This window comes from Aedes albopictus, chromosome 2 (assembly GCF_035046485.1).
Source record: "Aedes albopictus strain Foshan chromosome 2, AalbF5, whole genome shotgun sequence".
Taxonomy (NCBI): domain Eukaryota; kingdom Metazoa; phylum Arthropoda; class Insecta; order Diptera; family Culicidae; genus Aedes; species Aedes albopictus.
This window is the reverse complement of record NC_085137.1, coordinates 196,439,448-196,583,626: the sequence shown is the minus strand read 5'-3', so window position 1 is coordinate 196,583,626 and position 144,179 is coordinate 196,439,448. Positions and strand designations below refer to the sequence as shown.

Sequence of the window (144,179 nt, the reverse complement as noted above, 5' to 3'; positions counted from 1 at the left end):
GAATTTGGCTTCCAACGGATGACCTGCGTGTGCTATCTCCAGCGCCTTCTTCTGAAGACCTTCAGGTATTACCGCACAACCGTTTTTACTTAGCATCCCGTCCGTGTATCGCAAGTCTTCTGCAACAGCTTTGAATCTCGCTAGATCTTTTGACCACTTGCCGGTGTCCAACGATGAAATCACCTAGGAAAGGTTTAAATTCATATATTATTCAAATTACGAGATAACACAATCAAATTCAAGGTTTACCAAAAGAAGAGTATCATCGTTCTTCGTTGATTCTCGTATTTCTTCTTCAGTTAGGAAGTCGACGGATTGGGAGTTCAAGCTACATATTTCCCAGGGACTTACTTCCTCGTTAAAAGCCCCATCCTCCCCGTCGTATAGGCGTGATGAGGGATCGGCGATGTTTTCGTGGCCCCGGATGTACTCGATGTCGTAATCATACGGGCTTAGGCGCAAAGCCCAGCCATCGGCTCTAGTCAGAGCCCTTTTTGAATCCTCGCGTGTTCTTCTGAAGATGAAGGCCATTCCTTGAGCGTCCGTGCGGAGAACGAAGTGCCTTCCCAACAAAAAGTAGGAGAAGTGCTCCACTGCCCACACGGCACTCAAGGCCTCGGGTTGGTTCTGGGCATATTTCCTTTCCGTAGTAGTCAACGACTTGGAAGCGAAACTAATGATTCGATAAATCCCGTCTTCATTCTGTTGCACCAATACTGCTCCTAGCGCACGGGGAGAGGCGTCCGTGTACAGGTATGTCCGATCTTATTCAGAAAAGTATCCGAGAGTAACCGTTGAGTGGATAATCCGGTTTTTGATAAGCTCAAAAGCTTTCTCCTGGTCTTCTCCCCAGCTCCATTTTTGTGATGATGCTACCGTCCACAATGGACTAGAAATGTCCGCAAAATTGTTTATGTATGGGCTCACGAATGAAGCCAACCCAAGGAAACTTCTTAGTTCCGAGGCGGTGGTCGGTCGCCGGAATTTCCGAACATCACCAACTTTCGATTCTTCTATGTTGAATCCCTTCTCATTCAGCTCATGCCCCAGAAATTTGATGTTTGTTCGATCAAATTCGCATTTATCGGTATTTAACGAGAGGTTATTCGACCGCAAGATTTGTAAGACTTGCGAGACTGTCTTTCTCAATTCTTCAATCGTCCCGGCGAACAGGAGTATGTCATCAATGAATACTATTTTATTCTTGACATCTTTGAGAATACGCGTCATTTCTCGCTGGAATATCTCCGGTGCGCAATTGACACCGAACATTAGGCGGGTGAAGCGGAACATTCCATTTTCCGAAAGGAACGTCGTGAGTTCTCGCGATTCCTCATTCAACTTGATGTGGTAAAACGCATTGGAGAGGTCCAACTTAGAAAAATATTTGGCACCGTGTAGTTTAATTCTCATTTCATCGATCGATGGCATTCTGAAGTACTCCCGTTTGATGGCTTTGTTCGGGGCCCGCATGTTTACCACCAAACGGAAGTCCTCTTTCCCCTTTGGAACGGCAGACATGCCACTTATCCATTGAGGAGCTTGCGTTACCTTCTCGATTATTCCCCGTGCCTCCATTTCCTCAAGTCTTCGTCGTGCGCCCTCGCGGTATGCGGCAGGAATGTTATAATACGCGTTGCGTACTGGGGGTATTGAATCATCAACACTAAACTTCACCTTCACTCCGGGCATTTTTAGAAATATCCCAGATTCGCAAGTATTGATCGTTCCTCCAACCTTTAGAAGTCCCATGTCGCTGGCTGTTACCCTTCCAAGCAAGGATCGCTTGCCTGCTCTCACCACAAGAAAATCAGCGGTAACAGGTGGTTTTGTACCGCCAACTGCTTCGACAGTAGCTGTAAAAGCGTGTTCGACTTCCATTGGTTTGTTGGAAGCGTACGCTTGCAAATTCCGATTGATGGTCCTTTCCAGTGGGATAAGTTCAACCTTACCTGTCCTCAGCTGCTGTTCCAAGTTGTCCCAATCCGCTCCACCCAGGACGTTTACGTCTGCACCCGAATCTATCAGGAACTTGATCGGATTAGATGAACCGACGCGGCAATCAATCAGTACATCTTGGAGCGAAAGGGCATTGATTTGCTGTAATAGATTCCAATTAATAAGAAAGCCCAAGGGTTTGTATTGATGAAATATTTGATTATTGCAGTATCAAATCTTTATTATCAAAATTATCTCTCTTCAATGTTATGAATTCATTGCTTCAACATTTTAGGTTACTAATCCATTACCTGATCCTTGGAATCCTCGATGGCTGCACGAGTTGAGACCTCCTCATCTTTGACCACGTTCACACGATGACCGCGACACGCCACCGCAAAATGTCCAACCGCACCGCAAGAATTGCAGTTCCTCCACTTCGCTGGACACTCAGAACCCATATGAGACGAACGGAAACACCTTGGACATCTGTTCCGACGAGTCATTTCCACACGAGGATGTGCTCTGGCTCCATCAGCTACCGTTCTGTTCGGACGGAACCTCTTGGATGAATTACCAAACCGCTTTTCTTGCTGTTCTGCTTTGCGTTTGAATCGGTCCTGAGAACCACGATACTGGCCGGCGCTGACTGTGAACGTGCTGGATTCCGTTGCCGATGGCGTAACTTCAGCCTGGAATCCCTCGGCTCGAGTGGCCGACTGTACGATGAAGTTTGAGTCGTGACCGTACATCCTCGCAGCTTTCTTGAGTTCCTGATTACGGAGCCCCCTTAGAAGCTGAGTCCTAACGAAGCAGTCCTGGTCGTCGGGGCTGTAGCCGCAGAGCTGCACCTTTCTTGACAGTCTTGCATGGAAATTAACAGCGGATTCTCCATCTTCCTGACGCATGTTTAGAAAGCTCTCATGCTCCGCAGCTGGGTCAGTCATGGACTTCAAGTAGCGATCAATGTTGTTCTTGAAGATCTCGTAGCAATTGTCACTGTCCGGATCTGGGCGCAGCTTGGCGGCCCGAACGACGCCTTTTAGCTCCTCGCCCATGGACAACAGGAGCAACTCAACACGTCGTTTTGGATTTTTCACATTCGATAGCGATGATGCTAGTTCAAAGTCTTCGATGAAACATTTTGGAGGCTGGTACGTTTTTGGGGAATGGGGTGATGCTGTCCCAACGGATATTGCCTTCAGTAGCAGTAATATCAGATGATCCACGCGGTGCGCTGGCCAGAACGGTCGACGAATTTCCTGGATGACTATCATTACGATTACGCAGTACTTGGATGACGCTTTCAAGTTCCTTCAACTTGTTTGCCAGTTCCAGTTGGTTATCCGGTGCATCCAGATTACGAGATTCTTCGGACTGTAGTTCTTCGATGATGGGTCCAGGGCAAGCACGTACATACAACCCGCTTATACCTTGCGCACTAGCTAGTTCATCGGTGTCGTCGTCAGAGGAAATCGACGGAGCACGCACATACTTTCCCGGTGTAGACATCTTAATTTTGGCAATCGAATTCCAGAAAATCTGAGAGTAACAATAAAGCAATACTAATTAAATTCACGTATTCATATTATTCTAACCACGCTGGCGTGTGCAACGTCAAGATGTACCATCAACTATTTCCGACTTGTAGCAACATTAGAAGTTCTTGAAAATATGTTTCAACTTTCGCGTAATTGATTGCCCATTCTTGGAAAAAATACGTTTATCTTGTTTTCCTAAATCAACAACTTCCAGCGTCCTTAAACATGCTTCTCTTCCGTGGAATTCTTTAAGTTAAATAATGTAAGGGTGCCGTTATAGTTACGCGTGAGAGTGGGAGTGCGCGTGTGCGAAGCCGCAAAGAAGAATATCAACAATAGCAAATTCACGAAAATCCTATGGACGCGCACTTTCACTCTCACTTTGAAGCGGCACTATGTCATCGCCGTAACGTTCCTCAAATCCGTACTTAAAACACGCTATTTTCTTCGGTCCTCAAAACACGTTTATTTCTGCGGTCCTCAAAACACGCTAATTTCTGCGGTCCTCAAAACACGCTATTTTCAGCGGTCCTCAAAACACGCCTATTTCTGCGGTCTTCAAAACACGCTAATTTCTGCGGTCCTCAAAACACGCTCATTTTTGCGGTCCTCAAAACACGCATTTCTTCTATGGTCGAAAAACAATGTCCCAGCGGTCCTCAAAACTCGCTTTCGTATCCCGTAATCAAATTTGTCAGCGGTGCTCTAAACGTGGTATTATTCCGTTTCCCCGAATCAACATTTTCAAATGGTTTTTTGCCTGTTTTAATTCTTCCCATACACCTGCACGTCTAACTTTCCCAACACACGGACCCACGCGCACTTTTTAATTTACTTTTTCCAAGCGTAACGCTGGCGTTCCGCTATTCCGTACTCACGCGAACACTATTTTCTCAACAACCACTTTGGTAGACATCTTGATTTTTGCACCCGCCGCGATTTCTCCTCCAATTGACCTGCGTAATGAGTGATTTCCTTCAAAACTGAGTTCAATTATCGTTTTCCTGTTCGTTTTGTTTTCGCTAGGAGCGAAAAACCTGTCACGGTAGCCAAATGTGAAGATCAATCCTGCCATTAGGAAATCACAAAATGCGCTGGCCGTAATATACCAACGGACGCGTCTTACCTGCCGGCTGCTCGCTCACACAATGAATGCTGCTCTCGGTTGGGTAGCTGTGGAACAGGCTGTGGAACAGGGTTGAGTGTGGGCTGAGTCGATATAAAGAACACACAGCATAGAGTGGCGCACGACAGATCGACTCGCGCCACACAGAACGTAATGCAATCTTAAACTAGCCTTGAACATCTCAATTAGTGAGATCTAATTGCATTTTCCACTCTGGCCTTCGTGAAGATTTCATCAGCTAAATCTGACGCGGTGTTTATTGTACTAGTTGACTCCGATGAGTTTATGCTAGGACATCCTTCACCTTTCAGAGATATAGTATCATTGGAATCCACACTTAGAACCGAACCTGGAAAATGGGTTTCCATCATTAAATCCAAAGTTTTACGAGGAGTTTTGGTAAAAGCTCCATCGTCGTGCTTCAGGTTTCCCAATTCATTTGAATGATCTTTTGCAAGCGTTTTCTGTACACGGCGTGTGTATGGGAAAAGTTTATAACAAAAAAATAGGCATCGTCAAAATTTTCGCTATTCAAAAATAGAGGCTTTCAGCTTTCATTTGCAGGGTCCCTCAAAAAAATCCACCGAGGGATCTCGAACAACTTTTTCAGAATACTGTTTTTCCCCATACAAAATGCACGGTTCCAAATTAATCCCTATTTCTACTTAACAAACATACCCAATTTTTGTATGAAAAAGTTCCCCCGATGGAATATTTCGATGTTGGGCTTGAATGAAAGCTGGTAGCGTCAACTTTCACGTAGCGTAAAAATTAGCGTTGCCCATTTTTTTGTAATAAATTTGTTCTACCAGACACACCGTGCTGTAGTCTTGCAACTACAGGAGTTCTGTTTATGTTTTCACATGTCAGCATCCAAGATTTTCTTTTCGATTTTCGTATTTCGTTGTTGTAATCAGTCAGGGCTTTCCTGTACTGAGTCCAATCTCCCGTTTGTTTCGATCTATTGAAGATTTTACGAGAAAATTTTCTAAGGCGATCCAGTTCAAAGTTCCACCATGGCACGTCTCTAGTAAAAGACGATTGTATGGTGGGACAACTTCTGTTAAAGGAATTGATGATATTTTCATTTACCCTTTGAGAAAATGATTCTAACTTTTGGGTTGAATCAATAGTTTCTCCCATTGTAAATGAATGCGTATTCAACAATTCTACACATTGATCCCAGTTTGTCTTCCTGGGATTTCTAAATGTGGTTCTAGAATAATCTCCACCACTCCAATTGAAGATTATGTGTTTATGATCAGATAGAGAAATCTCATCTGACGCGTGCCAGTTTGTGATCTTGTCAAAGATTGCAGCATTGCACAGTGTTAGATCCAAGATCTCTTGTCAGGTTACATTTGAGAAAGTAGGTTTATCACCATTATTTCAAATGTCAATATCAGATACTCTAATAGTGACTCACCTCGACTGTTAATATCCGTACCACCCCAAACCGTGTGATGCGCATTTTCGCCACAGCCAATGATAAACGATTTATTGTTTTCTTTACAGAATTGAACAAATGAACAAATGATGCGATCTCAGGAGGAGGCACCTCAGGAACATCGCCAGGAAAGTAAGCTGAAGCCACAGCGATCTCAGTTTTACCCCTAGTGATTGGTACCTCTACCATGACCGCAACAATGTCCTTTCTGATAAACTCTGTAGAGTAATGCGGGGTAAAAGTTCGCACCTAACAGATTTCACAAAATTACTAATAAACGAAAAGAAAACAATATCATTTTTCTTCGTTAAAAGGGTCCCTATCATGTTGCCATAAAAATGTAGTACTAGATTTTTTCGCATTACTTTTGTAGTTTTAGTAATACAATTTTTAATACAAGTACTCCAATGCGAACTTTTGCCCCATAGTGGGGGCAAAAGTTCGCATTATGCGGGGCAAAGTTCGCACCTTGTACAGGGTAGTTTATTTGTGTGATGTTCTTTTATTGCATGTTAATTCATGTTCGTCTTTTCAATCTAGCCATGAAATCTGTTTCCTTCTGTTTTTAGAATTACGGCCCAACTGGAATACGACCTGGTGTTCAGCTTTTGTATAGAATGTGTTTAATGAAGACTTCCACAACTATTAACTAAGAGCTGTCCTTTCCAGCGTTACTGAAAGTTGCCAAAATACATTGTGGGGTAATCATAGAGATACATGTTGCACAAAATACATGAAAAAAACAAATATGCTGCAAAACTGTTGAACAGGACCGTAATCGAATCTTATCCCCGTCAGTATGGTGATGAGTTATAGCTGTCAATTTACAAACTAAGCTATGAAAGACCCCGGTAGAGTAGATGAACATAATAACTTCAGAAACATACGAAAAGACACGACGAGGATGACGAAGAAAATGTTTAAAAATGTTTTTTGGCCATTTTCCATTTCTTGATTTAAATGGGTTAACATGATGTTTGTCTTACAATGGAACTTCTCACAAAACTAAGTTCAAACCCTCTGCCGGAACGATTTCAGGGTGCATACTACACATATTACATATATAGTAGTTTCTATACGAAATCTTCATTGCTTCAAAGATTCTGTAAATCTATTGATGTACTAGATTCAGAAATCTAGTGCGAACTTTTGCCCCACAGCTACTGCGAACTTTTGCCCCACTGTACTGCCGTTCTACGCATAGTTGTCCCATGTTGAAAAACTTGAAACTGAGAAAATCGCGATTGAAGTTTCAAACAGGTTTTTCATGTTTTTTGACTAAATGGTGCAACAAATCGGATTTAAGTTTTCATAGTAACGTTAGAAATCGCTAAAATTTTCATGCCTGAAGTATTTCCAATCAAATATTTTTAAAAATACAGTGTATTTATCGAAAAAAATGATTAGTGGGACTGTTATGCCCAGAAATATGGTCCTGTTGGGGAAATTTCTACGCATATCAGTCCCACGATAATTAGTCGCCTCTTTTCACGTTCGATGTGATCTGTTCTTTACTTTTTTTGTTCTATTATTTAATAAAAAACAGTGTTAGCTTCTCTTATAACATTATAGGACTCTTATGCATAAGGCTCAAATGTCTCGAGGCAAAACGGAGCCGAAAGACAATATAAGAGTGACATCACATTTTAACACTTTCCTTTCGGGTAAGTAGGTGAGTGCGTTGGTGAATAAGAAGTTGATTAGTGAATTGATGAGAGGATGAATGTGAGGTGCTCCAAGATTAAGTGAGTTGGTGAGTGAGTCAGTTACGAATAAGGAAAGTTACAGCTTACAGGGAGTTGTCCCGTCAATTTTAATGTGTTGGTAAGAGAATTGTTAAATTGGTGAGTGTGTGTGATAGTAAGTAAATGAGTTAGTGAGTGACATAGTGAGTTAGTGAGTTTGTTGGTTTATGAGTATGTGAGATCTGTTCCGTAGGAGTGAGTGCATTAGTAAGTGAATTAGTGAGTGAGTGAGTAATGAAGTATTTGTTACGTGGCCGTGCGGTTAGCAGCGCCAGCCATTTAGGCGTATGTATTGATATCAACGTAGCGTGACTTTGATTCTCACTCCAGTCTGAGGAAATACAGTACAGTAGAGGTTTTAACAATGTCCCTTTCCGTAAGAAGCACTAGTAGTTTATTGTTTATTCGAGTGCACCTCTCGAACTACTATGGAATAACGATTCTCCGACGTCAAGAGGTTATGAGATTTTTCTTCTTCTTGTTACTACAAATTCTTATTCCAAAAGGTCAAAAAATTCTATCAAAACACCTCGAAACACATTTTTTTGCATAACTCTGCCAAACCATAACGAAATCAATCCAATTTTTATTGACGAGTAACTGACCTGATTATGTGTTAAACCCATACAGATTTGTTTGGGTTCTTGACTTGTGCTCAGAAAAAGACCCACTGCGAACTTTTGCCCCGTGCGAACTTTTGCCCCGCATTACTCTAATAGGATAGCATTTTAACGTTTTGCGTACTAAGACAGCGGTTCTGGGAGAATCTTGTTGCTCATCATAAAATAGTTTACTATTTTATGTCAGAACCCCAAGAATCTTTCGTTTATTGGACCCCCCTAACCATTCATTTCTAAGCACGGTACGCTTAACACCATGAATTAGGGGTCGCTTGTTTGGTGGACTTTTACCACCGGATTAGGCAATCCGTAGTGATATTCTTAGCCAGTTGAGGGAACTGCTACCGCCACTACACGGCTATCTAGGCTGATCGGGAATAGAAATTAATATTGATGATCAACATCTTTAGAGCCCGAACAGCCGTGGTTTTGTGGATAGTAAACTTCGTGTTACGGCGAACTTTATTCTATCGTAGAGTTCTGCGGAGTCCAAAGTAAGCACGATTTCCTGCCACAATGCGCCTCTAAATTTCTCTGCTGGTGTCTTTGTCGGCGGTCACCAGTGAGCCCAAGTACACGAATTCTTCAACCGCCTCGATTTCATCACCGTCGATAGAAATTCGGGGTGGCGGGCGCGGTGATTCCTCCGTGGAGCCGTTTGTCATCATGTACTTTGTCTTCGACACATTAATGACCAATCCGATTCGCCTGGCTTCACTCTTTAGTCGGATGTACGTTTCCGCCATTTACGAGCTATAATATCAATATCATCAGCGAAACCAAGCAGTTGAACGGATTTCGTGAAAATCGTTCAACTTGTGTTTATCCCCGCTCTCCTAATTACACCCTCTAAAGCAATGTTAAACAACAAGCACGAAAGACAATCACCTTGCCGTAACCCTCTGCGATATTCGAAGGGACTCGATAGTGTCTCTGATACTTGAACTACGCACATCACTCGATCTATCGTCGCCTTGATCAATCATATCAGTTTATCCGGGAGTCTGTATTCGTGCATAATCTGCCATAGCTGTTCTCGATCGATTGTACCATGCGCCGATTTGAAATCGTTGAAGTGATGTGTGGGAACGTTGTGCTCTCGGCATTTCTGCAATACCTGGCGGATGGCAAACATCTGGTCCGTTGTAGCGTGTTAACCCATGAATCCAGCCTGATATTGCCCCACGAAGTCTCCTGCAATCGGCAATAGACGGCGGCAAAAAATTTGAGAGAGTACCTCGTAGACAGCGCTCATTAGTGTGATCGCGCGATAGTTCCCGCAATCCAATTTGTCGCCCTTTTTGTAGATGGGACACACGATACCTTCCATCCACTCCTCCGGTAATCCCGCGCAGAAGAAAATATTAACAGCATAATAAAATATGTTATTTTGGCCTAATAACTGTATATTGAAATCAGTAATTTTTATGTTATTAGCAAAACATATTATGTTATAAACTTGTCTGTCATAAGCGGCAAAATAACAAATACCATAACAAAAAAAAATGTTCCTAGAAGAATAATTCAATAACATGTTTTGTTAGATCAATTACAACATAATAACAGGATATTTGTGGACTTGTTATTGTTGTGTTATTCTTCATCACATATTTGTACATTCTCTATAGCAGAATAATAACTAAACATGCTCTACAACAAAATATATTAGTGAAATGTTATCTTGCGAATGTATCCCAAAAACTTGAATATAACAAAATAAGATTGCCCAACAAAACATGTTATTAAAAAGATATATTTTGATAAGTTAACTATAACAAATTATGAAATAAAAATAGACTATGTGATTCTGTTGCTATCAATTTGCTATTCTCCTCTGCTCGGGATACTTCCTCCTCCCAAATCTTGGTAATGACCCAGTGTAGTGCTCTCACTAGTGCTTTTCCACCGCATTTTAGAAGCTCACTTCATAGTTGATGTGCTCCAGCGGCTTTGTTGTTTTTTCAACCGGTCAATCTCCTCTTCAATCTCTTGGAGGTCAGGGTCCGGAAGGCTTTCGTCCTGCGTACGTACTCCTAGATCTGTTACCACGCCACCTTCGGTGCTTGCAACGTCGCCATTGAGGTGCTCATCGTAATGCTGCCGCCACCTCTCGACCACCGCACGCTCACTCGTGGGAATATTTTCATGATTATCTCGGCACATGTGGGCATGTGGCACAGAGCCTCTGCGCGAGCGGTTCAGCTTCTCGTAGAACTTTCGTGTGTCCTTAGCGCGAAACAGCTCTTCCATCGCTTCGCGATCTCGTTCTTCCTGCTGGCGCTTCCTCTTTCGAAAGACTGAGTTCTGCCTGTTCCACGCCTGTCTATAACGTGCCTCATTCGCTCTCGTACGGCGTTGGAACATTCTATCCCATGATTCTATTTATAATAATATAGCACATCTTGTTATAAAATGTACTAGATTCCAGAGTAAGTACAAACTTTAGAATAGAATTTGAGATTCTGGTTCCCATAATGTGTGTGTAATCCTGGAGTGTTGTTCTATATGCTGAAACAACCGAAATGTTTTTACTAAGAGACATTTAAAAAAGCAACGTAGGTAGTGTTTTAGCCAGAGTTTTATTAAAACTATAAACTGTGAAAATTTTCACCCTTTTAGGCTGATTTCTTCAAGTTATTGATTCTTTTTGGAATTGTTCCAAAGATTTCTGAAAGATTGAAGATAATCAATCAGTCTAAAAGAAAAACTACATGGCAAATTCTAAAGAGCTTACAGCTGAAACATATTTTTTTGTTAGAAGGTAGGTAGTTTTGAAAAAAAAAATGCTAGAAGAAAACAATTTCAGATTTCAGAGACCAGGTCTCCTCAGTCAGGCTACTTTTTGTCCAGCCGCGTGCTCCTGCCTACAACATGTGATGTTATTTATAGCGTGGACTACCGTTGCATGCGAATAAACCAAATAATCGTTTAGGCATTCGCACGACAAACGCCACCATTTGTGTGGGGGCAAAGAAGCAAAATCGCTACGAGCTTTGGCCTGTTGATTGCGAGTTCACTTGCAATGCAGGGTAAGGTGTTCTAGAATTGAACAATTGAATGACGAGCCTCTGATTATTTTGAACTCTCTTTCTAAAGGGTTGCAAAACGGTGAGTCGATAAGGAGAGCGTCCAACATAGCTCTAGTCCTCACAAGTTCCTACCGCATGCTTCCACGGGTCAAGCGATGACAAAGACCGCCATCTAAGAGTTGTGTACTAAACTGGTAGTGAAGCCTGGGCACTGTTGTCCTTCTGACTTCAGCTAGATTGAGGAGGTACGATCCGAGTGTCTGTTCACCAAGGAGGTGCGGCTCAAACAGCGTCTGTTCTGGCATCCAGCGGCTGAGTAAGAAACGCTGCACCACGCCCAGCTAGATCCAAGGTGGTAGCCCCATCAGCGTGGTCGTCCTAGTGTTGGTTGGGACGTTAAACAGAACTGGCACGATGGCCCTCCGGCGAGATAGGAGTGTTGGCGTAGGCCCAATAAGCCACCCGTAAAAAATCCCATTGCGAATAACATAGGAGAAAATACGGCTCGATGCAATCGGCAAAGACACACGCGACGAAATAAGGACTACGATTGGAAACTTGGAACATGGAATTGCAAGTCACTAGGTTTCACAGGATGTGACAGGATAATTTACGACGAACTACATTCCCGCAACTTCGACATCGTGGCGTTGCAGGAACTTTGTTGGACCGGACAGAAAGTGTGGAACAGCGGGCATCGAGCGGCTACCTTCTACCAAAGCTGTGGCACCACCAATGAACTGGGAACAGGATTTATAGTGTTGGGCAAGATGCGACAACGTGTGATCGGGTGGCAGCCGATCAACGCAAGGATGTGCATGTTAAGAGTTGAGGGCCGTTTCTTCAACTACAGCATCATAAACGTCCACTGCCCACATGAAGGGAAACCTGATGACGAGAAAGAAGCGTTCTACGCGCAACATACGATGGTTGCTCGCCGCGTGACGTGAAAATCGTTGTCGGCGACATGAACGCGCAGGTAGGAAGGAAGGAAATGTACAGACCGATAACACAGCGTAACAAAAATTAACTTTTGTCTGTCTCAAGAGCAAACTTAAGTGTCTCCGAAGGATTTTGGGCCGCTGAATTCGAATCCGGGCTCAGATTTGCTCTAACACGTCACAATTTTGAGCTATACCTCAATTTATATACGCGAAATATGCGATTTTGTGCTTTTTTGACTGCAAGCCATTAAGCAAGGAAATATTTTTTATGCAATCAAAAGGTTAATTTGTCAATTAGCATATAAATGAACGAATTATGCAAAATATTTCGTTCTACCAAATCGAATTTGATAGTTTTAAGCGACTTATGTTTGGTACGACATTTCCCATACAAGTCACCCTCCAAAAGTTGCATGCAAGTTTTCTTACTAACAGAAAATGCTTAAATCTATCAAATTTGATTAGGTAAAACGAAATATTTTGCATGAGTCGTTAATTTAGATGTTAATTGACCAATTAACCTTTTGATTGCTTAAAAATAATATTTCCTTGCTTAAGGACAGACTTATTAGAATCCCAAAATGGCCGTCACCATGGCCGACTTTGGCGGGCTTTTTTATTTTAAGCTAATTACAAGTGAGCAAGAACAGAATAATGAAATACATTGTTGTTTGAAGCTTGCTTCTTGAGATTTGTGCGTCTGAAGTTTCGATGCAATGTTGAAGCGGGATTTCAAGACGTTTGTCCTTAATGGCTTGCAGTCAAAAAAGCCCAAAATCGCATATTTTGCCCTATAAATTGAGGTATAGCTCAAAATTGTGACGTGTTGCAGCAAATCTGAGCCCGGATTCGGATTCAGCGGCCCTAAACCCTTCGGAGGCACATAAGTTTGCTCTTGAGACAAAAAAAAAATGTTGCGCTGTGGAATCGGGCAAAACAGCCTGCATGCCGTATCGAATGATAACGGCCAGCGATGCGTATACTTTGCAGCCTCCCGTGGTATGGTAGTCCAAAGCACCTTCTTCCCCCACAAAGATATCCACAAAGCCACCTGGAGATCACCCGACCATCAAACAGAAAACCAAATCGACCACGTTCTAATCGACGGTAAATTCTTCTCAGATATAACCAATGTCCGCACATACCGCAGTGCGAATATAGATTTGGATCACTACTTAGTCACTGTATGCATGCGCTCAAAAATTTCGACAGTTATCACCACGCGTCGAAGTCGAACGCCGCGACTCAACATCGAGCTCAAGACATCGCGCAGCAGTTAGTAGGGGCCCTACCAACGGAAGAGCAGCTTGGCGCAGCTCTAGGCGACTTGAAGATGGCTGGAGGGACATCCGATCCGCCATAGGTAGTACCTCGGATACAGCACTAGGCTTCGCGACTCCGAAAACGACTGGTACGACGGCGAATGTGAACAGTTGAAAAACAAGAAGAATGCAGCATGGGCGAGAATGCTGCAACACCGTACGAGAGCGAATGAGGCACGTTACAGACGGGCATGGAACAGGCAGAACTCAGTCTTCCGGATGAAGAAGCTCCAGCAGGAAAAACGAGATCGCGAAGCTATGGAAGAGCTATACCGCGCTAGGGACATACGAAAGTTCTACGAGAAGCTGAACCGCTCGCGCAAAGGCTTTGTGCCACAAGCCGACATGTGCCGAGATGATCACGGGAATATTCTAACGAGCAAGCGTGAGGGGGTCGAGAGGTGGCGGCAGTATTACGATAAGCACCTCAATGGCGACCTTGCAAGTACCGAAGGTGGCGTGGTAACAGATCTAGAAGTATGTGCACAGGACGAAAGACTTCCGGCCCCTGACCTCCAAGAGATTGAAGAGGAGGTTGGCCGGTTGAAAAACAACAAAGCCGCTGGAGCAGATCCACTATTAAGCGAGTTACTAAAATATGGTAGAGAAACACTGGTGAGAGCACTACACTGGGTCATTGCCAAGATTTGGGAGGAGGAAGTATTACCGGAGGAATGGATGGAAGGTTGTGTCCCATCTACAAAAACGGCGACAAGTTGGATTGCGGGAACTACCGCACGATCACACTACTGAGCGCTGCCTACAAGATACTCTCTCAAATTTTATGCCGCCGTCTATCACCGATTGCAGGAGAGTTCGTGGGGCAATATCAGGCTGGATTTATGGGTGAATGCGCTACAACGGACCAAATGTTCGCCATCCGCCAGGTGTTGCAGAAATGCCGCGAATACAACGTGCCCACACATCACTTGTTCATCGATTTCAAGTCGGCGTATGATACAATCGATTGAGAACAGCTATGGCAGATTATGCACGAATACGGATTCCCGGATGAACTGATACGATTGATCAAGGCGACGATGGATCGAGTGATGTGCGTAGTTCGAGTATCAGGGACACTCTCGAGTCCCTTCGAATCTCGCAGAGGGTTACGGCAAGGTGATGGTATTTCGTGCTTACTGTTCAACATTGCACAATGGGTCCAGAGCCGTGTATACGAAGACAAAAATGTTTGTGCCTAAACCTTAAGCTTTAGATACATGGTGTCTTTGGGAAACTTTCTTTTGATTTTTCGACCTTTTTTCTCATTATTGTGAAATTAGGGTGGTCCCTCTAGTTTCGCTGATCCAAACATCTGCTTTTCAATAGTTTTATGTACGTTCACAAAATGTCCTACAAAGTTGTAAAAGAACTTATTTGGAGCAAGTTTGCCGAAGAAACCATTATTCTATCTCTTATGGTTCCTAACATATATTTTTTTAAAAGATTCATGTTAGGGTGATCCATGAATTTCAGTTTTCCAGAAATAACTTTTAATTCGTTCGTTTCTCGTAAATACTTTGTTCCGAGCACTTTTAGAACTATCAACAACACATATTTTTCCCAAAGAGCTCAAAGTTCCAACTCTCATAGTAAAAAAGATATTGGCATTTTTCTTCCAAAAATAACTTTTTTTAAAAATGTCATATCTCAAAAAGGAGCAAATGGATTTTTAATCTCTCGGTTGCATTGGAAAGATCGTACTCTGTTCTATTTATGGTGAAAAAACTGCAGGTACCTTTTTTGTTTAAAACTTTTTACTGAATTTTGAAAATACGATTTTTTTTCATGGAAATGCAGTTGTAACTTTGAAAATCGATTAGATACAAACTTGGCGTCTTCGACAAAATTGTGAGTTTTTGGCTGCTCTAAAAGTGCCCAGAACAAAGTATTGCGAAAAAATCAAAACATAAAATTATATTGAATAAAAACCGATTTTCATATGGAAAGCGGAACAATTTCAGCAAACTCGACTAGTCTTTGTTAGATAGATCGAAGTAACCATGTCGAAAATGTTTAAATTTGCTTATAATCTTTAATTCGTCAATGAACTCAACTTAAAATGTGATTTTGAGCCGATTTCCATCGACTTAATTTCAATTTTATCACTTCAATGTATGGATAGTGAAAATGTCAATCACTAGTATTAACGTAAAAGCCTATCAATGTTACATGATTTACAATATCTTATCAACATTGTGCCTAAATGGTGATGAAAGTATAAATAAACATTGGTTCTAGAATGAAACGGATGACCATTTACCAAGCTACTTTGATCTATTTAACAAAGACGAGTTGCATTTTCTTGAAGTGTGTCATTTTTATTCAATATAATTTCATGTGTTGTTTTTTTCGCAAAACTTTGTTTTGGGCACTTTTAAAGCTGCCAAAAACTCACAATTTTGTCGAAGACGTCAATTTTGTATCTAATCGATTTTCAAAGTTACAATTGCTTTTCCATGAAAAAAAAACCGTATTTTCTAAATTCAATAAAAAGCTTTAAACAAAAAAGGTACCTACAGTTTTTTTGCCATAAATAGAACAGAGTACGATCTTTCCAATGCAACCAAGAGATTGAAAATCCATTTGCTCCTTTTCGAGATATGACTTTTTGAAAAAAAGTGATTTTTCAAAGCAAAATGCCAATATCTTTTCAACTATGCGAGTTAGAACTTTGAGCACTTTGGAAAATATATGCGTTGTTGATAGTTCTAAAAGTGCTCGGAACAAAGTATTTAGGAGAAACGAACGAATTAAAAGCTATTTCAAGAAAACTGAAATTAATGGATCACCCTAACATGAATCTTTAAAAAAAATATAAGTTGGGAACCATAAGAGATAGAATAATGGTTTCTTCGGCAAACTTGCTCCAAATAAATTCTTTTACAACTTTGTAGAACATTTTGTAAACGTACATAAAACTATTAAAAAGCAGATGTTTGGATCAGCGAAACTAGAGGGACCACCCTAATTTCACAATAATGAGAAAAAAGGTCGAAAAATAAGAAGAAAGTTTCCCAAAGACACCATGTATCTAAAGCTTAAGGTTTAGGCACAAACATTTTTGTCTTCGTAAATACGGCTCTGGACCCATTGTGCATTACTTTTGAGGGTGTAATTAGGAGAGCGGGGATAAACACGAGCGGAACGATTTTCACGAAGTCCGTTCAGCTGCTTGGTTTCGCTGACGATATTGATATTGTTTCTCGCAAATTTGAGACGATGACGGAAACGTACATTCGACTAAAGAGTGAAGCCAGTCCAATCGGATTAGTCATTAATGGGTCGAAGACAAAGTACATGATAACAAAGGGCCCCAGGGAGGAATCACCGCGCCCGCCACCCCGACGGTGATGAAATCGAAGCGGTTGAAGAATTCGTGTACTTGGGCTCACTGATGACCGCCGACAACGACATCAGCAGGGAAATTCAGAGACGCATTGTGGCAGGAAATCGAGCTTACTTTGGACTCCGCAGATTTCTACGATCGAACAACTTCACCGCCACAAGAAGTTAACTATCTACAAAACGCTGAACGCTGATTAGACCGGTAGTCCTCTATGGGCACGAAGCATGGACCCATAGAAGAGGACCAACGCGCCCTTCGAGTTTTCGAACGGAAGGTGTTGCGTACCATCTACGGCGGAGTGCAGATGGAAGACGGGACATGGAGAAGGCGAATGATCCACGAGCTGCATCAGCTGCTGAGAGAACCAATCATCGTTCATACCGCGAAAATCGGGAGGCTACGGTGGACGGGTCACGTCATCAGGATGTCGGATAGCAACCCGACTAAAATGGTACTCGAAAGTCATCCGACCGGTACAAGAAGACGTGGTGCGCAGCGAGCTAGGTGGGTCGACCAAGTGAAGGACGATCTGCGGACCCTAAGCAGAGTGCGGAACTGGAGACAAACAGCCATGGACCGAGTGGAATGCAGAGGCCACCCCAGCCTTAGCCTGATCGGTAAGATAAGTACGATCCTGTGTGGACCATATTGTCACGCTCCGTATCATCTTGAAGAAAAACAATGAATTTCAAGAGTCACTCTACCTGGTGTTCATTGATTACGAAAAAGCTTTCGACCGTCTCACTCACGAAAGCATGTGGAAAGCCCGCATGCGCAAGGGTGTCCCAGGAAAAATCATCGGCCTCATTGAAGCACAGTAAAGGGCATTTTCGTGCAGAGTACTGCACAACGGCGACTTGTCCGATCTCATCCGGGTCATCGCTGGAGTGAAGCAAGGATAAATACTCTTACCACTACACGTTTGAACCACTCAGCACTAAAATGTGTAAGCCCTACTCATAGGTGCATAATTTCCAGACCACACAAAAATGTGTAACAGTTACACATTTTCAAAAACAGCTCGTGCACTCGTCTAGATGCGAAATGTCGATATATTTTTTGTTTTCCACGGTCACTAGAAAACCTAGCTAGATTGCTGTACATTTTTTTTATGCGAATTTAACGATTTTGCGGACACAGGAGCTGATTTTGTAAATGTGCGAGGGTTACACATTTTTGGTGTAGTCTGGAAATTATGCACTTTAGTGCTGAGCGGTGTTAGCGTGTACTGTTCTTCATCGTGATCGACAAGTGTAGAATTAGCTCAATGTTAAAATGCACGTTAATAAAAACAAAAAAAACGTGATCGACAAGATCCTGGTAGGTGCGATTGACCGTAAACCAAATCGTGGGTTGCTGTGGTAGCCCATTACCATGGAAAATAGAGACGAACCAGCCAAGGGCTGAAAGTCTCTTTAATAAAGGCAAATCAATCAATCAATGCCATGGAAAACCTAAATGACCTTGAACTCGCTGTACGGCGCTCTGATATGTAAAACAAGCTCGATGATCTTGCTAATCGCTCCTCAACTGCAGGTCTTACCACGAAAGACCAAATCGTTGGATGTAAACACGCTCAACCCTTCTAGCTTTACGGTCGCTGGGCAAGCAATGGAGAATGTTGAAAGCTTCCAATATCTTGCTAGCCAAATGGTGGCTGATGGTGGCACCAAGATCGACATAGTTGAATGGATCGCTAAGATGACAGCTTCCTTTGCGAGTTTAATAAATGTATGGAAAAACAATCAAGTTAGCCGACGCACCAAAACCCCAATTTCAACTCGAACGTGAAATCTGTTTTGCTGTCGCCAGCGAAACCTGGTGTGTATCAGTGGAGAACACTCAACGGTTGCAGGTCTTCTTCAGTGGATGCGGTGGATGCCTGCCTGCGGTTTATAATTCGTGCATGATTGGATCTCCAACGTGGAGCTCCATCGTCAATGTCATCAAAAGCCTATAGCGACAGAAATTCGGGAGCGAAAATGGAGCTGTGACAGCCAAATTCTACACAGGGGTGGGAGCAAAATCTGCAAACAAGCGTTAGAATTGAACCTAGCAGGACATCGCAGCAGAGGCAGGCCCAGAGGCTCATGATGCCGCAGCTTCAACAAAGCAAATAAAGCAAGTCGACAGAAATTTTACCTGGGCACAGGTCAAGGCGATGGCGGTCAATCGCCCAGGATGGAGATCTTTCAATTGGGCCCTCTGCACTACCGTAGGTGCTCAAGACTGAAAACAAACATATAATTGGAGTTGATCTGTCAGTGGATAAAGACTATTGTGGGCGATTTCGCAGGATGGAGATTTCCACGTCAGTTTTTCTTGACCGCTATGTACATTACTTGAATACGTACCCGAGTAGAAAATTCTAACAAAAATATAACATAATTATAACAAACCTTGATATGTATAACTCATTGTGATATAATCATGTTTAACATCATTGGTGTTTAAAAATATTATAACTCAATTGTATCATATTATGTTATAAATGTTGTTCAATAACTCATTGTGAAATAATTTAGTTCTGATTCTTTGACATTCAGAACATCATTTTACACAATTGTATCAAAATATGATACAAACTAGTTTTCTAGAAGCTAAAATTTATATCACATTGTGTTATAATTTTGAACTGATTATAACAAAATAGGTTATTGTTTTGATTAGGTCGGTGTACTTTTTGTTACAGTTTTAGTTATTTTAACATCATTCTGCATTCTGCATCTAGTTTATAACAAAATAAGTTATAGAAAAATTTCATAACATAATAACACAATGTGTTATAAACTTGATATATTTTCCAAGCCGGGTATGTTTCTCCATGCACTGTTCTAAATAAGGAATCAAAATCATTGTTAATATAGACATGTTCCTAAACCCAGTCGATTCTTGTTGCACTGCTTTCCCCTACTTTGGTGATGAATTCCAAGGAAAAGTGAAAATACAAACAACACAAAACGAGCAGCCAGTGAGTGAGTAGGTAAATTTCGCCTGATCAGCTAGCATTTTTCGCCAGTCGACCCACACTGGCACTGACTGACTGTGTAGAATACGTCAGCGAAGCCGGTCCATTTCGGCACCGAGAGGATACTAACAAACCACCATATTCGGTGCGGAATGTGGAAGCCCGTAAAAACGAACCGCCACCGCGCCGGCGATGTTGGCTAGGTGTGTGTCTGTTTGCCAAGAAGTGTGTATACAACGTCTTTTATATTTATAATAATACGTTTACCGACACGTTATGAGGCGTGTGGGATTTTTCGAGTATGCCGCTATAGTGGAAGGTGGGAGTCCCAAATTCAGATTAATTTTTCAGTTTTTCTTCGAAAGTCTGAGACTAAAATGTGTTAGAGCTTCGGACCAATGTGTGTCTCTGACCGTAAAGCAGTAATGTCTCAGGTGATTACTCATCAGTTACATACAGTACCGATGACGTTTCAGTTGTTGTCAGCACGATTTACGCAGATGTTTTTGTCGTATGCTTTCCCGAGCAAAGCCAACACGTGCCGGGTTTTATGGCTTTACCGGGGATTCTAGAGTGGTACATGGAGTATCAGGGGGCTTAACCCTTTGAAGCCGGAGGGGTCATGTATGAACCTAACATAGAAATAGCTGTATAAATTCACCCATTCTTTAAAACAGAATACTGTATTCGGCAAAGTTGTTGCAAATTGCGTCCTCTATTAGGGAAAAACGGAGATATTTGTATTTGGGACTTCATTGATAACCTAGAACATCCTGAACACCATGAAATTTGGAAAAACGAAATAATTGACATACTAGTTGTTCTAAAAGCTGAACTTGGAAGTTACGTTTATGTGTATTCATTAAGCCTTCGTCAAGAATATCCAAAGGTGTTTTATATTCTGGGATGTTCTAGGTGTTCCAAACTGTCCTATAGTAAAGCCCTTCAAATCTACAAGAATAGTTGTATCAAGGGGGAGTCGCTGAGCACATCTTTACTTGCGCCAATTATTTTCAGCGTGCCACCGGGTATTGAATTGTGCCTCAGTGTGCCCCGAAGTGCCACTGCTTGATGATTCAGATTTTGCTTGGCAACTACCAAGACAACCAACTGTTTGTTTTCATTTTGCAGGTCAAATGCACATGGTTGCCTAGTTTTTTCACCCAAACTAAAGTGTCAAAATTGTGCCTCAGGGTGCCTCAGTGTGCCACACAGCGTATAAGACGGTGTGCTTGGCACCTCTTGGCACAATGTTCCAAGCGACTAGCCCCTTGAGTTGTATGTATTTTCGCTACAAATAATAGCATTGCATTACCTAGTGGGATCCGTGAAGCTCTTCACATCTAAAATGACATTTATAGACACTACAGGGATATTCCAGGTCAGCCAAACTACCTTGAAGTTCAGAACTTTAGATCAACACTCGTAACAGTACCCATATCTGTTATACTGAGTAACGTTGCATAATCAACCGCAGTTATTGGAGCAATCTGAAGTGTACTAGCTTATTATAAACCATTGGGACATTAAGGGTCGTCCATAGTGTTCTATGTTCATAGTCTCATGATGAACTTTAGACTGTAATCTGTAATCCCCCTGGCATAGCATGAGTCATTTCAAGATATGTAGTTTTGAGATATTCCAGATCAACAACACTACTCTGGAGACCATAGCTTTAGTACTACACTTGTGATAATAACTTTTGTCACTACGTTAAGTAGTGTTACATAATCCACTGTACTTACCAAAGCAGTTAGAGGAACAATACGCGTTGTTATATATTTTTGGGATATTATGGGCTCCTTACTGTTATGAAGCTTAATTGATATACATAACCACTGTAACTTTCAGAAGACTCACTGGACATAATGGATTACAAATCGTAGCTTTTAATGAAAGAAGTTACCGTTACACCGTAGACTTCAGGATCTTAACTTAAGAACAGTTTGGATACTCTTGGATATCAGTCTATTAACCATGGCCATGATAGATTACAAATTGTAGCTTTGTATAATGAAATAAGTTACCGTTACACCCATAGACTTAAGGATCCAAACTCAAGAACAGTTTGAAAGACCTAGGATATCCCGACTGACCTGATACTGTCTATTGAACTTTCAAAAGACTTACTGGACATGATAGATTACAAATCATACCTTTGTATAATGAGAGAAATTACCGTTACATCCGTAGACTATAGGATCTAAACTCAAGAACAGTTTAGGTGACCTAGGATATCCTGACTGATCTGATATTGTCGACTTACCTTTCAGAAGACTTACTGGACAGCATAGATTACAAATCGTAGCTATGTATAATGAAAGAAGTTACCGTTATACCCCTAGACTTAAGGATCTAAACTCAAGAGTAGTTTGGATGACCTAGGATATCCAGAAAAAATATTCCGCATAATATTCTACCGTTTTTATACTATTGACCACCAAAATTACAGAAAAACGTAGAAAAAACTCCAGAATAACGCTTGGAAAAAATCCGGCTTCATAGGGTTAAGGGGCTTTCAGGAGAGGTGTAGAAGTTTTCAGAGGGTGTTCATACAGCTTTGAGGCGTTTTTCGGGAGCTTTCAGAGTGGCCTCAAGGCATTTCAGGATATTATAAGTGGTTTCATTGATTGATTGATTTGTCTTTATTAAAGAGACTTTCAGGCCTTGGCTTGTTCGTCTCTATATGAGTGGTTTCAAAGTGTTTGAAGGTTTTACAAGACGTCTACGTATTCTTCAAAGGGGGTTTAATGGAGGATTTCAAGGCTTTTAAGACGTTTCAGGGAACTTTAGCAGAGTTCGAGGGACCTGATTCTAAGGGACCTGATTAAGTTTTCTGATGCGGTTCAAGACGTTTTAAGGCATTTTAGGGGATTCCATTGGGCTTCGTGAATTTCAGAGGTTTAAGTGGGTCTCAGTGGGCATTAGTGATTCAGACTTTAACGAATTAATGTATTGATTGAACCACATGAGGCTGTATTCACGATTGAATCTTCCTGTCAGCTTACGTTCAATTACAAATTATCTAATCGAAAGTAAATAAAATTAAGCAGATGTCTACAAACGATCAGTCGTTTTTTTTTTTTATTTTTGTTGGCAGTCATTCCAAACCTACAAAGTTAAAGTGTTCTATCCAGTTGTGGGCGGTCGAGAAGAAAATCAACCGGTGTGTACGTGTAAATATTTGCGCATAGAAAAATTTCCGACTTCACAGTGACGAACATGGCACCTTTTATTTTCTTCAGCTCATCAGTATCGTCGAAAGTCGAACCGTGTGTGTAGGTCGGTGGTAGGTATGTTCACACTATCGGTCTTAGCACGGCCAGTACCAGGGCGACTCATTTGCTTGCCGGCGCGGCCAAGCGCAGAGAAGACGCATCTACAACAAAAACAACTGAAAAAAAATCAAATCTGTCATCCAGATGTCATAGCTGGGGAGTAAAATTTTGCCAACCATTCACAACCTGAACCGTTTTCTATCGTGAGAGTGAGTACCTAGAGATGAATGTAGAAGACGAGGACGGCCGTGCGATTCGCACAGATTTTCTTAATTTAGATATTGGATACTCTCGGCAACAGAGTAATGGGTGCAACTAATAAAGTTAAAACAATGTATGCAAATGAGAACAACACTTATTGACATCGCGCTACTTATAAATATTCTGTTTCAAATTGATTAATTTCCTTTTTCTGATGTCATTTTCATTCAGTTCACTAAAGTAGAAAGTTTTTGAGTAGAAAGTATTTATTTGACCATATTTTTGGATCTGTATTAAAGAGTACCCTACATTACCCCAAGGGTTACAAACTGTTTAGAATTCCGGAAGAAACATCCACCATATTTAACTCTGGTTCCCACAAGTATGATCTCACCTGCTGATGATGTTGACCACCAGTTAAAAGTTTAATTGACATGTGAATTTCAGCCTGGACACTGTTGTCCTTATGATTTCTGCTAAATTGAGGAGGTGTGTCCCGAGCATCTGTTCGCCAAGGAGATGCTGTTCAAACAGTTTCTGACATCCACTGGTTGAGTTAGAAATGCTGCCTTCAAGGCCCTTGATGCATTTAGCAAGGTAGGCGCACCAGCGGAAGGTATAGGCAGTGTGAGCCAGGAATGATAGTGTGCAGAAGCTGATCTACTCAATTATCTCGAAAAAGGGAACCGCTTCTTCAAAGAAATAAAGAGTATGATTGAAAACTCAGTGTTTGGAATGCCCTTAATTTTAAATTAACCCAGACGAGTGAGTCTTTCGGCTCATAAACTGCAGTTAAAGTGACACCTCTTCAAAGTTCAACAGGGGTTATTTATGTTGAGGTTGGGCAAAAAATCATTTACAGTATGTAAACAAAGTTTATTCACCCCTAGTGAAAAATCAGATTTCTTGCACAAACCCCACCAGAAAATTAAAATACGGTTAATGTTTGTCCAGTTCATATTTATTTTTGTAAAAACAAAGCCAATTCATAAGAGTTCGAAATAATAAAGAAATTCACTTGCATTTGAGACATAATGTTGAAGAAAAATTGAAGAAATAACGCAAAAAAAGTATATCCACCCCTCTGGGACACGAAGATTTATACTTCGTGTGACCACCTTTGGCTTCAATAACGGCTCGGCATCGTCGGGGCATCGGCTCGACAAGCTTAGCTGTAGTTTCCGGCGTGATAAATAAATATAATAAATAGGGTAATTGATCCGATCATGGAGGAGTTAAGCGCTGGGTTCATGTTTAAACCACAATTGTATCGCCCCAAGCAAACTTTTTACATGGATTGAATTGCAAATAATAAAATCCATCCTTAATCTACGGGAAAATAACGAAATATTGCCACTTTGATGTTGTTATGAGCATTTTATTCGTTTTTATCTGAAAGAACATTGTGTTCCTAATGTTGCGGTATTTTGTTCCTATTGTTGCGGTATCCCATTGAAATCATATGGGATACCGCAACATTAGGAACACTAGGGTAGTGGAGGTATTTTGGACCGGGCAGGTATTTTGGCCCACCTAGGGAGTTTTATGATATTTTTCACATAATCTCTACTAAATCTTGGTAAATTTTTATTGGAACACGAAAAGTATTCAACTATGTGATGACCTTTATTTTGAATGTAAGTTAAATATGCTGTTCAGTATAAAAAATAGAGAAAATGTTTACACTTCCAATGAAACGCACGGAAAAGCACCAAAAACAAAGAAGGTGACAAATTTACAGTCGGCTTCGAAGAGGTATTAAATTTTACAAATAAATATTTATTTCATGTGAATGTAGTTAGGGCCTTGTAAGAACTCAAAATAAACTGTTTTTTACATCGGTGGAGCGATAATATTTACTAAAATGGTGGTATGAGGTATGGCCAAAATATGTTCAACATAATCAGATGTGGACATATTTTGGACCACCTGTCAGATCCATCTCTCCAGTTCCTTCTAAAGGGAGGAAATTTTCATGCCAATGCAATGTAATGTACTCTAAAAACAAATAAATAGAATAAGTTGGGATCTCCCGTAATCTGGGTTGTTATTCGTTTATTTTACAATGAGATTGTTGTGGGTTCGATTTGTTCTGACAACTTTTCTTTAAGTTAAAAAATTCGATTCGATTTGTGTCATAACAACTTTTCGACAATTTGAAATTTTCAGGTGTTCAGTCATCCAGTTTAGAAAAGTTGTCCTTCTCGGCAATCAGTTGATGACTGAGACTATGTGTCATCGAATGTATGTTCGACAATTTACGTATCATTCAAATTATTTTATTTTTGATGGCCTTTCCACTCATTACAATATGTGTGGAACGCCTTTATATTTAGCAAAATCACTAGACTTACACACTTCTAAGAAGCGTTACGTAATTTATGCATGGTGACTGACGTCATGTAATAGTTAATAAATACACGTTTTGCGTAACATTTTTTTATGAAACATCATACTACAATGCGTAAAAACTGGCAATTGCAACAAAATTTCATCTTTTTTACCGTTACGTAATTTTTATACGTTCCCTGTCTCAAATAATGAATAGAAAAGATGTAAACTTTACGTAGTTTTAGCTATGTTTAAATTTTTGCTAAGGCAGCGTCTATTTATTACGTAACGCTAAAATCGAGATTTTTCGACCCCCCCTCCCCCCTCCGTAACGCTTTTTTATATGAAAACCTGAAAATTTTTGTATGGGCCGTAACGCTCGGCCGTACTCCCCCCTCCCTCTAGAGCGTTACGTAATTTGTGGACGGCGCCTAAGGTGGCTTTCATTTCATCAATCAATTGAAGTTTAATTTGGTGGGCCAAAATATGTGCACTTGGTGGTCCAAAATAAAATCAGGTGGTCCGAAATAGAAGCCTGAGATCCTTCAGGAGTTTTGATATTTCTTGTATTTACTACAACAATTTTGAGTTCTGTTTGGCCTTTTTCGACAGAAAACATGTTGCTCTACGTAATGCCTACTGAAATTATCCATATTTTGAAGTGGCAACTTTCATTTTTCCCTGAATTGTTCATCCACTTCCTAAGGGGGTCCAAAATACCTGCCTTACCCTACCGCAACAATAGGAACACAGCAGCAAACACATTTAGGAAAATATTTTTTTAAAATAGGTTTTTGGGCAAATCTTAAGCAAACAAATCGGCACCAACATTTCAAAAGGGCGTAACTGCATTTTGAAACAAACCACGCTTCCACATCTGTGGGTCATATTTAAAGATTCCCACGAAATTCACAAACATTACTAGACAGAGAAATTGGTCTTCTTTCCTACACTGGCGGTGATTTGCATGGCGGCATTGAAATACGATCCACAGATGTGAAAGAATGGTTTGTTTCAAAATGCAGTTACGCCCTTTTGAAATGTTGGTGCCGAAATGATGCAATATCATAATTTAAGCGCCATACATCTATTAAAAATACCTTTTGGTAACATTTCAGTCGAAAAAGTGCTCAATTGCCATTACCGCAACAATAGGTACTACTACAACGATGGGAACAATTACCCTACTTGTTGGTTTTTGCTCCTGGATCTTAATTTTTAAAATTGACCAGAGATGCTCGATCGAATTAAGATCGGGAGACTGTGCTGGCCACTCCATATTCTGGTACGCATTTCCTTGAACCACTGCACTGCGAAACCAGCTTCGAGGTGTGCTTCGGATCTCCGTCTTGTTGGAACGTATATCTGCGCCCCAACCTTAGCTTTTGTGCAGATGCTGGTAGTTTTCTCTTCAAAATGTCCAAACAAACCTCCTGGTCTGTGCTCCTGGGTCATTATTCCATCAATGAACTCAAGCTCTCCAACACCAGATGTGGCCATAGATCCCCACACTATGACTCTACCTGCAGAAAAAATGAAAGTCATGATCAGTTGGATGAAAAATAAATGTTGGTAAAGTAACTCACCACCGCCATGCTTGACAGTAGGCCGTAAACACTCCTTTTTCAAACATTCACCGGTTCGCCGCCATTTCCTTGTGATACCATCAGATCCAAATAGCATTATCTTCGTCTCGTCTGACCAAATCACCTTATTCCAGTCATCACTGGTCCACGAAATGTGGTCATGGGCCCACTTCATTCTTTTTTTGATATCGACAACCATGGCTTCTTAAGTGCTACTCTGCCCTTGAGACCTTTCTCATGAAGTCGATTTTGCACGGACTGTGATGTCAAACGTATGGAAAACTCGTTTTCTATCTGTTTCGGAGCTGACAACCTTCGGTCCAACTCCGCCTTCTTCACGATAGCTCTGTCAATTCTATCAGTTGTCTTTGAAGGGCGCCCTGATCGCTTAGCTGGTGAGATATAACCACGTTTTTTGTACACCTGTACAATCCTAGCGACTGTATCTTTGTGAAGCTGGACAATATCGGAAATATCACGGTAGTTTTTGACAGCTTTGTGATGTTCAACAATCAAATTTCGGATGCTGATCGAAATTTGTGCTTTTTTGGGCATTTTGCAACAAAAACTTCCATTTTTGAACACTAAAATCGAAATTCCGAGCACGCAAACTTCAAGAGCACTAGATGACAGCTAGACACAATGTTTACATTCGAAAATGACATAGAATACACGCTAAAACTCTGCAAAACACACTTAAATCGTAGTATCCGTTTAGGGGTGGATAAACTTTTTTTTGCGTATTTTTTTACTCTTTTTAATAATTCTTCACATAAAATCTTAAGACATGATATAAACGCCGTATTTTCAATGGCAATCTGATAAATTGACATAAATTAATGAATCATGGAGGAACACTTAACAAATGGAACCGATTTTCACCGGAAACACCGGAATAAATTGCTAATTGCCCTACCTGCTGGTTGGATAATTATTTAGTGAAGCGGAAAACGTTACTATTTCATTTGTTGATCTGAAGAACTAATTTTTGGAGTAGTTAAATTTGTTAGTACTTACCTCAAAAGAACTTTGGAATTGTTCGTAGAATTTAGTAGTTTAAGTTTAGAGTTAAATATGTGACGTTGCCATTTATGGTGCAAAAAATTACTGTAGCGGCTGTAGATATCAAGGGCTTAATTGAAGGACAAAAATTGGACTCAAGAGCCGAATAGCGCTGATGAGCTATGGCTATGGCTCCTCGTGTTTTCGCTCGCTCTATTGCGGCTTTTGCGTTCCTTCACTCCTCTATCTTGCTCCAGGTGTCATCTGTGATCCATTGCTTTCTCTGGGTGCGTAGCTCACCCAAATTATTCTCGCCGGTAGCGATGAAGGCGTTCTTGATGGTGCTTTAGTGATCCTCTCGTTTCCATCTTCTGGAATATCTGCAGCACGGTTCTCCAGATCCTCGACGAAGGACGAAAAAAGAGTGTAAATTTCTGCGACATATAATGCACATGATTGGAGCGTGGGATATCACAGCAGTTTACATGACATATCATGTAAAAGTCATAAAATATCATGTAAATTTCCATTATATGTCATGTAATTCAGCATGACTCTGAGTGTTTACATGGCATATAACACAAATTTACATGATACATCATGTAAACCATCATAACATTAAGTTTACATGATTAAAATGAAGTTTACATGACGTGTAAATCTCATTATTTTTATCTGTGCAACAGTGAAATAGGTCTTCAGTAACTTTCACTTTATGGCACAAATCTCCCAAATGGAGGAGAACGTGACTCTGGAGCCGACCTACTGAACTTTAACGAAGACACAGTTCACTTTTGCGCCCATTTAGCCACAGCTAAGCGTAGGAATCCAACATGACCGACCATGTTGAGGGTGACGGGTTCGATTCCCGGTCGGTCGAGAAACTTTTCGTAATGAACATTTTCTTGGGTATAGACTGTAGCATAGGGTCCCAAAATTTCAGGTGCGCGACCCCCTTTGGCCAGCAGACGTACTTTTCGCGACCCACCATAGAAATTCTCCCATTTGTTGTCTGTTACAGTAAAATATTCGACTGTCTTTCGCGACCCCCTGGATGAAGGCTGGCGACCCCCCTGGGGGGTTGCGTCCCACAGTTTGGAAAACCGTGGACTATAGAGTATCTTCATCCACACGATATACACAATCAAAATGGTCATTTTCAGAGGATGCTCTCAGTTAATAACTGTGGAAGCACTCATAGAGCACTAAACTTAGATTCAGGCTTTGTCCCAGTGCGGACGTTATTCCCAGAAAGAAGAAGAAGATGAATAGTTAACCTTTATCAAGTAGATGGTTTTATACAGCAATTTTTCTTTTAAGGTCTCTTCCGGGCCCAATGGGTCAATACCACAATTCATGAATTAAATTATTTAGGGTTTATGGCGTTTCTAACCCCTTTCTTTTGCTTAATCATTTATTTGTAGGCTCAAACGCCAGCAGGCAATACGGAGCCGAATCCATTTGAAACTATTATTTTTACAGTTTTATGTTGATTTCTTATACACTATATTAGTTTTGGGGAACTGTAAAACTCGCGGTTTGGTCGAGACTAGGGAGAACAAAAATTGTTTTAGGCAGGGATGGGATTGTACGTCGAAATATCGATCCGTCTGGCAACTTCAAAACATGTTCCACAATCAAACATCAGCTATCCCATTTTGTCACATTAAATAATTGCCCTATCCTTTATAAGTCAAATCTATTAGGTAGGTGCAGGTAGCCCCGATCAATCGCTATTGATCGGCATTACTCGTGATAGATATTCACCACTGACCTCCTCGTATCGCCCAGAATACGAGAGGCAGTTTAGTCTGAATACAATCACTCGCAGTAACGCGTCGCACTCGAATTGTGCAAATAAATCGGTCGAGCAATAAATACGTAGTTTTTGTGCAAAGTAGTGGTTTCAATAAATCGGTCGATTTGAGTTAAGTTCTGTGTCGCGAGTTTATGAACCAGTATCCGCCAACGGTCCCGGTAAAGTATAGAAACAGTGACTATCCTTTGACCTTTAGCAGCGTCCAGTAGAGTTCTGGCGTTTCGATGCTGGTCAAACGTAGTGTGGACAAACGACCTGCAACGAAACAAACAAACGGGTTTTGGAGAGGGAACGGGGTAGACATCCAATACAACAAGAGGGGATCAAACAACTAAATCAATTTTCCTTAAGTACTCGTAAACGAGCTTCATGTATTCTAGGTCCAGCTTACCTAGAACATCTCTAAGGTCTACCTTCTCTAGTTTCCCTCGGGCCCTCAGGGATGCATTACACGTAGATCGCATCTGGCAAAACCGTATTCGGGACATTCCCACACCACATGTTTGATATCTTGGTAGCCTGCACCACAGCTACAACGATTGCTATCTGTGAGCCCTATTCGATAGAACAGCGAGTCAAGAGAATAGTGATTGGACATAAACCGACACATTACCTTGATAAAATCTTGGCCTTTGTTAGAACTGCTTCAAAACAAGTTGAATTTTATATTGCCGCTTGGGTTAACAAGCTTGATCATCAACTATGCACCGACAAATGTTACAACCGATGACACAATAAGAACGTATTTTATAAATGTATCGATAAATCCTACGGAGAGGGCCCAAGTTATATATCGGAATATACTCTGAGATTTGTTAACGAAAACTGCAGCACTCTTATTAGTAAAGAAGACTTGGTCCAACCAATTCACTAAGGGCCAGAATCGCAATCTAGCGGAACAAAATTAATTACTGCAAAACGAAGCATTTCCGGCACATGGTATCTTCGACAAAGTTGCTTGACATCAGCAGGAGCATCTATTGATAAGAGCGTAGTAGTTCGCAACTCGTCCGCATAAGTGGCGCCACCATCTGTTTTCGAGCCTACTGTTTTCGAGTTATTTTAAAAATAAAATACATTCAATAAAAAACCAGTTTTTAAGCTTATTTTGACATTTTTACTAGAAACCATGTGAGTTTAAATTTTTTCCCAATGCAAATATGTCAAACCAAACACATTCTATGGAAATATATTCAATATTATCATTAAAAATTTTAAATTTAAATACAAATTCGAAAAAATAGTGTGAATTTCAAGCCTTAATATCTCACAAAGCGCAAAAAATCGAAACTTAAAATTTTCAGCAAATACGAAGCAATACTAGGTGAACATACTGTCAAAAATTTGGAGAGGTATTTTTTGGTGTTTTTGAGATAATAGCTTTTTAGTAACACCATAAATATAAGTAGTGCCAGCGTGTAACTTTTTACTGTTGCATATTAGAGATGTCTTCGAGAAAGTTGTTCATTTTGACTAACTAAACTACTGTTTCTTAGACGTCAAGATTCCACGGCCTCCATCCATCCATCGGTCAGGCTAAGGCCGGGGTGGCCTCTGCTGTACATAGTAGCAGCCTCCATTCCACTCGGTCCATGGCTGTTTGTCGCCAGTTCCGCACTCTGCGTAGGGTCCGCAGATCGTCCTCCACTTGGTCGACCCACCTAGCTCGCTGCGCTCCACGTCTTCTTGTACCGGTCGGATGACTCTCGAGAACCATTTTAGTCGGGTTGCTATCCGACGTGACCCGCCCACCGTAGCCTCCCGAGTTTCGCGGTATGGACGATGGTTGGTTCTCTCAGCAGCTGATGCAGCTCGTGGTTCATTCGCCTTCTCCAAGTCCCGTCTTCCATCTGCACTCCGCCGTAGATGGTACGCAACACCTTCCGTTCGAAAACTCCAAGGGCGCGTTGGTCCTCTGCACGTAGGGTCCATGTTTCGTGCCCATAGAGGACGACCGGTCTAATCAGCGTTTTGTAGATGGTTAACTTCGTGTTACGGCGAACTTTATTCGATCGTAGAGTTCTGCGGAGTCCAAAGTAAGAACGATTTCCTGCCACAATGCGCCTCTGAATTTCTCTGCTGGTGTCGTTGTCGGCGGTCACCAGTGAGCCCAAGTACACGAATTCTTCAACCGCCTCGATTTCATCACCGTCGATATAAATTCGGGGTGGCGGGCGCGGTGATTCCTCCCTGGAGCCCTTTGCCATCAAGTACTTTGTTTTCCACACATTAATGACTAATCCGATTCGCCTGGCTTCACTCTTTAGTCGGATGTACGTTTCCGCCATCGTCTCAAATTTACGAGCAATAATATCAATATCATCGGCGAAACCAAGCAGCTGAACGGACTTCCAATCCAATTTCCAACTCTTGATATCTATGAAGTGGCCCAAGTTCTTGGACATATTCTGAGTAGATAATCAACATTTCCTCCCCATCCCTGCTGATCGTAAGGACCTGGCCAGGTGTCGAACAAAGAGGTCTTTCAATGAAAGGTTTGCCAAGTCCCAGGCAACTTTTCTGGCGCATTTATCGTCTGTATCGACAGCCACCCCAGGATGTGTACGGTCGGCTATGCTATGCTATGCTATGCTATGCTATCTATTCCCGACTAGCGTGCAAAATTAATGACTTATTTAACTCGTATTTGTGTAGAAACCTCCATTGTATCGCAAATTTGACATAAGATTGCTCCTTCTCTTGTCGATTGCATTCCACTCCGGGCGGAGATGCATGTGAAAATTTAAAGAAATAGGGGATATCGGGGTTATTTGAAGATATTTCAATTTTTAAGGCCGTGCGGTGAGCCAAACCAGCTCCATTCGATATTACGGAAGTTTTAACACAAACACGAATCGAATAAATCATTTATTTTGCACTTCAGGATTTTTCCAAAAAGGTCAAAAAAAGAGAGAGTGGGGTAAAACGGGCTCGATACACTGATTTCCAACACCGTGCGGCGAATGACCCCCTCCTTATCCGAAACTGTAGAGTTTTTTTGCAGTTTGTGTCAAAATTTCATTCAAATCCATCCACTCCGATCAGGGACATTGAATTTATTCGCGTTTTATACCTATTTTTTCCCATTGTGCATTGGCCAGACCCCCCCACCCTCCAAAAAGTCTACGTGGTTCATGAACGGCCCCAAACTTGCATGCTACTTTTCAAGGATGACTTGTATGGGAAATATCGTACCTAACATAAATTACTTAAAATTATCAAATTCGATTTGGTAAAACGAAATATTTTACATAAATCGCAATTTGCTTTTTGATTGCTAAAAAAATATATTTCCATGCTTAATGGCTTGCACTCAAAATAGCCCAAAGCCGCATATTTTGGCCTATAAATAGAGGTATAGCTCAAAAATGTGACGTGCTGGAGCAAATCTGAGCCCAGGTTCGGATGCAGCCGCCCAAAATCTGTCGGAGACACATAAGTTTGCTCTTGAGACAGATCAAAAGTTAATTTTTGTTACACTGTGTTGTCAAGCGTCGCGAACTCAGCAATCTTTGGTTGTGACTTAAAAGCCAGCTCCACGATAGAGACCAAATTACCATATAGAGTAAGGTGGGGCAAAAGTTCGACCCTAGTTGAAAATTCAATTTTTTTGAAAAAATCGAAGCAATTAAAAATAAATGAATGCCGTGTGGTGATTCTACCATCCATGAGCTAAAATTTTGCTGAACAAAGTTACGCCAAATGTCTTTTCAATTTTGAGTTACAACACCTTTTGTATGTGTGCGTCTTATTCGAACTCTTGCCCCACCACTGGGGCAAAAGTTTGAATCTAGTGTTTGTAGAATTTCGCTAACCGTAGCACACTATTTTGACACTTTGGTAACAGAAATACCTGAAACCAGTTAATATTTGATGTTGGAACTGGAATACACTTTAAAGTTCGATCTGGATTTTACCCAAATCAGGGTTAAATTTACTACACCAAAAATTAGTAATTTTCCGCCAAATTAAGATAAAACAACAACTTTTTTCAACTTTGATCGCTTTTTCTCACTAATTCCATCATTTTCAGAGAAAATATGTACATTTTACACAATTTTAGGTTTTTACCTGAAGTTGCCACATGACTCGAACTGTTGCCCCACAATTCGAACTTTTGCCCCACTATGTGTAAAATATGATTTCCAAATCTTTTTTGCAAAAAGTTATACATGCTAAAGTTTCTTCAAAATATACCTAGTTACGCCCCAAAATAAAAGACCGAGTTCGATTTCATTACAATTCCAATCCATGCGTTGGAAGGACCATCGCAAATTACATTTTTTTTAATCAAAAACCAACATTTTGTCATAACTTTCCGAAACATTGATCAATTTTCGTAAGTTTTGGAGTGAAAGACTCATTTTTAAAGAGGTTTCGAACAACCTGGATACCCGAAAGAAATAATTTGAATTGCGCTCAAAAACTTCAAAAGAAACTCTTGCCCCACTCGAACTTTTGCCCCACTTTACTCTATAGGCCGCTAATTAGACCGATGATCCTCTACGGACACGAGACATGAACGATGTTCGAAGAGGACCTGGAAGCACTTGGAGTTTTCTAGCGACGCATGCTATGGATGATCTTCGGAGGCGTACAGGAGAACGGTGTGTGGCGCCGAAGAAGGAGCCACGCGCTTAATGCGCTCTATGGCGAACCCAACATCGAGGAGGTGGCCAAAGCCGGAAGGTGGAAGGAAACGGTAAGACTTACGGATATTAACCCTGCAACGATTGTGCAAGAAATCTGGATAGTAGAAGACGACACTGAGTACAGCGGACAAGATGGTCTAACCGGGTCTAAAGTGATTCGGCGTTTGTACGACATTCCAACCATCGTCCACGCCGCGCAAATCGGGAGGCTACGGTGGGTGGGTCACGTCATCAGGATGTCGGATAGCAACCCGAATAAAATGGTTCTCGAGAGCCATCCGACTGGTACAACAAGACGTGGTGTGTAGCGAGCTAGGTGGGTCGATCAAGTGGAGGACGATCTGCGGACCGTTCGCAGAGTGCGGAGCTGGAGACACACAGCCATGGACCGAGTGGAATGGAGACGGCTACTATGTACAGCAGAGGCCACTCAGGCCTTAGTCTGATCGGTAAGATAAGTAAGGACGTTCCCGAGGTTGGTGAGAAGCAGCAGCGTACCAAAATGAATCGCATATTTTAATTGACTCAGTCTTATCTATGTAAGCTGAATAAATGAAACGAACGTATTTATGGTATTTTTTCATCTACTTGATAAGTTTCCAAATCATCATAAAATATTCTAAAACTCTAACGAAGTACCATAGCTATATGCGAGACACAGGTTTACCAACTTCCCTGAATGAGAGCAGCCAAAATAAACAATTCAATGCAAATTGTCTATAAATATCAGCAAGAACGAGAAACACGTCACAGGCCACCAACCACTCGTTTGGGATTTGATGTTTGAAAATTTATACTTTCGCACAGGAATGTTTGTTTGCACAGCATTACCATCGATCTTCGTTCTTGGCTCCTAAACTGCTCCCTCGCGTCAAACTACGAAAACACCCATTTGCAATAAACCTTTTGCTAATTAATTGAAACGAATGAACTCGGATGAGTCCTGTTCGGGACCATTTGATCAGATAATTTTTATTACAGGGGGTCATTTTTATTCTCCAACTAAACGTTAAAAACTAAATGCTAGACATGTTGCGACAATGATACGCCTAATTTAATCACTATTTTTTGACATTTGCAACTGCCAGCGTTGTGTCACTGCACTCCGTAATGCTGGTGTAGTTTTGGCTCAGCTCGTTGGATTTTTCCTTCTCTAGTTGCTGCTTGGCATCTATCGTCCCACTGCCATCGCCAGTTCTATTTCGCTTCTCGGCTATCAGATTGCGAATGAATAGCAGCGCAACGATCTTCTCCAACAGTCCGATCAGTCCCAGAACCGACAGGCCCAACAGGAAGCCAAGCGATCCGCCCAAATCAGCAACGAACTGGGTCAGGTCGTATCCGTGGAACTCTTCGACGATCTGAGGAAAAAAGGATAAAAAAATAGAACGTCACAAATAGATACATAGGGAAACTTATCCTCTAGAGTATTTTCTTGCATTTGAGTTTTTTTTAACTTTTTTTGCATTCCTTGAAATATTTTTTTTCTCAGAATATTCAACTTTCTTCTTTGGCAATTGCAGTAGAAATTAAAGAAAAGTTGCCTTTTCTGGAGGCAATCTTTCCGATTGGCCCTCCAGCCATTGAATAACTTTTAACATTTACGCTAGACAGTTGTCCGAGAATTTTTCCACTAATGTTTTCGATAATTATATCCTCGGCAAACAAGCATTAGTAGAATATCATTAGCATCGGCAAACGTAGTAAAAAAAAACAACAAATTCTGGTTACATTGATACAACAAACATAATAATTAAGGAAACAAAAAAAAACGCTCAACCTGTGTTGCGTGTTTACGTTATTACCTGGGCAGTTTTTTTTATTATCGTACAAATTGGGCCGAATGGTCTCAGAATTTCATGAAACTTTTTCCACAGGCAGGGCTCATGGATATATGAACAAAAAAAATTGAGGAAAATTCAGGGTCGCCTATTTTCACGGAAAACTCAGGTGGAATTTTTTTGTTTTCCCCTGACCCTACTTTGAAAAATCATAACTCAAGAACGAAGCATCGTAGAAACAAAGTTTTTTTTTTAGAAAATGAAAGCAAATTGCCTCAGAAATCCAAAAAAATATGAACTGGAAAAAGTTTCCCACAAAATTTTCCACAGTTGAGAAAATTTGTAAAGAAAAGCCAGGAAAACAATGCCCGAACTCGTGGAAAATTTTCGAAAAAATATTTTTGAGAAGGTAATTTCATAAGCTTTAATCGCTGAAAAATTTGGAATGCACTTTTTTTTCGTTTTTGGGTTTTGGCCAATTTTGTTGAAAAATGTCCAAATGTGCCATAAAAGCCTTTTCTTTGAAAAATCATAACTCAAGAACGAAGCATCGTGGAAACAAAGTTTTTTTAATGAAAATGAAAGCAAATTTTCTCTGATTTTTCATAAAAAGGCTTTTATGGCACATTTGCACATTTTTCAACAAAATTGGCCATAACTCAAAAACGAAAAAAAAGTGCATTCCAGAAATTTCAGAGATTAAAGCTTATAAAATAACCTTTTCAAAAGTATTTTTTCGAAAATTTTCCACGAGTTCGGGCATAGGTTTTTCTGTATTAACGAGATTTTTTTTCGGGAATAGTTTTTCCGGCTTTTCTTTACGAATTTTCTCAACTGTGGAAAATTTTGTGGGAAACTTTTTCCGGTTCATATTTCTTTTTTTTTTGGATTTCTGAGAAAATTTGCTTTTATTTTCTAAAAAAACTTTGTTTCTACGATGCTTCGTTCTTGAGTTATGATTTTTCAAAGTAAGTACCCAGACAGCCAGTAATCGTATAAGATGTTGTATAAGATGATAAAGTGGAGGCCATATGCGTGCATGCCTCCATTGAGGCGCATGTAAAATGTACGCATATCACCTCCACTTTAACATCTTATGCAACATCTTAAACGATGACTGGTTGACTGGGTAGTGTCAGGGGAAAACAAAAAATTTCCACCTGAGTTTTCCGAGAAAATAGGCGACCCTGAATTTTCCTCAATTTTTTTTGTTCATATATCCATGAGCCCTGCCTGTGGAAAAAGTTTCATGAAAATCTGAGACCCTTCGGCCCAAACCCGTACGGTAATAAAAAAAATCCCCACCTGCCAACGAATAGAGAGTAGTTGATGCACAAATTGAATCATAAGTTTTTATTGAGATTTCCTAAGAACTACTGCCAGGTAAGTTTGTCAATTTTCCGATAGATTTCGGATTATTCTGAGGGTTCTAGAAGAGATCTCCTCGTGTGTTCTTTCGAGATTTCTTATTGGTAATTCAAACAATTCATCAAAAAACAGTAAAAAAAATGTTGCAGCACTTTTTAAGGGTATTTTTAATATTGCTCACTCTTACATTTCTTTGGGAGTTTTTCATGAAAATATAATAATTGCAACAATGAATCCTTTAAGTCTTCTTTCATGAATAAAACCAGGAATTTTACTAAAATGGTCACAAAAAATCCCATAAAATGCATCATAAATTCATACAAAGTTATTTTTTTTATTTTATGTACTTTATAGATGGTGAGATCCCAGATAGCTCATTATGATATCTAAAATATCCCTGAACAAATCTCGTTAAAAACCCCTTAAGGAAACCGAAAAAAAACATTTAAGGGATCCTGGTTGAACTCAATGAAGGAATCATGGGAGGAGTTCTTGAAGGAATCTCGGAGAGAAGCCTGCATAAAAACCCTGATAGAATCCCAGGAGAAAACCTAGGAATAATTCTAAGGAAATCCCTGAATCAATCCCGCCATAAAAAAGAAGTTGAAGTAATCTGTTAAAGAATCTCAAAAGGAATCCTTTTGTATTTCCTGGAAGAATCCGTGGAAGAATACAGGAAGAGAGTTCTGAAAACTCCCTGAAGATAGCCCAGGAGAAATTTCTGAAAGAATCATTGAGGGAATTTCGGAAATCTGAGAGAGACACCTGAAACCCCCCCCCCCCCCCCAAAGAAATCTCAAAAAGAATCCCTGGAAAAAAAAATCGCGAATGAATCCTGGAAATCTTTAACAACGCCTGGATTAATCCCTCAAGAGAACTCAGAAAGAACCAATGAAGAAATCATGGGAGGAATTTACAAAGGAATCCCTGAAATGATCCAGGAGGAAGCTCTAAGAGTCGAAGGCAATTTCGGGGAAAATCGATGAAAGAACTCCAGGAGAAACTCCTAATAGAACACCATAAACAATCCTGGAATAATCCCTGAAGGCGGAATACTCGACGTAAACCCAGGACGGATCGATGCAGACATCCTGGAAAGATACCGAAAACATTCCCGGTTGAATTTGCTAAAGGAATCCCTGAAATAAATTGCCAGAAAATACCCATTGAAGAATTTCAGGTGAACGAGGAGCGGACCTGGTGTGATAGTTAGAACACTTGACTACACTAAGGTCTTTTTTTACACGGGTAGTTTTTCTGCTTTAACTCGGTCAATTCTGGGAAAATTCACATGAAAATTTGTACACAGGTAGACACGGTTAGTACTACCTGTGAACGGAAAATCAGAAAAGCAGAAAAATTACCCGTGTAAAAAAAGACCTTAGTGTATCACGCCGAGGACTTGGGATCGAATTCCACTCCCGACAAACTCGCAAAATGTGAGTTCTTCCTTCGGAAGGGAAGTAAAGCGTGGGTCGCAAGATGAACTAGCCTAGGGCTAAAAATCTCGTTAATACAGATAAAAAAAAATCAGGAAAAATCAAAACAGAAGTCCCAGGGGGATCTCTGAAAGTAATCCACGAAAGATTCTCAGATGGAAGATGAAATCCCTGATCTTTGAGGGAAACCTTAGAGAAATTTCTAAAGGAATCCCTGAAAAAAAAAGAAGCTGGAAGAAACCCCAACAGTTCAAAGAATCTCTGCAGGAATACCTTAATGAATAAATCTCAAGAGACATACCTGAAGACGCCCCTTCAGCCAACCACACATCGTAAATCATAGTGTGGATAATTTCAATTATTTTCATTATCTGTCGCATATTATTTATTTCCGATTTATCTACGTAGTCAACGCTAGAAATCAAAAGATAAAGAGTAGTTCTTTCAAATGAGTAAAAATAAAAATTACTAGAATCAGTCTTTTCCACTTGAGCTGTTGAGCCATTCGGACCTAAAATTAAAAGTCAGTGAGTGTGAATCCAAAGTGTCAGTATAATTTTACTGTGAGTCACAGTGGAAAAGTCATCCTAGAAGCGTTGACTAATCAGAAGAATCAGGTAATACACTTCTATTAACACAGCTTTGGCAGCCACCCTTAGTTATACCCCGATTCCCTAACGACTATCTCAGGACCCGTTAGTGCTAGCCTACCAGCACATATACGCTGGTATTAGGCCACGTGCGCCGTCCAAGCCCCTAGTGAGCACCAGTGGATTGGCTATTTGCCGGAAGTAGCTTCGACCCGTGGAGAGCCCGCAGGTCTCAGACCAACACTTCCGCACCCGAATCATCCGTGGAAGCCAGTCGGGAGCCACACCTTAAAGAGCACGTGGAGCTCATCCGAGTCCAGCCCCAGTTCGGGACAGTTCGGGGTCTCATCCCGAAGTATAACGCTCCCAAGGAGTGAGAGCCCTTTGCCGAGCACCCCCGTCGAGTGCAGCCGTAGCCGCCCCACCATTCCAGTTTTGCCGTCCTCCCCGCCTCCAGTCTGATCCCGATTCGCCGGCCGGCCCCTGCGTTACCCCATACACACCCACACAACAGTTAATGTAAGTAACCGTTAATAAACAGTGCAGAGAGAAGATAGAAGTGTGTTTGTTTGTATCTCCGATCCGTGTTCCGCAAACGTGTTTGAAGCCGACCTTGTGAGACCTGTCTCTCAAGCTCGAGCTAGTCGCTAAGGTCCAAAGTCAGAGAGGGAGAGTTGCTGTCTAGTAATAACCGGAGGAGTGGAAGGAAGGGGTAATCTGCCCCATTCACAAGAAAGGCGACCATTTGGAATGTGAGAACTTCAGGGCGATCACTATTTTGAATGCTGCCTACAAAGTGCTATCCCAGATCATCTTCCATCGTCTGTCACCTAAAACAAATGAGTTCATGGGAAGTTATCAAGCCGGCTTCATCGACGGCCGGTCGACAACGGACCAGATCTTTACCGTACGGAAAATCCTCCAGAAATGCCGTGAATACCAGGTCCCAACGCATCACAGAACAGCGTAAGGATTTCGGGTGAACTATCCAGTTCATTCGAATCTCGACGGGAACTACGACAAGGTGATGGACTTTCCTGCCTACTATTCAACATCGCTCTGGAAGGTGTGATGCGACGAGCCGGGCACAACAGCCGCGGAACGATTTCTTCAAAATCCGGTTCATTTGTGTGCTTTGCGGACGACATGGACATTATTGCCAGAACATTTGGAACGGTGGCAGAGCTGTACACCCGCCTGAAACGCGAAGCAGCAAAGGTCGGACTGGTGGTGAATGCCTCAAAAACAAAGTACATGCTGGTAGGCGGAACCGACAACGACCGGATCCGTCTGGGTAGTAATGTTACGATAGACGGGGATACTTTCGAGGTGGTGGAGGAATTCGTCTACCTCACATCCTTACTGACGACGGCTGACAACAATGTGAGCCGTGAAATTCGGAGATGCATCATCAGCGGAAGTCGGGCCTATTACGGGCTCCAGAAGAAATTGCGGTCGAAAAAGATTCACCCACGCACCAAATGCACCATGTACAAAACGCCAGCATGCTCGAGGAGGACCTGCAAGCACTCGGAGTTTTCGAGCGACGCGTGCTTAGTACGCTCTTCGGCGGTGTGCAGGAGAACGGTCTGTGGCGGAAAAGGATGAACCACGAGCTCGCTGCACTTTACGGCGAACCCAGCATCCAAAAGGTGGCCAAAGCCGAAAGGATACGGTGAGCAGGGCATGTTGCAAGAATGCCGGACAACAACCCTGCAAAGCTGGTGTTGGCAAGTGATCCGGTTGGCACAAGAAGGCGTGGAGCGCAGAGAGCACGATGGGCGGACCAGGTGCAGTGTGACCTAGTGAGCATTGGGCGCTACCGAGGATGGAGAGCGGCAGCCACAAACCGAGTATTGTGGCGTACTATTGTTGATTATGTCTTGTCTTAATGATGTTGAACAAATAAATGTATGTATATGCTTGTTATTGCACATTTTAATAGTCGAATAGTCTCTGAAATGAGTTTGTTTTAACTCTTGTATTTATGATGCAGGAAACGAAATGTTTGTATTCCTCTTTTTTCTGTAGGGATATAACAACTATGGTAACCATCATTTCAACTTAATATGTAGGTTTTGAAAATATGCATATACACACGATTACTAATAGTTAGTGGTGCAAAGATTTCAACAACGATGTGAAATGTGCTTATTTTTTTTGGAAAATCATCAATATCTTTTGAACGGAATGACGTAGCAACCTTCTCAGCGCACGAAAATGTGCATTTTTTTAGCTCTAAAAATGGTTCTTTGACAACTTTGAGAGAAATTTGAAACAAAAAAGATAAAGCGTTCAAACTGTTTTGATCAAATTTTGAGCATTTTACCATAGTTTTCCTAGGGTGGCGCTAGAACAAATCGGTTTATTGGTTTATCTTTTTTGTTTCAAATTTCTCGTCAAAGTTGTATAAGAACCACTTTTAGAGCATCCAAAAACGCACATTTTCGTGCGCTGTGGAGGTTGCTACGTTATTCCGTTCAAAAGATATTGATGATTTTTAGAAAAGATAGGCACATTTCAAGTATTTTTTTACTTGAGTTTCAAAAATAACACCCCTCTAGTTTTTTGATATTTCTTCTTTTGAATGCGGGCAAAAGATATGTTTTATGTTTGCCCCAACCCGTCATATACCTTTTTGAAAAACAATGATTTTTTTAAGAAAAACACCTGTAACTATTGAACCAAAAGAGATAACGACCATCTCAGCAGCGCACGGAACGACGCGTCCTTAAATGCACTACAAATGTTTTTAGGGCGACTTTGATGAAAAATCAAGACTGCAAAAGATAATGCCAGAAATCCTTTTTTTCTTTGACTACTTTAAGGCGAATATATAACGAAGCCACACCTCGAATTTTCAAAAGCACAAATCTAAAGAACCGAATGTCGGTTTGAGCTGAAAAGTTGATCGATTGGTTACCCGCTGGTGGTGACCAATCGATCAACTTTTCAGCTCAAACCGACATTCGGTTCTTCAGATTTGTGCTCTTGAAAATTTGAGGTGTGGCTTCGTTATATAAAAATATATCCATATCGGTCAATTTTAGAGCTACATAAAAACTGCATTGAGCATACATACTCAAAACTGATAGATCTACAACTTTCCCAAAGAACGTATATAGTTATTCTTACAAATAAAAAAGTTTAGCTTCCAATTTCTTTGAAAATATGGAGCACCCTGATTATCATACACATTGGAAAGAGGGCCTTATTATTAGGGGCAACATTGTAGAAGACCATATTTATCTAAACAAAACATTTGAAAGCGCTGAATGCATCTTTGCTCGTAAATGCACTGTGCACTGTGCTAATTTCACAAGAACTGAAAGTCAGAGTAGAAGGTCTGATGCTTTTTGGATTCTATATCTCAATTAAGTGGTGCTGCAAAACTCAGTGGTTCTCAAGCTGAGGAGAGGATGCTAATGTTTTTAACTCTACGTTTCTACGTTTCAAGTAGTACTTATTACCAAATACTAGCGTTGAATCCTCTCGGGTTTCCAATCTGGGGTCACGGCCCATGCAAATTTCTCAAGAATCTAAAGTTCGATGAGAAAGTGAAAATGTTTTTTTTATATTATGCAATCAGTGGTTCCCAATCTGAGGTCCTGATCCATGTTATTTTTTTATATGTTGAAAATCTTAAGAGTCCACAAGGATCATTTCTTATAATTAAGGATTGTTACAAAACAGTGATTCCCAAGCAGAGGTAACGGTCTATTTGGCGTATAGTTATCTAGTATGGATCTGTTTATAAACCACTTAGAATAAATTTTGGGCATTCAGATGCCCCTCGTCCCCCTTAGGAGCCCATGAGACCTCTCTCAAACCCCTGAAGCACCCCTGATATCCCCTGAAACTTTCTGAAATTACACGGAGACGCCCTTAAACGCCTTTGAGGCCTCTTTGGGCCTCCTGAGAACCCCTGAAACCACATGCGATCTCCTGAAAGTCAGTAATATTCGCAAAACATCCATATTAAAGATACTCCTTCTTGAGAAAACTAATCCGGAAAACATGTTCACTTCTCCTAGCACTTTTGCTTCTTGCAAAATTCTTGTGGAACGTAAACAAAGATTGGAAACCACTGAGTTTTGCAACACAACTATATTGTAATCAGTACTTCATCAGGCGTGAATCGAAAAATAAAATCATTTCATCCTAATATTTATGGTTTTTGAGAATTTCGCGTGCCCCGTGACCATGAATTGAAAACCACTAATCTTTGAAATGCATCTCTTTCAAAGATACTGCTCTTCAAGCTGACAATCCAAAAAACATTTGCATTACTTTCTAGCACTTCCGATGCTTCAGAAATTATCGTGGCCCATGACGTCATATTGGTTACCACTGAGAGGAACTCTCGCTGAGACCGGCCCACTATTTGCATGTTCTCAAAAATGCTTAAGGTGGTGATTTTTTGAAAGTCCTTCCTAAAAAAGTAAGGAAAATGCATTTGGTTACTTAAATTGATGGACCCCCCGATAGTTAGAGCCACAACCATTTGTGCGGACCCCTTGATTTTGGTCAATCGTTGGCTCGTTTAAACCGTTATAACTCGAAAGTTTCTCTAGAAACCAATTCAAAGCGAAATGTTTTTGAAAAGAGGAAAGATAGAGGTATTTTTTGCAGTTATAAAAAGTTGGGTATATGGCCAACCTAACTGATTTCGGCCGCCATCTTGTATTGACATACCAGAAGGGAGTCGGAAGTGTCCGATAATGATGGACGTATTTTTTTAATGTTTTCATGAAGTGGCATCTTGCACAGTGGCAGATGTCCTTTTTGCACCACTTCCGTCTTACGCACCAGTTTTTAAAATCGCTAAAAATCGATGAAAATTAGTTTAGTGAACCTTTTTGCTGGGGTATGTATCAACCAAATATTGCCTAGTTGCTGTTACCATTTTGAAAGCCTAACAAATGAGGCTACTTATCATTGAAAGCGATAAAAGTTTGAAAAAATGGCATCTTACCTTACTTTCTGCTACAATCAAATTTATATCATATAGCTTACCGTAACCATTTTCGAGGTGTAATACAGCCAAACTTGCCCGGACGGGACGTTGATCCGGTAGTGCTTCCTATTCATAACGTACGCCGTAAAGATGGTCGTTGAGCACGGTTGAAAACATCCGCACACGCGACTGTCCAGATCTTCCAACCGTTTGTAGTGCTTGATCAACTGCTGTGTCTCGTTGGCCGTGTCACACAGTTCCTGCTCGATGTCCGGCATCCAGGGACCCGTACAGCCAACTATGTTGACCACGTGGTGCCAGTGGCAGAGCTCGCTACACTGTTAGAAAGTATTCGAGGGCGTCATAAAACGTCTTTATAAGAATTTTAATGCTGGCCTACCCTAGTGGAGCTCATTTCGTTTTCGGTGGTGCACATATTTTCCGCACTCGGAAGCATGTAAAAATGCTGTGTGGTTAGCTTAATTTCGATCTCTTCGTCTACCTCCATGAAAAGATATTCAACGCGGCCGGACGATTGCATGCGATTTTCTGTTCAAGAAAATGGAAACAGCAAAACTGATTCAGTTTGATGCGCCTGGCACGTAGGCTAGCTGGGAAATGCTGTATGGCTGTAGCAATAAAATGAATGAAAAACATAGCAACATGTTTCAAAACTTGCTGTTCTGTGACTCAACTGTTCCAAACGAATGGTTCAGCCGAGGGCTGAAAATCTCAATAAGATAAAAGATAAATGATAACAATAACAAAAGCTGTTGCAATCACAAGGATGAATTGAATAATTGATTAGCAACAATTTATTTTACCTGCAAAACCTTCAACAGGATCATGGATAAAAATGTGCCACCCGGGTAGGTCTTCACCTAGATAGTATACATCGTCCCTGATGTCATGCTGCAATAGAATGGAAAATCCGACGTCCTTCCATGAGTGAGTTGTCGTTGTCAATGGGTTCAATGTGAAACACTGCCCCATATCCAGATGCATACTACTAATTACTTCGACATCTGTAAGTACATTGACTTAGTTCACAACACTGAAATGTCCAAGCTTGTTATTGTTCAAATTATACTTTCGGTCAATCCATCCAATCCATACTGTATGAAGAATTCACTTTCGTTGTACGTTGCATCCCGAAAAAGGTCGTCCAGCGACGCTTGGCTAAAGTCGAACTTATTGAAAGCATTCGCATACTTTGGATGCTGCGACAGATTGTACCGTTCCATAACGTCGAATTTGTACGGCGGATTCCGGCAGAAGGTGATCGCTGGGTAGGACATCGACTCGTTCAGGTCGAATCTCGAATGGGTCGTGATGGGTGGATTTATCAATTTGTGGAAGCATTCCGTTAGCTGGATCGAACAAGATTTTCTCATTACACACTGTGAAGATTTCAGAATCACATCACTACAACCTGGAAGATCACAACGACGCTGCAAATGCTGAGCACTATTATCCTCACCAGCCGTTTCGGATCGTAACACAGAAAGTGCAGCACATCCCAGAACTTTTGCTTCAATTTTGTTTGACTGATCATTCTTAGCCTATAATGATCACTAATGAACGATTCACATTTTTTCCAGACATTTTATCGAAGCACAACATCGAGGATCACGAGTAGAAAAACTTATAAATGTTGTTGGACTTTGGTATCAAGTATTTATATGCATTGTTGAATCCCTTCCACCTCGCGTAGAAATTTGATTGCTGTGTCATAAATATTCCCTTGCTTATCAGTACGTAGACATCGTACTAAAACGGATAATCGTGCTTGGTGCCAACAGATTATGTGAGGAAGAAATCAATGTACTCTAATATGCGTAACTTGGAGTGATTTGTGGCTGATTGCAATTTATGTAGCTATGATAGTTCAATAGGGTAATCTTCTGTCTATTTTTTTGTATCTGCCACAGGATATGTCGTTGTGTTGTTCAGGGTTGGACAATTAATTTATAATATGTTTCTTGTTATCACTAGGTATTAGACACATCATTGTAATGATGTTTGATAAAAATCAAGTGTGAGAATTTGCAATTTGCAGGGTTCCTGTTCAAAGTAATTAAGTTAAGTGAAGCAAACAGTTTTACAATATTGTCTACCCTTTGTTGATCTCTATTTATTGTCCTACGTCTCTTTTTACAACACATACCTAAAAGTAAGGAAATCTGGGATAATACGCAACTTTGAAAGACGAAGGTGCCACGTTGCTTCATCATATGTATGAAGTTTCCTTTAGACGTAAGAAACTAGATGAAACATTGAGCCGATTAAGCCCCATAATGACTGATACAATCGAAAGAAAAGCATAAGGATAGCGTCCAACATAGCTCTGGTTCTTACAAGGCACCATAAGGCTGTCCATATGTGCTGTCCATAAGCTACGTACACTTTTTTTCGACCATCTCAGAACCCCCAGGAAGTATTAGCGGAGAAATGGAAGGTATCGTGTGTCTCATCTACAAAAAGGGCGACAAGTTGGATTGCGGGAATAACCGCGCGATCACACTACTGAGCGCTGCCTACAAGATACTCTCTCAAATTTTATGCCACCGCCTATCACCGATTGCAAGAGAATTCGTGGGGCAATATCAGGCTGGATTCATGGGTGAACGCGCTACAACGGACCAGATGTTCACTATTTTCCAGGTGTTGCAGAATTGCCGCGAATGCAACATGCCCATACATCAGGTATCAGGTATCAGTAGGTCGGCTCTAGAGGCACGTTCTCCTCCATTCGGGAAATTTGTGCCATCGCCATGAACACGAGCCTATTCATCATTTACCTGACGGAGAAGGGAAGGAAAAAGGATAGGACATGGGAAAGGACAGGTAAGGGAATAGGATTGTCATACTCGCAAAAGCGTACCACAATGGGTTCAAATAGCGTCCTGAAAAGGACACTGTAATAACGCATAAGCGTGTCACAATGGGTTCGAACAGCGCTCTGAGTAGGGCACTGTGATAATGCATAAAGCGTAAAGAGAGCCTATAGCTCTTTACCACAGCGGGTCAAGAACAACAGAACGTCCTGAAGATTCAGGTTTCTGTAGTCAGTTTCACTTAATAAGTGTTTTCTGAGTACTCGGGAACGCAATTGCGCAAAAACTGGACAGTTACATATTAAATGATACGAAGTTCCATAATCGGATTCACAGCAATCACAGGCAAATCAATCAGCTTGCTGAATATTCGCCATGTGATAGCTGAGTCGGCAGTGGCCAGTCAATGCTTTGACCAGCATGCTGCAATTCTGCTTAGACAGATTAGTTAGATACTTCGCCACCGTAGATGTGGCTCAGCACTATACAATTGTGTTTGACGACATGACTACAAACTATTCCAGTATTTATATATTTAGGGATTGTTGATTTTGTTCGGTGATTGCAACACACTAAAACACGATTTATAACGTTTCGGCCTACTGACTTTCAGCCATCATCAGATCTAAAATATATTTTCAAATAGTTACAATCTTATAATTCATCTTACAATTTTCTTCACCCACTTGTATAAATCGATGTTCTTGCCACCAGTGTGGCTTTACTACTAAACCCCCCTTTTCACACATCTATCCATCTTCGTGTTGGTTCGGTTGCGTCACTCGGTTCGGTCTGCTCGTATGTGTTGAGAGTGTTCGTATTTTACCCACTAGACCGTTGTACGCTGAGTCGATCCCTCCACATTCGCGCTGCATGTTAACAATTTTGTCGTCACCGAGCAGCTTAATGTGGAAGGCCTCCGCAATGGTTCTGCTTGCCTGGTTGTCGATTCTTTCCAGAATTTCCGTGTTTGCGAAATCGAAGTTGTGTCCTTCGTCTAGGTGGTGTTGGGTTAGACCTGTTTTTGACTCCTTTTTTCTTATGTTGTTCTGGTGTCAAAAACAGGTCTAACCCAACACCACCTAGACGAAGGACACAACTTCGATTTCGCAAACACGGAAATTCTGGAAAGAATCGACAACCAGGCAAGCAGAACCATTGCGGAGGCCTTCCACATTAAGCTGCTCGGTGACGACAAAATTGTTAACATGCAGCGCGAATGTGGAGGGATCGACTCAGCGTACAACGGTCTAGTGGGTAAAATACGAACACTCTCAACACATACGAGCAGACCGAACCGAGTGACGCAACCGAACCAACACGAAGATGGATAGATGTGTGAAAAGGGGGGTTTAGTAGTAAAGCCACACTGGTGGCAAGAACATCGATTTATACAAGTGGGTGAAGAAAATTGTAAGATGAATTATAAGATTGTAACTATTTGAAAATATATTTTAGATCTGATGATGGCTGAAAGTCAGTAGGCCGAAACGTTATAAATCGTGTTTTAGTGTGTTGCAATCACCGAACAAAATCAACAATCCCTAAATATACAACTCAACGGTGACCAAAACCCTTAAGAATATTCCAGTATTGTTTGTGCTGAGTGGTAGCCCAGGTGTCAATCTGAAGCTTCACCCAACACTTCGATATCGGAATAGCTGGCTCAGGGCCAATGAAGTCATGTGATGCTCCAGTGCGAGCTAACTCATCAGCCAATTCATTTCCAGCGATGGAAGAATGGCCAGGTACCCATACAAGGTGAACAGCGTTTGCTGAATTCAGCTCCTCAATTTTAGGTCGACAAGCGATAACTATCTTCGACCTGGAGTTGGCCGAAGCAAGTGCTTTAATAGCAGCCTGGCTATCTGAACAGAAGTATATTACTTTGCCCATTACGTGCTGCTGAAGTGCTGATTTCTTTCCGCACATAAGAGCAAAGATTTCGGCCTGAAAAACGGTGCAGTGTCTGCCAAGTGAATAAGACTGATACAGCCTTAGCTCACGAGAATAAACACCAGCACCTGCTCGACCTTCGAGAAGGGAGCCATCAGTGTAACATACGATGCCGTCTGAAATACTTCTCTACCGAAAACCAGATGTCCACTCTTACCGGGAAGGGAATTTCGTGGAAAATGTCCTATATGGAAAATTACAAGCAATTGTAAGATCACTTTTAGCAATGACAACTTTGTCCCAATTCACCAAAAGTGGAAACAACGAGGTGTGTGTTGAACTGCGGTTAACAGGAATTTCCTCTAGTAAACCGAGTACCCATAGGCGGTAAGTACAAGAAAGTGCTTCTTGTTTGAGATGAATGTGTAGTGGGGCAACGTCAAAGAGAATTTCGAGCGCTGCCGTTGAAGAGAACGCTCCAGACATCGCCATTAAGCACATCCTTTGGAGATGGCCTAACTTTGATTGGACCGTTCTCACTTCGCCCTTTTGCCACCACACAAGACATCCATAGGCCAATATTGGCCGAACAACAGTTGTGTAGATGCATTTGATATACTTGGGTTTTAGACCCCAAGTTGTACCAAAGGTTCGCCGGCATTGCCCGAAGGCCAAGCTTTCTTGATTCTGAACTCAACATGAGGTGTCCAGGAAAGCTTGGAATCAAGAATGACTCCAACGTACTTCACCTGTTCAGTCACATTGATTCAAAAAGACGCAAAGGTCGAACACCATTACGGTTTCGCTTTTCCGTGAGAAGAACAATAGATGTTTTACTCGGATTTACCGAAAGGCCATATTGGCGACACCAACCCTCAACTACCTGAAGAGCGTTTTGCATCAGGTCGAAAAGGGTGCTGATGCACATACCGACTAACAATGTTAAGTAGTCGTCGGCAAAACCATAAGTAGGACAACCGCTATTATTGAGTTAACTCAATAGCGTATCTGCTACGAGATTCCATAAAAGTGGTGATAAGACTCCCCCTTGGGGGCATCCACAAACACTCAATTTCCTAATCGCCGCTTGACGCAATGTCGAGAAGAGATGTCGGTTTTTGAGCATTTGGTGAATCCAATTGGAAATCATTAGAGATATACCATGACCCCGTGCGGCTTCCAATATGGCATCGAAAGGCACGTTGTCAAAGTCACCCTCGATATCTAAGAAAACACCCAAGCAGGATTGCTTTTGAGCGAATGCCTTCTCGATATCGTAAACAACTTTGTGTAAAAGAGTCACAGTGGACTTTCCAGATTGGTAAGCATGTTGGTTCACATAAAGAGGCACATTGGCCAGATGAACATCACGGATGTGATGATCGACTATGCGTTCTAAGCATTTCAGAAGAAAATAGGTCAAACTGATAGGTCTGAAGCTCTTTGCTTCTTCATACGACGCGCGGCCCACTTTCGGAATAAACTTCACAGTAATATCCCGCCAGGATTTGGGAATATACCCTGTAGCAAAACTGCAAACAAGTAGTTGTTTCAAAATATGTTTGAAATGATCAAATCCCTTCTGAAGCAAAATAGGATAAATCCCATCTGTCCCAGGAGATTTGAAAGGAGCAAAGCTAATAAGTGCCCATTCAATCGATTCTAAAGTTATGATACTCCGAGAATCATAACTACAAGAAAAGACATCAGGTTCATCCGAAGATGTAATATCCACACATGCGGGGAAGTGTGCACTGAATAAACATTCCAAAACTTCCTCATCAGAGGAAGTGAAATCACCATTTGGCAAACGAAGTTCATTCACTTGAAAATCCTTAGATTTTGCAAGGATTTTGTTCAATCGACTGGCTTCACTCAGACTGGAAACATTTGTACAAAGGTTGTTCCCACCGGATCGTTCAGCAGACCGAAGAGCTTTCTGGTAGGCCTTGCGAGCCGACCTGAAAGCCTCCGATCCAGCCGAACGTCGTCTGTTCCAACTCTTTCTACATTCTGTAGGGTTTTAGTCACCGTCCAATGGTATATTTATTGGTTGTTGATATTTTTCGGTGAAAAATATCAACAACCAATAAATATATCTTTCTACATTGTTTCCTGAACTTCGCCAGATCGGAGTTCCACCAAGGGGTTCCTCTTGTGGTCTTCACAGACCGCAGAGGGCAGGCTTCTTCAAAAGCTTCCATGATGAAGGCCGTTGTAGTATCAACGGCATCATCTAAATCACTTGGAGTGTCAATTGATGGTGAGTATCCATGAAATTTGGCTGCAACCAAATCGGTAAAGAGATCCCAGTTGGTTGACCGGGGATTCCTGAAACGCAAAGTTTGCGAAGTAACATTCACATGTTCAAACAAGATATAACGATGGTCAGATAAAGATTCTTCATCTGACACATGCCAATTGGTCAGCTCATGACTAATTCTGCTAGAGCAAAGGGTTATGTCTAACACTTCCTCTCTACCAGATACCATGAAGGTTGGGCGGTTGCCTATGTTAAGTAATCCAAGATCTGTACTACTTAGGTAGAGTAAAGTGGGGCAAAAGTTCGAGTGGGGCAAGAGTTTCTTTTGAAGTTTTTGAGCTCAATTCAAATTATTTCTTTCGGGTGTCAAGGTTGTTCGAACCCTTTTTGGAAAAGAATCTTTCACTCCAAAAATTATGAAAATTGATCAATATTTCGAGAAGTTATGACAAAATGTTGGTTTTTGATCAAAAAATTGTAACATGCGATGGTCCTTCCAACGCATGGAATGAAATTTTAATGAAATCGAATTCGATATTTTATTTTGGGGCATAACTAGGTATATTTTGAAGATGCTCTAGCATGTATAACTTTTTGCTAAAAAGATTTGGAAATCGTATTTCACACATAGTGGGGCAAAAGTTCGAATTGTGGGGCAAAAGTTCGAGTCATGTGGCAACTTTAGATATAAACCTAAAATTCTGCAAAATGTACATATTATCTCTAAGAATGATGGAATTAGTGAGAAAATTCGATTAAAGTTGGGAAAAAATGTTGTTTTATCTGAATTTAGCGGAAAACTACTAATTTTTGGTGTAGTAAATTTAACCCTGATTTGGGTAAAATCCAAATCGAATTTTAAAGTGTATTCCAGTTCTAACATCAAATTTTAAGTGGTTTCAGGTATTCATATTACCAAAGTGTCAAAATAGTGTGCTACGGTTGGCGAAATTCCACAAACACTAGATTCGAACTTTTGCCCCAGTGGTGGGGCAAGAGTTCGAATAAAACACACACATACAAAAAGTGTTGTAACTCAAAATTGAAAAGACATTTGGCGTAACTTTGTTCAGCAAAGTTTTAACTCATGGATGGTAGAATCACCACACGGTATTTATTTATTTTTATCTGCTTCGATTTTTTGAAATAGGCTGAATTTTCAACTAAGGTCGAACTTTTGCCCCACCTTACTCTATTCCATCAAACTGGAACCTCTCAAATTGATATCTGAGCTGCCCCAGATTATATGGTGAGCATTAGCATCACTACCAACAATTAGCGGAAGGCCTTTTGAAGTGCAGTATGCAATGACTTGCTTGAAAGCTTCCGTAGGGGATGGTTCATCATGCGGTAAATAAACCGAACAATAAACGTATTTCCTGTTGAGGTTTCCAACAGATACATCTATTGTGATAGCACATACATCTCTGGTAGTTAGTTCAGAGATGAGTGTAGCAACGATTGCGTTGTTGACAAGCACACATGCTCGAGGCATGACACGTGAGTTTGCCATTTCATTTTTACTGAAAGTAGCAAACACCGGATTCACAAGGTTTCCTAGATAGAAATTTCCCTTACGAAAGTAAGGTTCTTGGACTAACGCCACTTGGGCTGCACCATTTTGCATAAGTCTACAAAGATTGATCGTTGCTGTTCTTTTGTGCTGAAGATTGATCTGAGCTATCCTAACCGTAGCCACTACCCAAACTAGGCAAGATTAAACTCTTAACAATCACAGCACAAAAAATAACAGCAACAATAAAGCCAGGTCGGTATCGATTTGAGTGCGCCAAAGGCGAGGATGCACAGAATACACTGTGTAAAACGCATAATACGAAACCATATAGGTCAAAATTTAAACTAATTAATAACATCTTCATAATCCCGCCCTTATTCAGCCTCAAGTATGAGATTGAAGAAGGGCAGCTGATTGTCTCGGAGAAACACAAGGTCCACCGCACTATTGCTCCGGTTAGCACAGTAAGGGCAAATACTGTGGAGGGTGCCCTGGTACTCCACAGGCTCCGTTTGCGATTAGGTTTTTATAAGACCCCCCTAACCATTCATTCCTAGGCACGGTAAGCGTAAAGCCGCATAACACCATGAATTAGGGGTCACCTGTTTAGTGGATTCCTACCACTGGAACAGGCGGTTCGTAGTGCTATTCTTAGCCAGTTGAACTAACCGCTACCGACACTACACAGCTATCTAGGCTGATCGGGAAAAGAAGTTAATATTGATGATCAACTTCATACGGGCCCGAAAAGCCGGAAATTTTATGCCACCGTCTATCACCAATTGCAAGGGAAATCGTGAGGCAATATCAAGCTGGATTCATGAGTGAACGCGCTACAACGGACCAGATGTTTGCTATTTTCCAGGTGTTGCAGAATTGCCGCGAATGCAACATGCCCATACATCACTTATTCAGATAAATTACAAGATGTACAATATTTTTTAACTGGAAACCTTCTTGACACATGGCTCATGGGGGCGGAAGTTCAGGTTAAATATTATCTTCTGAGCGTCCATTAAAAACACCACCCTCGGCGAAGACTGGTGCTTGAGCCTAGCTATTTAGCACTGTAGTTGCAGGAAATGCCAATGCAGAACCCGTAGCTTCCGGGAAGGTAAGCCCAGCTCCCTGGGTTAGTGGGTTGGTGTCAGGCCCTGCGAGCCAGCCGTAAAAGAGACTAGCACCGGAAAATCAACAAGAGAAGAATGCGAACCGATACCAATGGCGACGACCACAGCGACGAAAAGGGACTTGCGATTGGAAGCTCGGTACGTGGAACTGCAGATCTCTTAACTTCATCGGGAGCTCCCGCATACTCGCCGATATACTGAAGGACCGCGGGTTCGGAATCGTAGCGCTGCAAGAGGTGTGTTGGATGCCAGGAGGAGGAATTCAGACCGACGATTGGTAAGTTCAGCGCCCACCAGCCGAACGTAAATGGCCTACGCCTCTTCGATTTCGCCGCCTCCAAGAACATGGCCATTCGTAGCACCTACTTCCAGCTCAGCCTTCCGTGTCGTTACACCTGGAGATCACCACAACAAACGGAATCACAAATCGACCACGTTCTGATTGATGGACGGCACTTTTTCGGACATTATCGACGTCAGGACCTATCGTGGCACCAAAATCGACTCCGACCACTATCTGGTGAAGGTAAAACTGTGTCCAAAACTCCCCGTCGTCAACAATGTACGGTACCGGCGGCCGCTCCGGTACGATCTAGAGCGACTGAAGCAACCGGATGTCGCCACCGCATACGCGCAGAATTTCGAGGCAGCGTTGCCGGACGAGGGTGTGCACGATGTGACCCCTCTAGAGGACTGCTGGAGTACAGTCAAAGCAGCCATCAACGACGCAGCCGAGAGCACTATTGGGTACGTGGAACGGAATCGACGGAACGAATGGTTCGACGTAGAGTGCAGAACGGTTTTGGAGGAGAAGAACGCAGCTAGGGTGGTAATGCTGCAGCAAGGGACCCGACAGAACCTGGAACGTTACAAACAGAAGCGAAAACAGCAGACCCGCCTCTTTCGGGAGAAAAAGCGCCACCTGGAAGAAGCGGAATACGAAGAAATGGAACTGCTGTGCCGTTCCCAAGAAACACCGAAGTTCTATCAGAAGCTCAACGCATCCCGCAAAGGCTTCGTGCCGCAAGTCGAAATATGCAGGGATAAAGAGGCCTCTTTGACGGACGAACGTGAGGTAATCGAAAGGTGGAAGCAGCACTTCGATCAGCACTTGAATGGCGTGGACAACGTAGACACGGGAGACACGGGAGACCACGACAACGGAGGAAATGACGACGCCAGTGCAGCGGAGGACGGAAGTGAACCAACTCCCACGCCGAGGGAAGTTAAGGTTGCCATTCACCAGCTCAAAACCAACAAAGCAGCTGGTAAGGATGGTATTGCAGCTGAACTCATCAAGATGGGTCCAGAAAAGTTGGCCACCTGTCTGCATCGGCTGATAGTCAGGATCTGGGAAACCGAACAGCTAACGGAGGATTGGAAGGAAGGGGTAATCTGCCCCATTCACAAGAAAGGCCGACCATTTGGGATGTGAGAACTTCAGAACGATCACTATTTTGAATGCTGCCTACAAAGTGCTATCCCAGATTATCTTCCGTCGTCTGTCACCTAAAACAAATGAGTTTGTGGGAAGTTATCAAGCCGGCTTCATCGATGGCCGGTTGACAACGGACCAGATCTTCACCTTACGGCAAATCCTCCAGAAATCCCGCGAATACCAGGTCCCAACGCATCACCTGTTCATCGACTTCAAAGCAGCATACGACAGTATCGACCGCGCAGAGCTATGGAGAATCATGGATGAAAACGGCTTTCCTGGGAAGCTGACTAGACTGGTTAAAGCAAAGATGGACGGTGTGCAAAACTGCGTAAGGGTTTTGGATGAACTACTCCTCAACATTGCTCTGGAAGGTGTGATGCAACGAGCCGGGCACAACAGTCGGGGAACGATTTTCACAAAATCCGGTCAATTTGTGTGCTTTGCGGACGACATGGACATCATTGCCAGAACATTTGGAACGGAGGCAAAGCTGTACACTCTCCTGAAATGCGAAGCAGCAAAGGTCGGACTGGTGATGAATGCCTCAAAAACAAAGTACATGCTGGTAGGCGGAACCGAACACGAGCGGATCCGTCTGGGTAGTAATGTTATGATATACGGGGATACTTTCGAGGTGGTGGAGGAATTCGTCTACCTCGGATCCTTACTGACGGCTGACAACAACGTGAGCCGTGGAATTCGGAGGCGCATCATCAGCGGAAGTCGGGGCTACTACGGGCTCCAGAAGAAACTGTGGTTGAAAAAGATTCACCCACGCACCAAAATGCACCATGTACAAAACGCTAATAAGACCGGTGGTTCTCTACGGACACGAGACATGGACCATACTCGAGGAGGACCTGCAAGCACTCGGAGTTTTCGAGCGACGCGTGCTAAGGACGATCTTCGGCTGTGTGCAGGAGAATGCTGTGTGGCGGAGAAGGATGAACCACGAGCTCGCTGCACTTTAAGGCGAACCAGCATCCAATGTTTCGTTCAGGATGCAACGGCCCCACGTTGTGTAATTTTAATTAACCGACAGGACTCCAGACGACGAGAGAAAAGGTAAACGCTAATTCAAATTTAACTATTTATTCGCACTACCGAGTGGCAGTGATCCACTCGGCAAAGATTATACGAAACACCAAAGTGACCAATAGGCCGTCCCTTATTTTTCAAAAATTGGAAATGTTATAAGTTCGTTAATGGAAAATGATCGTTTCAGCTAAAAAACGATCGTGTCAAAATTTGAAGTCCGTATCTCAAACCTAAGTGGTCCCTCAAGGGGCCTAAAGTTGTCAAAAATGGTATGGGACCAAAAAAAAACGTGATTTTTTTTTCGACAAAACAATACGCTACTTAACTAAAACTGGTGATTTTAGGACCCATAAGGGCCAAAAATGTGCTTAGATTTGCGATATCTCTACTCGTTTTCGAGTTATTGACACAAAACGACCGAAAAATCAGCATTTTTGACCATTTTTTTTTAGATTCCAAAGAAACCCTACACTATTTTGTTCAATAACTCAAAAACGAGTAGAGATATCGCAAATCTAAGCATATTTTTGGCCCTTTAGGGTCCTAAAATCACCGGGTTTAGTAGAATAGCGTATTTTTTCGTCGAAAAAAATTTCACGTTTTTTTGGTCCCATACCATTTTCGACAACTCTAGGCCCCTTGAGGGACCACTTAGCCTTGACATATGGACTTCAAATTTTGACACAATCGTTTTTTAGCTGAAACGATCATTTTCCACTAACGAACTTATAACATTTCCAATTTTTGCAAAATAAGGGACGGCCTAGTGACCAAAGACGGAAGGATACGATGGGCAGGGCATGTTGCAAGAATGCCGAACAACAACCCTGCAAAGCTGGTGTTTGCAACTGATCCTGTTAGCACAAGAAAGCGTGGTGTGCAGAGAGCACGATGGGCGGATCAGGTGGAGCGTGACTTAGCGAGCATCGGACGTGACCGAGGTTGGAGAGCGGCAGCCACGAACCGTGTATTGTGGCGTACTATTGTTGATTAAGTCCTGTCTTAAGGCGAAACTGGAAGCATTTCCTAATTTTTTTTGGTTTTTGATTTTTTATTAAATAACGAACCAATATTTTCAAAATCGGTTTTCGTACACATGTAGATAGATCAAGGTATCTTCTGATTTTTTTTTTTTTGTGGTGGAAAATGTTTGTCATTTTTGCAGAAACCATTTTTTTTTATGAAATTTTGTTCAAAAATGGTTTCCGCAAAAACGAAAAACATTTTCCACCAGGACAAAATTCAGGAGATACCTTGATCCATACTCTACATGTGCACGAAACCCGAGTTCAAAAATATTGCTTCGTTGTTTAATAAAAAATCAAAAACCAAAAAGTGAGGAAATGCTTCCAGTTTTGCCTTAAGCGTGGGTGCCTGTATCTGCCTCAATCGATCAATCATATTTTTATGAATATGTGAGCGAGTTCCACTGCTTGTCAGACTTTCATAAAGTCCCTCCTCCTAAGTGCGACTTATTTTATGAATGGATTCTACCATGTTTTCTGTTTTCAGGCTAGGACTTTCGGATCTAATAAACAACGTCCAACTGCTTCTTGCAACAACTATACTTTTTCCCTCCATGCGGTATGACTAACAACACGTTTATATGACACTTCTGGACGGCTCAATTTACACGGAAAGCATCTTGACAGCAATTTAATTCTCTACATCCGCTAAAATTTCATTCGATAAAAAATGTTCACAGTTGATAAGTTTGAATCAGCTAGTATAGCACATTTTGTTTCTGCTCCTTGATCTGCAGTTGACTCGCCTCAACCTTCTTTCTGCGCGCCACGTGGTTGCATGCGATTAGAAATCGATTGATTTCTCGATCGACTCTCCAATCGAGATTCATTAGTTAAAACAATAATTTACATAACCGTAGTTTAAAAACAAGGGAGCGTGATTGTTCGTTTCCAATACTGATTATTTAACATTTATCATAATCTGGTAAATTGCGAATCTCGTCTGGTGATTCTTTGCGAAGGTTTTCTCTAATGAACTAAGGATTTTCTAACCTATTTAAGCGAAAATAATTTACAATAGTTTTTTTTTCTTCCTCTTCAGTAGCATATTTTACAAGTTAATGGGAGTAACAAACAAACGCTCGCAAACTTAACGTTATTTGACTGTTTTATTTTGTGCATGAGTTTTTGTGTTTCCTTGGTTCTGCGTGGTACCATGTAAGCGTTGTGCTAGCAATGAAATTGAAATTTACATACAATTGATTTGTTTATAGTTTTGAGTCTTCGGTAAGACTGAGTGTATTATCAGAGTTAGGGACTACCCAAGTAACCATGAAGAACTACAGTTCACTGTTCCAGACAAATAGTGCTAATATGCAACTAATCAACAGCTTGCAAGCACTGAATGTGTGAAGTAGCCCGTTCAGTACTTCACGATCACTGGGCTGGTTATTAAGCACCACTTAGTTGAAAGTTATTGTGGTTCATAGAATAAGTTTGATAAAGATTGTGAGTAGGAGTGCCATGTGGGAGATAAGTATAGCTTGCGCTCCGGATTTTGGAGGGGCAGCCGTTGTCGACGGCCGCAGGATGTCACCTAGGTTGGTGATAATATCTGGCAGAGGTTTGATCTTAGTATCACAGGCTGTGTTTTCAATGGCATCTTTTACGGTGGCGGTCAATATCCGGAAGTTGACGTCCTTCGGGTTCAGCGTACCGTACATGTACTGATGAAGTCGATCCGACAGGACCCATAGGTTGCTCTCGTCATCGACTTTTACGTCATTGGGGAACACCATATCGGTTGTACTCATGTACACGCGACCAAGCGATTTGATCGTGTAGGCTCGGTTCGAAGTTTTCCAACATGTCACGGCATTCAAATTGGGCAAAGCGTAGAAAATGACACCTGTTTTCTGGTCCAGGAACGCGACACCAGCTTGGCCATTAGGTCCTCGTGATCCAAGCACTTTGAATTCCTTGTATATGTTACCCGAGGTGGCCAACGTTTGATTCCGAAGAATTTTTGTAGAGACCGAGAACTCATTCGTAGAACTCAAAGGGTGGAAGAACATTGTTGAAAATCCATCGGGCTGTGGTCTGGACAGTGCCATCCCGAATAGACCATCATCCCATTGGAACGAAATACCGGTGATGGTATAGTTTCCGGACAGTGGATCAGGATGGAAGAAGTGATGCTTAACACGCCACGATTCCTGCGTCTTCCAAGAATACACCACCAAACCGGGTGCTCCAAGATCGGCAGCGTAGGCATAGGTATCGTCGCAGTCGGAGTCTTCCACCGCCAAGTTCGCATAGAAAGAGTCCTCCTTCACGTGATCTTTGGGGAATTTGTAACGCCTCAGCAGGTTGTCATTGTGCAGATCGTACACCAACAGAGACGTAGGCGCTAGGGGTTTTGCTGCACCCAGGAGCTCCTCTATGCCAGTGTCCAGTACCCAGAGACGTCCGCAGCGGTCGGCTCGTATCCGGAATGGGGAAACGATTTCTGGTGCTTCACCTTCCGCCATTTGACGGTGGGCATTCCAGCTTGGATAGGGTCGCAGTTTGGGAGATTGACTGCTGGTTTCTGTAAAAGATAAGAGCAAACCGTAAGTTGATTATAACTTTGAAATTAGAATAAAAATAAGCTAAGCATTTGTCATTGAATAGTTGTGCTGCGCCGAAAACCAATCGATGAACCACTAGCACATCAAATGCGGTGATTAAAACAATAATAACATCATTGAATAGTTGAGGACTAATATAGCCAAAGTGGTGAACGCGCGGGTATTCATTAAGACCATGGGTGACGGATTCGATTCCGGGACGGTCCAAGAACATTTCGAGACATCCTTGGGCATAGAGTATCTCTCTGTGCCTGTCATGCGATATTCAAATTAAAAATGATCATTAGCAAAGGATGCTCTAAGTTAATTAATGTGAAATAACTCATAGAACTGAAAAGTAGACTCAGTTGGGACGTAACGTTACAAGAATGAGTGTATCCATTGGCATTTCAGATTTATTTACATTCTACAATAACATAGATCCACTCATCTTCATACACCAAGTCCTTGCAAGCATTTATGATTTGCCAGTCCTTGCTTCTCTTCTATCTTCGGTAAGGAGATCATTCTCAATGTAGCAACTTTTTCATCCGTTTTTTTCAAATCCAAGTTGTCGCTATTTTTACTGAAGTAACGAGTAATTTACACATTAATCGTTTTTGAATCAAAAAATGTCTTCGAATCACTTTCCGGATGGCGTAGCGCCACAATCCAATTCTATGTTTGCCATCTGAATACGTCATATGCAAAAAAACGAAATTCCTGCTAGGAATTTTCAAGAAGTTAAAAAGAGACGAACCAGCCAAGGGCTGAAAGTCTCTTAAATAAAGACAAATCAATCAATCAAGAAGTTCCAACTAGATTTTTTTTTTCAGAAAAATCTGCTGTGATATTTCAGGAAGATAAATTGTACAGTAACTTCATGCAGATTCTTGAAAAAATTCTTCCGGATTTTTAAAGATTTCTTCACCTGGAATTCTATCACGTATTTATGCAGGAGTTCCTCACGGGATTTTTCATGTGATTCCTTTTTGGATTTATTTAAAGATTCCTCCAGGAATTTCACCACAGGAATTTCTCTAATAATTGTTCGAAGAAATTTACCAGAAATTACGCCGGTCATTTCGCTAAAGGTTTCTTCAGAGATTTCTTCAAAGATTCCTCTATGGAATGTAACATGGATTTATCTAGGTTATCTAGGTAATCCTCCAGAGATTTCTCCAGGATTTTATTTGTAATTTGATTGATTTGTCTTTATTTAAGAGACTTTCAGCCCTTGGCTGGTTCGTCTCTCGATTTTGTCTAGGGATTTCTCAGGAGAATCTTCAGTGATTCCTCTAGATATTCCTGAAGCCTCCTGCGGCTCTCTGAAACTCCCTCGAAACCTCCTGAAACACCTCTGAACTTCTGAGGAACTTCCGGCATCCTCCATGAAAACCCTTGGACCGCATGAAACGCCCTTAGGCCCCCTGGAACTCCCATGAGACCTCCTGACAACCCCCGAGACCCTCCTGAGACCACATGAGATGTCTTAAAATGCCCCTAAGACCCTCTTAAACTCCCTGAAACGCCTCTGAGACTTCCTCAGGCTTGCTAAAGCCTTTGAGACTCTCTGAAAACCGTTGAAAGCTTCTGAGAACTCCCGAACCCCCTAGTCTTAGGGGGGATCTTCTGCGATCTCCTAAAAGATCCCCTGAAATCCCCTGAGGCTCTTGAAACACGTCTATAATCAACTGAAACGCCACCAAGATCTCTAGAGCCTTTCGGAAATCCCCTAATCACTCTGAATTTTCCCTTAGATCCCCTGGAATCTCACGAGACCCCCTGAAACGGCACTGTGATCTATTTACATGAATTAGCCGTAGTTAAAACCTATATAAATGAATTTCTGTCTGTCTTTCTGTCTGTCTGTCTGGCCCTTATGCATTCGGAAACTACTGAACCTATCGGTGTGAAATTTTGCATGTGGGTATTTTTGGGGCCGGGAAAGATTCTTAGCTTGGTGTGAGACCTCTCCGGTCTCTGGAACGGGGGGCTCCCATACAGATGACTTTGTGGGGACGTCCCTATTGAGCTGTATGTCAAAAACACAACAGGCAGGCAGTACGGCGTTTGCCAGGACAGCTAGTTCACAAATAAAGATATAGTTAAAAAAGGCTGTGACCTCCTAATATCGCCCTGAAAATCTTTGAAACTCCCTAAAACGCCCCTGAGACTTACTAGAACCCCCCAGACACCATGAAATTCCCTGACGCTCCCTTGAAACGCCCCTGAGACTCCCAGGAACTCCCCCTCGAACATCCTAAGCAAAACCCCCCCCCCCTTCCCCCAGCCCAAGACCTCCTGAGATAACTGAGACATCCTAGTACCTCCTGAAACCTCTAGGGTCCCCTGAAATGCTACGGAGACTCTCTGGAATCACCTGAGATCCCCAAGAACAAACCTGAAATCTCCTGAGACCCTTAAACGCCCCTAAGACCTCTCGGTGCTTAAGGTGAAGATATAACAAAGACACACCTCAAATTTTCAAGAGCACAAATCTGAGGAACCGAAAGTCGGATTGGGCTGAAAAGTTGATCGATTGGTTACCCGCTGGAGGTGACCAATCGATTAACTTTTCAGCGCAAACCGACACTCGGTTCTTTAGATTTGTGCTCTGGAAAATTCAAGGTATGGCTTCGTCATATGTTCACCTTAAAGTAACAATTAATTTCCCGGAATACCCCCGGAGAGGCAATTTTAGGACAATCTGGGATAAGGACTGTATCGGAAATTAACTATAAATGTTCACAACTGCCTAAAAATAATTTATTCAAAATAAACATCGCTTTTTTTTTGAAGATATGTAATATATAAATCTTTCAAATAAATAATAGCAGTTCTGATTATCAAAAATAATCATTTAACTTGGACTTTTATCTCAAAGATTTCACATATGTTTTTAAAATTTTGTTCACCTTCTAAAAATTTGAAAATGCGAAAACTGTGGAAAAATATTCAATTTTTTCTTCTTATTTTTGCACAAATAGGGGAAATTTTGTATTTTCGGCAGTTTTGTTCTCTTCGTCTTGGGGGGGGGGGGGGGGGGGGGGTTTGAAACCTGATGTACTCAGATGTGACCCCAAAACCTTCCCAATCAAGCTGAGTTATATGCCCAAATTTCAGACAATTCAGCCCACAAAAACCCCCCATGACGAAGAGAACAAACCTGCCGATAATACCCTTCGTCACCCTATATTCTTTTCCAGAATGCTCATGATATAGGAAAATTATTTTTAACAAGAAAAAAATTCCTCCGCAGTTTAGCGCAATTCTTAAAAATGAAAAAAGGCCATTTTTTGAGGAACTCTTTTTTATGCGTCTTCAAAGAACGATTACGCAAATAAAATATAGATAGAGTTGTAAATTCGCATTTTTTTTCAATTAGGCATGTATTTAAATTTATTGAAGCGGTAGTTTTACCAGAGAACGGAATTTTATAACCTCTGAAGATATTTAAAACAGAGCGTCAAAGTTCGACCAAAAAGTAGGTGTTTTTTTGGGATAGACCATTTTCTACATGTTGGAGGGTTTTTTTTTATCCAAAATAGGAATTTTAAAAGTCGGTATTGAGTGATATGTAAGGTGTACATAACTGCTAGTAATAAACATAATTTTCCAGATTTTTCTCGTTCAATTTTTTTTGCTACAAATTATTGAAGTGCTGAAAAAATTGAACTATAGATGGCGAAGATATCACCAAATCACTTTTCCATGTTTTACGAAAGTGACCCCAAACTTTTGGCCGATACATCATATTGAGGGGTGACCCCAAACTTTTGGTCGATGACATCAAGGATTAATTTACTTAATAACTTTTTTTTCTAGATTCTTCAGCTAAGTTCTGTAAAAAGCAGTTGAAAGCTAATAGAAAATGGGCCATATCACCGCTCTCATCTTAAAATTTGGTCGACCCAACTTCCAGCAACACTGCCGTAAGTTTATATTCATTTTTTAGAAAATTTGGCAACTTTGGGTTAAGTTCTTTTAAATCATGTTCAAAGTTTCTTTGACTTATTATCTTTTGAATGAAACCTAGGGTTTTGAAATCGGACGCAAATTGGCGGAGATATGGGCCTAAAAAAATGACATGTTTTTTAGGGGGCGACCCCAAACTTTTGAACGGGACTGTACATGGTCCACACGATTGACAGTTCTCGCTGCTCGAGTAGCTCGTTCTACAGGCACATGACTTGAATCATGCTCAAGGAGAACTAGCAATCATATGAAGAGTTTGGTGTACAGAAGAACGAGGTAAGCCGGCGTAGGATGCACCACGAGATCGCTGTGCTTTAAAACGAACAGAGCGTATACTTGAAGTTTGATTAAACTGATAGAGCTGAGCATTTTGTAAGAATTCCGGACAAAAACCCTGCAAACATTGTGTTTGCAATTGATCTGGATTGTACAAGACTTCGAACCCCCAATAAGTGTGATCTAACTTTGAAGCCGCACACTAAACCGTTAAGTCGGTTGGACTCGGTCAGTGTGACAACAGGAAGCTAAGCCTTACATGGTCAGTTCTTTTTGCTCTGCTCAAGAATAAAGCCACTGCTGCGTTCCTTAATCGAACACAATCTATCAAAGCCAATCACATCGTTTGCAATAATAATCGGTTGCAGCCACGAAATAAGCCCAGCACGCGGCTAACTTTAATGGACCGCAAAGTTCCCTGGATTTCATTCGCTAGATTTATGACGCCCCATCCAATCACTCGGAGCCGATATAAATTACAACCCCTCCGGGCTTGATGTTACCGATGGATGAGTGAGTACGCCTCCGGAACAAACTAAGCCAGTCAATAATTCGTTGCGGTGCCGTACCCTTCCGATGATACCGAACCGCGGAGTGTTTGTGTGTTTACACTTCACAGTTCGTCGACTTCTAATTGGTATAAACGCGCACTTCTCCGGCCAGTCATAAGCCGGGCGGCAAAGCCCATGACGACGACTTGCGTGAAGAAAAGCCGTGCAGCGCCGGGTGCAAGTCGAATTAATTTTTTCCCACAATTAACGGCCTAATTGTCCGCGAAGCTGCGAAATGAAATGGACTAGGTAGGGTGTCCGGTGGTGGTGGATGGTCGGGGTGTCCCGCTGAGTGATAAACCTTGAGGGCTTGGTGAGGCAGCAACGGAAATGCTCCTGAGATGATTGTTCAAGGTTCTTCCCGTATAGTAGGTTAGCAATTTTGCGTGCTAAAACAGTATCATGCCGACAGCTTTTGCAACCTCCCGAAAAACCAGTGTCATTCCGGTTGATTATCTATTGGTTCCACCTCAGGGGTTTCCATTTAATTCCGGTTGCAGAGGTCTCGAAGACAGCGGCAAGCGTATATATCTAGAAAATTAATTCCGGTGCAATTAATTCTAGTCTAGAATTAACTAAACCAGGAATGCTCCACACCTTTTGAAGCACACCTTCATCGATACAGACACAACAATGTCTAAAAGACCCAGCAGATCTGGTGGAATGGAAATAAGAAATAAAATACAGTAGCACCAGAAAGCTTGCTAACCAACAGATTCTTCACAAAGATTTTTAGCAAAAAAAGACAGTTTCTGTACAAAAAATACCGTAACATGTAAACTGATTAGGCCGTCCCTATTTTTGCAAAAGTTGTAAATGTTAAGAATTTGAATATTGCAAAACGATTTTTTAAACTAAAAAACAATCATACAATTTGGAGTCCGTATCTCAAGGCTACAAGATACTCTAAAATTGTATGCCGCCGTGTATCACCGATTTCAAGATAGTTCGTGGGGCAATATCTGGCTGGATTCACGCGCTTCAACAGTTCAGATGTTCGCCATCCGCCAGGTGTTGCAGAAATGCCGCGAATACAACGTGCCCACACATCACTTGATTTTCGATTTAAAATCAGCGTATGATACAATCGATCGGGAACAGCTATGGCAGATTATGCACGAATACGGATTCCCGGATAAACTGATACGATTGATCATGGGCGACGATGGATCGAGTGATGAGCGTAGTTTGAGTATCAGGGACACTCTCGAGTCCCTTCGAATCTCGCAGAGGGTTACGGCAAGTTGATGGTCTTTCGGGCTTGCTGTTCAACATTGCGTTGGAGGGTGTAATAAGGAGAGCGGGGATGAACACGAGTGGTACGATTTTCACGAAGTCCGTTCAGCTGCTTGGTTTCGCTGATGATATTTATATTATTGCTCGTAAATTTGATTGATTGATTGATTTGTCTTTATTAGAGAGACTTTCAGCCCTTGGCTGGTTCGTCTCTCTCGTAAATTTGAGACGATGGCGGAACGTACATCCGACTAAAGAGTGAAGCCAGGCGAATCGGATTAGTCATTAATGTGTCGAAGACAAAGTACATGATGGCAAAGGGCTCCAGGGAGGAATCACCGCGCCCGCCACCCCGAATTTATATCGACGGTGATGAAATCGAGGCGGTTGAAGAATTCGTGTACTTGGGCTCATTGGTGACCGCCAACAACGACACCAGCAAAGACATTCAGAGGCGCATTGTGGCAAGAAATTATGCTTACTTTGGACTCCACAAAACTTTACAATCGAATAAAGCTCGCCGTAACACGAAGTTAGCTATCTACAAAACGCTGATTAGACCGGTCGTCCTCTATGGGCACGAAACATGGACCCTACGTGCAGAGGACCAACGCTCAGCAGAGGCCACCCAGGCCTTAGCCTGATCGGTAAGGTAAGTAACCCAAGTAACACCATTTGTTATATAAGAGTTTAAAATTCAGGTTTCATACATAGCCTGTTGAATTTTTCTTGTAATTTTGACTTACAAATGTACACTTATACAGCTAAAACAGCGCCAAAAATGGCGGCTTATACAACATCTTACAAGTTCTATAAGATGTATTCTAATACACTTATGGAGCTAACAATTACTGCCATGGTTGGTTCCAAACAACTTTCAAATCATCATTAGCTTTATTCAAGTTATTAACCAACTAAAACAACTTGCAAAATACATATATAATGAGATCAAAATGATTGGTTGTACTTGAGCATTTTATAATTGGTATAACTCATAGTAAACACAAATAATACACAGTATAAGCATTAGTTGGAATTTGGTTATGTTAGAGTGATAAACATTACAGAATTCACAATTACAACAACTCAATGACAAGTCCACTACGTGAACTGCAGAATTGTCAAAAAAAAAAACAAATAAACAAAATGAAATGTGTTTATAATTACACTTATCTGATTAACTTAAAAATGGATTTCCTAGAGATGAAATAAACTGTAAACTTCTCGGATTGAAAATTATGGGATGGCCTTTTCTGAGTAGGTACTTGGGTAGACATGATTAAATTTTGTCTGCGGTTCGAGATTTGTGGTGAAACTTCGGGTTTTACTTATCCATATTTCAAGCGCCTCAGAAATTAATAAATATTGCAACTCAATCTACCAAAAGTTTTCTCCCTTGAGTCGGTTTTTCTTAATCCAGAAGAAAAAAACAATATGGCAGATTCACGAATTATGGTGCTTACAGTGCTGTTAGAAAGTATTGAGAAAGCTAAAATTTTAAGTATAGATAGAATTGAATCTATTGCTCGTCAATTATTCTGGCTTATTTAAGTGGAAAAAGAATTTCAGATTAGAAACATTTCATCTGAACTATTGTATTTTTTTCAAAATGATTAGGGCGATTTACGGGAAACAGCATTGTTAATTTCATATTTTTATTAATGTTTACGTAATTTCATTCGGTACTGTAACGTTAACAGATTTTCATAAAACGAAACATCTCCACAGTTTCTTTATCAAAATTACTCATATAATACCTTCGAACAACATCTTTCCAACTTACTCACAAATAAGTTATATTTTTGCTTTAAAACATAACTATAACGCCAAATAAACTACATTATAACAGTTCTTTCTTTTGGCGAAGCCGAATCTGTCAAAACGTCAAAATATTTGTTTTGAATAGCTGCGTTTGGTGTTCGGTCCGGATCATCGTCGGAGTATTCCGGTTTTAATGAGATTTCGTCGATACTTGCAACAAATTCGGACCAATACGCGAACGGTTCACGTGTACGTATTTAATTTAAATTAGGTGTTGGTAATTATGATAGTCAGACAGAATCTCGGCGGAGCAAACATTCACTGGGGATTGATTTTATGCAACGATCCGCCTCCAGCAGCTGTTACTATGTCCGTCCGACAAATTGGTTTGAACGGCAATAGAATGCTGGTAAATATGCAGCTGCCTAAAAAGATGGTCGGTTGGCACAACCTTGATAATAAAGAAAAGCACTGATTGCACCGGTTATTGCGAATGTTGGCCCTGAGATAAATTGTCTTTGGTTGGTCCTTGAATAACTCAGGCACCAATATATTGTTCGACAAATGACACGTAAGTATTCATTATTTTGGTTTCATGCTAACGTAAAAATACCCGACACGAGAGTAGCTGAACTGTAAATAATGCAGATTTAAAATAAATGCAAATAATGCAAATATGGAGTTGTGGAAACGTTATCATTGGCTGTTGTCATTATACATCTTTACATTTTATGCTCTACTAATGTTGAATATTTGTGTAATGAACATTTTTTCTACATGACATAGACGATGCGCGAATAAAATATATTTCTGCTGTTTGTATTTTTCTTACATAATTATAACTTGAGTAAACACAAGATGTATTCTGATACACTTGTATTACATTTATAAAACATCTTTTGAAATTTTTATTTTGAAAGATGTTTTCTATGTTACTTGGGAAGCTGATGTCAAGGCGCTGGGATTACGGACGCGCCCGCAATGAGTCGGTGAAGATCACACACGCCCTAGCACACAAAAACCCGCATGAATGCGACGTTTGGAGAACCGGATCACCACATTGCGGACCAAAATTGTTCGGTTAACCGTTATGTGTCCGACAAACTTTTTGCTTTTTTCTACACCGTGTATTTTAAATGGGTGCTGGGTGCCCGGGTACCCTGTCGGCCACATAAGGGTTAACACAGTACAAGCAAGGGAATCGATCAACGAGTCTTCTTCGTTATGTTGCTGAAATTGTGAAGCCCACAGAACTCCGAGATCCCACACAAAAGTCAACATTACGGAGATCCTCGACACCCATGTACAGCAGTTGTGTGCTGTTAGGAAACGATTGCGGCGTTTAGAGAGTATGATCGAAGCGGTAAGAACAAAACCGGATGATCAACATTAACGAAAAGAAGTTCTACAACTGGACCCTAAACGACAAGCCTGATTATGGACAAGGAGTTCCGCAGATTGGAGATGTCACACAGTTATGGGTCCGTCCATGGAAAACCCTGTCCAGCACAGCGACGATGGGGTGTCGTTGGCAGAAGAAGAGTGAGAGTGTAATGGAGTTGAAGACATGGCAGCGATTGCAGTTACATCCCAGGATACCTATATATGAGGCTACCCGGTATACCAGGAATTGGGCTGCACTAGAACCCTATTTCGTGCATCATATTTGGTATAAAAACTCACGACGGCGGTATGCTTCGACTACAAGAAGGCGTACGACTCAGTACCGCACTCGTACTTGTTGTTGTTTCGTACGGTAGTTGTTTCAGCCTTAACGAACAAGAGGCGATTCAGAATATGGTTGAAGGCGAAGCGTACAAATACCTCGGCTTCCTGCAACTTGAAGGTATTCGTCACACAGCGATCAAGAAGAAACTGCAGGACTAGTTCTTGCATCGTGTCAACTGTTCTGAGGAGCTTTCTGTCAGTCGGCAACAAGGTAAAGGCGATCAACACGTTTCCTTTGCCCCTGTTGACATACAGCTTTAGGGTGGTAAAGTGGACCAAGACTGACCTCGAGGCGTTGGAACGAGCAGTAGGAGCGTGGCGTTCACCAAGCACCACATGCGCCATCCATAGTCGTCCATCGAGAGTAACACCCTGCCAGGCGCAGTAGGAGGAAGAGGCGTCACCAATATTCAGGCACTATGTGTCTCCCAGATGCAGCAGTTGCGGGCATATTTCGTAGAAATCCAGAACCGTCATGAAATGTACCGCACTGTATGCGAAGCTGACCACGGTTACAGCGCCCTGCATCTGGCACAGGAGGATTATTAGCTGAACTGCGATATCAAGACCGCAGACGAGATGATCGTAACGTGGAAGCAGAAAGAGTTGCATGGGACGCACCCCCATCATCTGGAGCTTGAGCAAATCGATAAGACGACGTCGAACGTATGGCTGGGCGTTATTGTGATTCAAGGTCACAATCTTGGATATTTTAGTCTCCATTTTAGGACTCTTCTTTGGAGTCGCCTTTTTGATTTGTTTGCCGCCATTATGATTTTTAAGCCGCCACATCAGATATTCTGAACGCCATTTGTGGTCGTAGGACTTCTCCATATCAAATATATCCATATTACATGGCTTCAGATCATAAGCTCCATCATTGATGTGACCTGCTGGAGCCCGGATCTAAGCTCTAGCTCGGACTGGAGGGTCGACGATGGATACATGCACAGTAACCATCTGGCGATTCGATACAGTGTGGAGCACGGAGGAAGACAGCTACAGCCGAAGGTCATCGACCGCCATCGGAGATGGCTGACCTCGCGCTTCCATAAGCCGGCATTTGTGGAGCGGTTGCTTATGGAGGGTAACACCGACGATCTATCCAGCGATGATCTAGTCGGAACTCAAAGCCGTGCATGTGACGCCGCAATGCCTCAAGGTGATCACTCTCCAGAAATGGACGCAAACCGGTATATTAGTGGTGTCAAAAAATCGCAGAACTTCGCGCATCCTGCCTAAGAGCTAGAAGGAGGATGCAAAGAACTATCACCGATGAGGGTAGGCTAAACTGGCACTGCACAAAGAGATTAAGGCGCGTAAGTAGGCGTGCATCAATATCTCTGCCAGGCAGCCAATACGGCCCCTTGGGGTGATGCTTACAGATTAGTCATGGCCAAAACGAAGGGCGCGTCAGCACCCCCAGAACGCTCCCCCGAGATGCTGCAAAAGATCGTGGAAACGTTGTTCCCACGCCACGATACAAGACCATGAACCCCCGCCCCCTGTGGTCAAACCGACCAAAGTGAGGTCACCCCGGTACGAACGACGAGCTCATCGCAATAGCGAAGTCGCTTAAGTTGAACAAGGCTCCGGGTCCGGACGATATTCCGACACTAGCCATCAAGACGGCCATTGAAGCTAGCCTTGTCATGTTCAGAATGGCTATGCAGATGTGCCTAGACAGAGGAGAATTTCCGGAGAGGTGGAAAAGGCATAGTAAAATTCTACTGCCCAAACCTGGGAAGCCACCTAGCGACCCGTCGGCATACAGATCTATCTGCCTTCTGGACACCGCCGGTAAACTGTTGCAAGGGACCATTCTGTCGAAGCTGATGGTATATATCGAGAAACCAGATAGCTCTGGGCTCTCGGATAACCAGTTCGGCTTCCGGAAGGGTTGATCGACGGTGGACGCTATTAGGGCTGTAACCAAAACGGCCGAGATAGCGCTCCAAAAGAAGCGAACGGGAATCCGCTATTGCGCGGCCGTCACACTGGCCATAAAGAATGCGTTCAACAGCGTCAACTGGGCCGCCAGCGAGTGCACCATACACCACTTAGGAGTCCCGGTTACCCTATGCTGTATACTGTAGGAGAGCTACCGCCAGAATAGGGTGCTAATCTATGACACTGAGGAAAGAGCTACAACATCGTCGCGAGGGTACCTCAGGGCTCCATCCGGGGCCCAGTACCATGAAAGGCGACGTATGATGGCGTATTGAGGCTTGTTTTTTCACTGGGCGTAAAGCTAGTCGGCTTTGCCGATGATATTACCCTCGTGGTATATGGGGAGTCGATAGAGGAAGTGGAACTGGCAGCAACGCACGCAATTGGGATAGTGAAGGACTGGATGAAGTCGAGATAGTAGGCACTCGTGCACCACAAAACAAAGGTGGGGGTGGTTAACAAACGCAAGTCTGAACAACAGTCAGTGGTCAGTCAGCACAGGTGGGTACACGATCAATTCTAAGTGCTTACTGAAGCAATTGGCCATTACCCTAATAACAATAAAAATAAGAAAAGGGAAATCCTTATTCAATAAAATATTTGTCAAGTTATTTTTGAGACCTACTGTACAGATACCAACATGGACTTCATGGGTCAATTCCGCGTTACTCGCTCAGTTCGATTAAGTCGATCGACTCAACTGCTGCATGTGCATGGTCCACTATGCATGGTAGTTCAGCATTCGCGTCCATTTGGGTTCCTTACCAACCCACTTGGTGGTGCCTGGTGCACGGGTGGTAGCAATTCACCCCATTCAAGTATACCAGGCTGCCGGTTGTTTTGGAGTGCCGTACCGCTAAGCCTATTACTATGGAATGGTGTGCTATCTACTCCACTGCATGACTAATGGACTCGCGCAAACACCGGCGGCGTGGCGACTCGCGGCCAGGCAAACCCGTTCTCCACCATTGGTAACTCACAGCCCCAAATACATTTCTTACCGCTGGCTGGCCGCCGCCACCACCGCGCGTAGCTGCACCGACTGGCCTGCCTGGGGTCCATAAATGCGCGGGGAGTGGTTTCTGCTGCTTGACCGAGAAGAAGTTGCCCGTGCCCACTCTATCATTTATTCAGCTCTCGACTCCCCTCGACTAGCAGAGACCTTGCATGAACAATTTTTGCATTTATCACCTCACCTATGCCACCGACGAGCCAGCCGTGCCGGTCGACCGTGTTAGAGCCGCATGGCCATAGATGAATGGTTGCGGTTTCAAAAACAATTACTTTACTCTGATCAACACCATACGTGTGTGTGCTGCGATACTATGGGACATAACTTGCATGGGAATTTGAGTAATTCTCCGCCCCATGGCTTGCGCGCGAAAAGTGTGCCAAATATTCAAAACTATGCACCACATTCTATGCGCAAAATTGGTTAACATGAGCATGCCGGCCATTGGACAGACCTTGACCATGCAGATGAGCCATGTCCTCGAAGAGTTTACCTTCGCGTGATTTAAATTAAATAGCTAACTTTATGATAGCTCGATTTTGCATAGTATGGACTCGTTTTCCATAGTATGGACTGTTAAAGACTTTGTTGTCTCTATGAACGTTTGTGTGGAACAAAACAGACCATTTCAAGGGTTATATACAGGGTGTTAGGTTCCTGAGTGCAAACTTTTTAAAGGGTGATAGAGGACCATAAATGGAGAAAAAAATTGTTCTACGCATATGGTCAAATCTCAACCGTTACGTGGTTATTGAACTTCCCATGTTTATGACTCTTATTGCCTTAACTGGCAATAACTTGAACATGGTCAAACTTATCGAAGTTTTTTTACCCTTATTCGAAAGATTATTGAATTTTCTAACAAATGGCATCTTTGAATCGATTGGTTTAGTTAAATAACTAAGTTTTCTAGAGCAAAATAGCTAAAAATAGTGTATTTTTATTGGGCTTTGTCAATTATCTTTGAAACATGCGTAATAAATTAAAATTCTTTCTTAGCCAAAGTTGTGGCCCCTGTTACACTCTACAATTCATTCTTTGACACCAAACTTCTAGCTCTTATCCTTTTCTTGCAATTTTGATTTAAATGTGCGGCACAATGCGCAAAAAAGTGCTTTCCATGACAGTTGCAAATTTATGATCTGAAATGCGATGTTAAAATCAAAATTGCAACAAAACGATAAGAGATAGAAGTTTGGAGTCAAAGAACGAATTGTAGAGTGTAACAGGGGCCACAACTTTGCCTAAGAAAGAATTTTAATTTATTACGCATGTTTCAAAGATAATTGACAAAACCCAATAAAATTACACTATTTTTAGCTATTTTGCTCTAGAAAACATAGTTATTTAACTATACCAATCGATTCAAAGATGCCATTTGTTAGAAAATTCAATAATCTTTCGAATAAGGGTAAAAAAACTTCGATAAGTTTGACCATTTTCAAGTTATATCCAGTTAAGGCAATAAGAGTCATAAACATGGGAAGTTCAATAACCACGTAACGGTTGAGATTTGACCATATGCGTAGAACAATTTTTTTCTCCATTTATGGTCCTCTATCACCCTTTAAAAAGTTTGCACTCAGGAACCTAACACCCTGTATGTTGAGGTAGAGAAAAACGATTTTTTTTGTTCTTATCTCTTAAAGTCTGGATTCTCATAAATGCTGTGTCAAGTACAAGCAAAGATACAACGTTTTGCGCCTCGCTCCTTTATGAGTGCGTATTTTTTTTTTATTTGAAATTTTAAACGCGATCATCTCAGAATCATGTTTTTCCAAAAACGTCACACAGTGGTCCATATTTGAAAATCACTGGAAAAAATTGCCAAATCACAGTAATCTGCTAGTTTTAGCCTAAATGATCCCGAAAATCCGAACGAAATAAATGTTATTTTATACAATTTGACTAGCGTAAGTGTACCAGCTATCGCCATAGTGGTTCCTTATTTGGCCATAGTGGAAATTAACCCGTTAACGCCAAAGGTGTATCACAATTTAAATCTTTAAATAAATTTGTTATTAAAGGTCAAGTTCCAATAAAATAAGCATGATTTGACAAACAAATGGAAGTCTATGGTGTAGTTCCAAAACAATTCTTAATTGTAGGTCCTTAATATCTGATAATTTTCTCGAGTTCTATTTCAGCACAACTTTTACGCTACCTTTATAATCTAATCCGTATAGATACAATACGGTTCTGAACACGTGAAAGATGATAACCCCTCAAAAAGAATAGAAAATGGACTTATAAATTGGGGCAGAAATATAACCCGATATATGCCTAAAAGTATGCAATTGGTCCTTGTAATTTGTAGTTTCGACTGTAGTGTTCAACATTTCTCAAGTTCATTTTAAAATCAAATAAAGAGTACTCACTATATACCATAACCAAACGTTAAAATACTGTAGAAATTAGATTTTAATAATGATTTCTTATAAAGTAATTGTTCCGTTCAGTTCTCCACATATTCTCTTAACGTGCTCACCATACGTAAAATTTTCAGAAATTTTGCATGTTTAAAAAAAATCGTGTTAAGTACTGTTCCTTTTAATTTGTATCCTTTTGATTTCAACTATAGGGTCGTCTTTAGTGTCTAGTATCGCATTCTCGAAGGTACGTGATCGCCCAGCAGTAAAGGAGGTGAAAGTTGCTGCGGTGATCGAAATTATCTGAGGATGGCTGAAGAGATACAGTAAGCCAAAACGTCACAACGTTAAACCAATAGTTTTCATTGGCTCACCGAGAAACATCGATGAAACAGTTAAATATCAGTTAACGGTGATTAACACATCCAAATAATTTAGAATTACGTACAAAAGTCTGAAAACGCAGAGGGGAAGAACATTCCTGGTAGAAATCCCTGAAGGAATCCCGGGAGAATTTACTGAAGAAATTCTGAGAGGCAAATCTGGTAGAATTCTGAGGGAATCTCAGCTGAAAGCTTGCTAGAAATCCCGGAAATAATCACAGAAGAAATCCCGGGAAGAATTGATGTATAAATCCCGAGCGAGGATCCCGGCTCGAAGTGAGAATTCCATTAGGATTCTCTGAACATGTTTCAACAGAACACTTTGAAAGTATACTAAAATAAATCTGTGAAGTAATTCCATCAGAAATCCATGAAAGAATGGTGGTTAAAATTTCTGAAAGAATCCTTTCAGGATTTTCTAAAGCAATTCAGGCAGAAATCCTTGAAGTTATTCCTGAAAGAATCCCGTAAAGAATACCTGATGGAACCCTTAGAGAGATCATGACAGGAATGCCGGCCAGAAGCTGAGCAGGTATTCCTGCAAGAACCATAGAAGATGTCTCTATGATCTAGGGATTGCCTGAAAAAAATCTCGGAAAAATATCTATATTTTTTCATCTTTTTTTTTGGGAGGAATCCCTTAAGGAATCACAGCAAGAATCCTGGAAGGAATCTTTGAAGGAATTCCAGCACAAATCCCTGAAGGAATGTAGAAAGAATAACTAAATGAATCCTTTCAGGATTATCCAAAGCAATCCCTGTAAAAATCTCTCCGGAGCAATCCGTACAGCAATCTTGGGAGCAATATCTGAAGGAATTCCGGGAATAAACCTGGGAAGATTCTCGAAAGGAATGCCTGAAGAAATCATGGAAAGAATTCCTGAAGGTATCTCGAAAAAACCTCAGCTCATCTAATCCCATCTCAATTCTTCACCCTGCTCTCTAGCCTCTACCTTACTGTATTTTTTGCCCTCTATTTCAATCCTACGCTATATCATAACCTTCAACCCTACCATCTACCCTACCCTCTACCCTATCTTCTACCATAATCACTGCCCTATACTTTACCGTACCCTCTATAGTCTATATTGTGGTTAATCTGTACCTTCTACCCAACTCTCTACCCTAACCTTCTACTCCACTCCCTCTACTCTATCCTTCACCTAAACCCTCTACCCGACCGTCTGCTCCAGCGTTTACCCAACCTGTTACCCTACCATCTACCATGACCCTTTACCCTTTTTCTCATAAAGCCCGATCGATAGATATCCATATTGCATGGTATCATTAATAGCTCAAACTACCACACTATGGCCACAATCTTTGATATGGTCCGGCATCTTGGATTTCAAAATGGCGTCAAATATCGATTTTTGACTTCTACACATCAAGCCCGATCGATAGATACCCATATTGCATGGTATCATAGCTCAAACTACCATTCCATAGCCACCATCTTGGATATGGTCCGCCATCTTGGATTTCAAAATGGCGTCGGATATTCATTTTTAAGTTCTACTTATGAAGCCCGACCGATAGATACCCATATTGCATATTATCCGAAGCAGCATTGCCGTCAAAAAGCATATATTCTGCAGTTTTGACCGCCATCTTGGAATCTGAGCCACCATCTTGAATTCCAATACTCCTTCTACCACCTCCACATCCTAAGGAATGTGTATGCCAAATTTTATTGAAATTTCTTGACGCATTCCAGAATTATGCCTATGTTCCGGCATACATATATACATACGTACATACATATACATAAACATACCAATAGACAAGCTTACAAACATATAAACATGCAAGCATATATGTAAATAGACAATCATATATACATCGACTTTTGTATGTATTGATCAACAACTCTGCCGAAGAAATGAAATATTAATGATTTTCCATTGTCAAAATTCCAGGTAATTTCTTTTTTCGCATTGGGAATTAAGCTCATAGATCGTGACAACATGTTATCTTTGCAGCATCGTTTACGCCACCTAGTGAACCAGTCACAAACTATATTGTCCACTATGAAGTGTGAAGGACATCTTCTCTGAAAAAAGTTTTCCAAAATATTGCGTAATTCTGGAGATACTCACATCAAAACGATCGTCCTGTTTATAGGACGCTGGACGGATATGGGTTAAGAAAGTTTTCAAGTTTTGACCTACTATGAAAGTTTTAGTAGCAAGTATTTAAATGTATCTTTTCGTTGAAACTCTTGAAATTATGCAAAATTTTGCATTATTTAAAATAACCACTATTGCCAAATGTTGAACCAAAGTCGAAGTGTAAGAATGTCTCGTACTAATGACATGTAATCTCTTACCCACTTTTCGAACTCTCTTCGAATGAGTGTAATCAGTTTTGTACCTTTTAATTCCGAGGGCCCATATAGCCGAGGCGGTAAACGCACGGGTATTCAGCATGACCATGCTGAGGGTGACGGGTTCGATTCCCGGTCGGTCCAGGATCTTTTCGTAAAGGAAATTTCCTTGACTTCCTTGGGCATAGAGTATATTCGTGCCTGCCACACGATATATACATGCAAAATGGTCATTGGCTGTGGAAGCTCTCAGTTAATAACTGTGGAAGTGCTCATAGAACACTGCGCTGAGAAGCAGGCTTTGTCCCAATGAGGATGTTACGCCAAGAAGAAGAAGAAGAACCTTTTAATTCCGCTCGCAAATTGAAACGTCAATTTTGCAATCAAGCAAAGCAAAGCAAAGCTAACCGTACACATCGTAGTTACTACTCCGTGTTTGACCAGAACAATCGAAGTTGCACAAAGAATCAATGAACGGTGCTTGGGACTAGCTACACACTTTCAATGTGCACAATTCGAGAGTTCGACAATTTAAAGTCAATAACGGCGCCGGTCACGTCATTACGGTCATCAGGAAAGGGAAGGAATGTTATTTCGACAACCGTTGCTACTAGAAACTGTGGAATTCACAGCATCCCCACAGTTGTCTACGCAGTTCGTGCGTTGAGCCATACACAACTAGTCGCGCTTGGTATTTTTTTACCGAAATCTCAACTGCTGAACGTTCGGTAACGGGGTTTTATCGAAATTCGGTAAAAATTACCAAATTCCGGTAAAATGTTATCTAAATGATACTGTCAAACTCTTACGAAGTACGGTAAAAGTTGCTAACTTTACCGATTTTTTCCTGTATTGATTTCGGTAAAAAATGTTAATGAACGAAGTCGGTGATTTTTTTAAGTGTGTAGGGGCCCTAGTTCCAACTGTATTTTAAATACGCTGAAAGTCTTTCAAATAAAGATAAATCAATCAATCAATTTTAAATACAGCTTTTTGTACATGTCGTAGTAGATAATCATTTATTACACTGCGCAACATTTTTTTGTCTCAAGAGCAAACTTATGTGTCTCTGACAGATTTTGGTCCGCTGAATTCGAATCCGGGCTCAGATGTGCTCCAGTACGTCACAATTTCGAGCTATACCTCAATTTATAGGACAAAATATGCGATTTAGGGCTTTTTTGACTGCAAGCCCTTAAGCATGGAAATATTTTTTTAAGCAATCAAAAGGTAACTTGGTCAATTAACAACTACATTAACGTCTCATGCAAAATATTTCGTTTTACCAAATTGAATTTGATAGACCTCTCTGAGAGTTTCCTCGACGCTTCCTGCATGAAATCTCACTGTTGATCCTTCAGGTGAATATACAGGTATTAGTCCTAAAAGAGGTGTGAACTGAAGTTTCTCCGTGATTTGCGTTTGAAGTTCCTCTATAGATTCCTTCCATAGTTTCTCAAAATATTTCTTCAGAAATTTGCACAAGAACTCCTTCAGAAAGCTGGATTTTTCAGGAACGCCCCTAATGATTCCAACAGGAAACATCTGAAAGATTTCGTCGGAAACTCCTTCAAGGATTATTTCATGAATTCTTCCGATTGTTTTAGATTTTTTCCTTGGTTTTTGGTGGCACAGCTTCATACTACCCTTCGACAGTGCAACCAGGGCGCAACATTCTTTCCACAGGACCGCAACATTCTTTCCACGGATTGATGGATGAACCATGAGCTGAGCATAGCTGTCAGGTGTATAGACACAGTCATTCCATATGAATTGACCGAGAAAAAGTGGAAACGTGTTATCGACCATCACGGATTTTGACCAAATTTTGTTGGAATGTTTGTTCAAATGGAGGAAGAAAAAATCCAAATTTTTGAGCCGATCGGATCACCCCTCGGCCCGTGGCAGCACTCCTCGTCTTTGCCAATACAAGAAAAATCCAAGTTTTCCCTTCCTTTTCTTAATTTATAGATTTGAAACTATAACATATACACATTTGTGACCTTCGGCTTTTTTGAAGAAAATTGTTGGAGGAATCCAGGAAAAATATTATTTTTTCGATACAGTGTTGCCAAGCATGTTATTTATCAATTTTAAAATTAAAAATCGATTTTTCGTCGAATGAGTATATTTTGATTTCAAATTTTTTGATTCCATCGTGTTTATCAGACATTTCCAATCGAAAAAGCTTAACTCCCCGAGGTCTTTTTGGCCGTTCCAGAGATACAGCGTTTTTAAGCTTGAAAACCGTTTTTCTCTAATATATAAAATAAGTCCAATTTACAAGTTTCGCTAAGAAAACTTTTTTCGATGCATTTTAAAGGTGATTTGGGCTGATTCAGACCAAGGAGAATAGAAAACTATGTAAAAATAATATTATGACAGTGTTGTCAGTTTATCAATTATGGATTTATTAGAATGGATAACAATGAATTGGCTTCTTTAGCGGTGTTGAGATAATTCCATATTCTGAATCTGCATGCAAAATTGAGCCGAAATCCAGATTTTCATGAATTTTGGTGCCCGGGAACCTATTTAAAAATCAATTTGAAGTTTGTATGGGAGCGATTTGTTGAATCACCCCTCGTCGCATTTTGTACTGGGTGGAACTGTCAAACAGTTACAAAGCTGTCAAAAGGTGATTTCAGAAAATCTCTTTGAAATTGATTTTAGGTACCAAAACAAAGTTCTAAAAATCTTAAAAAAAATCCTAGTGGCTCAGAAAAAGGTGCTCTTTCGTATAAAATCAAAAAATCGATACATTTTTCTTAATTTAAAAACCCAATTGCTAAAGTTTTAAATTTATGTATTATAATCCTTATTTCAATTGAAATTCTTCCTATGTAAACATTAAAGTTGACGAAAGTGTTGCCAGACATTTCAATTTTATTGTAAGAGTCTACATGAGAACTTTTGTATCAAATCAAATTATCAAGCAAGAATCATAAATTCCTTTTTTACAATTTTATTACTATTTGCAACACTGAACCATGATGGTTTTCGTTTGGTGTGCAACTTTTTATTTTTCGAACAAACTTTTAATAAGGGCGGTGGTAAATTCAAATGTTCACTGAAATTTATTCATGGTCTAGAATTACGCTAATTGATTCCGTTTGTTTTTGATGTATTTTTAGGATATTTTAGCTTTTCAGTCCGATTGTGAGATCAAACACAACCTTAAGTTCTCATACTCCAACGCTTCGTATCGGATCTTGAGAAAGATTGTTTGTGAACTTTTATATCCCCATACAAGTTCAAAACAATACATAAACAGAAAAAAAAAATGAATAGAAACTTGTACGCTACTAAGGCATAACATGTTATCCAGAATGGTTTTTCATAATTCTGAACATATTTTTAGGATTTTTTGGCTTTCCAGTCCGAGTGTGAGATCAATAACAACACAGATCGAAAAAAGAGTGTAAAATTCTGTGACATATGATGCACATAATTGGAGCGTGGGATATCACAGAAGTTTACATGACATATCATGTGAAGTTCATGAAATATCATGTAAACTTCCATTATATGTCATGTAAATCAGCATGACTCTGAGAGTTTACATGACATATAACACAAATTTACATGAAATATCATGTAAACCATCACAACATTATGTTTACATGAGTAAAATGAAGTTTACATGACGTGTAAATCTAATTATTTTTATCTGTGAACCTTATGTTCTTTTACTCCGACGTTTTGATCCAAATCGGATCTTGAGAGTCGGAGTATGAGAACTTAAGGTTATGTTTGATCTCACAATCGGACTGAAAAGCTTAAAAATCCTAAAAATACACCAAGAACAGGCGGAATAATTCTGAACCATGAATAAATTTCAGTGAACATTTGAATTTACCACCGCCCTTATTAAATGGCATAAATAGTAATAAAAATGTAAAAAAGGAATTTATGATTCTTGCTTGATAATTTGATTTGATACAAAAGTTCTCTTGTAGATTCTTACAATAAAATTAAAATGTCTGGCAACACTTTCGTCAACTTTAATGTTTACATAGGTAGAATTTCTATTGAAATAAGGATTATAATACATAAAATTTAAACTTTAGCATAATTGATAAACTGGCAACACTGTCATATTATTATTTTTACATAGTTTTCTATTCTCCTTGATCTAAATCAGCCCAAAAGATCTTTAAATTGCATCGAATAATGTTTTCTTAGCGAAACTTGTAAATTGGACATATTTTATATATTAGAGAAAACCGGGTTTCAAGCTTAAAAACGCCGTATCTCTGGAACGACCAAAACGACCTCGGGGAGTTAAGCTTTTTCGATTGGAAAATGTCTGATAAACACGATGGAATCAAAAATTTTGAAATCAAAATATACTCAATCGACGAAAAATCGATTTTTAATTTTAAAATTTAAAAATAACATGTTTGGCAACGCTGTATCGAAAAAATAATATTTTTCCTGGATTCCTCCAACAATTTTCTTCAAAAAAGCCGAAGGTCACAAATGTGTATATGTTATAGTTTCAAAGCTATAAATTAAGAAAAGGAAGGGAATACTTTGATTTTTCTTGTATTGGCAAAGACGAGGGGTGCTGCCACGGGCCGAGGGGTGATCCGATCGGCTCAAAAATTTGGATTTTTTCTTCCTCCATTTTAACAAACATTCCAACAAAATTTGGTCAAAATCCGTGATGGTCGATTACACGCGGTGTGTACACTTGGTGTGGAATGACCCATAGATTCCATAGACTTGCGGAGGCGAAGACAACTGTAGCTTAACGAACTGTCAGTTCGTGTAGCCAAACGAGCATAATGTCACGATTTCGATAGCAATAATGGATTACGTGACGTGATATTTGCTCGATACACTCTAAATTCATGGTAAACACTCTAAAATCGTATTGCTCAACCTCCGCGAGTCTATGGAATCTATGTATAGTGTCTATAGTCAGGAGGTGTGTTGGAGGAAAATTTGTAAAAAATATGTTTGAGACGGTAATTTCAACGAAAAAAAAGAAAAAAAGTGCATTCCAAAAATTTCTGCGATCATAAAATTTTCTTCTTAAAATTTTTTTTTGAAAATTTTCCGCGAGTTTGGGCATAGTTTTTCCGGCTTTTCTTTAAGAATTATCTCAACTGTGGAAAATTTCGTGGAAAACTTTTTTTGTATTTCTTTCATTTTCTAAAAATAACTTTGTTTCTATGATGCTTTGTTCTTGAGTTATGATTTTTCAAAGTAAGTAGTAACAGGGGAAAACAAACAATTTCCACCTGAGTTCTCCGGGAAAACAGGCGACCCTGAGTTTTTTCTTTTTTTTTGTTCATATATCCTCGGCCCAAACCCGTACGGTAATAAAAAAAATAGCATATAGTGAGCAGAGCATAGAGAAAGTGGATAGAAGGATACAAAGTAGAAGGAAAAGGATGGGACAGGGATTAAATCAAGGACCTTCTGCATATGAATCTGAAGCGGTAGCCACTAAACCACCCAGGCCCGTGCACAGAAGTGGCGCCAAGGGAGGGGTTTTTCCCTATTTCGGCAAAAGGCGGAGGAACGCCTAGTACAGGGGATAGAGAAAATGATCGGGACAGGCAAAATTTTCACTTTTCAAAAAATATCCATTTAGCTGTAACTTTTCGAAAAGTGCATCAATTGTTCTCAAATTTTCACTGTAAGTTGATCAACTAGTTGTATATCAGTGGACAAAATTTGATAAAGATCGGGCTTCTGCACGAAGTAATAAGCATTTTAGAAAAAGGTAGAATTATCCGATAGCCAACTTTGAGCTGCTATATCTCTGAATTCAATGAACCGAATGACACGAAATTTTGACCATTTATGACTTATATAATGAGCTCTGATAAACGTTTGACTCAACTTGAAATTATTAACAGGAAAAAAAAAGTTATAGCAATTTCATTAATTTTATGATTTTCTAGTAAATTGGTCTATTTTTAATAGGCATACTATTACTTTTCCAATGAATTGCCGCCTATGTTGTTACTTTCTTTCAAAACATATCTGTATTCAAGACAATCAGAGGGAATTTAAATGAACTATAATTAGCATCTTGAGTTTTGAAACGATGTTAAAATTTAAGGAAATTTGGTGTTTTATTAGAAAAATTATCCAATTGTTATAATTTTCTTCCGTGTTAAGAATTTTAAGTTGAATCAAAAGTTTTTCAAAGCTCATTATATAAGCCATAAATGGTCAAAATTTCATTGCATTCGGTTAATTAAATCCGGAGATATAACAGTTTAAAGTTGGTTATCGAATAATTATAGCTTTTCTTAGAATCTTTACAACTTTGTGCAGAATAGTCCAATCTTTTCCAAATTTTGTACACTTTTGGAAAAGTCACAGCTATTTGAATTTTTTTTGAGAAGGGAAAATTTCGCCTGTCCCGATCATTTTGTCTATCCCCTGTATATAGTCAGTAATGGGGAGGGGGGCATTTTTTCTGATTTATAGAACTTTGATCGATTTCAAAGAGACTTTTTGTATTACCTTTTGACAGCTGGGTAGCTGATTGATAGCTTCGCCCAGTAAACGAGAGGTGACATCATAGAATCGCTCCCATACAAACTTCAAAATGATTTCCAAATAGGTTCCTGTTCATCAAAATTCTTGAAAATTTGGATGTCGCTCCAGTTTGGCGTGCACATTTAGACTATGGCATTACTTCAACACCTTTTAAGAAGCCAATTTCAAAAATTGCTGCAATCCAAGCTACAATCATTAATTCAGGTATTTCTCTAAAGCATACTTAAGGAATTTTTTCAAAGGTTCCTTCGCGAATTTCTTCAAGTATTCTCCCGGGAATTTCTCCTAAAATTCCTGCAGAAATCGCTTCAACAATAAACTCTGAAACTTCTTAAAGCTTTCGTACTGAAATTCCTTCAATGATTCGTTCAGTTAATCTTTGAAAGATTCCTTCCACAAAAGCACTGTGGCACTTCAAAGTTCGATTTCACTGCTTCAGAATGCAGCAAAAGCTGTACCATTGACCAAATAAATCACTTTTTTCCCCTCGGTAAAATGTAAACAACAAGTTGTCTTCGGCTAGTGAAGATGCAAGCGAATGTGTGCGTGGATTTTCTGCAAACGAAATATCGTATTTCACAGCCACAGAGGAAAGTTTCTTCGTTACACTACTGTGATGGAGTATTATGATTTGGAGGGCAAAAATATTACTTGAAATATTTTGGTCGATATTCTTAAACTACATCCATCTCAATTTAAAAGCTTTTTTTTTCTTTTCTGGTGTCTTTCGACACAGCTAAGACCTATGTTAAAAGCTTTTTATTATACTTTGAACACATGATTTGATTTGGATTGTGAATATTTGACCGACTTTTCGAATAAACATCTACGATCAAATCATAATTTTTAACCATCATATGTACCATACCAAAGAAACATTTTGATGGCCAATTAGCCTTGTAGAGGTTTTGAGAACCGTTATAAAACCTTTTACCTTTTATTTTGGTTTTATGATGCTTCTTAGAACCTCTTCTAGTCTATTTGACTTAAAAATGTTACTTGGGTAGTGTCACGTAGAAGGTGTGCCGGGAATTGAATTTAGGTTGTGCCCTGAATAGATGTGGACTACTAGACGAATACAGAATTGGATGGACAATTATTCAATCTTATTATTTTACGGCATTCTCACCTGTCTGGATGCAACCTCGCTGGTCTAGAACACGTTTGTGATGGTCGATTATCTCAACTGGGCACATATGACCCAATCCGTCCCCAAAAGGTTAAGGAAATTGTAGCTGTTAAAATGTTTTTACATGATTTGGAAGTTAATTTTTAAATTTAGTAATTAATACCAAATTGGCCATGAGGCATAAGGCGAGGTGCAAGAATAACTTCGATCATTATTAGTTAATGCTTAGATAGACCAGAATTAGATAAAACCCTAACTAGTATGCTTTCTACCTCTTTCTACAATCCTTTCTGATAGCATCTTAACAAGGAGACTCCCTAGTGCATGAGATTAATGGCTGATGAAATTAATGATCTCACGATACTGTCAGATTATCGTATGTACCCCTTCATGTAGATATCTGTATCAGCACTCTATCGGTCGGCAATCAGCGCAACCGGTGCCAGTAAGTGGTCGATTTGCTATCCAAATCAACTTAAACGGAGAGCCGGCTTAGGCGCAACAACATAAACAATCATCAACTAATGGTCAAGAGTACAGTACTGTTTCCGCCAGTGCGGATGATGAATTGCTGATTCTCGAAGTGTGACATCTCCATTAAGCTAGCGTGAACTGGTAACGAGGTACAAAATCCACCCTGTGTTCCGCATGAATGGACGAACAGCTTTTCAACACATCCGAGGATGTTGGCGAAAACTGACGCATCTACTAAAATGCATGTAACTGAAGCGCGTACGGCTTTGCGCACGTGCGAATCGGTATTGAATTGAAAGGCGTGAGAACCTGGTCCAGCCAAGATAATTGACCGTGCGTTTCGCTGTACGACCACTCGAGGTGCTTCCCCGTGAGCCGGTACAAGTTCCATTCATTTGTAGCGGCTATGTTAGTACAAACATTCTACGGCACGCTATGCGAGTGTAGAGCGCACGATGGATCCCATCAACAAAATCTATAGTGAATGAGAAGCTTCAATGCAAAAACAAATGGATTCTCTTCAAACGGGAAAGACCTTCCAGGTTTGGAGCCGAGTTTGAATAGGTGATGATTGTGATCTTACTTGTGCAACGTCGGTTTGCGGAAACGTTTTGGGTTCAGATCATGATCGGGATTGTCACCGTATCAGACGCAAAAGTACTGAACGTTAACTTAAAGTACCGTAAACCGGGGTCAAATTGATCATTCGGGTACTAGATTGTAGTTCCATACTAGGAACTCTAAAGCGTCATAATAATCTTAAACTTTTTACGTCATCAGGTTCGTAGATGTCTAGAGATCAGTGTAGACTTTTATTTTTTTAGAAAAAGTTAGTTTTGCCTTATTTTTTTTAGGAATTTGCTATGTATTTCTCATTTTGCTAGAATCATTGCTACTAAACAATCGATTGCTAATAGGACTTCCCGTAAATTCTCTGTTTTAACATTTTTGTGGAGCCTTGATTGGGAAGTTATGTAGCTAATCAGAACATGAAATAGTGGAAAAAAAGGTCATTTTATGATGAAATAGTCATTAATTGTGATAGAAATCACTTATTTCAAAGGAAATTGCCTACCTTTAGGCGTTTGAGGGAAAATTTCAAAATTTAATTTTGCATTTAAAGTTTTAAATTCATTAGTTGTAAGATTTTAAACGCGTTATTCGGTTTTAGAAGAGCAAAATTAAGCGGAGAAGGAAATTATCCTTTCCAACCGATGCTTAATTGTATACTGATCAATTGCCGGCTGTTCGAGCCCGTATGAAGTTGATCATCAATATTAACTTCTTTTCTCGATCAGCCTAGATAGCTGTGTAGTGTCGGTAGCGATTGTCTCAATTGGCTAAGAATAACACTACGGACCGCCTGTTCCGGTGGTAAGAATCCACCAACAGGTGACCCCTAATTCATGGTGTGATGCGGCTTTATGCTTACCGTGCCTAGGAATGAATGGCTAGGGAGGTCTAATAAAAACCTAGCCGCTAACGGAGCCTGTGGAGTACCAGGGCGCCCTCCACAGTATGTAGCCCTTACTGCGCTAACCGGAGCAATGGTGCAGTGGACCTTGTGTTTCTCCGAGACAATCAGCTGCCCTTCTTTAGTCTCACTTGAGGCTAAATAAGGGCGGGATTATGAAGATGTTGTTAATTAGTTTAAATTTTCACCTATATGGTTTCGCATTATGCGATTTACACAGTGTATTCTGTGTATCCTCGCCTTTGGCGTTTTCCAATCGATACCGATTTGGTTTTATTGTTGCTGTTCTTTGTTGTGCTGTTGTTGCGAAGAGTTCAATCTTACCTAGTTTGGGTAGTGGCTACGGTTAGGATAGCTCAGATCAATCTTCAGCATAAAAGAACAGCAACGATCAATCTTTGCAGACTTATGCAAAATGGTACAGCCCAAGTGGCCTTGGTACAAGAACCTTACTTTCGTAAGGGAAATTTCTATCTAGGAAACCTTGTGAACCCGGTGTTTGCCACTTTCAGTAAACATGAAATGGCAAACTCGCGTGTCATGCCTCGAGCCTGTGTGCTTGTCAACAACGCAATAGTTGCTACACTCATCTCTGAACTAACCACCAGAGATGTATGTGCTATCACAATTGATGTATCTGTTGAAAACCTCAACAGGAAATACGTCTATTGTTCTGTGTATTTACCGCATGATGAACCATCCCCTACGGATGCTTTCAAACAAGTCATCGCATACTGCACTTCAAAAGGCCTTCCGCTAATTGTTGGCAGTGATGCTAATGCTCACCATATCATCTGGGGCAGCTCAGACATTAACTTGAGAGGCTCCAGTTTGATGGAGTACTTAAGTAGTACAGATCTTGCATTACTTAACATAGGCAACCGCCCAACCTTCATGGTATCTGCTAGAGAGGAAGTGTTAGATATAACACTTTACTCTAGCAGAATTAGTCACGAGCTGACCAATTGGCATGTGTCAGATGAAGAATCTTTATCTGACCATCGCTATATCTTTTTTGAACATTTAAATGTTACTTCGCAAACATTGCGTTTCAGGAATCCTCGGTCAACAAACTGGGATCTTTATACTGATTTGGTTGCAGCCAAATTTCATGGATATTCACCATGCATTGACACTCCAAGTGATTTAGATGATGCCGTTGATACTACAACGACCTTCATCATGGAAGCTTTTGAAGAAGCATGCCCTCTACGGTCTGTGAAGATCACAAGAGGAACCCCTTGGTGGAACTCTGATCTGGCGAAACTCAGGAAACAATGTAGAAAGAGTTGGAACAGACGACGTTCGGCTGGCTCGGAGGCTTTCAGGTCGGCTCGCAAGGCCTACAGGAAAGCTCTCCGGTCTGCTGAACGATCCGGCTGGAAAAACCTTTGTACAAATGTTTCCAGCTTGAGTGAAGTCAGTCGGTTAAACAAAATCCTTGCGAAATCTAAGGATTTCCGGGTCAACGAACTTCGTTTGCCAAATGGCGATCTGACTTCCTCTGATGAGGAAGTTCTGGAATGCTTATTCAGCACACACTTCCCTGGATGTGTGGATATTACATCTTCGGATGATCCTGATGTCTTTTCTTGTAGTTATGATTCTTTAGCTTTGGCTCGGAGTATTGTAACTATAGAATCGATTGAGTGGGCTCTTAATAGCTTTGCTCCTTTCAAATCTCCTGGGGCAGATGGGATTTATCCTATTTTGCTTCAGAAGGGATTTGATTATTTCAAACATGTTTTGAAAAAACTACTTGTTTGCAGTTTTGCTACAGGGTATATTCCCAAATCCTGGAGGGATATTACTGTAAAGTTTATTCCGAAAGTGGGTCGTGCGTCGTATGAAGAAGCAAAGAGTTTCAGACCTATCAGTTTGACTTCTTTTCTTCTGAAATGCTTAGAACGCATTGTGGATCATCACATCCGTGATGTTCATCTGGCCAACGTGCCTCTTCATGTGAAATGCCTACCAATCTGGCAAGTCCACTGTGACTCTTTTTCACAAGGTTGTTTACGATATCGAGAAAGCATTCGCTCAAAAGCAATCTTGTTTGGGTGTTTTCTTAGATATCGAGGGTGCCTTTGACAACGTGCCTTTCGATGCCATATTGGAAGCCGCATGGAGTCATGGTATATCTCCAATGATTTCCAATTGGATTCATCAAATGCTCAAAAACCGATATCTCTTCTCGACATTGCGTCTAGCAGGGATTAGGAAATTGAGTGTTTGTGGATGCCCCCAAGGGGGAGTCTTATCACCGCTTTTGTGGAATCTCGTAGCAGATACGCTATTGAGGCAACTCAATAATAGCGGTTTTCCTACTTATGGTTTTGCCGACGACTACCTAACATTGTTAGTTGGTATGTGCATCAGCACCCTTTTTGACCTGATGCAAAACGCCCTTCAGGTAGTTGAGGGTTGGTGTCGTTAATATGGGCTTTCGGTTAATCCGAGTAAAACATCTATTGTTCTTTTCACGGAAAGGCGAAACCGTAATGGCGTTCGACCTTTGCGTCTCTTTGATTCTGAAATCGATGTGACTGAACAGGTAAAGTACGTTGGAGTCATTCTTGATTCCAAGCTTTCCTGGACACCTCACATTGAGTTCAGAATCAAGAAAGCTTGTATGGCCTTCGGGCAATGCCGGCGTACTTTTGGTACAACTTGGGGTCTAAAACCCAAGTATATCAAATGGATTTACACAACTGTGGTTCGGCCAATATTGGCTTATGGATGTCTTGTGTGGTGGCAAAAGGGTGAAGTGAGAACGGTCCAATCAAAATTAGGCCATCTCCAAAGGATGTGCTTAATGGCGATGTCTGGAGCGTTCTCTTCAACTCCTACGGCAGCGCTCGAAGTTCTCTTTGACGTTGCCCCACTACACATTCATCTCAAACAAGAAGCCCTTTCTTGCACTTACCGGTTACGGGTACTCGGTCTACTAGAGGAAACTCCTGTGAACCGCACATCAACACACACCTCGTTGTTTTCACTTTTGGTGAATTGGGACAAAATTGTCCTTGCTCCAAGTGATCTTACAATTGCTTGTAATTTTCCATATAGGACATTTTCCACGAAATTCCCTTCCCGGGAAGAGTGGACATCTGGTTATCTGGAAAGAAGTATTTCAGACGGCATCGTATGTTACACTGATGGCTCCCTTCTCGAAGGTCGAGCAGGTGCTGGTGTTTATTCTCGTGAGCTAAGGCTGTATCAGTCTTTTTCACTTGGCAGACACTGCACCGTTTTTCAGGCCGAAATCTTTGCTCTTATGTGCGGAGTGCAATCAGCACTTCAGCAGCACGTAATGGGCAAAGTAATATACTTCTGTTCAGATAGCCAGGCTGCTATTAAAGCACTTGCTTCGGCCAACTCCAGGTCGAAGATAGTTATCGCTTGTCGAACTCAAATCGAGGAGCTGAATTCAGCAAACGCTGTTCACCTTCTATGGGTACCTGGTCATTCTTCCATCGCTGGGAATGAATTGGCTGATGAGCTAGCTCGCTCTGGAGCATCGCATGACTTCATTGGCCCTGAGCCAGCTATTCCGATATCGAAGTGTTGGATTAAGCTTCAGATTCACACCTGGGCTGTCACTCAACACAGACAATATTGGAATAGTTTGGAGTCATGTCGTCAAACCAAATTGTATAGTGCTGAGCCATCTCTACGGGTGGCGAAGTATCTAACTAATCTGTCTAAGCAGAATTGCAGCATGCTGGTCAAAGCATTGACTGGCCACTGCCGACTCAGCTATCACATGGCGAATATTCAGCAAGCTGATTCATTTGCCTGTGATAGCTGTGAATCCGATTATGGAACTTCGTATCATTTGATATGTAACTGTCCAGTTTTCGCGCAACTGCGTTTCCGAGTATTCGGAAAACACTTATTAAGTGAAACTGACTTCAGAAACCTGAATCTTCAGGATATTCTGTTGTTCTTAACCCGCTGTGGTAAAGAGCTATAGGCTCTCTTTCGCTTTATGCGTTATTACAGTGCCCTTTTCAGGGCGCTGTTTGAACCCATTGTGGTACGCTTGTGCGTTAGTACCCTCTTCCAGGGTATTTTTCCTATTTCCCTACCTGTCCCTATCCTCATCCAAATCCTTTGTCCTTCCTTTTCCCTCAGGTAGATGATGAAATAGGCTGTTATTTTGGCGATGGCACAAATGTCCCAAATGGAGGATAACGTGCCTCTGGAGCCGGCCTTCTGATACCTGATTCCAACCGATGCTTAATTGTATACTGATCAATTTCGCCCCAAAGTGGCATTTTCAATTTTTTGATACTTGGAGTTATTAAACTTAAAATTTAAATTAGTTGAACAAAATTCTGTCACATGGTTCCATGGAGATTCACTGGGTACTGGTTTTACAGAAATGCTTTTGACCATATTTGAATTGGCACTGATGTTATCCGTTTAGTTGTTTAAAAGTGATCAATTTGACCCCGGATACCTAAAATAAATCTAATCATACTCTTTGCGAAAATCTGGCCGTACAAGGACATTTTGAACAATCGAATCTGTATCCATATCGAAGATATGTAAACAGTAAATAGGGTAAAAGGGCTGCTCAATGTGGCAGTTTGAATCTTTTTCCCCTAGAGTACTGTAACTGATCCAGATTAAAAAAAGTGGATGAGTGTTGATTTGTCTGAGCCACGCTTCCGAATTGTTTCCGCAAGTTGTTGGAAGTAGAGAGAACACAGAGATCAATGTGCCGGAGGCGTTTGTTAGCATTGGTTCTACTATAGCTCTGTCAGTTTGGTATGTAGGTGCAGCCAAATTCATGATTCGTCTGGAGCTAGATACTTAAATATGTATGGAACGGCTGTCGAAAGAACAGGTGAATAGACTGACGGACTGGTTAGCTTGGGTTGTAACAGCACACATGCAGTTTGGACGGCGACGCTGGATTGAGAGAGAGACGTAACGCGTTTGAACGCAATGGTTTGCCTTGAATGACACTTAACCTTTTCCACCGTGGTTGGAGTACTAGTTGATTGATTGGATATTTGTTTAATAGTGGCACAATATACGAAGTTGTTCGATTGACGATTGATTTTTTGTTCTTTATTCCCGGATATGCAAGCAATGCTTTTGCAGTGCAACCTCATGTGAAAATTTGAAAATAAACGAAATCGTCAACAGCTTATTTCTCAACCAAATATAATATAAGTTTAGCTTAGCTTGGACTGACTGTACATGCCAATGGTTACCCTCCGAACCGGTAAAAATGACACTTAGATATTCATTTCAAAGTGCAATTCAGATACAGGGGGTTGCCAAAATGTTTGGGATAGACATTTTTTGTCTCATAAAAAAGTTCAACATGCTGTAACTTTTTATAGAGTGCATCAAAAATTCTCAAATTTTGACTGTTTGTCAACCTATTATATGTACATCATTGATACAAATTTGAGCTCGATTGGTTAATCTTTCGCGAAGCTAGAACCGTTCTTGTAAAACACTATTTTTTTTGACAACTATTTTTTTAGCTATATCATATCTCGGAGACCAGTGAACCGAATTGAATGAAATTTTGAGCGATTATCTACAATAGGTATAATAATGCTTGAAAATTCTTCAAAACAAAGGTACTTTTTGAACGTTGAAAAAAGATAAGATGATTTAACATTTTCACTCATATAGAGGAAAATGAGTCAAATTTTTATCTCCTTTCAATCTTAATGGGTTCTAATATATCTTATTATAGATATCTTCAGAACAGAAGTTGAAAATCTTTGGATATCAAAAATAACATTTAATGACATAGATGTGAACAATTCACATTCTTCGAGAAAGATCCTCAAAGTGTCAATCCATCGTAACTTTTTTAAACGTTTGAAAAGTACCTACATACGTTTTGACGAATTTTCAAGCATTAATATATTGTAGATAATCGCTCAAAATGTCATTCAAATTCGGTTCACAATTCTCCTTTTGTAAATATTACTTCTATTTTAACCTATAATGAAGGCAATTAACAGCGGTACCAACAATGTTTATAAGATTGGTGTAAACGACAGCCCTTATTCACCCCAAATCCTCGTAGACCCACCCATATATATATTTGAATAAAATTTCATCCAAATCATGTTCAAAGTTGTTTGACTAATTATTTGACCTAGGTTTTTGAAATTGGATGTAAATTGGCGGAGATATATGCAAAAATGACAAGTGGGTATCTCAAAACTCTAATGAGTTACAAGTCAATCATATTTTATATGGTGCAATTTGATAATACTTATGGAGTATACATATTTTAGACCTGTTCACTTAGAAACTTTTTTTTCTCAGATTTTCCGTGACACATCCACATGCAAAAACAAGTCTTCAATCCAAAAATGAGTGAAAACCCACACTATTTTTACGATTTTCCATATAAAAGTCATGCAATTCTATATTATTTTACGTAACTAATTTAATAAGCTATTACACCTATACAGGGTGTTAAGTTCATGAGTGCAAACTTTTTAAAGGGTGATAGAGAACCATAAATGGTGAAAAAAAATGTTCTACGCATATGGTCAAATCTCAACCGTTACGTAGTTATTGAACTTCCCATGTTTTTGACTCTTATTGCTTTAACTGGATATAACTTGAAAATGGTCAAACTTATCGCAATTTTTTGGCTCTTATTCGAAAGATGATTGAGTTTTCAACCACATGGCATCTTTGAATTGGTTGGTTTAGTTAAATAACAAAGTTTTCTAGAGCAAATAGCTCAAAAATTGTATGTTTTAATTTGTTTTTGTCAATTATCTTTGAAAAATGCGTAATAAATTAAAATTTCTTCTTAGGCAAAGTTGTGGCCCCTGTTTCACTCTACAATTTGTTCTTTGACATCAAACTTCTATCTCTTATCGTTTTCTTGCAATTTTGATTTAAACATTGCATTTCAGATCATAAATTTGCAACTGTCAAGGTAAGCACTTTTTTGCGCACTGTGCCGCACATTTAAATCAAAATTGCAAGAAAGCAATAAGAGCTAGAAGTTTGGTGTCAAAGAATGAATTGTAGAGTGGAACAGGGGCCACAATTTGCCGAAGAAAGAATTTTAATTTATTACGCATGATTCAAAGATAATTGACAAAAACAAATTAAAACACACTACTTTCAAGCTATTTGCTCTAAAAAACTTAGTTATTTAACTAAACCAGTCGATTCAAACAAGCCATTTGATAGAAAATTCAATAATCTTTCGAATAAGGGTAAAAAAATTGCGATAAGTTTGGCCATTTTAAAGTTATAGCCAGTTAATGCAATAATAATCAAAAACATGGAAAGTTCAATAGCTACGTAACGGTTGAGATTTGACCATATGCGTAGAACAACTTTTTTCGCCATTTATGGTCCTCTATCATCCTTTAAAAAGTTTGCACTCATGAACCTAACACCCTGTATATGTGTAACGAATATTTCGTCCATACATCGTTTTTGTGTAGGAATTCGTTTTCATTGACTAATTATCAAAAGTATGTCACGTTGATACTAAAAATCGCAAGAATTAAAACAAAGTTACCCATGATTAAGACGTCATGCCATCATATTCTAATGTCTTTTGATCAAAGTATCAGAAATGGTGTAGATGTTAAGGTTCGAGCCTGCGGATCAGAAGGTTTCAGGTTCAAGCTCAAATACATGACATTTTTTTTCTTTCTTTGTAGCAGTTAGGATGATGAATAAGCCATGACTTACAAGCAATCTGCCAAATAAAAATGATCGGAACCTGCCAATTAAGCCCATTTCAGGATTAGCTAGATTTTTGGTTTACTTGTTGATAAGAAGTCGTGTCGACGACATCAGCTGGGCGAAATATTGAACATCAGACTGATAACGATCAATTTAGCTAACACAATTCAATACGATGGTGGAACTGCTTCTGGATACACAATTTTGAATTGTGGAGCTAACCTGTATCTATCTACCCACAAATCAACACAACTACACGATGAAGAGAAACTTCATTCTTACTATGCACTTATTCATTAACTTATAGCTGGATCGAGACGCAAGAAAAATCCTATTCCAGGGCTCGAACTTTGAATCTTCGAATCGGCAGTCTCATGCTCAATCATCTGCACCAACTTGATGCAGATGAGACAAAGAAGTTTAATGACGTTTTGATCATGGTTAACTTTGTTTTATTTCGTGCTGGCAACTCTGTGCAATTTTTAGTATCAACGTGCAAACTTTTGATAATTAGTCGTTGAAAACAGTAGATGTATGAGAAATTAGATCGCTAATGGCGCTGTAACCAATAAATTAATTTATTTCAAATCATACCTTAGATGTATTTATCCATAATTTTGAAATACACATGTTGTTGTGGATGTTCTGTTTTGTTTATAAAAATTAGTTTGACACTTGTAGGACCGGTACTGACGCTGTAAGGGCGTGGCAAACTAGATGTTGGTCATACGAACACTCACGACATTGACATTCTGTAGCTATTTTTTCTACTTTGAAAACGAATTCCTACACTAAAATGATGTATGGATGAAATGTACATAACACATAGGAGCAATACCTATTTAAATAAGTCACGTAAAACAATGTAAATTTACATGACTTTTACATGAAAATCGTAAAAATGTTGCATTTTGTCGTGATTTTCAAATGAAAATTGTTGAATAATTTTGAAATGCGCAATTTAAACACCGTAGGGTCTTCGGCAAAGCTGTAGAGTATTGTTCTGACTATATTTCAACGGTATTTTTGGTATCTTTTTGGTGCAATTTTCTGGGTATTGGAATACATTTTCGTGAAAATGCTCGAAAAAATACAAAATTGATTTGATACACCTCTAAACCTTTATCAATTTGGCTCATTTTTGGGCTGAAGACTTGTTCTTGCATGTGGATTGATAATTTGATGTGACACGGGTAGGCCAAAAAAAACAGGTCTAATTTATTTTTCATGACACAATATCCATTTTTATGGTGCAACTTAATTTGTCTATGGAGCAATATTCAATTAACTATGGTATGGGCAAAAAAACTTTTTTTATGGAGCATCTGCATTTTATTATGGAAAATTTGTATTTTATTATGGAGTATTATGGCATAAAATAGCACTTTTAATAAGACAATTTTATGTTTTACTGGTACATTTTCTATAGAGTATTGAACATTTTCAATTATTTATGGGTAACATTGAACATTTTTATGGAACGTATGTTCATTCTTTAGGCAGCACTTTTTGATTTTCTATGGAGTGTTTGTTTTATAAGTTTGTAATCAATCAACAAGGTTTCGCGTCTGTCAAAACATCATAGAGTGAGGGTATTAGTAAGTCCCCAAGTAACATACTTGTCACAGAAAAAGTTATAACAGCGCAGGTTTATGTTGCGCAGAAGTCCACCATGACTTACATCTTTGTTAGAATTAAATCACAGTGACTCTGTTCAACAAAAACGTGTGCCGTCGTGACACTTCTGTGACAAGTGTATTACTTGGGTAAGCTCCAGAGCCTGAATTTTTCATGCGCCAAGATAAGCAAAGAAGAGTTCCTGGACAAACTCCAGGAGTAATTCATAGAAAAAATCAAGGAGAGACTTCTTAAGAAACTCTTAGAGAAATCTCTAGAGCGATTCCCGGCATAATATCTGGAGAAATTTTCAGATTATTCAATTTAGGGATTCCTGAAGGAAATTTTGAATTATTTTCTGAAAGAATCTGTGGATTAACCCTGCACAGCTAGTTGCGGTAGGTAGTTTTTACCCCAATTGCTGAGCATTTGGTCACGGTTTTTTTTTTATTGAAATTCTGTAAAAATTGCGAATTTTCGGTAAAATGTTATCGTTTGTCATACTCTAACAAAGTTCGTTAAAATTTGCTAACTTTACCGAATGTTTCCGGTAAAACAAACTTAACTATTGAAATTTCGGTAAAACATTACCTAAGGCAATTATTTTTTCTTAGTGTCTAAATGAATCACGGGATAAATCCTTGGCAGAATTCCCAGAGAACTTTATGGAAGAATTCACAGGAAAATCCACAGAAGAATCCCTAGAGGAACTCCTGGATAAATATCTGGTGGAATTTCGGGAGGAATCTCTGGTGATTTTTTTCTCAAAGAACTATTTGAAAAAATCTGAGAGAAATTACTTGAGGAATACATATGAGAAAATGTGGAAAATCGCTAGAGGAAACCCTGGCAAAATTCCTTAAGGATTTTTTGGTTAAACCCCAGGAAAAATTCCTTATAAAATTCCCAAATAAGTGCTTGGAGAAATACCTGGCGGAATCCCCGAAGAAGAAACTTTTTAGAAATTCCTGGGTTAATCCTTAGTAGAATTTATGGAGGAATCTCTGGTGACATTCTTAGAAGAATTCCCGAAAGAATAACAGGAGTAATCCCAACAGAATTCATGGATAAATCTTCAGTGATGTGGGATTCTTGAAGGAATCTCTTGTTGAGCCGATAACGAAACCTCTCGTGAAATCCCTGTAAATATTCTAGAGGAATTTCTGTTGAATTCCTTGTATCAATCCTTTGAGGAATTCTTGGATAAATGCATGGATTCTAAATGCATATTTCTGGGGGAATCCCTGAAGAAGTTCGTAAAGAAATTCATGGATTTATCCCAGGTGCAATATCTGGAACAATTCCATGGAAAACACGCGCATACCATAGTTTGGATTGGGACTTATCCCAAAGGTTGCAAAGAAAAAAAGCGTTAGCAATCTGATACGAGATTGATTTATAAGGAGCCTCTTAGCCGTGCGGTTAGGGTCACCAAGCTTCTAATCGCACCATGCTACGGGGTGAGGGTTCGATTCCAGCTCCGGGCGATGAAACTTTTCGTGAGAATAGTTTCCTCTACGTATCCACTGTTGCATGCTCCGTATGTCCCTTGTCTAGTGTTAAGTTTCATTCAGTCTGTGCAGCCTCTGGCTAAAGACGGTGTCCGCATCTTTTTTTTTTAAGTTGTTGCATGATACTTTAAATTGGGTTGTTAACATTATCAACCAACCAAACCAAAGATTCAATTCTTGCGTAAAATTTGAAAAAGGTCTATCTGCCTGTATGCATTAACAAACATGTTGTTTTCTATGCATAGTCTATCTGCCATTCACGCACGCACATCAACACCCTCATCAGAAAGAGCATTCCTCAAGCTATCTGTCAAGGGCGTTGATATGCATATGTGGATGCAGAGGCAGAAACATGTTTGTTTACAAAAATCCTTTTCAAATGTTACGCCAGAAATATCAAATAGATCTTATTGATTCATTCTATTTTATCAGGACCAGAAATTTTGAATAAAACATGATATTTATCTTTGTACCGACTTTTCGAACCCTCTAAGCAGTTCGAATGAGTGTAATCAGTTTCGTACCTTTAATTCCGCCCTATTTTGCTTAACCTTTGACAGATACGCGTATTTCGACTAGGGTAGGTAAACAAAAGTTGAACCAAATTGCGGCTTTCCGAAGTCGCGCATATTTTGAGTGAGTTTTTCTCCCACATGGAAATAATTTACTATGGCAAAATTTTATGTACATGAAAGCCACGGGTATAAGCTTTCTGTTAAGTGGTAAAAAGTTTGTATTTGCACCGAAGTTCATTGAAAAATTTGAATATTCGTCAATAATGGTTTTAATCTTAATTTGAACCATCGTAATCATAATTTGAACCAATTTTAATCTTAATTTGAACTACTGGCGGCAGCAGCTCGAGCATCTCCTACAACAGCCAATTTCGTGCTGAACAATAGAAAAACACATGGATCTGCGATTTCCCATAACTAAGTTTCATTAGGCAGTGGAATTTCAACTTAGAATGTTCTAAACTCTTCAGGAACTTGGAAACTAAATTTGGATTTTTTCACCCTTCAAGAGTAAACAAAACAACCACTAGCGCAGTCTACAGGCCAATACTAGAAGCTCACCCCCGTTTACTAGTTCAAATTTAGATTTCAAATGGTTTAATTTAAGGAGAAACTTCAGAGAGTACCAATATGGCTACCACAATGGCCGACTTGAACCCCTATTCGCGTTTTCAAGAGCACAAATCTTAAAAATTCATAAACAAATGCGTTCGATTTGGAAAAGCTGCCTTTTTTTGCAAGTGAGCAAAGCCAGGATAATCAAGTGCGACTTGGTTCGATGCTTCGTTCGTCATATTTGTGCCTCGAAAGTTTGTATGCAAAATTGCAATGGGCTTTCTTGATGTTTCACCTTAAGATAACATTCTCCAAGTACGAATTACTTAAATTTGATAATTTTATGACAAATAATGCGGAATATTATTCGGTTGGTCGATTCTACGATAAAAAAAGCTTTCATTTGACGTGTTCACATATTGCGTGTGATACAATGCATGAGCTGTACGAGTGCACCGAAAATATGCTTTCTCTGGAGGGAAATGGGTGAAATCACAGTGATTTTTCAATTGCCTGTTTCCCATGACAAAAACGCTTTTTCAATGCTTTTTAAGTCCATGTTATCAGATTATATTACGGAAAGCTGTTTAACATCTTTTTCGGGACAATATTTGCCTAAAAAGTACGTCGTTTTAATGAATTTCGAAATGGTTCAAATTAAGATTACAATTTGACTAGTTCAAAGTTTGATTTATTACCCTACCACTTGTAATCTTCCTCAATGTCAGTTATGGATAGTGTGGTAGTCGAAATACGCGTATCTGTCAAAGGATAGGTAAGCAAAATAGGGCGGAATTAAAAGGTACGAAACTGATAACACTCATTTGAAGATGATATTCATACATTCTTCAATCATGATTCTACTTATATCGTGGCATATGTATTACTAATAAGAATATTTAAATATTACAAAGCTCATCCAAATTAGCGTTAACATTAAGCAAGTTGCAAGTGGGGTTTCCAGATAGCCTAGTGATTAAGGCTATGGATCTCCAATCCGGAGACGGCGGGTTTGATTCCCATTCCAGTCGAGAAAAAATTCTCGACACCCTGGGCATAGTGTATCATTGTGCTTGCCTCATAATAAACAAATTCATGCAATGGCAGGTAAAGAAAGCCCTTCAATTTATAACTGTGGAAGTGCTCAAAGAACACTAAGTTGATGCGAGGCAGGCCAAGTCCCAGTAGGGACGTAGAGCCATCAAGAAGAAGAAGAAGAAGAAGAAGAAGAAGAATATAGCAAGTCGCACAATTTCGTGCGTGAGTGGTTCACTGTGGGTGGTACACAGTGTAATGTTGTTAGCCGTTCCATCAGTCCATGTCCAAACCCACTTGACCTATAAATAAACAACTTTTGATGTGAGTATTTTTTTGTATAACAAATGACTTGACTACTCAAACTTTGTATGTAAATTGTAGTTTGCCCTGAAGATGAGTTAACGCTCGAAACGTCGGCTTTAATTAAAACAGTTGTTTTATAAGCAACCCGAGGACCGAAAATACGCCAGCAATCGCTATCAAGTTATCAAAGACGGTCGTTATTTTATCAACGAAACCTCTACTTATCACAAAGCTCATCCAAATACGCAAATATTATGGGTTCGATTCCCGCTCCAGTCAGGGAAAACTTTTCGTCAAACGGAAAAATTCTCCACTGGGCCACTGGGTGTTATGTGTGTTTTCCGTTGTCTAATGTTAGTGCTTGTTCAGACTGCGCAACCTTTGTTCGAAGACGGTGTAATGTCTTTTTTTTAATGAGAGATCCTGAATGACTGTGCAAAATTTGAATGCGAAAAAATATTGAGGGTACATTTTTTTTCCATTAGCGGTGTATCGCTTTGCGGTCAGCAATATTTTCAGCACATCCTGTGCTATACTTTCATATCATCGATTGTATGATAGAATAAATTTGATATTCCTGTACAATGTTGACCCACCTATTCTTATTATTAGATAGTCGTTGATGTCATAAGGGGTTTCACTTCGTAAATGTATGTAACATGTTTCGTTGATATCAATTGAATCGAAACCGCACTTAAATAGCGCGATTATCCACATCTACTTAATGACCTCATCGCCTGTTAAACAAACTAAAAGAAAAATAACCAATATAATGCATCTCGTAAACTCACCGTTGATGTTAATGTAAGCGAGTGAGGCGGGAATTCCAGTTTTCCAGCGCGGCAACGTCAGAAAGAGGCGCCGCTTGTACACTTCCAGTCCGACCGGAATCACATTTTCCGCACGGTAATCCCCCGAGGCAATGGCATTCGCTCGATCGGCCTCCGAAGGGAATTCAAAGTCAATCTGGCTCCACTGGTATGCGACCCTTAGGTTGTCGTTGGCAAGGGTTTGCTGGAGAAACAGGATCGCGCCTATTAGCAGCTGGAAGCGCCCTCGTACACCCATTTCTTAGCGGGGTTAGTTGATTTCAGAGGTGTGCAGCTTTTCGGACCGCAATTAGCCCGGTTTTCCACTGACGCGCGCGTAATGATTCACGTGGCTCAAATTCGCATTCAAACGACCTGCCGAGCCGCTAGCATTAGGTCTGAGACTTCACCAGTCCCTAGCAGGGCTATTATCGAAAGGAGCACACGCAACACACAAAACTGAAATACACTCTGACCTACGGAGACACCAACCTGCCTGACAGCGCCGTTGCACCGGAGATACGTATGGACAGAGAACACTAACACTCGAAATCTCGCGGTTTGACCACAAAATCACTTCTCGGCTATAGAGAGGTAACAACACTAATTGCACACGGCTTACGTAATGGAGACACACTTTTCTTCAATCAATTCCCACGCGCCAACACTCTTGATCCCCACCGTCGTCGTCGTCTTCAAACTGAATCACCACCGCGATCGGTAAGATTTTTGGGACCCTCCTTTGCCTCTCTAGATGCAAAAGCGCATATCGTCTCGCGGGCAATCGGGCACTCCACCCCACTAGCGCAGCAGTCTCGAACGATGTGTACGCCGAGAGGCACTGGAACAGACTAACGACGCGCCTGCTGGCTGGAGAGCCCGTCCGACGTAGGTCGTGACGAGATCGAGCGGCTCTCGGGGCTCCTAGAGCTAGAATACCTGCCGATGGATACCTGGCTGACTGGCTGACTGCCTGACTGCGCCTAACCAAGCAGCACTATCGGCGTCGTTGTAGTCCCAGCAGCAGAAGCAGTTGTAGTCGTCGTCGTCGTCGGTGGCGGCGGCTGGTTAGCTGTGGGCTGTGTGTATACTAGAAGGAAGAAAGGAACAAAAAGTATGCATAAGGTTAACCACTTTTTTTTTCGCTAACTGCCGATTAGGGTGATTCATTTTGAGGGAATATTAATATTCATGTGAGTCACGTTGCTTACATCGAAGCCATGCCATAGAACCATTGAGTTATATGTTTGTATGTGAATTGAGAACACCAATTCAATGCTAGAATATGGATTCAGCTGACATAAGAACTACAGCAATCAGTCTATCTAAAATGCTAGTTGGTACTCAAGTTGCATACCTACCCAGAACATTTTTCTTATTAATAATTTCAAACTAAGTCAAACGTTTTTCAAATTTCATAATATTAGTCATGATTGATCAAAATTTCATTGCATTCGGTTCATTGAATACGGAGATATAAATTAGAGCTCAAAGATGGCTATCAAATAATTATACCTTTTTCTAGAATCTTTCTAACTTTTTGTACAATATCCCGATGATTTCCATATTTGGACCACTGATACACAACTAGTTGAAGAACTTACAGTAAAAAATTGAGAATATTTGATGCCCTTTACAGCTAGTTACAGCAAGTTACAGCTAGTCGAACATTTTTTGTAAAGTGAAATTTTTTACCTGTCCCAGTTATTTTGACTATCCCCTGTATATGAAACTCACCTGAAAGCCTTGGAAGCTCCTAAGAATTTCGGGATGCCCTCTGAAAACCTCTGAAACGCCCTAAACCGCCTTGAAATGTGAAACGCTATGAAACGCCCCTGAAACTCCCCAGAAACGACGAGACCCAAGAAACGCCTTGATATGCCTTGAAACACATTGGTACGCATCTAAAACCACTTTGGGCCCGTTTTGAAAACCAAAATTCCCTTAAGCCTATTGAAACTCATCTGAAGCACTCGTGAATCTTAAATGAAATTCAACCTAGCCTATGAAGGCATATAATTTCCCAGGGAACTCCTCTGAAACACCATAATACTCCGCGGAACGCCTCCCTCTAGAACTCAAGTGAAAGCATAGCATTGGAGATGTTGGTTAGGCGAGGATCACGGCTATCTCCGAGTTTTACGTGCAGTAATTTATGATTTACTGTTTGAGCATTACGTAATTTTCCACTTTGTATGTGTTTTTGGATAGTTCTTTCTTATGTAATATATCCCAAGTAACCACGATGCACTATAACTTACCTCGGAACTAATATAATGCTAATAAGGAATCAATACGCTCTATATTGACCGCTTAGTAGCCCTGTGTGCCAAAAAAGGCGAAATATAGTGCTAATGGTTACTTGGGATGTATAAAAATATATTAAAAAAATTTCTCCAAACAGTAAATCATGAATAACGTTTGAACGATATGGTGCCTTGGGCAAAGTTGTTCCTCATAAATTGTTTATCTTTTAAGGGTTTTATTTTAATTTACATTTGAGATACTTTTTGTGGGGTCTCCAGTTAGCCTAGTGGTTAAGGCTATGGATCGCCAATCCGGAGACGACGGGTTCGATTCCCGTTCCAGTCGGGAAAATTTTCTCGACTCCCTGGGCATAGTGTATCATTGTACTTGCCTCACAATATACAAATTCATGCAATGGCAGGCAAAGAAAACCCTTCAATTAATAACTGTGGAAGTGCTCAAAGAACACTAAGTTGAAGCGAGGCAGGCCAAGTCCCAGTGAGGACGTAGAGCCATAAAGAAGAAGAAGAAGAAGATACTTTTTATGGCGGGCTAACGCCATGGTATATCGAAAAACGATAAATTACAGTAAATTCAAAAATCTGTATTAAAAAATTACCAGCAATACATGATGTTACTTATTTTTTCAAGTAGTTTGTATCTATATTAATCTGTTAAAAATAAAAAGGGAGGGTTTTGCCTATTTTGGTATGGTTAAAATATTTGTTTGATATTTACTACGAAAAATTGCCATTTTTCAAAAATCTCTCCTCCAAACGTCATTTCTGAAAGTTGACATCATACAAAAGTTTGTTTCTAACACCGTAAGCAATCATTTTCAGGGTGAGTCCCCAAACTTTCTGACAATGTGCAATTTTGGGACACCCTACCCTGGAACGCCCTGAAATGCCTTGAGAGGCCTCTAAAATCAACTGAAACCCATTCAAAGTCATCCAAAAGCCTGTAAATACTCTAAAACATCCAGGAATCCTTCGGAACCTCGCTGAACCTTCTTGAAACGTCTCTTGACCTCCTGAAATTCCCCTGGAAAAGCAAAGCAAAGATAACCGTTCACATCGTAGTTGCTACTCCGTGATTGACCAGAACAATCGAAGTTGCACAACCTCCAGAAATTCCCTGAATAATTTTGAAACGCGTCTAAAACCATTATAAATCCACCAAACTTATCTGAAAGTTTGTGAAGCCTCTTAAACCCTCGAGAACCCCTCTGAAACCTCAGGAAGCGCCTCAGGAAACCCTCTAAAATGCCCTGAAACGTTCTGAAACCTAAATTTAAAACCTAAACCTTAATTGTTAACAATTTTTTTCTCCTATTAACTAATCATGCATTTCTATGGTTTTTAGGAGCATTTCATGGGTTCCAGTGATCTTCCTGAGGGTTTTAACAACATTTCAGGTGTTTCCAAATGGTTCCAGGGACGTTTTAGGAGTGTTCCAAAGAGATTTAGAGGTCCCAAGGGGGATTTCAGAAGCGCACAAGGAGTTTTTAAGGAGTTTGAAGAGAGTTCCAGAAGGCTAAGAAGTCCCAGGTGTGTTTCAAAGGTTTCCAGGAGTGTTCCAGAGGTTTTCAAGGGGTTTTAGGGCACTTCATGGGGCTTCAGGGTACTTCAAAAGCGATCCAGGGGATTTAAGGAGCATTCCAGAGATGTTCCAGGGAAACCAGAGTTTCATGCAGGATCGACAGGAACTTGCTCGCGAGGAAATGAGGAGGTGATTTCGGCGATTTTCTAAAGAGTGAAATAAAACTAAGAAATGACAACGCAAATCCTCAATAGCTCCGAGCGCTTGACTAAAACAACATGATGGTTGTTATCTGGTGCCAAAGTCTGGCCATCCCACGAACATTTGCCCGGAAACCAGTTCATTTAGCTTCCTTAGGCTACCCCTCCCAAATACCCACACACCTAGAAATAATCATGTAATTTAAAGTGTCCTGCACCTGACATATACGAGCATCTTCAAAGACACAAATTTAAAAGGACACTAAAAGGACACTACACCGTCTTCAGCCAGAGGCTGTACAGACTGAACATTACATACACGAGACAACGGACAACACACATAACATTCAGTTGCCCAATTGCGAATTTTCCGTTTGACGAAAAGTTTTCCCCGACTGGAGCGAGAATCGAACCCGCACTCCGAGGCTTACGAAACGCCTAGACGACTGACGCCGCTAACCGCACGGCCACGAAGCCCACAAAAAGGTCAAAACATGTAAATTTACATCTCTGAGGACACCACAAAATAAAATTTATTTGTTCTTAGCGTCTAGAAACCGGTTCGACCAATAATAAAACAAATAAAAGTTAAATTTTGGCACGCATGGATTCGAACTCAGATCCGCTGGTTGTGAAGCATATCACTTACCTTTCGGCTATTTCACCGTTAGAAGGCGGTTGATGAATATGATACTGATTCTACGTTTCTGGTGAAATGGATTGGTTGATATTTAACCTACTTACATGATGCACGTAAAATTGTATCCAATTCGTAATTCAGTCTAACGTTCTTTAATGATTCCGTCTCGTGTAATTTTCAGAATTTTTAAGTGTGCATGTGTATGTCATGTTCAATTTTTAAAGTGAACAATAAGGAACGAACTCACCAGGTAATCCTGTTCAGCTGGTCTCCTGTGTTTGCCTTCGGTGTCAGTATCCAAAAGGTTTATGATGCCCTCCATGTTAAATGTTCACTCGCTCACACCGCTCCACACTGGGGCAGGATTGAAAATACACGGAAAAAACCTCCAGCTCGTCGAGATGTCGAGATCCACACTTGGTGTCTTCAGAAAAAAATATTTCTATGAACAAGGTCGATATTCTGAAAGGCCATCTTTCATTTAAGCGATATGGTGTCTTCGGCAAAGTTGTTTGGCTATTTATGCTTAAAAAGTTTGCCGAAGACGACAAATTTCCAAAGCCTACTATTTTTGAGATATTACCCGTTTTATTAAATACTCACACACTACACAGTTTGAAAAAAACCTGTAAAATTATGACGGATCGAATGTAACAAAAGGACCCCGTCATATATGGGGCCGTGTACAAACTACGTCACGCTTTTAGGGGGGAGGGGGGGTTTTGAAGAGCGTGACGACCCATATAAAAAATATTGAGGTCCCATACAAAAAGTGTGACATAGGGGGGAGGGGGGGTTGAAAAAGGTTCATTTTTGCGTGACATAATTTGTGCATCACCCCTATGATGGAAATTTTTTTGCGATCTTAAAATTACATTGCAAATATCTATTAGAAAATGCAAGAAAAATTGAGCACCGTTCGAGAATTGAACTCAGATCCTTGGAGTGTGAGTAGCACGCCCGAGCTCTCTCGGCTATCTCAGCTTGTTCAATAGCAGACAGTCAAAGTTAAACTGCTTCTACCATAATGCACGCATTCCCGACATGCTCCGGCTGCTGCAGAGAGTACTGAGAGAACCAACGGGGAACCCGCCAAAGCTGCGAGCAGCCGGTCGTTCAGCTGATGACGAAGAGTGGCTGGCATAATTTATAGCAGATGCATGTAAATTAAAAGCGAATATGCTTTAAAATCTGTAAACAAGCCGTCTGACCAGCAGCGGGCTGCTCGGCTGACGTTATTTACATTTTTCTGCCGCAAATTTCAGTTGATCTTCAATTTACATGCTGTTTAACTTTCATATTTTTTTGCTGTGTACGAAAAAGTCAAAATTACTCGTGACGTAAATTTATCGCACAGAACGTAAACAGTTTAATGACGTAAATTTATAGGTTTTCTGATTTAATAATACGTCACTCTTGTAAAATTGAGTTCGGTGTGACGTAAACAATTTGTGAATCGTGCATCATTACGTTTCATATGACTAAATATTCAGTTAAATGTGACATAAAATTACATCACTTGGACGTTTAAATTTACGTCATATGTGTTGCTTGAATATGTGCATCCAGAGTGACGGAAATTTACATGATTTTTTTAAGTGTGCACCTAAAATTGATTTTTTCATTAAATTACGTTTGTCAACAAATTTAATGCTCGGTATACATTGCTGAGCTAGCGGCTATATATTACACCTTAGAGTACATTCGCACTCTCCCACCTGAGCACTACTTCATTTTTACCGACAGTGTTCTCTGGAGGCTGTTCGGTCAATGAAACTGATGAAGCACTCAGCGTACTTCCTGAATGGAATTCGCCAAGTCTTGAGTGCTTTGTCCAAACGCTCATACACCATCACCATAGCTTGGGTCCCTTCACATTGCTCAATTCCGGGTAATGAGAAAGCAGACTCTCTGGCTAAGGTGGGCGCTAGCGAAGGCGATATTTACGAGCGTCAAATCGCCTTCGACGATTTTTTTGCATTGGCCCGTCAGGAGACCTTGATTAGCTGGCAACACAAATGGAGAGATGGGTAGATGGTTGCACTCCATCATTCCGCAGGTATCGAAGAATCCATTGTTCAAAGGGTTGGATTTAGGCCGCGATTTCATTCGTGTAATGTGTCGGCTGATGTCCAACCACTATTTGTTAAACGCACATACCTTCCGTATTGGGCTCTCGGAAAGCAATCTCTATGTCTGTGGTGTGGCTTACCAGGATATCGAACATGTCGTGTGGGGATGTGATGAGCATCGTGAAGTCAGATCTGAGCTGTATGAAACTCTCCGGGCCCGAGGAACACAACAGAAACCCGTTAGAGAAGTGTTGGCAGGTCTTGATTTGGAGTACATGGATCTCATTTACCAGTTTTTGAAACGTGTTGATGTCAGAATTTGATCTCATACGTTCCTTGTTTTCGTTGCCCGAAATTTGGTTTTGTTGTTTGCTCCCTGTCTTTCGTTGCCCCCCTTTCCGTTTGTCCTCTTCTTGTCGTTGTCTCCCGATAAAGCCCTTTCTGTTTAGTCCCGTTACAGATCAGGACAGTCGGTCCCATCAAGGTTTTTAGTATAAGATAGCAAGTAATTTAGTATAAGTCCCTTAAATCCCTCCTTTCCAACTTTACATATTTGTTATCCCTAACCTCGAAACAGCCGCGAGTACTTCGGCTCCCAAAACTAACCTAGTATTAAGTCAGTATAAATTTTAAAACAACATGTAAAATCAACATAAAAAAAATGTAAAGATGATTTCGGCTCTGTTATGCCCAAGTGGCGCCCTGGAAGGCTCGGAAACGAATAAGTAAAAAAAAAAACAAATTTAATGTCCGTTTTCAAGTTATAATAATGAAAAATACTAAAATAAAACATATATCAAAGAAATTAGTTGAAAAAAAAAACAAAAAATGCATTAATTTTTTATAGAAAGTTCCTGAAAATCACGCAAAATGTATATAAGACGTTCTTGCAGTCGGGCAAGTTCGGGCAAGTTTTTTCATCGGCAAGCACCTAAAAATACATAAGCTATCATGTAAATTTTTTTCACCGACATGACATTTGATGATTTTTTTTTAAATAGCGTTCAAAGTTTACTGTTTTGTGTGAATAGCGTCCTATATAAATTTTGCGTGATTTTCAGGAACTTTCTATAAAAAATCAATGCATTTTTTGTTTTATTTTAGTATTTTTCATTATTATAACTCGAAAACGGACATTAAATTTGGTTACAAACGTAATTTAATGGAAAAAATCGATTTTATGTAGGTATTTTATAAAACGGCTAATGTCTGAAGAATAGTAGGCTTTGGAAATTTGACGTCTTCGGCAAACTTTTTTAGCATAAATAGCCAAACAACTTTGCCGAAGACACCATATCGCTTAAATGAAAGATGGCCAAAATGACTTATAGGACTTTTATGCGAATAACGTAAGAAAAATATGCTACCTTTCAGAATATCGACCTCGACCTCTCTCTCTCTTCTTGGCGTAACGTCCTCACTGGGACAAAGCCTGCTTCTCAGCTTAAAGTGTTCTATGAGCACTTCCACAGTTTTTAACTGAGAGCTTCCTCTGCCAATGACCATTTTGCATGTGTATATCGTGTGGCAGGCACGAAGATACTCTATGCCCAAGGAAGTCAAGGAAATTTCCTTTACGAAAAGATCCTGGACCGACCGGGAATCGAACCCGTCACCCTCAGCATGGTCATGCTGAATACCCGTGCGTTTACCGCCTCGGCTATATGGGCCCTATAATATCGACCTAGTCCATAGAAATATTTTCTCTGAAGACAGACACCAAGTGTGGATCTCGACAGCTCGACGAGCTGGAGATTTTTTCCGTGTATTTTCAATCCTGCCCCAGTGTGCACTCGCTGAGTCTCCGGTCGTCCAACGAAGGATAAACCAAAAAAAAAAATACAAATACAAATGCGCAAACACCAAGCAAACGAGCCGAAAAACAATCACTCGGATGCAGCAGCAGCAGACTCCTGCATCCACTTCTCTTAAAATGCCAACGGAACTCGTTTCCGAAAAAGAAACCGTTTGTTGTCAAAAATGGAGCATGTCAAAAACGGAATGCCTCTAAATAAGGGAACGGAACCTATCTTCAGCATACTGCTCCCATTTTCATCCTATCGAATACAAAGTTAATAAGCGCTATTTCTTTTGTTTTTTTTTTAATTTTTTATTCAATTTTTGTATTTTTGTTAGGAGTGAGCATGCATGATAACAAAAATAACGGACACAATTGGTGCTTCAATCGTTTGTTTTTGGAATAGGATGAACATGGGGACATATGCTGCAAAAGGGTACTCATACCCTATTTTTTATTGATAACTTAGGAAGCTGCAAGCCCAATCACTCTGATTTTCGCCAGCATGGCGTGGCGCGAAGGCACGTTCGAATAAAACCTATCCTCACCACACGGTCCACCCTAACATTACTCGATCGACTCGCATTTCGGGTTTCGCGTCTGCTTTTACTATTCCAGCGCATTGAAGTCTCCACACGGGCGGTAGGTTCTCTATCAGTTTTGGAACCACTCACCCCGTTCCTACTGCCACTACGTGCTACTACTACATTGATTTTATTGTCAAGTGCCTCATTCTGGTTTTTTTTGGACAAGTGTTCCATGGAGCGGCTATTTTTAAACATTCGTCTGTTTATAGGATGAGACAAGGTAGGGATTTTTTTTGTATTCAATTCTGCAACCAAGATTGAGAAGAGCGTTGCTCCCAACCAATAAAGGCGGTTAGTCATCCGAAGCGGGTGAGGCTCAAAATATGCGAGGCTGTGAGTGCATTAGTATTGTTCGAGGAATGCTTTATGGGTGAATAAACAAGATCAAAGATGTGGGTCAACCATTTAAGTGTCATAACCGAGCGATGATGTTGTTTCTCGAGGGATCATGGGCTTACAGAAATCTTCAGTCACATAAAAGGGCTTTGTTGTTTGTGGGAAAACTAGATATACTAATACCAATTTGCGTATTATTCAGGATTGACTTAATAAAAGTATGTAATTGGAATTCATTCAAGTATTTCAGCATAAATTGTTTCGAGATTTGAGTGATTAAACTATTTTTTTCTTTAATATCGGTAATCGTACAATACCGAATCCCTTGAGGGAACGTAACTCCGAACAGTCCCATAACATATGTGACATGCACCAGACAACAACGGTTAAGCACATAGAGCATTTGTCATTTAATTGCACAGGGGTGACATCACTTTTCGGATTATTATCAGTCAAGGTGCCCGAAACAGGAATATCAATTAAAACCTGTTTTCACAATTATTCGCAGGTATGTAGGTAGGTACTCACCAGGGGTACTTCTGTTTCAAGCCATATTGTTGTTATTTGCAAGGAATTTCAATTCAATATGCATCACCTGGGATTTACGAAGGGTTACATAAGCTTTCCATTAGCTGGGACAATGTAAGTGAGTGATGGCACTGTTTGTTTGTATGATTTTTTATTTGCATATCTAAATGCCAGTCGGTTTTTTTGCCAACTGGGTGTTGAACTTTTGCTGATATTTGCTTATTCAATTAACCATTTTATCATGTTGCACATCGAGCTGTAGAACCAATTTTGAAATGGAAGTGGCGTATAGGTTTTAAATATCTGTTTTGAAAGGCATTCATTCGGTTTCGGCGAAAAAAAAAAGATTTCTCGGATACTTTTTCAAAACGACGTATCAACATAGGATTTGCGTGTATTGTACGTCGTTTTGAAAAAGTATCCGAGATTTCTTGGATCAAAGAGTCGACATGCTGAAGTTTGGCGATCGAAAAATTGATTTTAGACGTTAAGAGTCCGTTTGCATGGAGAACAAAAGATTTCAGCATTTCCACAGTGTCCTTAAAAGAAGTTGTGAAGTGATAACACTGCTCGACAAATTTTCAAAAAAGTTCGAGCTGTGAAATGAAACTCAAAGTTATCCCAAGATTGGACGCCGCGGATAACTATAGTGGAAGAATTTTTGAGAAATATAAAAGCACGACTCCACGATTTAAAAGCAAAGTTTGCATGGAAAACTAGAGGTGTTCAATTCAGTAAAAGAATGATGGGTTGCATGGGTTGCATAACAAACACTGTTGCGTTGAAAACACCTTCGCTTGCTATATTCGCGGTCCCTGATTTCAAATATGTTGCCCAAATTTGTGAAAGGTATGTTCTGAGTAAGAAATGCTGCATCACGCCCGGCTAGATCCAAAGTGGTAGCTCCATCAGCGTGGTTGTCCCAAGGCTGGTTGGGACGCTAAACAGAACTGGCCCTCCGGCGAGGACAGAAGTTTTGGCGTAGGCCCAATAAGCCACCCTTAAAAATCCCCATTACGAATAACATAGGAGAAAATACGACTCGATACAATCGGCAAAGACCCACGCGACGAAAAAAGGACTATGATTGAAAATTTGGAACATGGAATTGCCGATCAACGCAAGGATGTGCATGTTGAGAGTTAAAGGCCGTTTCTTCAACTACAGCATTATCAACGTGCACTGCCCTGATGACGAGAAAAAAGCGTTCTACATGCAGTTAGAGCAAACATTCGATGGTTGCTCGCCGCGTGACGTGAAAATCGTTGCCGGCGACATGAACGCGCAGACAGGAAGGGAGGAGTACAGATCGCTAATCGGGCGAAACAGCCTGCACGCCGTTTCGAATGATAACGGCCAGCGATGCATAAACTTTGCAGCCTCCCTTGGTATGGTAGTCCGAAGCATTTTCTTCTTCACAAAGCCACCTGGAGATCACCCGATCATCTAACAGAAAACCAAATCGACGGTAAATTCCTCTAAGATGTAACCAATGCCCGCACGTATGTACCGCTGTATGCATGCGCTCAAAACTTTCAACAGTTATTACCACGCGTCGAAGTCGAACGCCGCGGCTCAACATCGAGCAGCTGCGTAACGTAGAAGTGGCTCAAGACTACGCGAACAGTTAGCAGGGGCCACACCAACGGAAGAGCAGCTTGGCGCAGCTACACTTGAAGATATCTGGAGGGATATTCGATCTGCCATTGGCAGTACCTCGGCTGCAGCACTAGATTTTGCGACTCTGAATCACAGAAACGACTGGTACTTAGCTGTACCACGCTAAGGACACACGGAAGATCTATGAGAAGCTGAACCGCTCGCGCAGAGGTTTTGTGCCGCAAGTCGACATGTGCCAAGACAATAACGGGAGTCTTCTCACGAGCGAGCGTAAGGTGGTCGAGAGGTGGCGGCAGCATTACGATGAGCACCTCAATGGCGACGTTGCAAGTACCGAAGGTGCCTTGGTAACAGATCTAGGAGTATGTGCACAGGACGAAAGACTTCCGGCCCCTGACCTCCAAGAGATTGAGGAGGAGGTTGGCCGGTTGAAAAACAACAAAGCCGTTGGAGCAGATCAACTACCAAGCGAGCTTTTAAAATACGATGGAGAAGCACTGGTAAGAGCACTACACTGGATCATTACCAAGATTTGAGAGGAGGAAGTATTACCGGAGGAATGGATAGAAGGTATCGTGTGTCCCATCTACAAAAAGGGAACTACCGCGCGATCACACTACTGAGCGTTGCCTACAAGATACTCTCTCAAATTTTATACCGCCGTCTATCACCGATTGCAAGAAAGTTCGTGGGGCAATATTTAGCTGGATTCATGGGTGAACGCGCTACAACGGACCAGATGTTCGCCATCCGTCAGGTGATGCAGAAATGCCGCGAATACAACGTGCCAACACATCACTTGTTCATCGATTTCAAATCGGCGTATGATACAATCGATCGAGGACAGCTATGACAGATTATGCACGAATACGGATTCCCGGATAAACTGATACGATTGATCGAAGCGACGCACAGTGGTGAAAAACCGACCCAAAAAGGCACCTAATTATTGCGGCTAATTGCGATCTTTGAGTTCCATCTTTTCCGAATGGAAAAATGTCAAGGAATCGATTGGTGATAGTTTCATTCACCGGAATTGAGTGTAAGTTTCCATTTTGCCCCATTTTCCCCTAAAAACACTGTTTTTCTGAATTAAATAATGGTTTCAACTGATTGCCATTTTTTTTATTGATGTAGAATTGGCAGGTGCATTCTATGGGGCATACCTCGATATGTGTCTTTGACTGGAAGTGCCCATTTTGCCTCATATTCCCCTAAAAATACTGTTTTCCTGGATTAAAAAATAGCGGCTAACCAATCATTTTTTTATGTAGAACTAGCTGTCCCGGCAAACTTTGTTTTGCCCGGTTGTGGTGGTCTGACAACTGTTGAGCTCAAAATAGCACCGCACTCTAGATTGGTTTCATTTCAATCGTGTTGATTTTCTTCCCAGCTCACGAAAATCAGTACTTAATCAATTTTCTTACTTTTCTTGTTGTTTTTCACAACTTTTTGGACATATAAACACAGCCACCATGAATACGAATCGAACCGTGCAAGAGTCATGCAGATCGGTTCACTCGTTCGTGAGTTTTGTTGCCTCAAAGGGAATTCGAACTCATTTTTATATATATAGATTGACAAATGCATTCTATGGGACACACTTTGATTTGTGTCATTGACTGAAAGTGCCCATTTTGCCTCATTTGCTCCTATTAATACTGTTTATCTGAATTAAAAAATAGTTACAACTGATTGCGGTGAACCAACCAATTTTTACCTGATGTAGAACATACGCATACTTTGAGGAGCACCTCGATATATATCATTGACTGTAAGTGCCCATTTTTCCTCATATTCCCCTAAAAATACTGTTTTTCTGAATTAAAAATTAGTATCAAATGATTGCTGCTTACCTACCATTTTTTTCTCGATGTAGAATTGACAGGTACATTTCATGAGGCTCACCTCGATCCGTGTCATTGACTGGAAGTGCCCATTTTGCCCCATTTTCCCCTATAAATGCTGTTTTTCTGGATTAAAAAATAGTTGTAACTGATTGCGGCTAACCAACCAATTTTTACTTGATGTAGAATTAATCAGCGCATACTTTGGGACACACATTGATCTGTGTCATTGACTGGAAGTACCCATTTTGCCTTATTTTCCCCTAAAAATACTATTTTTCTGAATTAAACAATTGTATCAAATGATTGCGGCTAATCAATCATTTTTTAATTAATGTAGAATTAATCGGCGCATACTTTAAGGTGCACCTCGTTCTGTGTCTTTGGGTGGTGGTGCCCATTTTGCTCCATTTTCCCCTAAACTACGGATTTTCTGGATTTAAACAAAGTTTCAATTGATTGCAGCTAACCAATATATTTTTCCTGATTTAGAATCGACTTATGCATACTGTGGAATACACCTAGCGCTATGCGTTATCCTGAAATTGCCGGTTTCGCCCCATTTTCCCCTAAATAGTACCAACTAATTGCGGTAAGCACTTGTTTTTTCCTAATGTGAAATTAATCGAGGCACAACTTGTTCTGAGTCATTGACTAGAAGTGCACATTTTTCCCCTAAAACACTGTTTTAGTTAGTTGGAACAAACTTGTTAACCTAGAAAAACCGTATTTTAGGGGAAAATGGGGCGAAACGGGCAATTTTAGACTAACGCATAGCAAGAGGTGTATCCCATAGTATGCATAGGTCGATTCTACTTCAGGAAAAAATATTGGTTAGTTGCAATCAATTGAAACTATTTTAAATCCAGAAAATCCGTAGTTTATAGGAAAATGGAGCAAAATAGGCACCACCACCCAAAGACACAGAACGGAGTGTGCCCCAAAATATGCGCCGGTTGATTTTACATCAAGTAAAAATTGATTGGTTAGCCGCAATCAGTTGAAACATTTCTTTAATTCAGAAAAATAGTATTTTTAGGGGAAAATAGGGTAAAATGGGCACTTCCAGTCAAAGCCACAGATCGAGGTGCGTCCCAAAGTATGCACCGGTTAATTCTACATCAGATTGAAAATGGCGGCAATCTGTTAAAACTATTTTTTAATCCAGAAAAACAGTATTAATAGGGGAAAATGGGGCAAAATTAGCACTTTCAGTCAATGACACGCGTCATTGAAATGTACCTGTCAATTCTACATCAAGAATTTTTAATTCAGAAAAACAGTATTTTTAGGGGAAAATGAGGCAAAATGGGCACTTCCAGTCAAAGACATAGATAGAGGTTTGTCCCATAGAATGCACCTGTCAATTCTACATCAAGAAAAAAATAATTGGTGAGCCGCAATCAGTTGAAACCATTATTTAATTCAGAAAAACAGTGTTTTTTAGGGGAAAATGGGGTAAAATGGACACTTACACTCAATTCCGGTGAATGAAACTATCACCAATCGATTCCTTGACATTTTTCCATTCGGAAAAGATGGACTTCAAAGATCGCAATCAGCCGCAATAATTAGGTGCCGACAAAGTACATACCCAGGCCTTAGCCTGATCGGTAAGTTAAGTAAGGTAAGTACTTACAGACTCAGTTAAATACCAGATCCCAATCTACTGCTTACGTGATGATGTTTCCCGCACAGTTTTCACTGCCCCTCTCTGACTAGTGCCTCCCAATGTTGATTATCAAGCCAAAACAAAACAAATAATGATGCCTTTGTAACCATAATTATGGATGTTCACTTTCTTGTAGCTTTTTGGCACTGCATCCACAGCCCAACAGAAACTCTTTAATTGTTATCACATATCAAATCGCATTATGTCAACATAAACGCTTCTAGCTTATGCGAGTTTATATGCACATTTTAACGGGTTTATTTGCACTTTTATGCAATTTCATCCATACTCCAATGCGAGGTAAACTGACACAATTAGAAAAGTACCATGCGAAGTCGTATAAGCATCGCAGTACGCAATTCATTTGAAGATTTGCGAGTTCGCTCGCACGCTTTTATGTATAAGTATAGTTCATCGCAATACAACATCAGAATATCATCTACTACGATGTACTCATCTATATATATAAAAATGCAGTGACATACGTGGGACCGCGCATAACTTGCGAACGGGTGGTCCGATTTGGGTCGTCTAAGTTTTGTTCTGTTAGTTTTCACCCAAGGAAGGTTTATGAGGCCTAAAACATAGGAAAATTGAGAGTTTTTGAAAATCGGGTTTTCATACATTTTAAACGGGGACTTGGGCGCTTGGCTAGGGGCTTGAAACGTCAAAAAACGCAGTAGGCAAGACGAAGTTTGCCGGGTACAGCTAGTACCTTATAAAAGTTGATTTGTATTCTTATATGACTTTACCTGATACATCGTAATAAGTTCAAAAAATAACATCATATGCAATGAAAATTGTCAGTCAGCCGTACATATATGCGATAGTGACTTACAACAGTACGTTATACGATGTACAGCGTGGTTTCTTATGCGATTGCTGGTTGTCTGGAGAATAGCAACAGAGCGGTCAACAACAGCAGCAGAAACAGTGGTAGAAAGCAGTCAGCAACTCAGGCCAGCACCAACACAGTCACACAACAAAGATCAAATCTGGAATAATGCTACGATGAACATTATTTTTGAATGAAAAAACGAGCAATATTTGGAAACAAATGCATATACTTTTGTTGCAAACTGTGTTGCTGTGAATAGATCAAAAATACTTTTATCTAATATTGAACAACATTCAATCACTCGAAAATTTGACTTGCAAAAAAGCACACATCAACCACCGACGAACCGACGTGACAGCTAGAACAAACAAATTCAAATTTGTTGTCCGCGACGCCATGATGAAAAATAGCTGAACACTGCCATCACCTCTATAACGATTCGCGTTGATTTGCTAGCTTGACCCCAAACCCCCGTGTGTTCATATAGGGAGAGGTTCGCGTCTGAGCTGATTTGACAGAAGGGTTCGTTCGCTTTGCTGGTCGATCGTTAAATTGAGGGGGACAGTTTTGAAACACCACTATCACGTCGGTTCATCGGTGCATCAACTACTGGATGTGATTTGTTCATTACTGTAGGTGAACGGTGCCAAGATATGCTTTCGTAGAATATCCTTCTAGAAACTATGCAGGCAAACCCAGGGAAATTCTTTTGATATTCTAATGAAAATAAGCAACTTCCGGTTTTTCGTGCTAGTAATTTAAGTTTTTTGGTGATTTTGTTATCAGCCATGTCTTTCCAAGGAGACTGAGAAACGCATGGTGGAGGCGCATGGTTGCTATTTCCTAATAAGTGGCATCTTACCCCATTGCATCTGTCCACGCTAACGCCGCTCAGCACCAAAGTGCATAATTTCCAGACTACACCAAAAATGTGTAACCCTTGCACATTCACAAAATCAGCTCCTATGTCCGCAAAATCGTTAAATTCGCAAAAAAAATTGTACTGCAATCTAGCTAGTGACCTTGGAAAACAAAAAAAAATATCGACATTTCGCATCTACACGAGTGTACGAGCTGTTTTTGAGAATGTGTAACTGTAACACATTTTTGTGTGGTCTGGAAATTATGCACTTATGAGTAGGGCTTACACATTTTAGTGCTGAGCGGTTTTACTGTGTCCGTTTTGTACTACTTCTGATTTACGACCCAATTTAAAAAAAAAAACGCTAAAAATTTATGAGAATGTATTATTTTCGGGAGATTTTGGCTTTCTCAGTCTAGGGAATCCAAACGATTAAATTGGCATTGCCCGACGTTTCGGCCTAATTTATTTGGCCTTTTTCAAGGGTAAGCTAAAAGAGAACAGTTTTACAATTAGGGACATGTACAACATAATTTTAACATTTAAGGAACCTACGCTGTCTATCGTTTTTTGTTATAATTTATAACTAGTGCCACAGTTTCTTTTGGAGCTTCTTGTAGCATTTCTGCACCTGTAATATGGGATTTAGTTTTGTTGTTTTTGTAGGGAGTTTTCTAAGTAGACTTACATATAGATTTTAGGCGAATTTTACAATAATTTTGGGAAGGGACGTAGACACTGCTTTCGCACATTCATCAACTCACTTGGTACTATTGGTTGATAACGGCTATTTTGAAGGTTAGTGGTGAGTTGGCTATGTTGATTCATTTATAGCTTGTTCCCTGTCTCTGCGAGAGTTTTGATTTTTTATAGTATGCAAAATACCAGCGTATGCCGTATTTAATCCATCAACATCTGTTCTAAAATTTACCGTATTGGGAGTATTGGTGATATGGCACATCTCTAATATTGGTAGTGCTGTTGATTTATACGTACGGTCAATTATTGTGGTGTTGGCTAGATTGAATGTGTGTTGGTTTTCTACGATGTGTTTAACAAGAGCTGTTGTTATCTGTATGTTACAATTTTGGGGTGATGTGTTTTGCATATGTATTGTTTTGTTTATATTTGATTTGTGACCAGCTAATCGTTTTTTAAGATGATTTGTGGTCATTCCTATATAAACATTGTCGCAGTCCGAACAAGAAATACTGTAGATGATGTTGTGTTGTTCAAGCGGTGGGATGGGATCTTTTACATTTTTGAGGAGATGTTTGGTGCATGTTACGGTTTTTGCGGCGATTTTCACTAATGGGTAATCTTTTTTTTAGGATTTCGGCAAGTGTTCGGCTCAGGATGGGGATGTTTGGCACTGACCTATAGATTGTTTCGGACGATTGGTGATGTGATTCGTGGTTGGAGGCGTTGGGCTGTACTCTACTCGTTGATGTTGGCTGTGATGGGTCTTGCATTGGTGACGACATTGATGATGCTGAGGCTGGTACAGGCGGTTGAGATGGAAGTGGTGGCGTTGGAGGCGGTGGTGGAGGAGGCGGTGGTGTTGGAGGTTGTGTTGACGGTGGCGGCGGTGGGATGGTATGCGCTTGTGCTGTAGGCATTGTGGGCGGTGTGGCTATGTTTGTCGTTGATCGTGTGAGGAGTCTATTGATCAGAGATGAGGGGTAGTTGTTCTGGCGGAGGACTTGGAATATTATTTGTTTTTGCTGGTCGATTGATGTGCTGGTTGTCAGGCTGGTCACACGTCGGATGAAGTTGGTCGCGACATTTATCTTCATACTCGTTGGATGGAAGGACAGATAGTTAAGTAGCCTTCCTGATGCGATGGGCTTCGAGTACCAACTGGTTCTCAATGATTGATCTGCATTCCGTATGACTAGTGTGTCCAAGAATGGTAGTGATCGGTCCTTTTCAACTTCTACAGTGAACTGCAGGTGTGGATTGTACTGGTTGATGGCATTGAGTATATGTTGTACTAGCGTTGCTGGTAGCACCAGGAACAGATCGTCGACGTACTTTTTGAGGATTGGTATGTTGTTTTGGAGTTTTCCAGTGACATCGTTGAGCAAATCCTCCATGACGTAGTCAGCCAGAATCGGGGATAACGGGCTACCCATAGCAGTTCCAAAGGTTTGTAGGTAGTACGTGTCTCTAAAGCGGAAATAGCTGCTGTCCACACATAGCTCGATGATCTCCAGGAAAAGATCCAGATTAATGTTGGTTCCTTGCTTAATGTCATCCCAGCGGAAAATGATGCTTCGCATGATCAGCTCCTTTGGTATTTTAGTGAAGAGGGAGACGACATCGAAAGAGACCAGAATGTGGTCATCCGGTATCGTAGTTTCATTAATGAATTTTGCAAACGAAAAGCTGTCGACGATATTGTACTGGCTTGTAAAAGTGCGTTGAAGAATGCTGGCGATGTATTTTGACAGCTGGTATGTCGGAGCTGTTATTGTGGGAACCACTGGTCGTAGTGGCAAGTTTGGCTTGTGCGCCTTTGGTTGTCCATATATGCGGGGGCATGTGGAGGTTTGGGTTTGTAGCGTTGAGCGGGTTTGCTTATCGATCAGCCGTAGGTCAGTTAGCCGTTTGACCATATTGTTCGTAGATAGTTGAATGCCACTCGTTGGATCTTTCGCAAGAATTCTGTATATGTTGGGCTCATTGAGAAGCTCTAGCATTTTCGCTTCGTAATCCGGGAGGCGCATGACAACCATCTTCTTACCCTTATCCGATTCAATGATGCACAGGTCGGGGTGCTCGGTTAGGAACTTCTTGGTGGCTTTTGCTGCGCTGGTACAGAAGCGGGAGAGTGGAGTGTTTTGTTGTTGGAGTGATGGGCGGGACAGAAAGTTTTGTACCTGTGTTCCGATCAGGCACCTGTTTCTATCCTGTGTTGTTTTGTCAGGGTTGGTACGTAGGATTGACTCTATATCCGCGATCAGATGGTACACAGTATTCGCTTGAACTCGTTGCATTGGCAGTGCGAATTTGGGTCCCATGCTGAGTAGTGTTTCGACCTCGCTGGGCAGTGCAACACCGCCTTGAACAACACGGCATTGAACACCGCCTTCTCATTGAACCTAGGTAGTTCGTTGCAGCTTGTTGGTTCAACAGTCAGCAGTCGATTGAGCTTTTTCCCCGTGGTACGCTCTGCTCTTGCCTTTCTGGATGCGAAAGCTGCTTGCTGTGTTTGAAGGAACTCTGCTGACACGGACATAGGAGAGCTTGTTTCTATGTATTGCTGGGCGTGTTGTATATTCCGTTTGAGATTTGAGATTTTGTGGAAAGTATGTTGTATCTCTATGTTCAGCAGTGCTTTCTTGAAGCGCCCTATGACTCTATCGAGTTTAGGAATATATGGACTACCTTCTTCGAGTAGTGGGTATACGCACTTTAGTGAATTGATGATATGCGACGGAAAAACTCCATTTTTGCGACATTGCAGTAGGAAATCTTTCTTGCGGTTGCGTTGGCTAATTTGGCGTTGTATGTGGCGTAATCTTTAAAAGCCCTGGCAGTGTCATGTCCGTAATTGTTCTCTATTTGTTTGAAGAAGCTACCGTGTAAGTCAGCCATCTTATGAGTTTGCGTAAGATTTTCGACTGGAAGTTTAATGTTTGGGAGATTTTGGCTTTCTCAGTCTAGGGAATCCAAACGATTAAATTGGCATTGCCCGACGTTTCGGCCTAATTTATTTGGCCTTTTTCAAGGGTAAACTAAAAGAGAACAGTTTTACAATTAGGGACATGTACAACATAATTTTAACATTTAAGGAACCTACGCTGTCTATCGTTTTTTGTTATAATTTATAACTAGTGCCACAGTTTCTTTTGGAGCTTCTTGTAGCATTTTTGCACCTGTAATATGGGATTTAGTTTTGTTGTTTTTGTAGGGAGTTTTCTAAGTAGACTTACATATAGATTTTAGGCGAATTTTACAATAATTTTGGGAAGGGACGTAGACACTGCTTTCGCACATTCATCAACTCACTTGGTACTATTGGTTGATAACGGCTATTTTGAAGGTTAGTGGTGAGTTGGCTATGTTGATTCATTTATAGCTTGTTCCCTGTCTCTGCGAGAGTTTTGATTTTTTATAGTATGCAAAATACCAGCGTATGCCGTATTTAATCCATCAACATCTGTTCTAAAATTTACCGTATTGGGAGTATTGGTGATATGGCACATCTCTAATATTGGTAGTGCTGTTGATTTATACGTACGGTCAATTATTGTGGTGTTGGCTAGATTGAATGTGTGTTGGTTTTCTACGATGTGTTTAACAAGAGCTATTGTTATCTGTATGTTACAATTTTGGGGTGATGTGTTTTGCATATGTATTGTTTTGTTTATATTTGATTTGTGACCAGCTAATCGTTTTTTAAGATGATTTGTGGTCATTCCTATATAAACATTGTCGCAGTCCGAACAAGAAATACTGTAGATGATGTTGTGTTGTTCAAGCGGTGGGATGGGATCTTTTACATTTTTGAGGAGATGTTTGGTGCATGTTACGGTTTTTGCGGCGATTTTCACTAATGGGTAATCTTTTTTTAGGATTTCGGCAAGTGTTCGGCTCAGAATGGGGATGTTTGGCACTGACCTATAGATTGTTTCGGACGATTGGTGATGTGATTCGTGGTTGGAGGCGTTGGGCTGTACTCTACTCGTTGATGTTGGCTGTGATGGGTCTTGCATTGGTGACGACATTGATGATGCTGAGGCTGGTACCTACAGGCGGTTGAGATGGAAGTGGTGGCGTTGGCGGCGGTGGTGGAGGAGGCGGTGAAAACTCCCTACAAAAACAACAAAACTAAATCCCATATTACAGGTGCAGAAATGCTACAAGAAGCTCCAAAAGAAACTGTGGCACTAGTTATAAATTATAACAAAAAACGATAGACAGCGTAGGTTCCTTAAATGTTAAAATTATGTTGTACATGTCCCTAATTGTAAAACTGTTCTCTTTTAGTTTACCCTTGGAAAAGGCCAAATAAATTAGGCTGAAACGTCGGGCAATGCCAATTTAATCGTTTGGATTCCCTAGACTGAGAAAGCCAAAATCTCCCAAACATTAAACTTCCAGTCGAAAATCTTACGCAAATGTATTATTTTCGTGAACATTTTCGCTGATCAATCAAATATTGTTTGTTGCTGCTAACACTTTGAATGGCTTACAAATGAGACTGTTTATCATTGAACACGACGAAAGTGTTAAAAATGGCATCTTACCCCACCTACCATAGGGAGCATCCATTTAGTACGTCACGCGAAAAATGGGAATTTTCAACCCCCCCCCCTCCCCCCTTCGTACGGGTATTTCCTTACTTAATACATTGCTTGTCACACATTTGAGGACACCCCCTCCCCCTCCAAGCGTGGCGTACTTTATGGATGCCCCCAGATAGGTTCTAAGCGACCGCTTTCAATTCACGAATTGTTTCAAACATATGCGCCAAATATACATGAATGATAATTAGTAGCAACAATTGAATCCATACATAAAAAAGCACATCAACACTCGATCCGTTGCCTCCCCACGACTGTTTTGTCCGTTTTGTCACTTTAGTTAAGCCGCGTTGGATAGATGTACGACTAGTACTGTACAAATCTACTTTTTCAACTCGTTATATAAATAACTATTTAAGTTTATGTTTTCCATCTCTATGGCTGTTGAAAAATAGATTCCTGGAAAAGATCAAATTTGGGATCAAATCGTTGAAGTTAAGAAAATAAATTCGTAGATCAACTTAGCCCAACTGTAAGCCAGACCAAATGCATTCAAATAATCTTTTCAGTGGAACATCTATGAAGCCGGGCCCGTGGCGCAATTGGGCACACGTTTGCTTCATAAGCAGATGGTCATGGGTTCGATCCCAGCCCCGGCACTTTCGTCAGTTGCTCTTTTCCCCCTGAGAGCAGCTGGCACTGACCCTCTTCTGAGCCCATGGCTCAAATGGACCCGGATACTTGGACATTGGCGAACGGCAACTCATAATGGACCCCCAATCGGACTGGAAAAACGAACAACCAACAGCCACACATCAACATCTTCGTGCTCATCATTCTACCATGCTAGAGTAGAAAGTGAAAGCAGCGCAACGGCGACCAGTTCGTTATAGTAGAATTAGAATAGAATTCATTTGGGCGCTGTACAAAGTGTAAATGCAGCTTCCATTTGGAAACGCTCACGCAGTGCCCTAGTGGACAAGAGCTGTAAATTAGGTTAAGTGATTGAGGAATAAAAAGCTGAATATCAATAACTTGTCGAGATATCGTTGTTAATTCGCTTTGAAGAGTAAATAATCTGGGACGGAGTACTACAACTAAATTCTGAGACCCATTGCCATTACCACCGCGTGTATGGCAACTTTATCAGCAACACATGATTCGTTGGTTATGGATAGATATCGCTGGTGGTGGTGGTGGTGGTGGTTGTTGGTTTGGTACCTCTACCCGGAGGAAACAGGTTTCAAGAGTCATTGAAAAAGCCGAGAGCTCGTGAAATTATGACCACACCGCCCGAGTAGCAAACCGAGAAGGCAGAAGGGACGGAATCGGGCGCAAATTGCTATCCAATTCATTCACTACTATGGCGAGCCGTTTGTCGATTGACGATCGAATAATGATCCATCGAACGCAGGCTGTGTGTCGCAAAGCCGCCGGTGCGCGGTGGTTATTCATGAGCCACTTGAATGAACGGCGCTTGGGGGTTGATGGAACTGTGCGCAAAAATCATGGTTGTTTTGGGTAAATGGGCCACCATAGTAGTTGATCTTTCTATGGAAAAACTCATGGCCGTGGACTCTAAGCCTGGCAGCAGTTTTTGAGAATAGGTATACCAAGTACAATTCGTGGAGGTTTTGAGAACTATTACAAAACCAAAATGTAATAGTTAAGGCGAAACTGGAAGCACCTCATTTCTCATTTTTTTGGTTTTTGATTTTTCATTAAATAACGAAGCAATATTTTCAAAATCGGTTTTCGTACACATGTAGAGCTTGGTTCAAGGTATCTCCTGAATTTTTCCCTGGTGGAAAATGTTTTTCGTTTTTGCGGAAACCATTTTTTTGTGAAATTTAGTTTAAAAATGGTTTGTGCAAAAACGAAAAACATTTTCCACCAGGAAAAAATTCAGGAGATACCTTGATTCATACTCTACATGTGTACGAAAACTGATTTTGAAAATATTGCTTCTTTATTTTATTAAAAATCAAAAACCAAAAAGTGAGGAAATGGATCCAGTTTCGCCTTAAGGAATTTGTATAGTTCATATTAACTAACTGAATGGCGTTATGAACTGTTTTCCGTTCCTTATTTTACCATCATGGCATAAGAATTATAAAAAAGATAAAATATTCAAATTAATCTACCAGATTACAGAACCATTACCGTTTAAACCCGTCGTCGTGTGCCAACCCGTTTATTTGGAGGTAAAATCCATTCCAAATTACCTCTTACTTCACTGCAAAGTAATTTTCAACACGTTTAGCGCCCACAAAGGCATCACTTTGTGGTGTTCGATTGTCCTCCAGCTCGATCGATTCGTTTCCTAATTGCAAATAAATCGATCTTTTTTATTGTCCACTTCTTCTGCCATCCCCCTAGGAGGAGGCACACAACAACGTTACCATCATCGAAGTTTTTTCAGCTTGTGGCTCACACTGCAACTTCCTCATCTCCTAGCATCTCGAGCACATGTAAAGCGCACATTGCATTTTTGTTGCTCGGCTTACCACACGGTTGTCATTTCACTTTTTCCCTCGTCCCGTACAACGATCAAACGTTTTTATTTCCCCGTCGATCGATGATGGTCGACTGGATTCGATTTATGACTCCGGTTCAGGCGATATGAAACGAAACGCGATCGTGTCGCGTAGCCGCTGCTAGCTGGGCTAAGCCAACAACAAGAGGCCCGCAACCAGCTGTTTGGTTACCAAAGTGTGCCATTTGAGCTCTTCTTTCGATTGTCGTGCGTGATATCTCTTTCTTTGGCCTGCATGGGAGATAATCCGGGCACACAAATGCGGCATGTTAACCAATACACACTAGGCCTGTCCAGCTTTTCAAAAATGGTCTCTGATTCTCAAGTCCACCCCCATATTTTGATTGGCATCCTAAAAGAAGTAACTGGTCAAAATTTCAGCCAAATCCATTGAAATTAAGAGGTGCATCAAATCAATTTTGTGTTTTTCGACTATTTTTGAACTTCAAAAAATCATAACTACACTAAAACATGTCAAAACTTAATTCTTTCGGCAGAAATTGAAAGCTATACTTGTCTGCTACAACTTCTCCGAACAACGTGTGCCAATAAAATTGAAGGAAACATGTGTAATTATCACATTTGTAATCAGAAAAACCTCAAAAAGTTGATTTTTTGATAGATTTCGTTCTGGAACACCCTAATTTACTTATTAAGTTGGATTTTTCAAAACGGCATCATATTCTCCAATGTTTTTTGGTTATTTGCTTCCTTGACACCAATGCTGTAGGAGTTGAGCAAAAATTACTAAAATTCGTGCAAATCAAATGTGGCCTAAAAACTACCTTTTTGGAGGCAATCACGTTGTGGCGCGAAATTGTACCGAACGTAGTAGCTTTGCTTCCTAGTAGTTTGCCTTGGCTACCCCCTACCACGGGTGATAACAAACAAGCGCGATGACAGGTGTTGGCTATCATATCAGTGCTGACGCGATGCCACTTTTTGTGCGCCAAAGCGTGATTGCACCCGAAAAGCTAGTTTTTAGGCCACATTTGGCTTTCACGAATTTTAGTAATTTTTGCTCAACTCCTACAGCATTGGTGCCAGAGAAGCAAATAACCAAAAAACATTGGAGAATATGATGCCGTTTTGAAAAATCCAACTTATTACGTATATTAAGGTGTTCCAGAACAAAATCTATCAAAAAATCAATTTTTTAAGGTTTTTCTGATTACAAATGTGATAATTACACATGTTTCCTTCAATTCTATTGGCACACGTTGTTCGGAGAAGTTGTAGCAAACAAGAATAGCTTTCAATTTCTGCCGAAAGAATTAAGTTTTGACATGTTTTAGTGTAGTTATGATTTTTTGAAGTTCAAAAATATTCGAAAAACACAAAATTGATTTGATGCACCTCTTAATTTTAATGGATTTGGCTGAAATTTTGACCAGTTACTTCTTTTAGGATGCCAATCAAAATATGGGGGTGGACTTGAGAATCAGAGAACATTTTTGAAAAGCTGGACAGGCCTAATACACACAATTGTTGAAAGTCGAACCAAAATCAATAACAATAATTTCACATGTCTAGTCTAATCTAGTCTAGTATATTCACACACGGCCGTTTATTCAAAGAATCCTGGAAAATGATAGAACCGACTACTTCTATGATTTTGTTTTGTCATTACAGTCAGGTCTTTTTTTACGCGGCTTTCATTTACGCGGCTGCGTAAATGAAAAATCCATACAAAAAAAAGTCTTATTTTACTTTTTTTACGCGTTTTTTTTTTGGATTTTGAACTGAGTTTTTTTTACGCAGTACGTATCCCCCGCGTAAAAAAAAACCTGACTGTATTCATGTTTGCAGTAGGTACATCGGAAATTGTTTATTAAAAATATAAAACCATTGAGTGAGGACATCTCGTACCAATCGCTCATTTTTGTATGGAAAGCAAACTACGATAAAAGTCGGTGGAAGTGATGTTGCTAAGAAGATTAAAGTCCTTGGATTTTGGATAGAATACCGGTGTTTCATCCGTCAGTGACTGAGAAGGACATGTGATAGAAAACTCGGTACTAACGACTCGGTGAAGGACCGTGGTTTCAGCATCGTAGCGCTGCAGGAGATGTGTTGGACAGGATCCATGGTATGAACGTTTAGAGATAATCGTACCATCTATCAGAGCTGTGGCAACACACGCGAGCTGGTAGAAGCTTTCAGCGTGATGAGCGATATGCAAATGCAAAGACGCGTGATCGGCTGGTGTCCCATCGACGAAAGAAAGTGCAGGTTGAGGATCAAGGGACGAACTACACTCCGCAAGCACTGATGACAAGGACGCATTTAACGCACAGCTTGAGCGCCAGTATACCACCGCTACCCAAGCCACGACGTTAAGATCATCAGACCGACGCATGGAAAATTCAGCTTGTTGAAACGAAATCAAAGAAGGGAAGCTTTTGTTCCAATCCGTAGATACTGGCTGATATCGTTACCAGTTTAATGCCTTTTTTATTCAGTCTAGATACAATCATTTTTACAATTCACATTCGTCAAGGATGTACCTACTCCAACACTCCTCCTCATCACACACTCAGATCCAACGTTCTACTTGGCTGTACTTGTCGAGGAGGACCCCTTTCCAACTGCGGGCTCGGATCCAACCCAGTAGACCGACGCCACGACAGCAACGCTACTAGGATGTTCTCCCCGCAGCCACCTAATCGGCATTCTATCCTTCTACTCATCCCTACACATCCTCTGGACAAGATTGTCCGGAGTTGTGTCCTCCCCGCATGTGGCAACGCGACGCACACGGGGGGAAATTCTCCTCCATTTGGGAAATTTGTGCCATCGCCATGAACACGAGCCTATTCATCATTTACCTGACGGAAAAGGGAAGGAAAAAGGATAGGACAGGGGAAAGGACAGGTAAGGGAATACGATCGTCATACACGCAAAAGCGTACCACAATGGGCTCACATAGTGTCCTGAAAAGGACACCATAATAACGCATAAGCGTACCACAATGGGTTCAAACAGCACCCTGAGAAGGGCACTGTGATAACGAATAAAACGTAAAGAAAGCCTATAGCTCTTTACCACAGCGGGTCAAGAACAGCTGAACGTCCTGAATATTCAGGTTTCTGAAGTCAATTTCACTTAATAAGTGTTTTCCGAGTACTCGGAAACGCAGTTGCGCAAAAACTGGACAGTTACATATTAAATGATACGAAGTTCCATAATCGGATTCACAGCTATCACTGGCAAATGAATCAGCTTGCTGAATATTCGCCATGTGATAGCTGAGTCGGCAGTGGCCAGCCAATGCTTTGATCAGTATGCTGCAATTCTGCTTTGACAGATTTGTAAGATACTTCGCCACCCTTGGAGATGGCTCAGTACAATACAATTTTGTTTGACGACATGACTCCAAACTATTCCAGTATTGTTTGTGCTGAGTGGCAGCCCAGGTGTCAATCTGAAGCTTCACCCAACACTTGGATACCGGAATAGCTGGCTCAGGACCAATGAAGTCATGTGATGCTCCAGTGCGAGCTAACTCATCAGCCAATTCATTTCCAGCGATGGAAGAATGGCCAGGTACCCATACAAGGTGAACAGCGTTTGCTGAATTCAGCTCCTCGATTTGAGTTCGACAAGCGAGCAGAAGTAGGGTAAGAAATCAAACTTTGAACTAGTCAAATTGTAATCTTAATTTAAACCATTTCGAAATTCATTAAAACGACGTACTTTTTAGGCAAATATTGTCCCGAAAAAGATGTTAAACAGCTTTCCGTAATATAACCTGATAACATGGACTTTAAAAGCATTGAAAAAAGCGTTTTTGTCATGGAAAACAGGCAATTGAAAAATCACTGTGATTCCACCCATTTCCCCCCAGAGAAAGCACATTTTTTATGCACTCGTACAGCTCATGCATTGTATCACACGCAATATGTAAACACGTCAAATGAAAGCTTATTTATCGTAGAATCGACCAACCGAATAATATTCTGCATTATTTGTCATAAAATTATCAAACATAAGTAATTCTTTCTTGGAGAATGCTATCTTAAGTTGAACCATTTGTAATCTAAATTTGAACTAGTAAACGGGGGCGAGCTTCCAGTGTTGGCCTGCAGACTGCGCTAGTGGTTGCTTTGTTTACTCTAGGGGGATGAAAAATTCCAAATTTAGTTTCCAAGTTCCTGAAGAGTTTAGAACATTCTTAGCTGAAATTCCACTGCCTAATGAAAAATAATTATGGGAATTAGCAGATCCATGTGTTTTTCTATTGTTCAGCACGCAATTGGCTGTTGTGGGAGATGCTCAAGCTGCTGCCGCCAGTAGTTCAAATTAAGATTAAAATTGGTTCAAATTATGATTACGATGGTTCAAATTTAGATTAAAATCATTGTTGACGAATAATCGAATTTTTCAATGAAATTCGGTGCAAATACAAACTTTTTACCACTTAACACCTTATACCCGTGGCTTTCATGTACATACGATTTTGCCGTAGTAAATTATTTCCATGTGGAAGAAAAAATCACTCAAAATTTGCGCTACTTCGGAAAGCCGCAATTTCGTTCAACTTTTGATTACCTACCCTATATTACTTTGCTCATTAAGCGCTGATGAAGTGCTGATTGCACTCCGCACATAAGGGCAAAGATTTTGGCCTGAAAAACGGTGCAGTGTCTACCAAGTGAATAAGACTGATGCAGCCGACCTTCGAGAAGGGAGCCATCAGTGTAACATACGATGCCGTCTGAAATACTTCGATAACCAGATATCCACTCTTCCCGGGAAGGGAATTTGTCCTATATGTCCTATATGGAAAATTACAAGCAATTGTAAGATCACTTGCACCAAGGACAACTTTGTCCCAATTCACCAAAAGTGGAAACAACAAGGTGTGTGTTGAACTGCGGTTCACAGGAGTTTCCTCTAGTAAACCAAGTACCCATAGGCGGTAAGTGCAAGAAAGTGCTTCTTGTTTGAGATGAATGTGTAGTGGGGCAACGTCAAAGAGAACTTCGAGTGATGCCGTAGGAGTTGAAGAGAACGCTCCAGACATCGCCATTAAGCACATCCTTTGGAGATATTGTGCCTTGCAAGATAAATCCGCGAAACGCGTTTGTCTTCTTCTTTTCCATCAAGTTGCAAAAATATGACCGCACCACTATGAGCGGCCTGATGGTCAGAAAATCTGCATGCGGCGCTAATATCAAATCCACATGAGGCTGCGGCGATATAGCCGCGAGGAGATGCACGCGATACAGACGCAATGTGGAAATGGAAAAGATGGAGCCGCATCCCCCTGCAGCATCACTAAATAACATCCCGATTATTAAACACAAAGCCGACGAGGTGATGCGTATGCGTATAGTGAATCAATGTTGCGATAAATATCATTACGATTTCTTGCCACCTGAGTTGCCATTGTGTTAACTTTTGTTTCGACATGAACGGCCTGAAGGCTGCTGCGATGCTGCTGGGAGGATGACAGTATTTGTTCGATTTTGACATTGCGTCTGTATCGCGGTAATCTCCTCGCGGGCATATCGCCGCCGCCCAATGTGGATTTATTATGAGCGCCGCAATAGCCTAACTTTGATTGGACCGTTCTCATTTCACCCTTTTGCCACCACACAAGGCATCCATAGGCCAATATTGGACGAACAACAGTTGTGTAAATCCATCTGATATACTTGGGTTTTAAACCCCAAGTTGCACCAATGGTTCGCCGGCATTGCCCGAAGGCCATACAAGCTTTCTTGATTCTGAACTCAGCATGAGGTGTCCAGGAAAGCTTGGAATCAAGAATGACTCCAACGTACTTCACCTGTTCAGTCACATTGATTTCAGAATAAAAAAAACGCAAAGGTCGAACACCATTACGGTTTCGCTTTTTAGTGAAAAAACAATAAATGTTTTACTCGGACTTACCGAAAGGCCATATTGGCGACATCAACCCTCAACTACCTGAAGAGCGTTTTGCATCAGGTCGAAAAGGGTGCTGATGCACATACCGACTAACAATGTTAGGGGCCGTTCATAAACCACGTAGACTTTTTGGGGGGAGGGGGGGTCTAGGCAAAGTCTACGCTCCATACAAATTTTAAAATTTTTGTATGGACAAAAGTGTACGAGGGGGGAGGGGGGGCTGAGATGGCCAAATTTTGGTCTACGTGGTTTATGAACAGCCCCTTAGGTACCCAGCCAACCACATATCGTAAATCATTGTGTGGAAAAAATCGTATATTTTCATATATTGAATCAGAATTGTATAATAATATGTATATTTGTTGACAATGATTGCGTAAAATCGCATTTCATGCCAAATAAAATTTTAATTGCGATTTTGTTTCATATAGTCGTCTCCGATCATAAAAGGTGCGAGATACTATCGGTAGGATCGCACAGGATCGAATAGAATCGTGAAAAAAACATACATTCTTAGTGTCAAGCTGCAAGTTCGCTAGCATCGTATATATGATTTCTTTGAATCGTGGAAATCGTCGCTTCACATCATATATGAATCTGCTAAATCGAGCTTGCTACCTAAAGGTATGATAAAAATCGGTGAAATCGTAAACAACTATAACAATGTTGTATATTGATCGTTTGCGTCACGCTTGCGTCGTATACGAAGTGAATGAAATCGTGGAAATCGTATATTCATTTTTACAGTCGCATATGATTGTTACTGCACTTTTAATAGACGAATCTTAATCGTAAATGGTTTTGTTCACATAATTGTATGACGGAGAAAAAGAAAAAATGGTATTCATCACAAATTTGTATTTTTGTTGTTTTTGACACATTCCAACCATGGTAGCAATAATTTCAACCAAATATATAGGTTTTCATACTAGCAGATGGATGACTTACAATAAGTGATGTATAGATTCCAACAACGATGTGAATTCCGGGCCTCTTGCACGGCACCACTTTTGGTGCCGCTCAATGCACAACAACAACGCTCCCACCACAAGTCTCGCACCGTATCATGCTAATTTTTATTCGTTTCATGCCATTCACTTTGAACTCTCTATTTTCAACTTGGCAATATAGCCAATACAGATAACGCGCAGTTCTCAATCAAAGGACCTAAGTTCGATTCCCGCTGAACACCAATTGTTTTTTTTATTTGAAAATCTTGAGTCGTATATTGGTACTCGCAATCGTAATAAGATCATGCATAATCATATATTTAGACGGATAAAATCGGCGAAATCGTAGAAATTTTTCGAGAAATCGTAAATTATGTTGGATGGAATCGCAGTAATCGTATATATCCCTTTCGTGACGAACCAGCACAATTGTGCTGTTGACCGGTAGCAGTTTCGCATATTTCTTTCATCTGTGTAGACTTTGTTTTATGTGATGTAAACTGTTTCAATAATTCAGCCATTACTTATACTTGTTTGTGTGTAAACAAACTTTTGTTTATGTTGACTGTGAGATTTACCACAACAAGGTCAACAAAAAGTGGACAAAAACCGTAAAACATGAAAAAGTGTTGTCTGTTGCATAATTTTTATTTCCGATTTATCTAGGTAGTCAAAGTTAGAAATCGAAAGATAAAGAGTGGTTCTTTCAAATAAGGAAAAATAATTGTTGTTTTGTTGAGAAATCTAAGAGTTCTGGAGAGCCAAAGTTGAGCCAATTGTATGGAGATTTCAATTTTTTGCGCTCCGTCCCGAAAGGGATATGTTTCGATATGGCCTCCACTTCAGTATGTACACTGTGGTGCATATTTGATCGGAAAAACGCCGATTTTCATACAAAATGGCCAAGTTTGAGATGCTGTAACTATGGTTTGCTTTGATGGATTGAGCTCAATTTTTGACACGGAACTACAAATATGCTGTATTTTGTGTTGGTGTGCATCCACAAACACTCAATTTCCTAATCGCCGCTTGACGCAATGTCATGAAGAGCAGGGATGGGAACACTCACTTTCAAAGAGTTACACTCACTTGCAGTTTTCTCAGCTCAGAAGCGTGCAATCAATAAATGATGTATGGACGACTTTTGCCTTGTAGTTTTGCCTAAAACTTTGCCGAATAGAGTAGGGGTCGCACACGAATCCTAAAGTCGTATCAATGCTGTGAAAGTGACTCTCCACGAGGTGAGTGTAATTTACATTCACCTTGTGGAGAGTTGCCTTCTCAGCTCCCTCACGACTTCGGTATGCGTGGGCGACCCCTACTCTATTCGGCAAAGTTTTAGGCAAAACTACAAGGCAAAAGTCGTCCATACATCATTTATTGATTGCACGCTCCTGAGCTGAGAAAACTGCAAGTGAGTGTAACTCTTTGCAAGTGAGTGTTCCCATCCTTGATGAAGAGATATCGGTTTTTGGGCATTTGATGAATCCAATTGGAAATCATTGGAGATATACCATGACTTCGTGCGGCTTCCAATAGGCACGTTGTCAAAGGCATCTTCGATATCTAAGAAAACACCCAAGCAGGATTGCTTTTCAGCGAATGCCTTCTCGATATCGTAAACATCTTTGTGTAAAAGAGTCACAGTGGACTTTCCAGATTGGTAAGCATGTTGGTTCACATGAAGAGGCACATTGGCCAAATGAACATCACGAATGTGATGATCGACAATGCGTTCTAAGCATTTCAGAAGAAAAGAGGTCAAACTGATAGGCCTGAAACTCTTTGCTTCTTCATACGACGCCCGACCCACTATCGGAATAAACTTTACAGTAATATCCCGCCAGGGTTTGGGAATATACCCTGTAGCAAAACTGCAAACAAGTAGTTGTTTCAAAACACGTTTGAAATGATCAAATCCCTTCTGAAGCAAAATAGGATAAATCCCATCTGCCCCAGGAGATTTGAAAGGAGCAAAGCTATTGAGTGCCCATTCAATCGATTCTAAAGTTATGATACTCCGCGCCGAAGCTAAAGAATCATAACTACAAGAAAAGACATCAGGTTCATCCGAAGATGTAATATCCACACATCCGGGGAAGTGTGTACTGAATAAACATTCTAAAACTTCCTCATCAGAGGAAGTGAAATCACCATTTGGCAAACGAAGTTCGTTCACTTGAAAATCCTTAGATTTTGCAAGGATTTTGTTCAATCGACTGGCTTCACTCAGACTGGAAACATTTGTGCAAAGGTTTTTCCAGCCGGATCGTTCAGCAGACCGAAGAGCTTTCTGGTAGGCCTTGCGAGCCGACCTGAAAGCCTCCGATCCAGCAGAACGTCGTCTGTTTCAACTCTTTCTACATTGTTTCCTGAGCTTCGCCAGATCAGAGTTTCACCAAGGGGTTCCTCTTGTGTGTGGTCTTCACAGACCGCAGAGGGCAAGCCCCTTCAAAAGCTTCCATTATGAAGGCCGTTGTAGTATCAACGGCATTTAAATTACTTGGATTGTCAATGGATGGTGAGTATCCATGAAATTTGGCTGCAAACAAATCGGTAAAGAGATCCCAGTTGGTTGACCGGGGGTTCCTGAAACGCAAAGTTTGCGAAGTAACATTGACATGTTCAAACAAGATGTAGCGATGGTCACATAAAGTCCGATTTGAATGTGGTCTTCAACAAAGTTGTAACTGACAGAGTAGTCTAGGAGTACCAAAGGTCAACTAACACTCTAGGACACTTGGGGAAATTCTACGGTCAATTGAATGAAAATCGTCGATTTCCCACATAAGTAATTCCCCTACAAACTTTGAAGGGCTTGAACACTCTCAATTTTCAATCAAATCAGTTCATTTTTTTTGGAGAAGACTTAGAACCTGGTTACGAATCGAATAATCGGTTTTTGATCCCCACTAATGAATACGCCCCAAGCGAAAAGTCTCACTGTTGTAAATTCAGCCCGCAGTTATATTATAGTTTATATCGTGTTAAATATCACGCTTCCGGTTTATTTGTCCCGATGTCCACTCGCCTATGTGCTAACAAGAGGTACCGGAGGGTCAGCGGTATGTAGAAGTGAAAGATGATTCATGAGTTCGTTGCATTTTAGAACGAAAATAGCACCCATGAAGGTGACCAATGCCGGAGGATACGGTGGGCAGGGAATGTTGCAAGAATGCCGGACAGCAACATCATAAAATTTGTGTTTGTCACAGATCCGGCTTGTATAGATCGAGAGTGATCTCGCGAATATATAGCACGTTTTCGAGGTTTAAGTGATGCAGCATCAAACCGTAATGTGTAGCGTAGAATTGTTGACCCAGTCTTTTCTACGTAAAGATGTTATTTACACTAAATAGTGAATGAAACACACTGCTTCATGCTTCAGAGAACAGGCAGAAGGTAAAAATTCGTGTGTCCAAATTCTAACGCATACATACAGGCTGTATTTGCCTGTGCTTGCGCTCATTCAAATGCAAAAATGTGTTTCACTCACATCACATCACTGCTTTCGGTAGAAGCAGAAAAGCATAAACCGAAAAAAAAGTTCAAAACTGGTTATGGCCAGACCTTGTGTTATTTTGTAGTTATTATACTCGTACAGCACATAACGTTACATTTATGACTCAAAGGTTTGTTCACAGCAGAAGCCCAACGTGCTATACACCATGTACAAATCAAGCATCAAATTTCACCTCCCTCCATTCCATTATTCTTCCACGAAGCTCTTCTTCGTCCCAGAATTGTCATTCATTATCACCTACCTGCTCGGTTGATCCGACTGCACAACACAGATGGGCTTAACTGTTCCAAATAGCTGCTAATTGGAAATGCAATGAACCATTCAAGAAACGATGTCCGAACACTCTGCAAACCCAGTCAGCCAGCTTTTACATATGTTGAACAAAATGCAAACACAATGACGACTACTGTTGCAAGCTCAGCTCGCTCACTGCCGAATGCAATCAGTTGATCACAGTCGTCCACACGTAAAACAAATATTTACACGTTGCATGTCGTGCACAATCAATTATCACTCAAGCTATTAGCTCACTCTTATCAAACGGTTGCTTCGAAGATCATCGAAGCCTTCAACGAGACCTCCCGCCTAAACCATCAATTTCACTCACTCGTCAGGTAGAAAGTGTTCTTCCCGCGGGTTTGTTTTGATTTCGGTTTTCTGGAGGCTCGACTACTAGGGCACCTCACCTCTCAATAGGCTGGAGTGGGTGGAAACACGCGCGCGCGCCAAGCGATCTGCTCTCGTTGAACACCGAACGACAAATGAAATCACTGGAATGGAAAGTATTTTGTTTTCTTCTTTCCATCGTCCATCCTGCACCGCTGCGCTGCCGTCCGCCGTCACCATTTCCGCAAACCATTGCCGCCTTCTCACGGAGCTTCGGTGAACGAACGCCGCCACCACATCCATCCACTTCATTAGCCTATCTTCTCCGGCGCGGCGCTGGCATTGCCTGCCAGTGCCATGTGTCCGAGGCTCTGCTGGATCGTCGCGTCGTCTGCGTCTGGCTGGTAGGCTGACTGGCTGCGCGATCTTTCTCCTTTGCGCGAACTGTTTCTGCTGATGCGGTCTCCCAGCACGCAGACGCGCAGCACTGCAAATTCATGCGCGCACAGTGCTGGAGTGAGAACTTTTTACAAATTTAAGAATAGTTATAATTTTTGCTTCGTTTTTTGCTCGGGTAACCTTTGGTAATATGCGCGCTAGTATGGTACACGCTTGTATGGAAAAAATAAATCCTCGCTCCAGTCGACTTTTTAGATCCCATTTAGGTCCCATATGAACTGTACAAAATTTCAGCGCAATCGGTGAAACTATAATTTAGCGCAAGCGGTTCAAAGTTTTCATAGGATTTACTATGGGAAAAGTTACATTTTCAGATAAAAAATCCCAGAGTCCCTTGTCTCCTTAATTCAAATCGATCAATGTTTCTTGTAGAATAATCAATTATGAAACTTTCCTTCGAAGACCGCAAAACAATTGGATGCTTATGGAAAAAGTTATTGATTTATTACCAATTAGTGATCCAACGAACGGCTTTTTATTTTGTTTTATCAGCAGCACTGCTGCTGCCGTTGTTACATGGGGTGGCGGGAGGCATCACCACCCCCAGAAACAGCAGCAGCCAAGGCAGCAGCTACAGTGCTGCTAATAAAACAAAACAAAAAGCCGCTCATTGGATCACTAATCGGTAATAAATCAATAACTTTTTCCACAAGCATCCAATTGTTTTGCGGTCTTCGAAGGAAAGTTTCATAATTGATTATTCTACAAGAAACATTGATCGATTTGAATTAAGGAGACAAGGGACGACCTCTGGGATTTTTTATCTGAAAGTGTAACTTTTCCCATAGTAAATCCTATGAAAACTTTGAACCGCTTGCGCTAAATTATAGTTTCACCGATTGCGCTGAAATTTTGTACAGTTCATATGGAACCTAAATGGATTCTAAAAAGTCGACTGGAGCGAGGATTTGATATTTGTCCCATACTAATGCGCGCTCGAGATATCGGTATCTATACCTACACTGAGGCAAAACAACTTAGGAAGAACGTAAGATCCCCTTATGATTTGGCGACACTACGATTATTGTTGAAAGTCATACATTTCACTTATGATTGAAGAGGAGAAAAACCCATGTCCATTCACTTACCAATATCATAAGTTTCGCTTAAAAACATCATAGGATCAAAATTATAACTATCGTATGTTTGTTCTTATTGAGTTCATCTATTAATATGAATGGAAATCAAAATTACAAATTATGAATGTCATGTCGCAAAAGAAATAGTATTCGTATTCTAATCTATGTTTATTTTATGAATTAGTTCCTACTTCAATTCTATACTACTTTTTGTCATGTTTCTAGGTTCGCGTAAGTAAAATGATCGATCTCTCTCTATCGAATACTTGAAATAAAGCGACAAGGAGCGTGTTTGACTGTCTTTTCGTTTGAAAATGCAATTTTGCATGAGTGGCAAGCGTTCAGCGGTGGAAAAAGGGCAGATAAATCTGCTTCTTGTTACTTTTATCAAAACGTTAGGATCGATTAAGAGAGACCGATCGTTTTACTTACATAATTCCATTGTTGATTTGGAAACAGAATTTATGGATACTTGAGAATTTCAATCCTGTTGATTTTGTGTCCGGTAATTCTAAAAACAGGTCTGTGAGTATACAATGCCTTTTCGTCTATAAGACGCAGCTAACTGGAATCCATACCCTCACTGTTACATTTTTCATAGATTTCAATTATAACTTTTTCACAACCATGTCGTTTATAACAATCATAAGTTGTTGGTATGGAACGCGTGCACAACATCTATGAAATCAATAAGCGTGTTTTGAAACAGAAAAATCATTCGTTCATAAGTTGCGACTTTTGAAATTCCTAAGTGTTTTTGCCTCAGTGTAGCGTTCTTTCGCGATTTTTTCCCGGAAAGTTAATCAGTCGTTCTGTGATTAAGGTGGGCTAGTATCCATTGGCGTAGCTAGGATTTTATCCTGGAGGAAGCCCAGGGGGGGCTAACTTGAGATGAGTTTTGAGCGGGATGAGCGCCCGATATGTGAATATGCAAATCGGTATTGTAGTTTTGAGTAATCAAAATTACTTTTAGATTTGTTCATAGTTTCGTAAACTATTTATATGAGTACGAACAATTCCTCCACGATTTTTTTCAATAGCTTGCTTCAGTGATTCCATCATGGCTTCTTCCAGAAATTCAATCAAGAATTCATCTAGGGAATTCCACTAGACATTTTTTCGGGGATTTGTCCTGGGATATCTTTAGCGGTTCCTCCAGTAATTGTTCCAGTGCTTTTTTCGAGGATTCCTTCGGGAATTTCACCAGAGATCCTTTAAGGTATTTCTGCAGGTATTCAGAGATTTCTACAGGGATTTCTTCATATATGCCTTCCAGAATTCCACTAGAGATTGCTCCAATGATTACATCTGGAATAATTCGAAGTATTTCTGCAGGAATGTATTCCTGAAATAATTTTAGAAAATTTAACTTAAGAGATTATTAAAAAATACTCTAAGAATTGCTCCTGGAGTTCCTCCATGAATAGTTCCACGGAATTTCCCTAAGATTTTCCATAGAGATTTATTTAGGAATTCCTCCTGAGGTTCCTCCAGAAATTGTTTCAGGGATTCCTCCAGGTTTCTGTCCAAGAATTCCCCCAGGGATTCTTCCAAGTAATTCTCTAGAAATTCCTCTAAGGATGCCTCCTGGAATTCCTCAAGAGGTTTCTTAAGAATTACCCCAAGAATCCCTTCAGAAAGTCCTCCAGGAATTGATCTAGGAACTCCCATAGGAATTCCTTCAGAAATTACTACCGCAATTCTTTCAGGAATTCCTCCTGAAATTCCTCCAAAAATTCCTCTGGGAATGCCTCTAGAATTTCTTCAGAAATTTCTCCTGGAATTTCTTCAGAAGTTCCTCCAGTTATTGCTTCCAGAATTTCTCTCGAGATTCCTCCAGGAATTCTTCCAGGGATAGTTCCACGAAATTTCCCCAAAAATTCCTTTACAAATTTATCCAGGAATTCTTCCTGGGATTCCGCAAGGCATTTGTCCAGAACTTCCTACAGGAATTTGTCCAGAGCTTTTCAGGCATTCCTCCTGAGGTTCCTCCAGAAATTGCTTCAGAGATTCCTCCAGGGATTTTTCCAAGAATTTTCCCAGGGATTCTTCCAAGAATTTCTCTAGAAATTTCTCCAAGGATTCCTCTAGGAATTTTTCAAGAGGTTTATTCAGAAATTTCTCCTGAGAGTTTCTCCATGGACTCATCCCGCGATTTCTCTAGGAATTCATCTGGAGATTGCTGTGAGAGTTCTTCTAGAGGTCCCTCCCAGAATTGTTCTAAAACCTCCAACAGGAATTCATATAAGAATTTATCCAAATATTGCTCCAGGAATTAATCCAGGAATTTCTTCAGGGAATATTCAAGGAAATTTTCCAGTGTTTCCTCCAGGGATTTCTTAAGGAATTTTTCGGCATGTCTCCAGGAATTTATCCAGGCATTCCTCCAGAAGTACCTCCAGAAATTTCTAAAGGGGTACCTCCAGGAATTCCTCCGGAATTCCTTCAGAAATTACTACCGCAATTTCTCTAAGAGTTTATCTAGAAAATCCTCCAGGGATTCATTAATAAATTCCTTCCGGAGTTAGTACACGAATTATTCCCATTATTCTTCCTGTGATTTCTGCATGAATTCCTCCTGAGATTTCTATAGGAATTCCTTCAAATATTTTTTCAGGAATCCTCCAGGAAATCCTCAAGGGGTTCATTCAAAAATTTCCCCAGAAATTCTTTTCGAAATTTATTCAAGAATTATTCCAGGTATTCCTCCTAGCATTCTTCCAGGATTTCATCCAGGCATTTCTTCAGGGACTCCTCCAGGACTTCTACCACGAATTTCACCAGGAATTACCCCAGGTATTTCTTCAGGAATACCTCCGGGAATTTATTCAGGAATGGATCCAGGAATTCCTCCAGGAATTTCTTCGGAAATTCCTAAAGCAATCCCTTCTGGAATTCCTCCAGAAATCCTTCCAGGGTTTCCTCCAAGAATTAATCCAGGAATTTCTTATCTACGGTTTCTTCTACACATTCCTCCAGGAATTATTTCATGGATTCCTCCAAAAATTCCACCGATGATTGCTCCAGTAATTCTTTCAGAAATGCCTTCTGAAATTGCTGCTGGAATTCTTCCAGAAATTCCTCTGGAAATTTCTCCTGGAATCCATCAGAAATTCCTCTCAGAACTCCTCTAGGAATTTCTCTAGGAATTTCTTCAGAAATTTCTCCATCGATTCCTTTCAGAATTCCTCTAGAGATTCTTCCAGCAATTCATTGAAGGATTCCTCAAATAATTGATTAAGGGATTCCTCCTGGAATTCTTCCATGAATAGTTACATGGAATTTTCCCAAGATTACCTATAGAGATTTGTTCGGGAATTTCTGCTGGGATTCCGACTGGAACTTGTCCGGAAGTTCCTTCAGGGATTCCTCCAGGGTTCTTTCCAAGAATTTCTCTAAGAATTTTTCCAGGAAGAGGTTTCTTCAGAAATACCCCTTAAGAAAGTCCTCCAGGAATTTATATAGGTATTCCATCAGGAATTTCTATAGCAATTCCTTCAGAAATTACTACCGCAATTTCTCTAGGAAATTCTACAAGGGCTCCATAAGAAATTCCCCCAGAAATTCCTCTCGGAGTTTTTACAGGAATTATTCCAAGTATTCCTTCAGGGGTTCCTGCATGAATTCCTCCTGAGAATCCTCTAGGAATTCTTTCAAGGGTTTCTTCAGTAATCCTTCAGGAAATTCTCCAAAGATTCCTTCAGAAATTCTCCCAGCAATTTCTCTGGGAATTTATCTAGGAATTATTCCAGGTATTCCTCCAGGATTTCATCCAGGCATTTCTCCAGGGACTCCTTCGGGAGTTCCACCCCAGGGACTCCTCCAAGATTTACCCCAGGTATTTCTTTAGAAATTCCTACAGCATTCCTCCAGGAAATTCTACAGGAAATCCTTCAGAGATTGCTGCAGATATTCTTTCAGTAGATTCTTCAGGAAATTCTATAGGAATTTTTCCAAGGGATTCCTCCGAAAATTCTTGCAGGTTTCCTCCAGGAATTAATCCATGAATTTGAACTCCTCTAGAAATCCGTCCAGAGTTATTTCACGGATTCCTCCAGAAATTCCACCGGGAATTCCTCCAGGAAAATTCTCTTATGCTCCAGGCATTACTCCAGGAACTTCTCCAGGGATACATTCTTCAGAAAATTCTCCAGGATTTCCTCCAGAAATACATCTAGGGATTGCTGAGAAAATTTGCTTATGATTTCACAAAAAAATTGTGTCTACGACGCTTCGTTCTTGAGTTATGATTTTTTAAAGTAGGTGGTGTCTGTGGAAAATGTTTGTTTGCCACTGGAGTTTTCCGGAAAATTATGCGACCCTGATTTTTTTTTCAGTTTAGTTTTTGTTCATAAATATATGAACCCTTCCTATGAAAAAAAAATTCATCAACCTTCAGAACCTTCGTACCAATTTGTACGATGATAAAAAACATCTCCCAATGCTCCAGGCACTAGTCCAGGAACTTTTCCAGGGATTCCGCTTGGAATTTGTCCATAAGGTTCTCCAGGATTTCTTCCAGAAATACATCTAGGAATTCCTCCTGTGATTTCTCGAAGAATTCCTCCAGGAATGCATCCAGAAATTCCTCCAAGGCTTCATCTAAAAAATTTTCTAGCAATTTTACAGGGATTTCTGATACGAATTCTTCAGATTATTTTTCCTGAAATTCCTCGCATATGCTCTTCGGATTCCTCCAGGTATACTTTCAGAAATTTCTCCAGGGATTCCTGCAGGAATTGCTCCGAGAATTCCTGTAATGATTTCTTCCGAAATTTCGCTCGAGATTTTTTTTTAAATATTCAGCGGTTAGTTCAAAAATTTCAGTAATCCGTTCACAATCTTTTTCAGGGATTCACCCCAGGGTTGTTTTTAGGATTACTTGAAGATTTTTTCGAATAATTTGAAGTATTTCTAGAGGAATTCCTCTAGCGATTTGTATTGGAATTCTTTTAGGAAATTTTAGTGGGACACAGAAGCCAAAAAATTCTCTAAGAAGTCATCCAAGAAATTCTTTCACAATTATCTAAGAGAAATCTTTAAGAAGTCCAATCATGAATACCTTTAAGATTACCATTGCAGCACCAGCTTTTATATATATTAAAACTTCCTCAATGACCATTTTAATTTGTGCATTG

The 144,179-nt window shown here is 40.6% G+C and overlaps 4 protein-coding genes and 1 long non-coding RNA gene across 5 annotated transcripts in view; 1 reads left to right on the top strand and 4 right to left on the bottom strand.

Annotated features, from left to right (window-relative positions):
• The window catches only part of LOC134286601 (uncharacterized), a 4,945-nt gene extending 1,052 nt beyond the window's left edge, over window positions 1–3,893 (bottom strand). The window contains exons 1-2 of the mRNA XM_062848234.1: window positions 2,250–3,893; window positions 1–2,100 (exon numbers count right to left, since the gene is read on the bottom strand). The exon at window positions 1–2,100 is cut by the window's left edge and continues 1,052 nt beyond it. Coding sequence (XP_062704218.1) covers window positions 766–2,100; window positions 2,250–3,215 — 2,301 coding nt within the window. The 5' untranslated portion in view covers window positions 3,216–3,893 and the 3' untranslated portion in view covers window positions 1–765. The remainder of the gene's footprint in view (window positions 2,101–2,249) is intronic.
• Window positions 3,894–35,830: 31,937 nt separating this feature from the next.
• Window positions 35,831–46,713, bottom strand: LOC109429390 (uncharacterized). The gene is made up of 6 exons (XM_029873687.2): window positions 46,466–46,713; window positions 46,124–46,403; window positions 45,858–46,058; window positions 45,434–45,582; window positions 45,093–45,371; window positions 35,831–36,259 (listed from the first exon to the last, which is right to left on the bottom strand). The coding sequence occupies exons 1-6, from the start codon at window positions 46,586–46,588 to the stop codon at window positions 35,960–35,962; spliced, it is 1,332 nt and encodes a 443-aa protein (XP_029729547.2). The 5' UTR covers window positions 46,589–46,713; the 3' UTR covers window positions 35,831–35,959.
• Window positions 46,714–58,701: 11,988 nt separating this feature from the next.
• LOC109425125 (protein yellow) lies at window positions 58,702–137,741 on the bottom strand. Its single transcript, XM_019700322.3, has 3 exons — window positions 137,139–137,741; window positions 101,935–103,042; window positions 58,702–60,709 (listed from the first exon to the last, which is right to left on the bottom strand). Exons 2-3 carry the CDS (start codon window positions 102,209–102,211, stop codon window positions 59,604–59,606), a joined length of 1,383 nt encoding a protein of 460 aa, XP_019555867.3. The 5' UTR covers window positions 102,212–103,042; window positions 137,139–137,741; the 3' UTR covers window positions 58,702–59,603.
• LOC115256058 (uncharacterized) lies at window positions 118,903–123,055 on the bottom strand. Its single transcript, XM_062850925.1, has 2 exons — window positions 122,547–123,055; window positions 118,903–122,481 (listed from the first exon to the last, which is right to left on the bottom strand). Exon 2 carries the CDS (start codon window positions 121,762–121,764, stop codon window positions 119,974–119,976), a length of 1,791 nt encoding a protein of 596 aa, XP_062706909.1. The 5' UTR covers window positions 121,765–122,481; window positions 122,547–123,055; the 3' UTR covers window positions 118,903–119,973.
• Window positions 123,131–123,789, top strand: LOC134287860 (uncharacterized). The gene is made up of 2 exons (XR_009997601.1): window positions 123,131–123,263; window positions 123,322–123,789. It is a non-coding gene; the product is annotated as an uncharacterized LOC134287860 (long non-coding RNA).
• Window positions 137,742–144,179: the final 6,438 nt, after the last annotated feature.

Bases quoted from the DNA above. Each gene is read 5' to 3' on its own strand.
- LOC109425125 (XM_019700322.3), bottom strand. From the start codon at position 102,211: ATGGGTGTACGAGGGCGCTTCCAGCTGCTAATAGGCGCGATCCTGTTT. The intron at 60,710-101,934 runs GTGAGTTTACGA...TATCTTTTACAG, and splicing joins CGCTTACATTAACATCAACG to AAACCAGCAGTCAATCTCCC.
- LOC109429390 (XM_029873687.2), bottom strand. From the start codon at position 46,588: ATGATCAGTCAAACAAAATTGAAGCAAAAGTTCTGGGATGTGCTGCAC. The intron at 46,059-46,123 runs GTATAATTTGAA...ATGTACTTACAG, and splicing joins ATTGGATGGATTGACCGAAA to ATGTCGAAGTAATTAGTAGT. The intron at 36,260-45,092 runs GTAAGCTATATG...TTTTTTCCTCAG, and splicing joins ACACCTCGAAAATGGTTACG to ATCGTCGAAGAGTTCCACGG.
- LOC115256058 (XM_062850925.1), bottom strand. From the start codon at position 121,764: ATGGGACCCAAATTCGCACTGCCAATGCAACGAGTTCAAGCGAATACT.